The sequence below is a fragment of the Gadus chalcogrammus genome, chromosome 20, assembly GCF_026213295.1.
Source record: "Gadus chalcogrammus isolate NIFS_2021 chromosome 20, NIFS_Gcha_1.0, whole genome shotgun sequence".
NCBI classification, from domain to species: Eukaryota; Metazoa; Chordata; class Actinopteri; order Gadiformes; family Gadidae; genus Gadus; species Gadus chalcogrammus.
This window is the reverse complement of record NC_079431.1, coordinates 4,136,934-4,260,445: the sequence shown is the minus strand read 5'-3', so window position 1 is coordinate 4,260,445 and position 123,512 is coordinate 4,136,934. Positions and strand designations below refer to the sequence as shown.

The window sequence follows — 123,512 nt, the reverse complement described above, 5'->3', positions numbered from 1 at the left end:
AATTAATTTACCAGCTCCCCCAAAAATGCTGACGAGTAGCGGTTCAATAAAATGCAATCTGGACCGAGTGGAGAAGAGGCCTGTTTGGCTTTAGAGACACAGAGCATAGCTCACGCACAAGTGACCACGCCGCTGCCGCACATGGCCCCCAATTATACTAATGTCCCCCCCGACCCCGTCCTTTCCTTCTCTTCGCTGCGACGATTGCCAACAATCCTCCCCCCCCCCCCCCAACATGCAAAAAGGCCTGTGTTGCTTTCCAAAACCCCGCGTTCGTGATGATAAATAGTCGTGGGGGTGTCTGTGAGTTTGATGCAAAAAAAATACTCTGTTTTACATTCCCCGCGCCGTGGCTTTTCAGGAGGGCGTAAACAGACGTGACAGTTGACGCTGTGAACAAACAGCAGGCTAATGCTGCATTAGGGCGCTAAACGCCGGCCCAAAGCATGACGGACGACGTGTCAGCCGACATTAGACGGAGGACGGCTCCCGGAAGCTGCAGATCTTTAGCCGGACGCGCGCCGGGGGGAGACGGGGAGACTTCACAGACGGGAACGCAGAATGGCCCCGTCGCCGTTTGGCGCCTCCCCCGTCAAAGATTTGTTCCCAGCAGCAGGGCGCCGCACACAGACCCCCCCCCCCCCCCCCCCCCCCCCCCCCCCCCCCTCCTCCCTATACGCACACGCACACGCACAACATACACAGACACCCCGGCATACACGCATACAAACACACAGACACCCCCCCGTACACACACACACACACATACACACGCACAAACACACACAGACAGCCCCCGTACACACGCATACACACGCACACAAGCACACGGACACCCCAACGTGCACAAACGCACACAGACACCCCCCTACTATAAACACACGCACAAGCACACACAAACCCCCCCCCCCCCCCCTCCTATACACACACATGAACAGAACCCCCCCCATCCCGTTACACACACATACACACGCACACAAACGCACTAAACCGCCACCCCCCGAGAGAGAGACACATCTGGCTCTGGATAATCTCTCCTTAGTCTTCCTCTGTGTAACACACGCAAACGCTCAGCATCGTGTAATTCTCTGACTGGTCTTTCTCCCCCCTCTCCCTCTCCCTTTCTCTCGCTCTCCCTCCTCTCCCCTGCATCCTCTGACATGGATAACTCCGTAATGGGAATAATGTCTTGCTCCCCCCCCCCCACCCCCCGATGTAGACCCCACTGTGGTCAGACTATTGGTTCGTACCGGGGAGAGAATCAAAGCGCTGAGATGGAGCAGTGTGGATAACAATTGCAGTGCGTATAACTGTAATTAAAGTAGTGGGGGGGGTCCGAACATGACCTTGTTGAAAGCCTTGAGTCAAACTAAACGCTGATGGTGTTCATCTTTAGTTGAGTCTTTATGGGCTCTCTGAATACACAGTCTTTGGATCATTTCTTTCCCTACCAAGCCAAGAAAATTGAAAATACCCTAACAAGTAAAGAAAAAGAAAAAATAAGCAATAAATTTAATAAAATTATGAAACGAGTAGACAGTTACAATTAAGTCATACATTGACAAACAATGAAACCACAAATGAAAAGAAGCGGTTTAACACTTTACCCGTTCGAAAAGGGTAAGGCATATCTGAATGGATTATTTAAAAATAGCCTATAGATATAGATCGATATATCTAGATCTATAGAAATTGATCTATTGATATGGATCTATGTAATCTGTCATGTGTGCGTTGAGAAGGGGGTGAAATGGTGCTAAAGCGTGTAGCGCCGCGGAGGACGCCCCCCCCCCCGGAGTAGGGGCTCCGGCGGCGTGCAGCGCTTGCTATGCTTCCCGAGCCGCTATTTATTAACACGGGGATTGTCCGCCTCACTTGCTATCACTGAAGCCTGACAGCTGCAGCGCCCAGGTGATGCATGAGCCAATATGTGGGCCGACGTATCACATCAATATGAAAATCAGCTCGTGGCAGAAATAGCTGGCGGCCGTACATCCAGGGCTCCTAAAAGTGACTAATCTCAGGGTCATAGCCCCGCACGCTCACGACGCCGAGGGCTCCACAGCCAAGAGAGACTATTCAGAAATACTATCATGTTCAATTCCCAAAGCGAATGAATATGTTTCCTGTATCAGCAGGTGTGTATTCGTCAGGAGGGTGTGTGTGTGTGTGTGTGTGTGTGTGTGTGTGTGTGTGTGTGTGTGTGGTGTGTGTGTGTGTGTGTGTGGTGTGTGTGTGTGGTGTGGTGTGTGTGTGTGGGTGTGTGTGTGTGGTGTGTGTGTGTGTGGCGGATGACGATGTTGCCCAGAACCAAGCCAAGACCAAATAGGATGGAGCGAGAATGAATCAGGGGAGAGAGAGAGAGAGAGATAGAGGGAGAGGGAGTGAAAGTGAGAGAGAGGATGTGATAGACAAAGAAAGCGACAAAGAGAGTGTAAGGTGACCTCAGTCTCAAAAGAGGCAGATTAAAAACCAACAAATGCAACGCTAGCGGCTCATATCGGAACTACAGAAACAAAAGAGCATTGGACACAAAGTTGCATCACTTGAAGGTGGCGAAGGAAGGCGATTATGCGTTGAAGAAAGCAACAATAGTCCCATGGGACAACACGGCCCCTCACTCATTTGAATGACTTATTGAGTCAGAATGCTGTGTTTCTCTCTTGGCATGCAGCATACCGATTGTTGTTGAGCACATGACATGCGTCAGAGAAACATAATTGCCTCCGCGGTTTTGTCCCAGGGGAATTCATGGCTTAATTATGTATTATGTTATGTATTCATGTTAAGCCATGACCTAAGTGACACACCAAAGCAAGGCTCCAAGACTCAACCTATCCATTAATTTAAAATGTAATGTCATATTTCATAGCACAATGACAATTTTATAGCACAATGACAATTGTTATCATGTTCATTTTTATATTCTGCTTTTTTTGCTCATTTCTTTCAAATATGATTGCGTAATGCCCGGATTTTAACATAAATCTTTTCCAGACAGAATGACTTCAGTTATTCAAACTTGTCTTTCTGACTCCTACAGCCCTAATTGTTTTCTTGATCATGCAGCACTTTGTATAAAAAATAAAAGGAACATAAAACCTTTTATTGTTATGTAATTATGAAGGACTCTGCAAATGCATACTTCCCAGTGGCTGCTATAATGGCCTCTTCATTCAGCTGCTGTCGTTGGTTCAAATTAGTTGACAATTTACACTGTGTAATAGGTGAACTGGCAGCTCCTCCCTGCTCCCTCAAGTGGCTTGATAATAACCAGGCTGCCTTAATTACAGACTTGGCTTCCAATTGCTGAAAAAGAAAAAAAGGAATGGCAGGAAAATGATTTTACTCATGAGGAAAGAGAAACAATGGGCTCTCCAAATCCTGAAACGGATTTATATCTCAAGGCTTGTGTGGTGAAGCTGCGGCCGTCTGAAACCAAGCATCGCTGAGTACTTTAATTAGCGCTCAATGACTTTACCGGAGTCCTTGACCTAGTTACCGCTCCTTATCAAAAACATGCCATGCTCCCAGTTAAAGATTACTTTTAAACTTTGGCAAAAGGGAGGGGCGTTTTCGAAGTGTGGGGGGTTGGGAGCGGGGGGAAAAAACAAGCTAATGCTATTGCAGAAATACATGGAGGGACGCTCAGCCTAGGGCCATTTGGAAAGCAATAGCCCATTCCAAGATGTGGCATTGGGGCCGGCTTCCATGCCACGCTCACAACCCCATCTCTAGCCAGATGGCTCTGGAAGCACACATTTTTAATCTAAAAGCATGAACCTCTCTAGGCTGGAGGAAATCTTCTGCTTGGGATAGCCATTTTGGATTTATTTGCAGGGGAGTAGAGTCTGTTGCCCAGGGGCCCACATTTGTTGGTAAATATGAAGGTTGACACTGAATGTCCACCAGGTAGTATCCCACCATCGTCCTGTGCTGCAATGTCTCCTGTTGTTGCCACCCCTTGTTTCAGCCGCGCTCGTAAAAATGAAATGAATCTAAAATGAAATTGAACATGGCAACATGAGATTTTTTTAATGGCTTTGTAATTAGGAAGGAAAAATCTGATTTCTCTTTTTTTGCTCAAAACAAAAAAGCTTTCTGCTATTTGCCAGCTCGGCATGATCTCTGTCATGCCCCTGGAAATGTCCCACCATTATCGTTGTATAGAAGACGGTTGCCATAGCAACACTGCACTCCAGACAGGCCCGCCGAACAAATGTTCTCGTAGATGTAGCGATATGACCTACAGCTTCTAATGCGAGTGAGACCCATAACCTACGAGGAGCAGTCGTGAACCTGTTTTGGTTCTGCGTCGGGTTTTAGTGAGCGGACCAATCACAGCCCTTGCTGCTGCTGCGTCGCCTCGACGCAAGGTTAAGGGCTGTTTATGGTTCCATGTTCAAGCAACGCAATGACCACGCAGACGCTTCAACGCAGTCGTGAACTTTTATGGTTCTGCATCGGGTTTTAGTAAGTGGACCAATCACAGCCCTTGCGGCTGCGTCACCTCGACGTTTAAAAAGTTTTAAAAAAAAAGGCGCACATCAGGCCCTTGTGGAGGGTAGGAGGGTCCGCAAGGACGTAAGGGGTCCATAACCCCCTTGCGTTGCGTCGAGGTAGAACCATAATCAGATCAGATCAGATCATCAGACCATAATCAACCATAATCAGATGATGTGACGCCGAGCGGGGGAACAAACGCCGGCGCTGCGTCCCCCTGCAGGCCGACATGTTAATGATCTGTGGCAGGTCTCCCCGCCTGCTCCACCTGCACGGGTCCGTCTGCGGCGCTCTCTGGTGACGGTCCCCGCGGGGGCCCCGGGCCCGGTTCCGGTCCGCGGAGCCGCTGTGACTGGGTTACTAATGAATACAAAGGAGCGCAGGAAGTCTGACGCTCCGACGGAACGGGCGGAGGAGAAGGAGGAGGCTCCCGCTCGCCATCCGCCTCTCCCGCTGGTCGTGGCGTCAAATGAAGCGTGAACGTGGCGGCGACCCCTCATGGCTAGGGGATGAGCGCGGGGATGGAACGCCAGTCGGGCCAGACGGACAATGATTGCTGTGATGTTTGAGAGTCATTCAGTGGAGCTCGTAAAGCCCACGGCTAGAGATTAGGTGAGGTCGGGGATCCTACCGTTTATGACGGACTCGGTGCGAACCGCTTATTTGTGCGTAGGTGTTTGTGTGTGTGTGGAGAACCTCAAAGAATGCAAAGATTCGAGAAAAAAACAGTCAGGTTACTGGGAGAAATAATACCGTCATGGTGATGTTATCTTCTTCCAAAGAGTAACAATCTCCTCCCTACGATAACTAATTTTTCACCATGGGCCTCCTCATAATGACCACATCATGTTTGAGGGCTTTGGCACCAATGTAAAGAAGATATTAACCAATATTTGGTCAACAGCCGGTCTGCATATCAGTTTATTTAAAAGGCGTGCCTGTCTAAGGCGGATGTTTGGTCATGAACCTAATGTGTTGAACCCAATCACATCAGGATAGGACCAATGATAGCGGCCTTGGAAGATTGCCTGCGCTGCTCCTTCGGTTAGCGCTAATAACGCCCTTAGTAACGCTTGTTTTGGTTGTGATTTAAAGGGAAGGCAACTGAAACGCTGGGTCACCCTCGCTACTGATATTATTGTCCAATAGCTTGATGTTTTCCACTCTAATGCGCCCTATGTATCTGGGCAGCTAGCTCTCATCATATCCTCATGCTACGGCTTATCGACAGCAAACTGAGCTAAACCTATCCATGTTGACTGACCTTTATACAAAACCTTTAACATGCTTACACAAATTCAATGGTCATGATGGAACCTTGCAGACCAAAGCAAGAGGAGGGTGCGACGATGTAAGAAGTTATTGCTTTTGGTTGTTTCACTGAGGGGCTGTCGACATGGAGAAAACCGCAACACAAGCTAGCTCTTTGACCCATAACATATGATATAGCTCTATTCAAGTGTATTAAATTACGAAACTTTCCACTTCTCCAACTCTTTGTTTAAATTGGGAAATTCAAAAACGCTGCACCACGCAAGTGCATATTTTTTTTCCTTTTTTATTTATAGCCGGACGGCGCCATCCTGCGCAGCCAACGGCGCTGGCTCTGAGCGCGGCCCCACGTTAGCCTCCTCTCCCTTTTACTCGTTCCACATTATCCCCGCATGGCATCACTTTACGAAGGAAACACCGGGCCAGGACTCCCAGTTTGGACAAGGGAATATGGATTGAAAATAACGGTCCTGTCATATCGCCCCGCCGCTGCATCATGAACGACGGAGCCCAGAGAGTTACGGATCAGTCAAGTCCGCGGGCTCGTAATTAAATGCGAGCTTTGCACTTTTATCGCATTACCGTACCTCAAAACACTGTGACCTCATCATTAATATGGAGGACGGATGATAGATCAGGGCACGGTTCTTCTAGAGCATCCCGGGGCTAAAGCTGGCCTTGAACGTTTATCAGCCGTCCATGCGCGCTTTATGGGGGGTCCGGATGGGGGAAAGAGGACACTGCTGGGCTGTCGCATGTGTTGTTTAGAGCGTGAGAATAACCCCACAGCCCACCACGTTTCACTGCTCTGGGGATGTTACATAGGGGGGTATCTGGCTGTTAACACGCCGCCTGGCGGCGTTGTGCAGGAAGCGGTGAGGACAACTCTCCGTGTCTTTAAGCGGTCAAGCTGATCAGAAGCTTTACAGACTGGCTTTGTAATAAGGGTCAAGCTAAGTCTGTGCTTTTCTCTCCTTATACTATTGGGACTATATAACATTAGGTTGTGTGCCCCTCAATATTGTAAGATACTCTTTTTCGTTGTATACCTTTTTGGACGCATTCCACTAATGCAGACCAAACACAGCCATACCCGTTTCCGCTTCAAAGAGTGCATCCTGCAAAAAAACTGAATGTAAAGAAATACAAAGAAAGTGTTGTCCAAGTAAGCCTCATCTCTCAGAGTTTGTTTCCACTTCTTCTTTCAGCCGGGGTGAGTCCTCTCTCGCTCTCCGCCCCGCCTCTCTCTCTCTCTCGCGCCCTATCTCTCGCTCTCTAGCTCTCTCGCTCGCGCGCACACGGACAGACATAGCTCAACTCCTACAGGTAGCAGCTGACATGACTATTAGTCTTTCTTTTGGTACTTGCAGGTGTCAGGCCTGCCGCTGCTCAGTTGTCAGGGCTGCTCGGCACGCTGTCTGAGGTGATTCATCTTGTTGCCAGGATCATTAACTTCTTTGTGAAAAGGACTGGCAGGAAGGAGAGTCAAAGCAGGTATCCGAGGGGTTTTATGTGCCCTGTCAGTAGCTATATACCTCCAGCTCTCTTCCTCCTCTTCATATCTGATTGAACTTCTCCCGTTTTGCTTTTTATTTTCCTTTAATTGTTGTGTTGCGTCTTGTCTTCTCACACCGGATGGAATTCAGCTATCAGATTATTAGTTTTTTAAGTTTAATTTGCGTCCTCTTTGAAAAGCGCGTCAATGGAAGACTTTGTTATCGGCAATGTTTTTAAACGGCTCTGTGAGTGAATGGGAGTGGCACACTATTCATGGCCGTCTAACTGTTGTTATTGTGATTATAGAAGGGGCTTTGTGTGGCCCTTATCAGTGATGCATCTACAGTTTCAAAAAACACTAAGTCAGGGAAATAATTGCTTCTGTTGAGAAGGATTTAGCAAGTGGGAGGGGGGGGGGGGTTTGTTCGTTGAACAAAAAATTCACCTAAAGCACAATTCTATTTAGTAATTTCCCATTAAACTAATGACTTTCACCATTCATTGCTTCATTTCCGTTATGATAGCAGTGTTATGTTCTGCAGTGGCGTGTGTGATGATGTCTTTCTTTATTTAGCCTCAGCGAGGAACACAATCAATTTGCGGTGCAGCCCGCTAAATGAACCCTTTTCCGGTGCATTAGCATGATCAGCAAGCTGTTTGTTATAGGTAATGCTTGTGAAATCCTCGAAGGCACTGCCCAGCATTATGTTGGATGTATCGTGACACCATGCACATCGGTATCTATTGATATCTCTGGTGTGCCGTAGCACCGCCCGTGTTCCCTAGCACGGATCATCCCAGAAATACGTTTATCCACGTGTTCCAGCCGTAAAGCCCTATTTTAACGCTGTCTTTAAAGGTAGGCCTACTGCTTCATGCTGAGAAAAAACAACAAACTCCATCACACTTTTCCGTAATAGCCAGTGAGTTGTGTTAGATTTTTTTTTCTTCTGGGAGAAAATGAAAGGCAGCTTACCTCGTGACCTTTTCTCCAAAATCTACCTCCATGTGGTTGCCAGGTAACAACTTATTATCCAATATGGCACCCTTTTTTAGATACAGAGAAGGAGAATGCATCTTAATTGCAGCATTATTAAGTCACAGCAGGGATGTTGAGAAACACTTGTCTGTGCTTTGGCCGTCAAGTCAAACAATCTTGGCACTCTTTGAGACCACTCTTGCAACAATAATGTCCCTGAAGCATGAGTCATTTCAATATATATTGTGAGTAACGAACTTGATCCAACTAAAATCTAAGGTAAATAGGCAGAGACTGCATCTAATTTGAGCCTCACCTCTTCAAAGATTCTTAAAAAAAAGATATTGTTGTTAATCTTAATGGTTAGCTGCTCTTGGAAGCATGCAATGAAGAAACTGCTTCCATTTATTTCTTCATTGCCTTTGCCGGAAATAATGCCCGTTGTCCCTGGCGGTAAACCGTCGTCAATCAAGGCGATTGCTTCAGAAATTGCTTGAGATAGGACTTGGTGATGTGCATAGAATATGTGCATAGTACAGGATGTTAGCAATAGGTCAACCCTAACATGTCGTAATATCGAAATATATTACCTGAAAATGGAAATGAGATCTGCATATTATCAATATTTCCAGAACATTTATTGTTAAATTATATAATTTATAAGTGCATAGTTAAATTTAACATAGACTCTTTTACTTCCTTCAATATCAAACTACATCTTCTTTAGGGGAACGCTTTCAGGTCGGAGTCTTTTACAAAGGGAACTTCTCAGAGCGTCTTGTTGAATAACTCGGCTCATAAACGGTACACGCCCATTTGTTTAGGATCATTGTTTACTCCGGTAGACGTCGCAGGCGATTGAGCGCGCTGCCAACCACTTCCCTGGAATGTACAGCTTTCACTAATGGGGAGGAGGGAGGAGAGAGAGAGAGAGAGAGAGAGAGAGGAGAGAGAGAGAGAGCGGGAGTGAGGTTGTGGAGGGCAGGGCGAGAGAAGGAACGAGGAAAAAGGGAAAAATCCGCTAATAGGAAAAGCGCTGAATACACAGGGAGTTTCATCTCCTTTGTCTCCACTTGATTAGTTTAACAGCTCCTTTGATCTTTTGCCGTGATTGAAGTGTTTTAGTGGAACACGGGAGAAGAGGGGGAGGAGGGGGGAGGAGGCAGAGCTGCACGGAGCCTCCGTCGTACAATGTGCCACCGAATGCCTAAGAGGCACAACGTCTTAATGTCAGGGCGAAATTAAACACTTTTCCATTACTGGGCCCCTTGAATCTTAATTCATTCAGTCCATAGACTTTACAAGTAGGTGACAAGGTCAGTAAATACTTATTGAATAAAGGGTATGTGTTGACCTTTTGAGAGCAGGTTAGATATTAATATCATTCCAGAAGATGTGTTTCTGGAGCGGGCGCCGGGCGGGGATCGCGTTATTTCAGTACGTCGGAATGGAGTGAGGCGCTTTGCACAGTGGGGGTGCCAGACAGTGATTATCAATATTTCCTGGTAAGAACGATTTTATACTGGAAAATGGAAAGAAAGAACTACTGCACACTGCGCTTCGGACTACGGAAAACAAAAACATCCAAACATGAACGAAGGCATAGACACACATGATTTGCAAACATACATACAAACACATTATATTTTTTCTACCAGCGACCAAAGTGAAGATACTTAGAATTAAGGGAACCACACACACTCTCGGACTTGCTCACTCACTCTCACACAACAACATACACAACTTTGCACCCACGCATGAACATGCACACAAAGGAACACTAATGACATGAATGCATGTCCAGACCGACACATCCACCAAACAAACAAAAGGTCCACAGTGACATATCTTCTACTTCTCATAACCCACAACAGAAGACGTCATTCCCAGGATGAACCTCTAGCCCGACAAGCCATCATTCATTCGTCTCGGCGTTGACCGTCAACTTCAATCAGTTGAACCTTCTCTTGGATCTTCAACACCGTTGTGAGGTCAAGGAACCCTTGAGGACAATCACACACTCTCACACACACAAGGAGCGCACCACAGAAACAATTTGCTACCTGTAATGTTGTGTCAATACGTCCAGACACAAGACAGATGCTGTTGTTATTCGGGTCATTTCAACGTTCTCGCAGACTCTCACACTAGTTGGGCAACCTCACAGATCCCTTTGCCCCCCTCGCCAGACTGGCGACTAATGGCCGCTGGAGCGTTCAGAGAAGACCAGCAGCAGATTTGTTACCGCCGCTGACATGTGGCCATGATGGATTCCCAGCAAACGGCAGATAGACCGTCTTAGAGGCTACCGATGTAGCTTACAGTTGTAAACACCTTGTGGTGCCTTTGTCTGTGAGTCAGTGGCTTTGTTGTGGTAGCATTAAAGTAATGAGAGAACACCAATGAAAGACACCATCTAATTTGTTTACGAAACCAATTGATAATCAGGAAGCCAAAAGCAAATTATCTAAGGGTATTAATTGATATATGTATATACACATGCATTCCTACGCATTATCTTTGTGATCCATATTTGACCACATATACTGTGTGTATGTGTCCCTATTTCACAAGTTATTTGTGTTTTTTGAAGGTGTGTGTGCCCTTGAAACAGCATGTACACCGTGGAGGCAATGACATTACTGCCACCTTTGGACTATTTATCCTGTGCCCTGGGAGACAGGAAAGCCACTGTGTACCACCTTGACACAGACCAGACCGCTGGTTTAATAGGGGGTTGTCATCACAACCTCGCTGTGTATATATATATTTTTTTTTCAATATCGATATCAGCATTATCTCGGTCTCCTGTGGTTTACTGCAAATCCTCTGTGTTGCAGCCCTAGTCAAGACCCCTCTTCAAAGGTGTTGGTGGAGGTGGTGGTGGTGGAGGTGGTGGTGGAGGTGGTGGTGATAGTGGTGGTGGTGGTGGTGGTGGTGGTAGGAGAGATGGACGAGTTTAGCATCAGGAGACTTTATCCTCTGATTCTCCTTAGACCCCCGTTCACTCCAATTACATGCGCTCCAAAGTGACTTTTCCCCGTCATCCGTCTGGGGATTTCCTTAGCCGTCAATTAACAGACGTCGCTTCCAATCTGCGCCGGCGTCCCAGACACTGGTCATTTCCCATTAGAGTCATTTCCCCAGGATGCTCTGGAGCGATAGACATCTCCACGGCTCAATAGGGGAGACGTGCGGGAGAGGAGACCCTGTAATTAAATAGGTGGCATTTACTCCCAGTCGGACCCCCCTCTCACCAGATCTGAATCTGCAATTACTTTTCAGAGAGCAGCGGTGTCAGTGCAGTCTCTCCGGTCAGAATGACCAATCCCGGCTCCCCTTCCCTTCCTGCCGTCCCGCTGGCAGCTCGGACAAAGAATGCAATCGTTTTATCGTCCTTTTTTTTTTCCCACTGAAGCAACACTTTGTTTGTTTAATCGCCTTATCCGGGATCTGGGCCCCGCCCCGAGTGGCTCCTACTGTAGGGGACGTAGGGGAACAGCGTGGATGGGGGTCAGGTCCACTTTGACCTCATTGTGGTGTTTCCACTGCGTAGGGGCTGTTGCTCGCTGTATCGAGGGGACACCGGGTGGCGATGGCCACCCTCGCTGGGGCTGTTCACCAACCACCTGCATGCTGCGCACTCCACTGCGTGCGGCATTTGCTGTGATGCACTCGCACACGCATGCGAGCCAAATGGACATGCCCTGCAAGCGCTCGCGCACACACGCACACATTGCATACACGCGTATTAACGCATACACAAATACACACACATATAGTAAACACAAACACACACACGCAGACATAAACACACACACACACACACAGACACACACTTACACACACATACACACTCACACACACATTGACACACTTACACACACATATACAAATACATACACACATACACACACACACACACACACACACACACACACACACACACACACACACACACACACACACACACACACACACACACACACACACACACACACACACACACACACACATACACAGGAAAGCACACACACACCACTGACAAACACACAGACTCGCCCCTGAGCCTGGACCAGCCCATGCCTGACTTTGGAGATACTTCATCAAGTGCGTGAGGACCATTTGCACAGACGGCAATTAAAAGCTTTAGTGGTTCCTGCAGGCTGAGGGGTAGTTTGGGGGCCCCCAGTCGACCCAGGAGCCAGCACCTTATTGGACAGGGCTGGCTTTGTGCTGCAAAATGGCCTCGGTAATTTATACCAAATAGACTCTAGGTAGGGCTGGAGAGCCAAGAGGAACGCATCTGCATTAATCAATATGAAATTATCCTGGATGTAATTTGTGGAGGGTAGCCATGCACCTGCTTTAGGGCTGCGATGGGGGCTGGCTCGTGGGGGAGGTGGGGCGGGGAGGTGGGGCTGCGGGTGGGAGACAGTGGATAAATAAGTGACTGACTATTCCTGAAAATCGCACCGCCGGAACGAGACGCGATCGGCAATCAGATCTGATTGTCTGTCAGACCACGAGAAGAAGTGGGATGACGAAGGCTCGCAAACGCTAAGAGTAATGAACGATGAGACGCCTTTCTGAAAATAATACACCGTGGAGGATGTGGTGGTGGTGGTGGTGGTGGTGGAGGTGGTGGAGGTGTCTGTGTTTCAGCGGTGGCTGATCCCGTCTTACAAATGGTCTTGTTTGGAGTGTTGTTGTTGGATTTAAATGGGCTCATCAAACAACCTTGAATCCACATTGATGGGGAAATCACAATGTATTCATTACACTCGTGGGTTTCAGAAGAGCATTGCTCAGAAGAATGCACATGTTTTACAGCGGGTTTGAGGGGGAGAATAAATCTATACGGATGGCGGTACGCGAGATAAGCTTGTCCTTTAAATGACCATATGCAAAGTTGCGAGATAGTGAAGATGTCCACGGGATTATCATGTTTGCATATCTGAAAATCAATCAAATCTTGTTCATTCACATGCACGGGCGAACAACGGTTATCCTTCCTAATCGGTTTTGCAATGCATGTATGTACACGTGTCCAATGCGCGCGTGTGTGTGTGTGTGTGTGTGTGTGTGTGTGTGTGTGTGTGTGTGTGTGTGTGTGTGTGTGTGTGTGTGTGTGTGTGTGTGTGTGTGTGTGTGTGTGTGTGTGTGTGTGTGTGTATACGTGTTTGCTTGTGAGACATAAAATGTATATACATTATGAGAGAGAGAGAAAAAGAAAAGAAGGTAAGGCACTTTGCAACTCTTCATGTGCAAAACAGTCTGGTTTTCTCTGTTCCTTTCCCCACCTCATCCTTCTTCCTGAACTCCTCAATCCCTCCCTCCCCCCCCCCCCCCCCCCCCCCCCCCAAACCCCACCATATCCCCCCACACCACCCTATCTCCCACCCCCTAAACCCCCCTCCCAGTGTCCTTAGTGTCAGGTAAATAAAGAGCAAGGAGAGAAGAGGACATTCTCCAGTATGTGTCTGCCGCTGCTTTGGCAGCCGATGACCTTGCTGGTGCTCTATGGGCTGCTTTGCTCTCCATAGACCCCCCCCCCCCCCCAGGCCCCCCAACTCCCCAACCCCCTTCTCTCTCTCCACATTTCAGACAGCCGCACACTCTCTTTATCACTTCCCAGGATCAGCAATTGCTCACTGACCAGTCTGTTCAGTAATGCATCCACACCGGGCGCCTCTCCAGCGCGCCGGCTCTCCAGATACAATGGACACGGGCTGAATACGCGATGCAGGGGGCTGCGATGTGTGCAGAGATTGGGCTTCGGAGTACGTTTGTTTGGGCCGCTATTCAACAAAGATAGTTGTGTGGTTTTTTTTTCGTGGTGTTATTATTTTTTTTTTTTCCAGATTTCTCCAAACCTGCAACTCCGGCATTTCCATTCATTACACAAATAGGTTATGTTCAAGATTAAAGATTCAAGATTCAAAAAGCTTTATTGTCTAGTATGTTGCCATACTAGAAAATTGTCTTTTGACTGAAGGCTTGGAGGTGTGTGTGTGTGTGTGTGTGTGTGTGTGTGTGTGTGTGTGTGTGTGTGTGTGTGTGTGTGTGTGTGTGTGTGTGTGTGTGTGTGTGTGTGTGTGTGTGTGTGTGTGTGTGTGTGTGTGTGTGTTATTTTGTGTGAGTTCTTTGAGGAATGAGTGTTCCTCAAATGTATGTTTGAGTTTTATCTTTTTTTTCTTTTTTCGTGTGTGTGTGTGTGTGTGTTTCAGGCGACTCATACAGCGGTGTTGCCAATTATGACAGTTGAGTTCACTTTAGGATCAGCACTGGCGCGGTGGTGCGGGAATCGTGCTACACTCAAAGCACTGTCTTGAAGTGCCACTGTGTGGCTTAATTGGAATCCCCCCTCTTCTCTGGTAGTGAAGGGGAAAGAAAGTGTGCCCCGAGGCTCCGATGAAAAGACTTCCAAAAATCCCCTTTTTGTCGTGCCTGGAAAGGAAAGGGCTGGGGGGAGGGAGAGACACTGTCAGGGAGAGAGAGGGAGAGAGAGGGAGAGAGAGTGAGAGAGTGAGTGCGGTTGTTCTGGTAGTCTGTGTGCAGCGGGTGGGAGCGTTCAAAAGTCCCTCGAAGACAGACGGGTTATCTCCATCCTCCCACTCGTGTGAGGGTTTAGGATGCACACCTGCACGTCTCCCCCCCCTTATTCCTTCCCACTGTAGCTAATCATTCCCCGTTCTGACATGACAGAGGGAATATTCACTGCTTACTTTTGACTGGGTAGTCGTATGCCTATATAAGGGGGGGGGGGGACTGTTATTGTAATTGGTTGGAATATGGCTTTCTGGCGGCAGCGTTCCTTTGTTGTTGTGACTAAACAGACAATAGCGACAGGCACGTGTGACGCACTATTGAAGTGTTGAAAGAGATTATATGATGTGATTTTATGATATGATCATTCCTCAGTCTATCATCATGATCAAATGGATATAGAGTGATCAAGTGCCTCTTTACTCAATCAATGCAATATCTAAGTGACTGATGGGGCATAATCTGGTGGAAATCTACCAGTCTCCTTGTGAACTGAAAAGCAATCTGTCAAGAAAGCCAGAGTTCATTTGACAGTTGTGTCATGAAACGTTTTTTTTCTTCTCTGTATTTCCAGAGAATGTGGCTCAATTAAAAACAATGACTGTTCGAATTCTCTCTTTACTCTATTGGAAATGAGCTTCGGAGAATTGTTGGAATAGTCTACTGAACACTTAGCTAATGGAGCATCTGCTCAGATTCTCCATGCTAAGTAATCAGTCTTGTCATTCTCCTGAAAGGGCTCTGAGATTGTTGGGATGGTGAGAATGGAAGCACTTCATTAGAATGATATAAACAAAGGGTGATTCGCTCTTGTTTGCATATAAATTCCACAGGCTTCCCTGCTGTCTCGTCAATAGCTGTTATGTATTTTAGTGTGATGAGAAAAGGTGCCATGCTGAAGCAGGAAAAAGGTGCAGCAGTATATTCATCACATGCAGAAATATGTATGAAAACAATACACTTGTTTATCTGAATGATGAAGTGTTTTAAAATGAATTTGGTACTGCAACTCAAGTTGTCAATAATTAAGATAGTAATATGACCGTAGTGCAGCACAGTATTTATTTTTTTATTTTTTTATTTGTCATCTATGAGTACTTTTGCACCTTTTCAGGTTTTTTGCAATTTTTTTGGGGGATTCCAGGACTGGATGGCTGGGCAAAGATTTGGCTGAAGACCCTGTGAAAAGAAACATTCTTGGCCATCTTAGCTCATTTCCACAGCCATATAACTCACCTATTCAACAGAGTGTGCCAGAATGATTTTACATCCAAATCGAATCAATGTAACTTCCTCCACAGCTGATGTATTTGCTACGTGTTTTATGGCAACTTTTCCAGCATAGCAGACTCATCTCAACATTCTGTAATATGAATATGTTTCCACTACCACCTGTTTTTCTATTACTGAAACTAGATTTTATTATTAATAACTTGGCACTCTGGTATCCAAATGATACTCTGGGACTTAATTCAAATAACAAGATGATGCTTTGACAACTAAACGCCCATTTCAATAACACATGAATTTTAATAATAGTCATAATAATAAATGTAACCATTTGGTTATCATGGCACGCAAATGGAAAAGCTACTCTACCACATGATTCAACAATGGGTTGTCGGATGACATTTCTACCATACAGTCAACATAAAGGTTGAAACGATTCAAAGGATGGTTGGCATGGTTGATGGGAAATAATGGGTTCAGTTGGATGGCGCTCATTATACATGCAGCGCCGCATCAAAACCCTGTCAGTGGATTACGTGCATGTCGCCTCAAGTCTGGCAGCTCCTGTGTGCAACGTTCTGTCGAGGTTGGTGTACCCCTACTGATACACAGCCCTATCTTCCCGGTACAGAACCTACTGCCTCATTGCCGTACTGCTAGTTGACTCGAGGTAGTCTGTCCTGAGGCCACTGACGTTTGAGCTAGTATGTATGAGTTATTTGAAGAAAATTGTTTTTGAGAAAGACTCATACCTAACGATAAAGTGGGTCAGAAATACACATTGGGTTGGTTGGAAAGCGTTGGAATTGTTAGAAACCACTGCTGTCTGGGGGAGCTCTGAGGCAGATTGAATCGAGGTAGGGGACACACATGGGATTGCACACAGATTGAAACCCTGTTCTCAGAGAGAAGAGAAACAAACTTTCAATTTTGCATTTTAATTCATGACTCCGTGATTTAATACGTCCCCTCGTCTGCTTATTTGTCTCCTCCTACGACGTCCGTCCTTTAAGAATGATGATGGAGGACGCAGAGCAGTGATTTGGAGGGCTCTGGTCTACCACGAGGAATACGTTGATAGGAAGACTCAAGGATACATACAGAGTTAATGGAAGGGACTGTTTAACATGGAACCTTAAAGAGATGTTCAGGAACCTTAGGTTTGCCTCATTGGATTCCTGCTGGCAATATATGGGGTGGAATAATCCTGAATGCACAATAGGCCCTGTTATGAGATTTGCAGACTACTTATCTTTTATTGAAGTGAGGCTTTGACAGGGTATTCACCAGAAGTATTGATTATTCAACTAACAAATGGGTCTCTTACTTCGTGCGAAGAGTCGCTCTATTACCATATATTTCATTAGTTCTAATCAAATTAGATACAATTGGAATTGGAGCCACTTTAAAGACATCCTTTGTTACATTTTATGAATTCTTACCCAACCAAGACAGTGAGCGGAGCGGTTGAGCACATGGGGAAGAAAAAAAGTAAATATAGTGTGTGACAGCGGTTTTTGCAGAGTTTCCCCATTGACATCTGTATGATTACAGTCTGATAAGGTCACTGGGGGATCAGCCAGCAACAGCAGCCTTATTCCCTCCAGTCATGGCGTATGTCTCCATCGTTCTTCATCACTCTTCATTATGCTTCGTGTTGGATAAAAGTCTGGCATCATACCCCACTCTGTCACTTCTGTCTTCTGAGAACTTCTATACCAGTATAAAGCAGCAGCAGACGAAGAAAGGCTGTCACAGCCATTGTTTTTACTTGATATTCATGCAGATAGACAATGGTATGCCATAAATTATAAAGAAGCTGGTATTAAGCATAAAAGCATCTATTCTCATTAGGGTACGTACGGTGCCACTCTTGGTGAAACTGAACAAGGGGGCTCCAAATTAATAGCAGTGATTATAATCATGTGAAATTGAACTGTGAGCGCTGTGCGTCTCGGCGCTGATTGGTGCAGTGAGGATGTCATTGTACATGCGCTACTGCGTCAACGAGTTTTAGACCGCTGAGAAGAATAGCAGATAAATGCAATTAATTGACTATTCTTGGGTGATGTTTTTTTTTTTGTTGGTATGATTGACCATGGTTTGAGCTTTTTAATTTTGTGTCTTTTGTAGCCTACCTGTTAATGTGGCAGACCAAGATAAAAACTGTTATCAAAAGAGCTAAAAAATACAACAAAAAAACACAGGCCGTTAAGTGAATGTAGACTGATTGCTGCATGTATTGCTCAAACTGCGGACAAGTGACCATCCATCTTCGACAGTAATTATATGTTATCAAAGATCTAGAGTTTCATTATAGAGTATTGTTTTTAAGCCTGCTGTTATGTTGCTGGTCAAATTGCGCAATTTAAAGTTTGAAAATCTAGGAAAAATATTTAAAATATCTTCTACAGAATAAAAAACTGATGGCCATAATTAGTGTAAGGCCAGCGATTAGTGTATACAGGCCAGTGATCGGAACATGCCTATGCATGTTCCGATCACAGAGATAGTGCAAACGAAAGCAAAAGAAGGGTTAAGAGAATGGTTTACAAAAATAGTTCTCGGAGATTCCACATAGGAAACATCAGAGGTATCTGGCGTAGATTTATATGTGGAGTTATATAGGCTATATATTTAGTTGCTCAGATGTTCATGAATTGTAACTGGACATATTAAGATCGCAGTAGACACCTGTAAACGTAGAATACATTGAGGCTAAAAATAACTCAGAGACAGATATACAACTTCCAATACATGCAAGGTGTGAACCATCGGAATATTTCGTTGATCACGTTGTGGTTCCGTTATTTATTTATTTTTATTGCGAACTGGTCTAAACTGACTGAAGAATCAACATCGGTTAAAATAATAATTTAAAAAAATATATTCGCGGTAAAAAAAAAGTAGCGACATATTATTATGTTTGGCAGAATCAGCTGGTCGGTTGATAACAAAGCAGGAAGTTTATGTTAGCGCGCATGCGCTGAGTGTAAGGGCATTTTTTTTTGTGTGTGAGATCTCCAGCAGCCAGCTAGCTAGACTTAGCCCCTTTACTAAGACAAAGAAGGCTTGTGGCGAGACTGAGTGGAAACAGTTCAAAACAACGGACGATGACACAAGCCGCTGTGATGTGAAGCCACACGCTTTAGCTCACACATAAGGATGCATGATAATAAAAGGTGTGTTGTTAAAACGTCTTTTTTAAACTTTTCGCAATTGCTTTGGATACATTAGCTCCAGCTAGCCGCTAGTTAGCCGCCGCTAGCCTTGTTTTTCCACCTGTAAGCGGTGGCGTTTCGCTCCTCTCTGAGTGCTAATGTAAGCTAGCTGCCCATACCAGCTCGGGATGGAGAGCCCCCCATTTCTTCTCGATCGTGGTGTTCGCCTACATTCTCGTTTCGTCGTGAACACCAGGATCCATTAAGGTGTATTTGTGTATTTGTATTTGAGGGCTGTGATTTCCCACGGAGCTGAAGGCTTTAACGTTCAGATGATCTGCGTTGATGGGGCTAGCATCTAGCTAGTACAAACGTTAGCTGCTTACCAGCTGGCAACGTTTTTTTCATTTAATAGAGTTGTTGTATGTAGACGTTTGACGTCTGCACTTGTCTTTGAAATGGCATACTTTTCGATAAAACGATATAAAGCTAAACTTGTCCGCACCTGGCTACTAGCGCTAGCATGCTAGCTAACGTCAGCTAGTCAACTTTGACTTTTCATTACATGTTTTCGTCCAGGCCTGTCAGGGTGTCACTACATGGAGCAAACATGAGCCTATGAAGCCAATTACAAACCTAGGCTGTAATGATCATTTGTTTTTTTTCTTTATTCGGTCGTTCACCAGTCATCATAGCTGTCTTATATCATACCCACGACTGCATCTCCCAAGACATATCTAAAGCTAATGTCGCTATTAACATGCATACTAGCATAATAACGTGGGATTAGGATGGCCATATGTTTGACATGGGACTCAACCTGCAATCGGATTTGTTTTGTAATGTTTTGGAAGTGTCTGCTATGGTGATGATAGTATCACTTGCTTGTGAACGTGGCAGGGAGAGATGCTAACCCAAATGGACATTTTGTAAGCGTTCATTAAGATTGCATTCTGGTCATCTGAGGTAACATCATTGTAAACCACAATTTACGAATGTCACAGCCTTATGGTAGTTGCTACGTTTAAAAGTATACTACTGTAAACAAGTAGGCCATACACAACATGGTATTTCCATAAGATGTTGACACTACTTATGAAGGACATCATCACATGTGTGGTTTGGAACTATGTTAAAATGTTTATGTAACGTTAAAGGTTTATTAAATATGTATTTTTTATTATAGAGTGGGATCTGGAGACAAGACCATGAAGCATCCAGCGATACCTTAGTTAAATCCAATCTTTGTACATTTCAAACACTCAGAGGTATGTTTCCAAATGTATTTGAATATACCAAAAGTAAATGGAAGTTTTCATAAAAGCCAAATATTTTTCTTGTAGAAACTAGAATCCACCATTAACACGACTCTGACTACACACTGCAAATGTTAAATGCCTTGGGATCTGTTTACTTTTTGCCAATTGTTCTTCTCTACTTTTGGACGATGCTGCTTTTGAAATTACTTGGCGGGCACTGGCCGTTGATTCCATCAACAGTGCTCATTTCCTTTCCCCATGACAGTGTCGATTTGGAAGTCTTGTATAGTGAACACAAGGCCCGGTTATGCACTTCCTCTCTTTTGTAAAAGGCCAAACTATACTCGTTTGGTTCATCTCCGTTTCACACATTTTCTGGGTCAACACATTCAAACGTGTCCCCAATAGTTTGTCACGTTTGCTAATTTTACGGTTTCAAACAGGGAAAGACACAATTTTACTTTACTCTGCTCTAGTGAGTGAAGAAAGGATGGGTTGGTGTCTTTTGGTGAGTTTATAGGCAATTCATGTTTATAACTAGATGAGCCTTTTGGTCATTGCTCCTAGCTTATGATATTACCTTGAACATGTACAATAGGTTAATATTGTCCTGATAAAAACGGTGTACTACTGATTTTGTTCTGTAATCTGTAGACTGCAGTGCATGTCACTGCAGTACATGTCACATTTCAGTATCTGACAATACAGTTATACAGAAGTTATGTAGGCATTGCTTGTGAATCAGTTTAGCTCTGTGGGCATAGCTCATTGTGATAATCCCATTAACTCAAGAACAGTGTCATATTTAGAAGAGTTACCATGTAGAGCGCATCGTGACTCGTTTGAAACCATTCAAAGATCAATGGTGTGGGTGACTCCATTCTGCTGATAACAGATGCATCTCTTTAGTGTTTGACTAGCTGTCAGGGACTGTTCACTGATTGTCAAAGGACCTCTTAAACAGTTAACAATCTGCAAAGTGTGATCATGTGGACAGCATGAAAATACTTTTCATTCAAATGAATCACATCCTGTTGCCGTAATGTACTTCTGGGAGCAAAGTGTGCCTTTGGAGCTCTGGTTTTGCTTTGAGAGTAAACCACTGTTGTTGAGACGGCCCTGTGCGTGTTAATTTACTTTGTTTGTGTGCGTTTGTTTGTGTAAATCAATAATGTCCGGGGTGTCTCTCCTTGCCAGGTAACGTGGCACAGGTCTTAAGGACGTCAGCAGCCTCCTCTAAGCTGGTGATGTCACGGGTTCCCACCCCCCCTCCGCCCGGGGAGATGTCCAGTGGCCCAGTGGCGGAGAGCTGGTGCTACACCCAGGTAAGCAACACTCCTCCACCGGGCTCACAAAACCTCATCACACGCCCCCGACGCCAGGCCCGCGCCTGGTCCTTGAACTCTCTTCAAGCCTTTGAAACGAGATTGCGATACTAGAGAAGCTAAAGACTATAAAGGGCTGAGGGAGAATGGGTGACGGTGTTTAGTTGGCCGAGTAAATGTTTCCTGTCATTGTTAGGCAGCTGTCCTGATTCTTCTTCATGGGGATCAATGTCTGTATGGGCTTGGCTTTGTTTTGTTTTTAAACAAATTGAATTTGATGATGGTTCTATTTTTATTCTTGTTTCTTATACAATTTTTCAGGGAACATTTGTTGTAATATACATACACATTACTTTACTTTCACTCTTACTTGCGATGGTGCTTCTGGTGTAGGCGTTTGCACAGGAAGCATCAAGTTTTCAACTGTTGTGAAGATTGTTGATGCTGATGCTAAGGGCTTATACACAAGTGTATTTGAAGCCTTTTTTTTGTAATTATATACAAACAGGAAGTGGGATTCAAAGTTACGGTTTGAATCAGGGAGTAGTTATTTAAAGCGGTAGGTATTATCTATAAAGTGATGGTATTTTAAGATTTCTCTCAATTTTTTTTTCAATTGTTTCCAGCACAGTGAGTGGACTGTCGCAAGAGAATTCAAAATACAAGACTCGATCAAACCAACCCTGGGTACTGAGTAAACAGAAGTTTACTACTCAGAATTCACAGCTTATCTCATCTCTGTGAAACTACATATTTACTTTAGGCTTTAACCGGGACAATACATGAGGAATCTTATTTGGTGCTGCAGGATTCAATTTGATCATGCAAAAGTTACTAAACCTGATGTCAAGCTGTGTGTTGTAGCTTTAAATGTTAGGTTGCATTGATTTGGAAGAATCACGTTTGGTTAAAACTTATTTTTGCGGTTAGGCTAGTCTTCAATTCATGGTCTCCTAGCGTGACACACAGAAGACTTGGCGTGGTTCAGACTGAATCCTCTGGAGACCTATCAAAGACTGGTTGAGTGATCACTCTGTTTACGTGTTACCATATGGGACCACGGTGTAAACATCTGTTGGGCCAGAGCGTTTCCTCCCACAGAGCTCGCCAAGTGCACAAACCCACAGTAGTAGTCGTTCTCAGCCCCAGTCACGCCCCGCTCACCCTAAACAAAAATATTTGTTCCTCAACACAACATTCACCACTTTTCCGTGACCACGCCTTAGTTGTCTGAGCATCTCCCCAAAGTCACAAGTATCAATAATATTACATCTGGCAGAGCAGGTTAGCATCGCAGGTTGTAACAGTAGAGCCTGAGGTTCGTCTGAATGAAGAATGCAGGGTTACTGGATCATCAGCACAAACGTAGTCTAGACTTGTGTTTTATCACTTTTTAAAGTCGGTGGCCTGGCCAAACCTGCATATTTCTTCCATTAAACGCACCCCAGTTAGGTCTCTGCTGTACAAAAGACAAACAGATGTGGACAAAGCTTGTACTGTGTTTACATTTTAGTGCCTAGCTTGTTGATTGCTTTTCTCAAAACGGTTTATCACAATGTGATGAGGACTTCATTTGGCCCTGTTCAGCTGCCTGCTCAGTTAGCGCTCTTGTTTTAGCTCTCTGCTCGGTTTGGTCTTATAGCCCTCTGTTTAGTTAGCTCTTAAGTTAAGCCCCTGGCTCAGTTAGCTCCATTATTTAGCCCCCTCCTCAGTTAGCTCTAATGTTTCGCCTTCTGCTCAGTTAGCTGTCATGGTTAGCCCTTTGCGGCATGATACTTTATGTGTTGGCTCTGCTCGGTAAGCTCAGGTTTAGCCTTCTGCTCTGTTTGCTATCATGTGTAGCCCTCTTCTCAGTTAGCGCGCATGGTTAGCCCTCTGCTCAGCTAGCTCTCATATTTAGCCCTCTGTTCAGCTAACCTGGCTCTCAGTGATTCCCCTTCTTTCCTCCCCAGGTAAAAGTAGTGAAGTTTTCCTACATGTGGACCATCAACAACTTCAGCTTTTGCCGAGAAGAGATGGGCGAAGTGTTGAAGAGCTCAACGTTCTCCTCCGGCCCTAACGACAAGATGAAATGGTTGGTATCCCGGCTAAAGCAGCTCTCTGGAATCCATGCGGTTATCAGCCTCAATAATGATTCAGACTTAAGTCCCTCAAGGCTCCGCCGCAGCACTGGCTCTCACCCCATGCGGGCTTATCGTACCTGTGATTTGAAGCATTTATTCCTTTTTGTTGTTTGTTTTGGTCCGTAACCCTAACAAATACTTTTATCTCTTCTCTTTCGACAGGTGTTTGCGAGTCAACCCCAAGGGACTGGACGACGAAAGCAAGGATTACCTGTCGTTGTATTTACTACTCGTGAGCTGTCCGAAAAGCGAAGTCAGGGCCAAGTTCAAGTTCTCCCTGCTCAACGCCAAGCGGGAGGAGACAAAGGCGATGGGTGAGCAGCGCCGCACGGTTCCATTGTTGCCCCCCCCCCCCCCGTTTTGGGTTTTTGTTTTTCTGCGTTTGACTCGCGGGGGGAAATGCGCCTGCCCTCGGCGTGTGTGTGTGATTGGTGTTTTTTTCCTTTGTCGCCGCCGCAGAAAGCCAAAGAGCGTACCGCTTTGTCCAGGGCAAGGACTGGGGCTTCAAGAAGTTCATTAGGAGGGACTTCCTGCTAGACGAGGCCAACGGACTCCTGCCGGATGACAAGCTCACATTGTTCTGCGAGGTAATTGTCGGGTTTCTACGTAGGATTTCCTTTATTCGGCCCGAGCTGAATGAGAATAATGGAGCCCATCTCCGCTTGATAATTGTTGCAGCCTTTTCTTGTTGCGAAGCACAAAACAAAAGTACTCATTTTAAAAAATTTGATTTTCCTCCACCTCCTGAACAAAATGTTCTGCTTTCTCCCCCCCTCCGCCAAATTGATGACTGTGAGGTAGAACATGGCTGTTAAGGCTTTGGTCGCGTTTCATGTGTAATTTGTCATACACTACTAATGCTGCTTGGCTGTGTGATGTTTGTCTGTTTTGGTCTAGTGCATTTTTATTAGCACTGAAATCGTGCGAATACTCCTGCCACAACCTTTTTGGTTGGAAAGGCAAACTCATCTTATTCATTTTCAAATGAAGTGTCAATGTTATGGCCACATTCAATCATAGACACAGACAGACAGCTGTTGCTGTTTTTTTTTTAAGTCATCAAAAAAGAATCCACTAAGAAACGCTGCGGTCGTTCGCTTCAGGGCAGAGAACCAATATGCTGAGGATATCTTAAATTCTTTCTTTTACTCTGAAGTTGCACAAACGAAGGAAGGTCAGTGTTCTTGCCGTGCCGACCTTCCCCGCCGTGTCGGCTCCGAGGCGTCCGCAGCACTGCGCTCTCCCTGGGAGGGCAGAACCTCGCTCTCCCTGGGAGGGCAGAACCTCCACGCGTCTTGGCAGCGCCGGTCCACATTCGTAGCTCGTTGATCAGAGCTCATAACAAGAAAGGGAAAGCTACGAATTCCTCGGCTGCGCGGGTGACATACATGTGACTGCGGTTAGCTTCCAGACGTTAATTGTCTGTTTTGTTAAAAGGAAGCGCATCAGTCTGAAACGTGGCTGGCTTTATATGAATAGATGATCTATCCTAGTCTTTTTTTGATTTTGTTTCAAGTTTTACATTTGTCCAACGGTTGTCAGAACTTTCCCTGTGAGACGTTGCCACATGCAAAGCACTCCGAGCGATTTTTGTTATTCAAACTCCTCCGACGTGGCTCCACTTGCCAACTCTTCTCTATTATGACAAAACATTTCCACAGACTTCCCCGCGTCTGACCCACGCCGCGGTGTGTCGGATGGTACGTTGACCTTACCACTTTGCAAAGGACTGTGCAAAGGACTGTAATAAGCAGAGGAAAAATATGCTCAGCATTATTAGGAGCCTGACATTTCTATGAGTGGTGAAGGCTCTGCTTGAGACGGCAGTCGAATAGATTCTGTGTCTTTTGTGTTGTTAGTCTAGACACCAGCCTTGTTTGTTCTGTCTCTTAAGCAGACTACGGTTTAGAGGACCATTTGATCTGGGTTTAGTTGCGTTGGATATATATATACTTGTTTAACATCAGCAATGTGACACCATTTACTGAATCTTTCTTCTGTTTTAATTGGCAAGTGCTCCAGGCATAACATGTTTCTGTTCAGATAGAGGTTACATTCTGTTATTTAGCCCGACTTGTTGTCTGAAAACACATTGGCATTACATTTCCAGTGTCGGCAGGATCCGATGTTGAGACGGAAGGCCTTTTAAATATCATTGTGTTGTAGCTGTTTGCTTCAGTGGAAATCTTTTGCTGAGCAAAGTTCACGCCCCCCCCCCCCCCCCCCCCGACATAATTTACCTTGTCACTAATAGCACTTATAACAAATAATTGGATTCAATGTGTCAAGAAGAATAACTGTTTGCTGAAATGTATCTTTTCAAGGGGCAGGATAAACGAGGTGCCCCCCTCATTAAGATTGAAATGACATTAATGCCAGGACTTACTGACAGCCAACCTGAGCACGGCTGCTGTTGTAGGTTCCACATTTCCGGAGAAATAGGCAATTTCATAAACCAATTAGGTTGAAATTGGAGATCGATTGTCTCCTCAATGTTAATTGGGTATTTCAGCTAAAATGAATTAATCTGGGTTACAATTGGTTTTCACAATTAAGATCTGTTACATCCTGGTGTTCCCACCTAACCGATTGCCGTTTCGAAAATTGAAAATTAGTAGTACTCGACGCTCCCAGCGGGATAAAAACCGGCTGTTTAGAATGACCTTTCTAACGCCTCGTGCCCACTGCACCGTCAATCAAAGGACGTCAGAAGGCGTGGCTAATGGATGGGGGAGCTTTCCAGGGTCGTCAGAGCCCGAGTAGCGTCACAGTGCTTAAATGTGCATACGCGATCTGATTGGATGACGGATCCGTCACTGCCGAAAAAGTTGGAACATTTTTCAACTTTATGACGGAGCCGAAGCCTCCAACGGAGCGCACGGATCCACAATGCATTGCGCGTCCGTCCCCATTCAAAGTCAACGGGGATCAGTCAACGGATGGAGGCAGTGGGCGCGAGGCGTAACACAATTTCCTCACCTTATCTTGATTCTTTAGACAATAGTTTGACGTGTGCGTGTTGCCCTCCCTCCCCCCCCCCCACAGGTGAGCGTGGTTCAGGACTCGGTCAACATCTCGGGCCAGTCCAACATGAACATGCTGAAGGTACCCGAGTGCCAGCTGTCTGACGACCTGGGCAACCTGTGGGAGTGCTCGCGCTTCACCGACTGCAGCCTCTACGTGGGGGGGCAGGAGTTCAAGGCCCACAAATCCATCCTGGCAGGCAAGACCCTCATCGATTCTCCACCTCCTCCTCCACCTCCGTCTCATACTCCTCCTCCTCGTCATACCCCATATCCACCTCCGCCTCCATCTCACACTCCTCCTCCTGCTCACACCCCACCTCCATCTCCTCCTCCGCCTCCTCCTCCACCTCCGTCTCACACTCCTCCTCCTCCTCACACCCCACCTCCCTCACCAGCCCTCACGGCGAGCAGGGAAGGCGCAGGTGTTCCACGGACACCTGATGTCAGATCTGCTGACACCAGTTTATGTATATCTCTTTTTTTCCACACATGCTGTTGGTTTTGTGTTTGCAGACAGACAGATTAGTAATCAAGACGGCTTCCTTAGTATGGTGTTGAAGTTTAAATATGTGGTGCAGCGAATTACTGAAGTGCCATGCTGGTTGAGTTGAAGAGCCATTGAGCCCAAAACGCCACGGGTCTGTTTCGGTTTGATCGGACGCAGATCGGACACCAAGCTTCCTGAAGTATACCCTTCGTCACGACGAAGGAGCGAGGTGTTTGTGCGAGGTTGGAGAGGACTAAGCCTCTCCGATAATTGTAGTATAAGGCTACGGAATGGTTTTGGAGGTGCGTTTTATTTTGATGTCTGCGCCGGAGTGGGGGTTAAGCTTCTCAGCATAACGCCTATAGCGCATTCCATATACAACTTCGCTAATTTTACAAAAATTCAAATTCCAGCCGAAACGGTGAGTTCTCCGGCTCTTTGAGAAAACTTGCTATTCCTAAGGTCTTAAATAAAAGATGAAATCAATATCCGGCAAAAAAACAACAACATCTCCTTCATGGGATTGTATGATTTAAAGTCTAGGCAGACACTTCAAACCCAGACCCCTGGTGTTGGTGACGTAGAGAGGGAGATAAAGGGGAGACAAACGGTTGCATGACTCTGCGTAACGCGCGTCGTCCCAGCGGGGCCCCGTGCTGTCCTCCTGTGGCAGCGTCCCGCCTCTCTGTCGGAGCGTGTTCGGCCCCTGATAAGCCCCCCCCGCGGGGAGCCTCCCTGTCCCTGGGCGGGGGGGCAGCAGCAGAGGCCTCTGCCGCAGGCTTTAATCCCAGCTCCCGGGCCCTCTTCAGGGGCCCGAGCCCGGCTAGAGACCCCTCCATCAGGGGCCCTCCGTGTTAGACACGGTGGCAGCTGTTCGGGCCAGCAGGGCCCCAGGCGGATGGCAGATTAAGAGACAAATCAGGGACAGATTTGGAGGATTTAAGGAGCGTTTAATTAGAATTTGTCCTATTTCTCGGTGTTTGACATGAGGACATTTGATGTCACGAACGTGGGTTGTCGTTGGCGATGCCCCGATTGGTCTTTGCAGAGTACACGCTGTTTCAGGCATGGTCAACTCCTCATTCATTCATTTTCGGTATTGATCGATTGATTAATGTCCTAATTCCCTTTTTGATTGTTAATGGAAATGTACTTACTGTCGTTCATGTTTTCCTTACAGCGCGATCCCCGGTTTTCAATGCAATGTTTGAACATGAAATGGAAGAGAGTAAAAAGGTGAGGTGACATTAACTATTTTATATTTCTCTCGTGTTACTCTCCTCGATTTATTGCAATTCACTATAACCGCTCGGCTGAGGCTGAATTTATTGTGCCGAAATCATATCGATTAGTACACTCTGAGCTTGTGCCTTTCCCCCCCCCCCCCCCTCCTACCTTCTTTTGGATTGGAACATTTCTTTGAGGTTTTTTTTTCTAATCTAGTATCGACTGCTTCTCCCCAGAACCGTGTTGACATCAGCGACGTGGACCCTGACGTCTTCAAAGAGATGATGGGCTTCATCTACACCGGCAAAGCGCCCAACCTCGAGAAAATGGCCGATAACCTGCTCGCGGCGGCCGATAAAGTAAGCATGGCTCCCAGGCGCGATGCGGACCAGACCTTGATCGAGCACGTAGCTTATCGGACGTAGATGCTGCTTGTTTTATTCATTAAATCCCGTGCCGATTTCTTTGTTTTATATTCAGCAGGTGGCTTCTCTTGGTACCTCGTCATCCGGGCTAATGTTTTGCCGTCAAATAGCGCTTGATTTTGCGTGCGCATGACTCGGACTCGACACACTTCTGTTCACAGACGCTTAGCCGAAGGTGTTGCTTCTCAGGCCTTTGTTTTCCATACATTACAGCACCACCACCACCCAAATAAACACTGCCTGATACGAAACAGAACAGCAGACTTCAAACACTGCGGCACCCGCTGCATAGTTTTCCCCCAAGTGGAGTTGTTTGCCTTGACTTTGTTCTTTTTTTTTGCTTCTTTAAAAGGAAACTCTGTCGCTGCTGTGTGGGTTTAAAATGTCAAACTGTACGGCACTCCGGTTCCTTGGCCCAGCCCTGACCTCAGAAATGTCCCCCTCTCCCCCCCACTCCTCTTCCCAGTACGCTCTGGAGCGTTTAAAGGTCATGTGCGAGGAGGCCCTGTGCAACAGCCTCTCGGTGGAGAACGTGGCGGACACCCTCATCCTGGCAGACCTGCACAGCGCTGAGCAGCTCAAAGCACAAGCCATAGATTTTATCAACAGGCAAGTGTCTCCTCCTCCTCTCCCCTTCCCCCTCCTCCCAACCCCCCCCCCGCCCGCCCCCCCCCTCCCCCCAAAAGGGGGCCAAAAAAAACTCCCTGTGATAAATTTCTGCTGCCATTTCTGTTTACCAGTCTTGAATGCTTACCTTTTTATCTCGCCGCCATAGGTGCAGTGTCCTGAGACAGCTGGGCTGTAAAGATGGGAAGAACTGGAATAGCAAGTATGTAATTAGCTGATAGAAGTGACACAAGATTAATAACGGGTCTCTTATCTCGGTTCCCCCGACCCGAATGCATTAGAATCCTCTCCCCTTTTCTCCCTGCGAGCTCCGGCACACTCTAGCGCGCCGCGCGCCTCGGCTCGTTCCGCGAGTCGTCCACCCTATCTCCTGGATCGTCGCTTTATTAATAGACTCATACCTGGGGGAGGGGGGGGGGCGGAGGGAGGGGGTAAGCGGGGAATAATTTGAGAGCTATTCTGCCAGGAACGCGCTGTTTTAAATGAAAGTTTGATCTAGCATGTTGTGGCGGTAGGACACCTTGAGGTGGGCCCTCTCAGTGGGAGCTTAGCGGACGTGGTTCCTCATGCGACACACCAGTGAGCTGTTAATTTCATCTGATTTTGACGTCTGTGGTCATTGAGTGTCGGGGGGCCCGGTTCCTCGCCAGGGGGCCCGGTTCCTCGTCGGTGGGGCTACAGGTTCCTCGTCGGTGGGGGCCCGGGTTCCTCGTCGGTGGGGCCCCGGGTTCCTCGTCGGTGGGGCCCCGGGTTCCTCGTCGGTGGGACTCGGGTTCCTCGTCTGTGGGGCCCCGGGTTCCTCGTCGGGGGGGCTGCCCAGTCCCTCTTCGGGGGGGCCCGGTTCCTCGTCGGTGGGGCCCCGGGTTCCTCGTCGGTGGGCCCGGTTCCTCGTCGGGGGGGCTGCCCAGTCCCTCGTCGGGGACCCAGTGTTCCTCGCCGGGGGCCCCGCGACGAGAACCGGGCCTCAGCCTAGCCCCCCAGCCCTGTTCTCCTCGCTGACGTCCTGCCGTCTGTCCCCTGCAGCCACGCCACGGACATCATGGAGACGGCGGGCTGGAAGTCCATGATCCAGTCCCACCCGCACCTCGTGGCAGAGGCCTTCCGCGCCCTGGCGTCCGCACAATGCCCCCCCTTCGGTCTGCCCCGGAAGCGCCTAAAACAGTCGTGACCGACCCCGGCTCCCCCGGCAGCACCACCACCACCACCACCCCCCACCACCACACCCAGCCCCAGCCTGTGGCCCTGTAGGACTTTTTTTACTGGAGGAGTGACGCGCGGAGGACGTGGCCGGGGACGGACTTGAGGTCAGAGCTCTGTTCCACCACACAACACCACAGTGGGGGGGGGGGGGGGGGGGGGGAGGCGGGGGGCCACCCCCCCCACCCCGGCAACAAGAGTACAGTACGAGTGAAGTATCGGTTCGGACGGACGGACGGACGGACGGACGGACGGACGGACGGACGCGCACGTGACACGGAAGGTGAGGGCGAGAGAGGGATGGGATTCGTTCCGCAGCGGCGTTCCGTTGTCTCGTTCCGGCCGTTCCCGGCGGGAACCTCTCCGGTCCGGGAAAGAGAGGCGTGTTCTTCTGCTGTTTTTTTTTTTGTTTTTTTCTTCCTTTGTTTTTTTTTTTGATTTCCACTTACTTTCAAAATGGCCTTAATATATATCTGCCATTGCTCTGGAGCGCGTCTAGAGACCCTTTGTCTATTTTTCTCTGTGCCTGCCTTGTCCCCGTGACCAGGCCTCCTCCAGATTGCACTAGTTCCCATGGATAGTCTTTTTTTCATATGAAGTTCTATACGCATCAAAGGGTTTGATGAAAATGGGAAGATATTATATATTTCTAATGTTTAGCCCGTTTTGAGACTAGACATTATCCACAAACAAAAGAAAACAACAACAAATGAAACGTCGTGAGCGAACGCTTTTCAGTGCAAGGTCAACTCTTTACACTTTTTAAAAAGATGAGTATGCCCCATATTGATGGCACCATTTCTATGTAAATGACAATTTGAACCATCTTCAGAAGACCAGTGTAAAAGACAGTATGTTCAGATGTGTATTTTTTGGGGTGGGGGGGGGGGGGGGAGGGAGACCACAATAACAACCCAGTGTCCTAAAGACCCTGTGTTGACGATTAATTTCTACGTATGGCAGTGATGTCAATACTCGGGGCCCCTGGTCTAATTTTTGTTTTTTCATTTTATTTAAAGAGTCAACACTCAAATCAAACCCCAGGACTCGCAACGAAGCTAGTGCGACGGTGGATTCTGATTGGCTCAAAGTGGTGCCGTGTGGTGTCACTTAACTTAAGGGACATCCCCCCCCCCCCGGCAGCAGCTTCAGCCAATCAGAGCAATGCTTTTGCTTGCAGTGAGCAGCAGGAGCAAGCTGGTTTTCACCTGTAGGTCTGAGGTTTGGTTTCCGGTGTTCTCTTTAAAACCATTGGACGAATATGGGGACTATTTACCCGTTCTATTTGACATATAATCCAGAAACATAGGTCTGTGAACTGCTATAGATAAAATTTTCCAGAGAATTTAGCTTTCCATAGTATTACCAACTTGCGAATATTATATACTCGATATATTGTGGTTAACAAAAAAAAATGGAGAGTCTAATGCATGGTCATGTGCTGTTGAAAAAAAAAAGGTGTTCTCGTACCGATTTATGGTTTTTGTTCCGTTTTTCTTAAAGCCAACATTTCTCTGCAACGATCGGAATAACTTGTGCAGAACGAAGAGGAGAATGGATAATGTGTGGGGGGGGGGGGGGGCCGGGTTGGGGGGGGGAACCGTTGACTCCAACCTGCTTGGGTTTGTATAGGATGCTGAGCATCACTACTCTTGGAGCCTTGTACTTATGTGTGTGGACGGGCGGTGGGAGGGGGGGGGGGTGTTTATCTGGTTACCTGTTAATCCACCTTGTTTCCTTACAAAGTATGGTATGAACGGCGCTTTGGAAGATGTTGTAAATTAACAGAGTAGCATCCGTTTATGAATGGCGTTACTCACGGTCCAGTGTCACGATGTTGTTGGAACTTTTTTTTTTTTTTTTGGAAGAGGAAAAAAAACGTGAAGTTGTCTGCAAGAATGCCTGCATTAACCCATTAAAACTTTTTTTCCAGCAGTATGGATTGGCCCGTTTTCTTTTTAAATGTATATCCGGAACAACGGTTTTCAAATCCGGTTGCGTCATGTTCAGAGATGATGGCGTCAGGCTTCATTTAGCCTTTCGGAGACCGCCGTGTCTTCACTGCAGTCGTTCACAAATGTCACAATGAGGATTAAATCATGACCCCCTTTTAATTTTTTGCGCTGTAGGTTCCGGTAAGAAAGCCAGAAAACGCCCTTTTCTAACCAAACTAGGTTAAGTTTCATGACATTTCATTCACATTGCATAATAAAGGACATTTACGCATGTGTTTTTTATTACAAGCGCATGATTAACTGCGATTGTTTTTTAAATGTAGCTGAACATACCAACCTTTCAAAAAAGGCATGAAAAATGAAATCTACTTTAGTAAAATGTGATAGTGTTGACTCGCGCCTCTAAACAGACAGAGGTTTTAAACGGCATTACCGCTAATTGGGGCATTAGCAGAACTATTAAAAAACGCACACAGTGAGGTTTGTATTATTTCATGAATAGACTAATCAGAGAACGACCATGGCACTCTCCTCGGAACAGAGACGTCTTCTGAAGGAGCTGCTTGGAGACGCCCATCTCGCACTCTCGCTCCACAGACCCACGGAATAACGCCCAGATATCATCTGCACTAAAGCACACCCCCTCCCTGACTGCGCCATTTATCTCTGCCTCCCCCACCCCCCCCCCCCCCGCTCCCTCTCCATGCTACCTACACACGAGCCCCCCGGTATCCAGCTATTTAGAGGCTCTACCGGTCAGAGCTCCACAGACGCACTCCTATCAGCCTCACTCTGGTCTCCATAGCCCAGAGTTGGGAGGTGGGTCTACCGCTCAGAGCTCCAAAGACGCACTCATATCAGCCTCACTCTGGTCTCCATAGCTGGAGACCAGAGTAAGGCTGATATGGGTGCGTCTGTGGCTCTCCCCGACTGGTAGACCCACCTCCATCCCGCAAAGGCCATCCACGGTAGGAGGCTGGTTAACAAGGAATCGCAAACCGATTAAACCCTAGCTTCTTCTTTCTGCAGTACACGTTTAAACCATTGGAGGGAATTGTTTGTTTTGAGTTGGTCTTTCATTGGTGCTTGTTTGAAGAGATCCAACAAGACTATTCATTTCGTTTTTTTTCCTCCGCCAGAGCATCAGAATCCAAAATCTTTTCTGCTAGGTTTTGATCTACAAATTACAATAAGCATAGACCCTTTTAAAAGGGCCTATGCTTAATTACCATACACCATATTTTCATAATTCTTTCATTTAAAACAATGAAAAATATTTTATCTCAATCCACTAAAAAAAACGGACAAATTGACCATGCACATTAGAGCTTGTCCACCTATACCTGTAACCATATGTCCCCACTTCCCCTGTGTGTGTGTCCGTGTGTGTCTCTGAGGCGACCTGCCTCTTCAGAGTGGATGCTTCACCCCTGATCAGATAAGAGTAATGGAAGGGACTGAAAGACCCCTGTCCCTGATGGTCACGGGGAAATTGATGTGTTCCCCGAGGTGCAGCTCCCGCATCATGCTTGTCTGAAGACACAGATTTATAGCCCATTAAAAAGCTCCACTGATATGTGGCTCCAGCGGCGTGCTTATCCTGTGGTGTGGAGACGGTGTGTACCAGATATATGACATGGTGCCGTTGAAAGTTTAAATAAGGTTTTTAATGCCTTTTAAAAACCTAAACTGATCTTTTACAAATAACTTCGATTTTTTACCAAAAGAAATGCCCTATTAAATATTCCAAAGTGACCATTTTTACTTACACTATACACACAGCAGTGGGTTACGCGTATTTTACAGAAGGAAAATAACTTCAACAAATCACAAGTGGATAAATCCGCAAAGAAACTGTGTAGTCCCAAGGTTTACATAAAAACTCAATAAAGCACTCACTAATAATATCAATGGACGACTTAAACTATCGCTTAACAAACACCAGAATTAAAGTAAACAGTTTTACAGATCGATATTATTTTCTCTGGGACAAATATAACATATAAATATAACATCTTTTAACTCTAATGCCATTTTTCAACACGCTTAGGATTTAGAGGGATCAAGATTGCATACGTCAAGGTAACATACGGCATTTTCACAAAAAGGGGGGGATGGAATTAAAACACCAACATAGATAAACAGAGATTCAGGTATTTCATCATACAGCTTTATGTGTATAATCTGACGGTAGCATTTACAGATGTAAGAACATACAACTTATAGGGCAAAAAGGTACATTTCTTTACATCAATTATTGACGTGATTGATTGCAACCCATGGATACGCAAGGAAAAATTCGAAACCCAATATAATCAGTTCACATATTTTACGTTTCGTTCACAAGTATTGGCTGGTGCTGACGCGATACCTGTCCTATTTATGCAAGGTCCATAAATCATTCTGATTCTACTTTCTGAATGCATTATTTTTTTTCCTGCTTTCGCCTTTGCTCGCTTTTGGCATTGAGTAAATGAGAATGTGCGCTCTAATTAAAACCTATTAAAGACAAGGGATGTCAGGGCTGGTAGAAGGACCATGACAAAGTGCTGTTAATTATCTGCCAGTCTCACTAAATCCACCTGTCCTGCAATTATCGCTTTCATACACCTCTCCCGACACATTAATCCGCTGTTGGCTTTCCAAAAGGAGACGCACGTGCCTCAACACTGCATCCCTCAAATGCCAACGCTGCAATGTACGATTAGTTTTAGGGTACGCGTAATCTTTGGACGACTTTAGTAGCAAGCCAATCCAATTAGTCAAAAAAACAATGCAGTGTTCGATGATGTATTCTAATAGGCAATAATGTGTCTTATGTAGTTTTTAATTACCCAGTTCTCGGAATACTTTTGGTTTTATTTTATTTTTTTATTAGCACTGGAACCCAGTGAGAAATAGAAATTTGAAGTTAAACTGTACAAGGGAGAAAATGTGCTCTGATGAGTTAAAGACAATCAGATGCATTTGTTTATTTTTTTACTCCTCCAAAGTAAAAGCGGCGCTAATGTCCGGGAGTCGGGCTCTGTTCTCTGAATCGGGGCCGTGCTTGCCTACGGCCTTCCCCAGTCGTAAACATCTGGACGGTATACTCATTACCAGTAGCCTTTTTTTAATATACAGAAAACGCATACGTGTGCTAGTGATGAAAAGCGGTTTCAGAATAAGTGGGTCATAGCGTGGTTGAGTGGCTCACACAGAATCCCAGATCAACCACAGGGAGGAGGGGAGGATGAACAGCTATTCGAATTCGACATTTAAATCTTCTCTTTTTAGGGCGGGTCACCCGGTGGAGGAGTAGGGCATGTCACTGTGGTAGTTGTAGTCGGGGCACACCTTCTGCACCAGTTTGTAGTCGACGCTGTAGAAGGCGATGTAGATGCAGATGACCTTGAAGGGCTTGGAGCAGAGCCAGGACACGTGGCTCTGCGTGTGCTCCTGGTAGCACACCTTGGACGAGTCGAAAGCGCACAGCGCCGTCTTCTTGTTTCGGTCCGTCTTCTCGTACTCGATGCGGCAGTTGAAGGACTTGGCGTCTTTGCCCTCGGTGGTGGACTGCCGGGCCACCTCGAACTCCACCACCTTGGAGGGCGGCACCAGGCTGACGGAGACGTTGCCCAGGCCCGTGGAGTTGTGGCGGAAGTACACGCTGAAGGTGCCGTTGCCGTGGTCCACGATCTTGCCGGTGATGAGCAGGTTGAGCTGCACCGTCTTGATGTTGGAGTGGAAGTCGCCCCAGCCAAACATCTTCTTGAACTTGCCCGTTTTCACCATGGGTCTGCGCTTAGTTCTGGCCTGTGCCCCTGCCCCATCTGTCTGGTTAGATAACCAGTCCCAGAAGTCCTCCACGTTTTCCAGGTACGTCACCTCCCGGGTGTTGCTGCGGAGCCCCGGGAGCCCCTTGGCGAAGAGCCGCAGGGGGTTCAGGACCCGGGGGCTGGCCCCGCTGGGAGAGAACTTCTGTCCGTGGTCGCTCTCGTCCCATTCGATGAGCTCGGTCGCCGCCCCGCTCGCTTTCTCGCACGCAGCCTTTGCACAACAAACACAAACATAAAGTCAAGTTAGGACACGGGACATGTTCTGAGGTGAACATTTGTTGTTTAACCATATCCCTAATATCATTGCAGTAATGTTACACATACTACAACCATCATGAGCAAAATTTATGCAAATCCATATCATTATTTGGAATGTCCTGATGGATTCAGCGTACATCCTCTAACGCTTTATGATTATAATTATTACACGCATTTGCCGCGACTTGTCGGGTCAAACGGGTGGTTATAAATCCTCGTGATTCCCCGGCCCCAACCGGTCTCCGAAGGGAAGGCCTATTCTTCACACTACTGTACTCCTCTGAACTCTGGCTTCCGAGGGGACGGCGACAAAAAGACCATGGCTCCCAAAGTGGTTGAGTTGTGCACCAGTGCCAGGGCTAATCCAGACATGCCAATGAACCGCCATCCCTCCATGCACCTCAAAGCTCGTTTTAGCTTAAGGAGTAATTCCTGGTCCACTTCAGATAAAGCTTCAATAATTCATGGCAATGGGCTTAGCGAGTTTCATTAGTAATTAGTTGTGCTGGCTTTCCCCCGGGCCTAGTTTTAGGGATCACTGCAAGAAGCAGATGTGAGTGCGCTGAGCTGCGGCTGTTGGAAATCTCGCAGAGCTGCTGCACACTTCTTCCACACTAATTAGAATTTCGCTGTGAGCTTCACTCGGTGCAGCCCATATGCGCAGAGCTAACAAACAAGGTCTGTCGAGCACCATTTTCTCGGCGGCCCCCGTTGCATCACCTCCTGTGTTTTGTAAACTCTGCTTTTATTCTTGGGCCGAGCGAGAGCAATACCCTCCCCTGTTTGAGAACGGGACGATTCATGCAGCACATGAGTCTGTGCTTGATCCGTCGGAACGGATGGAGTTTTGCTGCAGTCGACGCGCTGCTACGCACTAACGGCCCAGACGCTAGCAGCAACATCTTGGTAAACTCTATCTAACGGCGGTGGCTCCCTGAGGGCCCCGGACATGTAATGTAAATATCGATGCTTCTTTCCCCACGGGCCGCGATCCGAGTCCATCTATCAGCGTCTGACGACTCGTAATTAAGACGAGGTCTCGCCGCTGAGCGAGGGAGCGCGCTAACAAGGCGCCGCTCCTTAAGCTCGTCAAATCGTCGGCCGTTTACTCCACCAGCTCCAGCGCTGCCCTTTTCCCCCTCGGACCCGACGCCGCTTGAGGCCGCCGTGTCCCGCCTGAGCCCGGACGCTAATTCGACGGGATGCTCTCGCCGTTTCAAATAACGGGGCACTGGGAATGGAGACAGTTTAGATGGACACGCTCACTCGCTCCCTCTCTCACTCACTCACTCACTCCCTCCCACTGATTCATGCCACAATGCGGCATGAATTCAGAGAGGGGTGGCATGTTTGTATCTGCATGTAAACGATGTGTGGTTTGAGTCATGTAATGAGTGTTGGGGAGAAGGGGTGCATATGATGTGAAACTTAGGAGATTGCTGTGACAACAGCAGAGGATTCCCAGTGGTAATGCTACGTCCATAAATAATAGAGAGTGATGACACCGGGAACTTAAATGCTTTTACACAGACACAGACACAGAGACACAGTCACAGTCTTCTAAGTCTAAACCAGTAGTTTACTTTCTCTCTCCACATACACATCACAACATTGTGTCAATTGGTTTCCGCTTGTGTCTGTGCGTTTGTGCTTGTGTGTGTGCGTGTCTGTCTGCATGCAAGTGTGTGCGGGTGTGTGTCAGTGAACGCAGGCAAGGTCTGCTGAAGGAGACGACACAGAAGCTTCATTAAGATTTCCTAATCAGCTTCCAGGCTAGAGGCGTTCCAGGGAAACTTGAAACGAGGCATTAGGAGAATAATAACCTGCGTCTTATGGAACTCAATGTTTTTCTCTGCGGTAGCAACCAACGCCGGCAAAACTCAGCCAACACAACAAGGGAACTTCACGCTATAGGATGCGCTCAGTGGCGGACATTTTTGCAAGTTCTGAACGCTCCTTACGGCTGCATGAGGGCAACGCCCTGACGAGGCAGCCTTGAAACTGTATTTGGCAAAGCTACAGGAGGGAACAATCCCAACCTACTTAGATGGGGATCGAGATGGAGCAGGTCATGGAGGGACATCTCCTTTCCATAGGATGTGTTCTCCGTTTGTCTGCAGCACTAGAAACGGGCGTGGTGGATCTGTGGTCGAGGGAACACGATAACCTCTCATCTACATGCGATGGCGTTTCAGGCCCCGCCACGGTGACCGTACCACAGCGCTGCACAGCGTCTCAGCAGCAGGGCGGCGGCCGCGTGACACCGTCTTGATCTCCCAAGTTCATTCTGTTTATTTTTAAAAAACGGTTGGTCCAATCAGAGATCATGGGCGTGGGTTTCAGTAAAGCAGGCACCAGGAGCACTACAGTCTGAACCAAAACATTCGCGGCACCCAGGCAAAGTGCAGCAATCTACTTCAAAATCTATTTTCTTCAAAATGGACTGAATAAGTATGTCGAGCGATGAACATTAAGGGCAAAAAGCACTTCACCGAGAAGAATGTTTTGGCTTTACCTCGATGCACGCCGAAGAGATATAAAGAGTCACTTGAAAGTTACTTAATCTTATTGGCTTGGATTCTTCCAGCGTCGTTAGGCCGGTTTCATATTTGGAAATCAATTGCTGCCAAGCCAAGGCCAGACGGATATTAATCGCCAAGCAACAAACTCTGAAATCTCTGGCTCGTGGCGTGAGGCTAGCACGTCGGTGCTATGGTTTGTAGACCAGGTGCCTCTTCCAAAAGGCAGATCCAATAGCCCGTCCATCAGTTAGCGGTTGATAGCGGCACGCTCTCTCGCTCTCTCTCGCTCTCTCTCGCTCTCTCTCTCTCCTGACAGTTGATCTGATTGGGCACAGACCGGCCCGGCCCGTTATCGGTAATGAGCATTATAGAGCTGACTGCCTGCTCGCCCCGTGGGTAGACATATCTTATAGAGGTCTGACGTAAAAGGTAATTGCCACAGTTGACCAGGACTAGCCTCTAGAAAGTTATTAAGCAGCCTCTGTGACATCTGGCGGCTGGATCATCTTGCAGAGATGCAGCCGATGAAGGAGGCAAACACATGCACACCCAAAACGAATGAGAGAACCACCATTTGCGATGACCGCCCGGGCGACACCGAGCCCGTCTGTGATGCGTTCCGGCCCCGCGGGCAGAACCGCCAAACCCGGGATTAAATGGACTGTCTCCCTGCTTCTCTAAACTTGCAGCCGTCTCCGGCACCAAACCTCCGCCCTCCACAGCTTTATTTGGGTTTCTTCGCCCCCTGGCCTTTATCTTTTCTACATTAAAGGCAAGGCTTTCGTTGAGGTCGACATCAAAGCTGCACTATTAGTATGTATATTTGTTTTGTTTGTGTGCATGTTTGTACGCTGTCCGGCACTTAAGGTGGGGCTTTGGAGCGTTTAGAAGACCGGTTTGAGACATCTTCCTCTCAATACACAACACGGACAATTAAGTGGCTCAGCAGTGCATGCGGAGGTGCTCCCGGCACCCGGCCCCTCCCTGTAGATGTCTCTGTGGGAATGGACCTCACTGTGGGACCACCATTTATTTCTCCCCTAATTTTCTGCGTCCAAAGCCTCATTAACTTGATGCTTAAATCTGTAGTAAAAGATCTTGATGACCTGGTGTGTGTGTGTGTGTGTGTGTGTGTGTGTGTGTGTGTGTGTGTGTGTGTGTGTGTGTGTGTGTGTGTGTGTGTGTGTGTGTGTGTGTGTGTGTGTGTGTGTGTGTGTGTGTGTACACACACAGAATGCATGACCACTGACTGATTTAATCATTGACCATTAACAAATTCTCGGTCGTAACATTGCTATAATTGGATTGTGTACTTTTTTGGTTATTTAATAGCACACAATAGTCCAGTCTGTGGCTCAGTCTTGTTTTAGAAGCATCAAAACACACGCATACACTGTAGCGCGCGCGCGCGCACACATACACTATAGCGCGCGCGCGCACACACACACGCGCACACTAACACACACACACACACTACACACACACACACTCTTACACACTAACACACACTCTCTCACGCACACATTCTTACACACTCTTAATAACACACACACTCTAACACACACGCACATTATTTCACACTCCTACACACACACACACACACACACACACACACACATTCTTACACACTCTAACACACACTCTCTCACACGCACACGCACACAAACACACTCATTGGACCAGTATAATTTGTAATGATTGACAGAGGCGTGGTGTCTGGAGTGAGAGTGTGGGTCCCAGCCCCGTCCGTTCTCGTGGAAACAGATTGCTACTCTGATCGCCGTAGCAACCGCCCGCGCTCCGAGGCCATCACTCCTAATAAGAGGCCATAAGTGGCCTAGGGACAGTTGTTTGCAGCACGCTGGATGAGCATGGGGGGGTTTAAGTGATGATGGCAACTATGCGGTAGTCTACCACTCTGGGTGGGGGCAATATATATTTTTCAAAGAACACATGTGTTCTACGACATAAGGCCGTCCTTATAACATGTATTGTAGACACTAATGCCCGTCCCTGGTGCTAATGGATGAGCACCAAAACCCCTTTTTATATATTTATTTGAAACTTTATATCGAAGCCTACGTGTAAAAATTGACAACAGCAGCGGGGTCCCTACAAAACAAGCAGCTCAACGTAATCGCAACTTAGCACCGCCCTCCACCCCCCCCCCCCCCCCACACCACCACCACCAACACACCTCAGCCCCCCCAGGGGAAGGGGAGGGGGGCCTGGGAGCTGTGGCGGTGAGTCTTCAGGTAATCTGGGATACTTGTGTTATCTCAGCACCTGTCACGTTTGACAGCAGCAAAGCCCCCTCGAACACTTCACTTTTTTTGGGGGGGCAGGTGTGGGCTTTCAACACATCATCACTTTCATAATCCCCTTACGATCCCGCCCCCATCGACACACACACACACACACACACACACACACACACACACACACACACACACACACACACACCGGATTGAAAATCGATGAGAAGCTTTGGACTTTGTGTAAATCGGGTTTCTACTGGACCAGAGTCAGACATAAGACAAGTCTCCCGCGCAGTCACATCTCTATGCTTGGAATGGAATGGAAGTAAGCCGTTTTAATCCCAAGATGAACTTGATGATAATACAGTATCAAAATTAGGTTAAGACTTCTGTAATGTGTCACTGAAATTCTGATAGTGAACTTGAACTTTTGGATAATCACCCAAATCATAAAATTAGAGCATTCTTAATGCACAATGCACGTGCACATGCAATTGATGGTGCATGCCATGTCTGCTGCCTACTACATAATGCCATACTATACTAAGTGTGTGTACACACGTAGCAGGATTCGGGCTTCAGGGATACTCTATGTCTTGGACTCATCCACAAGTTGTTTCCGTGGCTGCAGTTAACACTTGGTTCCCATGGGCCACCAGCTTTTAACGTCGCTTTCAAACTAACATGAGTCATCCTAACACGGGGCATTAAATAAAAATGAAAGCCTTCATCGCCAAGCACCTGTCGCTTGTTTGACAAAAACCCCGCGTCTCTCGGCTAAATAGTTCCGCTGAATGAGCCGCCGCAAGCGTTGCCTCTTTGCAGATTTGAACCTGCAATGATTTCAGAGAAAGGGCTGTCTTTGAAAAAGTAACAAGTCAAAGGACAATTCATTGTGGACTTTTTTTCCTTTATATTCTTTCTCTTTCGCCCCCGTTCTATGGCGTCTGAAGGCTGGTACTTCAGAGGAACTATGCGGGGACAGAGGGGAGCTGAACGCATGGCGTTCAGGCTGCAAATGACAGGCTTAGAGAGAGCAGGGCTTCAAAGGCCAGGCTTGAGAAACAAAAAGACCGCAACACCAGGAAGCGTCATAAAGGTGATTGCCATGTGCATTCTTCAGCTGTCCCATCTCGCTGTATATATGAAAGCTATGCTGGTTCATTAAAAAAAAAAAAAAGGTCAGTCCTATGAAGCCCTACACCGCCTGCGCAATGATGGACTTTTTATGTCTGTTTTCTAGAACACGCCGTGGTAATTATTTCACGGTGTGCAGGAGAATATGAACTTGTTCAACGCGCCATTAAGTACCTTGATTATGTGCAATGGCTTCAGACGCAGTACTATCAATAATTTTGCATGTGTGTTCGTACGTGCGCACGCACACACGCGCAAACCATTGAGTTTTACGGCGGAGGGCTATCATAATGGATGGCTCAGAAACGAACAGACGAATGAAACGATGTTAACACAGCAGCAGTGAGGTGCCACTGGCTGTTAGGGATTCTCCTATCAGATGACACAGGGAGAAGCTGCGATATCAAAGAAACTCTCTAAAGAGGGTGTTACTCGGCCGTTACGATTCTTCCGGAGAAAACAAAAAAAACAGAACAAAGGTTCTCCTTTTGCTCTTTTCTGCAGACCGGTGGGTGAGGTTGATGCCGGGGCCACAGAAAGCAGAAAGCAGGCTATACAAGAGCTGCTACAAACGGCCCATGCAGCTCGGAGGCAGCGCACGCAGAGCGTATCCGATCCTGCTTTACCCCGTAATGACAAGGCTATAAGGTATAGCCCCCCACCACCACCACAACCGCCGCGGATCCGACGAGCCTGCCTCAGGCTCTGTGTAGTCCATAAAAATTCATAGCTGTGGATGTCGGGCGGGTGGATTTAAAACCCTATTGAACCGACCTAATGTTACCCGCAGCCGGCGTGGCGGACACGGTCGGCGATTGCAAGGTTGTACTCTCCCAGGGCTCCTCGGCACCGACCGTAAGTTACCCCGACGCCGGAGGAACAACGGCGCCCTGAACGGGGTATCGACAGACCGTCCGTCGTACAGACGACCGGGGTTACTGTCATTGCTGCCCGTAGCTAAATACCCATTCATCCATCGGAGGCCTCTTTTCTCTTCATTTCTACCACTGGGGAGCATCGATGGATTTAATGCCAACGCGCAACACACACACACACACACACACACACACACACACACACACACTCCCCAACCACATTATGATTGATGATTGACACTGTGATTGGCTGGCAGCGATTAACCCCTCAATAATGAGGAGTGGGGCGCACGCGTCCCCTCAAAGCCGCGTTCAAGGGGGCTTCTCCCGGGGACACGGCGACCTTCGGTTGGGGGAGGCAGGTGTTCCAGCGGAGGACTGCAAATGTCACAGACGGTATTGTTTGTGAGGGATTACCCCCAGTCAAGCCTCGGGTGCCGGGGGGGACTGTGACCCTAATATGAAGCATGTATGTAAGCGCCGACCAAGTCATTCCCGAGCGCTGCTCCTCCACTCACAGGTCCGTAGACCTGTTCGCTCCAGCAAGTCACTTCTCATTGGTCGGCTGGGACTGGTATTCAAGGCATTTTCTTCTTACAATTTCTGCTCTCCACTTAAACTCTCGAGTGAACCCCCTCCCTTTTGAATGTATTTTTTTGTGGGGGTGTTTTGTACCCGTTTCTTTACAAGGCAAATCCGAGGGGAGGTTAATTTGAAGAGCAGGCTACGGCGTGTAGCCTGAATATAAACAGTTTGTGTATTTTTGTCACTCGTTTTGGTCTGGAGTCGAGAAGAAGAAAAAGGGGGGGTGAAGAGGGGGAGGGGGAGCGGGGGGGGCGACTGAGTGCATGGGGACAGGCAGTGTGTGTGTGTGTGTGTGTCCACTTTGTGTGTTTGTGTGTGTGTGTCTCCGTACTGTGTGTGTGTGTGTGTCTGTGTCTCCCTGTCCTGTGTGTGTGTGTGTGTGTGTCCCCGTACTTTGTGTGTGTGTCTGTCTCCCTGTCCTGTGTGTGTGTGTGTGTGTGTGTGTGTGTGTGCGGAGAGAGGGTGAGGGCTCTGTAAGAGACCAGGTTCTTATCACAGCCCAGCAGCTCCATAATTCGCCGCCGTGATAAAGTGGCGGAGCAGAAAACCTTACAAGGCTGGCACAATCCCAAGACGGATTAGGTTTTTCAGACATAAGCTTCCTGAAAAACTAATCAATCAGCCCGTGCGGTATTATCAGGAGTGTGAGATTAAAGAGCAGGGCCTAATCCGCCACTGTACATTTTATTACATTCTCCGCCGGTATAGTTTGCTTTCTTAAAACACATACACTAAATACGTAAATAAATAATGAAATCCAAACTAATTGAGCATGGGGGTGAGGGGGGGGGGGGGGGGGGGGGGGGGGGAGAAGGTTAACAGGCCCTTAGAGAAGGATTTCATGCAGAATTGATGTTTCGCTGTGGGGGGAGTGTAGGGAGGAAGCTGTTGTCTTTGCCCAAGCTGTTCTTCTACACGCCGAAACCAAACAGGGCGGAAAATCCTGATTTCGACGTACATTTGATATATAATATTGCATATATACCAAATAACTTTAAACCCTCATTTAAATATATAGATTAAGACATTTCCCCCTCTCAAACTTTGAATATGCTGATTCCCCCATGGACCACCTCGATAAATAAATAAATAAATATGCAGGCGGTTTGATTAACGTAGAAATGAACGGCTAAATCCTTTCTCGAGCAATGACTTGTAATCCCCTAAATCAGTGCTCGCGTCTGCGTTGCGGGGATGAACTTCAGCGGGCGCAGTGTGCCACGGGAGACGCTCGCAGACAGGAAGAGTTAGGCTTAGCCGGGGCCGCTACGTTGTCACTTCGATGCATCACGCCTAGCATAACGGCTACGGCGCAAAGGCTTTGAACTCTGCCGCCCGAACCCCCCCCGCCCTTACCCACGTTCCCCCTGTCCTGGTTGGATGCTAACCATGACTCAGAGGTAGGAGGTAGGTACTAGGTAGAGGCGCATCACGTGCTGAATCCCGTTCTCTGAGATAACCCCAGGCCACGTGAGGGGTTGTGTGTTGTTGTGTGTTGTGAGGTAGTGTGTTGTACGGCAGTCAGCACAGAGGACCCCGGGCCGAAAAGAGTAGGAACACGAAAGGGATGAACCACAACAAGGGGAAGAAAGTTACGTGGAGATTTTGTACGAAGGAAATTTCGTCGAAGCGACACCGAATTTGACAAAGCAAAGCGACATCCGAAACGGGTCACGGAAACGGATACCACCCCCCCCCCCCCTCCCGGAAGTCTCTCTCCCTCTCACCATCCAAACCCAGGTAACGGAAACTTCTGAAGCGTGCTCGGAAGTCCCGCCTCTCGCTCCTGTCAATAACGTTCATTAGAAGCCCCCCCCCCCCATGTTCCAGGCGTCCCGCTGAGCGATAAGAACGCCCAGAGAGAGAGAGAGAGAGAGAGAGAGAGAGAGAGAGAGAGAGAGAGAGAGAGAGAGAGAGAGAGAGAGAGAGAGAGAGAGAGAGAGAGAGAGAGAGAGAGAGAGAGAGAGAGAGAGAGAGAGAGAGAGAGAGAGAGAGAGAGAGAGAGAGAGAGAGAGAGAGAGAGAGAGAGAGAGAGAGAGAGAGACTGAGACTCAAGTGGGTCTAAGTCCCCCCCCCGCCCATCCAAATTGTCCCGCTGTCACTCCGCACACGATGTCTGCGGCAGATGTGATGGGGGGGAGAGTGGATCCTCTGCGGGCCTCCCCTGACCCTCTTAGCGGTCCCATGGGTGCACTGTAGCTCGTTTGATTCACGCGTGGCGCGAGCATGCAGGCACGCGGGCCGGGGGCGAGGGCCTCCCGTCTGCCCCAACGCCGCCGCGCGCTAATGTGTGTTTTATGTGTGAGCGCGCCTGCCGGGGCTTTGGGGGGGGGGGCGGCGGCGGCCATTTGTGTCTGGCTCCCGAATCAATCAGAGTGGCTCGACGACGCCGGCTTCAAACGAGTCCCCGCTCAAACGGTCGGGACCACGCACGACCTCAGAGCTCAGGCGGTGAACAATAGTTGACCCAAGGAAGGTTCGCTCAAAAGTCAGGAAAAATGTAAGTATTTTCATAAACTATAGTTGATGAAAACAATGTTTTCAGGCATTGGAGTCTACCACGGTGTGTAAGAGATAGGCAGATTAATGACAAGGGTCCCAATGTGTCCCCCAGTCAGACATCACTGAGCCCTGCTGGGAGGGGGACTACTGGGGCGAGAGGGTGCCAGGAGAGAGAGGCCCAATCCCATTTCTACCCCTTACCCCTTCCCCTTACCCCTCCCTTGTTTTGAAGGGGAAAGGGGAAGGGGGAAGGGGAAGGGTAAGGGGTAAGGGGTAGAAATGGGATTGGGCCCAAGTCTCTCTCTCCCCTCCCTCTCTCTCCCCTCTCTCCCTCTCCCACGTGCTGCCTCTCCCTCTGGTCTAGCTCCCCCGGGCAGAGGGCCCGTTACGGTAGCTTCCGGAGGCCCCGGACGGCATTCCACCACATCTGTTCAGTTCGAGATGCAACTTTTGAAATGAGGGGGAACCTTTGGAAAAAACCGCTACAGATGTGACTCAGCTTCCTCAATCGCGGGCCGGTGGAAGAACACCTCTTGGAGGCTAGACCGCCTCTGATCAAGGAAGAGTACGATAATGTGACATGCAGAACCATTCGGTCCGTTTCCCCCAAACCCTCAATACCGTGATCTTTGGAGCCATATTTATGCGATCAAAACAGCATTAGGACAGGGGAGGGCTTATGTCTTATGAGGTTGTGGAGGAGATTGTTGAGGAATAACAATCCCCTGTAAATACAGAATGATTTTCCAAGGATTAACGCAGACTAATCATTCAGCCGCAACGGGCCGTGGAGAAAGGTGTCCCAGCAAGCTGTGGCAACAAGTTCTGCAGATTCAAGCTCCAATTCTTTATTTACAGTTGACTTTAGAGAACTAAAATATTATAATGAAGACAGCAATGACAGCAGAAAACGTTGTATGGGTTTAGAATCAAGGGGATGATAGAGTGCAATTTGTCCTAGGAACCGATTTCTTAAATGGGAAGGGTGCACAGTCCATAAGGACTGAAAATATAAATGCTGTTCTTACGCATTATTCTGTCTGCATCGATATCCGTTATTAAAAATCACTTGAGAGGACGCAGGGAGCTTGACTAGAAATATTGCAAATATCAAAATTATGTATGGGATGAAATTTAATGTAATTTAACACATTTAGAGATTACAAGGCATAAAATAACATCACAATAAAGAATTGTATCCAAAGTGGGTAATAATAAATGTATTTACTGTGATATAAATGTAATTAACTAGAACTAGAGTGATATAATGCACCTCCCACTAAGATGCTCCGGTGGAAAACCCTTTAAAAATAACGAAGTCAACTAGATTTAGTAGATTACAATATAATGTCGGATGCCAAAATTAACAAAATATTTTTCAAATCGTTCAATCATAAATTATTAAAGTTCATAACAATTTCTACATTTGATCACATCTTTAGTAACACTATTGGTCGTTACGTAGACGGCAAAAAATTAAACCATGGTATTTTGTTACCCTGCCCATCCAATTGATTCTTGTTCTTTCATTTATTTCTCCTTTTTTTTCTCCTGACATTTGGACTACCTGCCTGACACATGCCAGAGCAAAATGTAATGCTGACCGTTTTGCAGGACAAATAGTGGTATTAAGAGTTCCCAGGGGCAAAAGAATGTCATTGATAAACCCTCTGCTGTTGTTGTTATTGCATTGTTTTGCCCTTAGCCATTTAAACATTTGTTACAAATGACGCGACGCCTCACCTGGTGCAGGAGACAAAGAAAGAAGATGGTTTGCAGCACTCTCATCCTCGATAACTTCTCGACCGGTTCAAGATGAGCGGCGCTTAAATCCACTGCAAGCTTTTGGGGAAACCAGACCCACGTGCTGAAGCATCGCTGGGATAATCACGGGAAAGGTAAAATCAATTCATGTACACAGTAATCCCAAACTGAAACTTTACTTAAGGAGGAGCACAGAAAAAGGTGATGTTATTTTAAAAGGGGAAGCAGGCATTTCTTGCCAATAACTTTATCTTACCCTCTCATGTGGTAGAGCTCACTCAAGTCCAGGCGTTGATCTCGTCCCTTTCCATTCACTTTCGCGGAAGGATCCGTTTTTCAATCCTTAATTTTAGATAGTTTCCCCTGAGGAAGAAAAATCGACTTCTCTACGCAAATTGCCCCTTGCTCAATGTCTCTAATCGTTGTCTTGCAAGGGCTCCTTAGTTACGCGCAAGAACCAATCCGAAGTGGATTAAAATGATATCTGCCGTGTTCTTTCTTTTTATTCAATCCGGAGGAATGCCACACAACAAAGATGACTTTGCACTGATTTTCATAGTAGGCTGCTCGATGCTGCTCACAAATACCTCGAAATCCCAGCGACGAGGCTAAAGCGCTGCTCCCTGGCGTTCCGGTTCGACACTGGGATTGTCTTGAATGCGCATTTATCTGCCTCTGCGCCTTTGGACACGCCAACGTCTGCGCGCCAAAACTTCTCCCTTTCAGAATCAACTTCCCCCAGACCCCCCTCAGCGTCATGGTGTCGGAGCTTTGAAGTTTGTTTAAGAAGGGCGTCAACATACTTTAACCCTTCAAATGTTTTTATTATGATAATGTGTCATAATTCTTGACACATTTAATTGACTTCACTTGTACTGTGTCTGTATGTAAGTCGAGGATAATGCACAATTTGCACCACATGGAACATTAAGCTGTTTTATTTAAACCATATCACTTAATTTCAATCACAGAAAGCCAATAATTCATGTTCTATATTAGAATAGTTTTAACTGTATTGTCATTGCACAAGTAGGTCTACCAAAAAAGGCAGTTTAGCATCCAACCAGAAGTGCCATGGTGCATTAATGAAATTAGGTAGTCAGTATAATATTAATATTCCATAACTTCAATAAGACTACAACACAGTAGTGATACAAAGCAGAGTCAATATGCTGTTTTATTATTGTGGCCATAACTTCTAATGTTAGGGCTGGGTTATGTTAACTTTTTAACATTCTAAAAGTAAAACTAATACGACGTTTTAAAATTATGACAAATTCAATGCAGAATCCAAATCCAAAGAAATTCTTGGTTGTCCACATTATTATCATCATTTACCCTTAATTCCACAGTTGACAATGGATATTAATTATGATCAACCAGACTAATTAAATATTGTAAAGTATACGTATTTCATGCAATCTATCGTACAGCACAGACCCAATTTAGTTTTCAACTATGGGCTGCTTCGAAGGTCAAGCATTGTTCTGCACTACAGTTTTAATATCTATTGTGGACGATGCCGTGGCGGAAAACATATTACTTAAGCGATGGCGTCATCGTGTGTTCAACGATATGAACTGCAGTTGTAGAAATGCGACATTAGTTTACATAGCACATTTCTTAAGCGTGTAAAGTGCTTCAAACGTGTTGACATTATATTATTTCAAAATGAAAAACCCTACAGGATCTTGTGGCGATTGAAAGACCTCTTTGGAAAACAAACTACATTTAAATCAAGTCCCCTGCGATCTCAATGCTACCTGTTTGTGTTTATTATTTTTCACGTTAATTGTTAGCTTCCGTATTGGCCAGCAAGGAGCCAATCAGCTTGCCCGTACTCAGCGGAAGGGTTTCAGTGGAAGCCTCGTTAAAGCGACAATACTCTCCTTTACAGGTATTGGGCATTATTTTATTGTGTGCGTTAGTGATATAAACCTAAGTAATCCACCACTTAACCCTGAATATTGCTATTGATTCAGGGGCTGGTTTGGTAGTTTAAGCCTTGTTTGTTTTTCCGTGGGCTATTTTGTCTGTGGGCTATGTAACTGCCATTGGCCAATTCTTGCCTAATGTAATTAACTGCTTATTACTAATTAACTAATTAGTAATGACTGCAATTAGTTCCAGTTCCAGTTTTTGAGGGTATTGTTCAAATGTATCAACCTGCTCAGAATTAACTGTCTAGTTTCTAGATCCTCCTACTTGAATTTCCTATCAGCAGTTATGATCATTAGCGAGTTGAAGCGACAATACTCGCTTATGCTCGAATACTCATTTAAAATCCAGTAATCCAGTAACATCACTAAATAATTTTTACCAACTGATTGACGTAGCGCTACTCCTGATTCAAGGGATTTATCTGTCTTGAAGTTCATCCTGCTGCCCGGAAGGATAACATTTTGGAACTAGAAAATGCATTTCCTGCAGAAAATGCGGTGAGTGCTGTAGTACAAAGTGAGGTTGAAAATATTTTTTTATAAAGCCACATAGGTTAAGACATGAAGAACCGTTAAATGGCTTAAATCAAGTGAAGGGATTTGAACAAAAGTTGAAAAGTCTAAATGGAGTAAACAATGGAAACATGTACACCATTTAAGAAAAAGTCAATAGTTGTAAACAAATAAAGTGACGGCTGAATTGAAAGCGCAAAGCATTGCTAAAAATGCAGAAATTTAAAATGAATTGAACTGAAGAATCAGAAACGCCAAATGTATTGCCCTGCAGTGTGTGTGGTGTGTGTGTGGTGTGTGTGTGTGGTGTGTGTGTTGTGTGTGTGTTTGTGTGTGTGGTGTGTGTGTGTGTGTGTGTGTGTGTGTGTGTGTGTGTGTGTGTGTGTCTTTAAGGCCACTAGGTCCTGTACCACTTGTAATATCCATCTGTAAATCAGGGGTGGGGGGCCCCCAATACAAATTCTGCTTAGGGGCCCATAAAGTCTTGTGCCGGCACTGCTTGAAGGAAGTTGCAAGTGAAGGGGTTATATCCGTTCCAGTGAAAGTCTCCAAACGAACAGGCTGTAGCTTAGGTGTGACGTGTGATATTCGTCAACATGAAACAATCCGCCCTCAAATGTTTCCAGAGTGATATGCATGTCATGTTGTGGTTTTATTTTGAGGCGGCGCTTTGGTTGGCGGAGTCAAAGAATAGAAGAACAAGAAGTGTTATACTACATCACTGCCATGCTGTTTAAAATTCTGCTACTACTTTGCCTGGGCTGCTTCTCAGGTAGGATTTCAGCTTTTTGTTACCTTTCCTATTTTGTGTATAATTCTTTTTGTATATATTTACCGAGGTATATATTTACCGAGCTTCTCCATATCAAGGCACCCAACCGTTCTCTCAGATCGTCTTCCTCCATCCAGCTCACCCTCCCTCCAGCTCGCCTGGTTACCATGGGGTCAAGAGTAAAAAACATTCAGTCGCTCTGCCCCCCACCTCTGAACTCTCTGCTATGACATCCAACACTCAAGTTCCATTATCACCTTCAAATCTCACCTTACGAACGTATCTATTCACCCAAGCCTACTCCCTTTATTGATGCGTTTCCACTGCAGGGTGTGGTACGGTTCCGTTCGCAAAGGTGCGGTACGGATTGCGTTTCCGCCGCCAAAAGTGGGCGTGAGCCGTACTCGTTTTGCCCTCGTCTTCAGTACTCCTCCGTTGGGGTACTGAGACACCTGAAAGGGTGTTGTACACTGTTTTATTATGTTGTTGTTGTTTGCTACTACGGATGTTTGATTTTGTAAGATGACCTTGAGTGTCAAGAAAGGCGCCCATAAATAAAATGCATTATTATTATTATTATTATTATAATCGAATATAGTTTATACATTATAATGAAAAAATTATCTATATTAATTAAATAATATTCATCTGTAAATCAGCGGTCGGGGGGCCCCCAATACAAATTCTGCTTAGGGCCCCATAAAGTCTTGTAACGGCAGATAATATAACCAAATAATTTCTTCCATTCAGCCTCCATTTGTCGCACTTGAAACACATTTCAAGGAAAAAGGCAGGATATTGAAACAAGATTATCTCTTTCTTGTACAGCCAATCTCTTTTACTAATTCTGGCCGCTCCCTTAGGGTCATTGATGCTATCTGATGCAACCAGCACTCTCCTAATAACCTTAATGTCTTTGTTGTAAAAGGTGCTTCTGACAGTGGCATAGTGGAAGGTACTGAGTCCAAGCCGCACTCCAGGCCATACATGGTATCGTTGCAGCAGCAGAAAGGACTACATCACTGTGGGGGAGCACTTGTCCGGAAGGACTTTGTGCTCACCTCAGCACATTGCAAGTGAGCATAATATATTAAGTCAATATATTATAAAACATACTAAATGTTGTGAATGTTTTCCTGAAATAAGTAAGCTCTAACTACGTTTCCTATGAAGCGACAGCAAATTTGGTCTGACTGCTGTGCTCGGAGCCCACAACATTACAAAGGAGGAGAAAAGTCAACAAAGGATCCAAGTGGCTAGGTACCACGTGCATCCAAATTACAAGGATGGACTCTATGGCTTCGACGTCATGCTTCTCAAGGTAATCTTGTGTCATATTGAACAGGGTTTTTAAACTTTTAGGCCTGATATGCATGTGGGGTTGGAGGTCACTTCTGAGATGGCCTATGTGCCATGATGGATACTTGATCATGCATTTTTTATATATATTTACCCACATCCTGTACATACATGCATGCAGACTAAGTTGTTTACAGTGAATATTTCAGACCTGAATTGGCCATTCAAGTTTGACTTTTTCATTTCCCATTCAAAACATTGTTATTTTACCGAGAATAATTGTTGTTTTCCCTCATAAACCATGACATGCAGCTATATTAAGCACATATTTTCAACCAAAAAGTAAAACTTTCTGTCGCATTATTCTGCAGTATTCAGTAGAGATACCGATGACAGCAAGCATGAAATGGTAGTGACAGTGTGCACCAGGTTAGGGGCCCCCGAATAATCCACCCATGATCATAACCACATACAATTAATAAGAAATCGTATTTAATTGCCTCTGATGAATAAGACAAGAATGAATGTCAACAATGTCCGAAAATGTAATACCTTTTGGCCTAAAGATCTATGACTTTGCACTATGGACCAAAGTGCTTATGCAGCCTCTCTATTTCTACAGTTAAAGACGAACAGCATACTGAATAAGTATGTTAAGCCCATTGGACTACCCAAAAAAGATAAAAGAATCGTTGCCAACATCAAGTGCTCTGTAGCTGGCTGGGGCATAAGTCCCCCCAGTATAGCAGCCTCGGATGTCCTGAGGGAGTCCGCAGTGAAGACGCGATCCGTCAATGAATGCAAGAATATTTGGCGTGATTACTTCAACATCAGCCAAATGATATGCACCCATTCTTCAGGCAAGAAGGGGGGAATCTGTAAGGTAATATCGACCACAATAATCCTCTATGTTAAACTGTATTTGGATAGAAAATGTAATATACTTTTTATTTAGTTCCAGAAACACTTATTGGGAAGGAGGACCAGCAGGTTGTAATTTCTGTGATTATGTGATGTGAAGATATTGACATGGACATTTCCACCCAGGGTGATTCCGGTGGCCCATTGATATGCCGTAGAGATGCTCTGGGCATAGCTGCTTACTATGGGACGGATAAATGTGACAACCCCACGTATCCAAATGTCTTCATGAAGATCCCATCCTTTGTGCAGTGGATTAAGGAGGTGATGAAAAAGAGGGACTAGGTCACCCACCTTAACCTTTTGAGAAATATTCCAGCATTTATTTTTGTTTCTGTAATTATTATAGTGTGTAAATTCAATTGTTCATTGACTTTCTTTTAATTTGACCACTTTTACTGAATTGTGTGGATTTGACGACCCCAAGTATCCACGTTTGTATGAGTAACAGCTACTTTATACCCTGTAATAAGGATTTGAACACGCATAAAAGGCACTAGGTTACCCATAGAAAGAGCAGTACAGTTTAACTGGACAGCCTAAAATGGCCACTAGGCTACTGATTGGTCTACATTGACAACAAGCTACTGTGACTAGGAAGGACCTCACCTGGCTACTTCATGGTCTCTGAGGCCTTTGTGATCTCTGTGTGGGAACTCTTTCAGAAGGTGCATATTTGGTCGATTATATATGAGGCCAAATAAAAACTTCTACAATTGTAATAAAAACACAATCAAATAAGACAATCTTTTTTTGTCACTCATTGACTTGCTTTTCATTTAACCCGATGCAACAACAGGAAATAATGAGTGCCTCTCTACACCATTGTGATAGTTGCAGTTTCATATTTACAAGCAATGGAGTTTGGAAACCAGTGTTGTGGTGGACCACAACCTAAACTGTTCAACTTTCGCTGCTAGACGAAAACCACCTGTACAGGAGGCTGTAGATGCACCGTATCAGTCATAGTTCAAGCTTTTATGGTTAGAACGTTTCCGCTAAGTAAAACCCGTCATCTGCCAAAAAAAAAAAGAGAGAATTTTATCACCTTAATATAAAGAAAATAAGTCCATAATGTATCATTTGATGTAATATGATGTGGAGAAGGATGCCAAGAGGAAATCAACTTCTGTACACAAATTTCTACACAAATAGTCATAAGTCTTCACACATTTAATTGACCTAACTTTACTGTATACAAATTGAGTGCACAATTTACACCACATTGAACATTAAGCTGTTTTACGTAACCGTAACACTTAATTTCAAACACAGCATATAATTCATGTTCTATATTAGAATAGATTAAACTGTATCGTCATGGCACAAGCAGTAGACTATATAATGCAGTTTAGCATCCAACCAGAAGTGCAACAGTTCATGATTAAAATTAGGTAGGTAGGCACTTATTATGGAATATTAATATTCCATAATAAGTGCAAAACACAGCATTGGTACAAAACAGAGTCAGGATATGCCGTATATTTGTGTGGGCATGACTTTTGATGTTGGGGTTATGGTGACTTTATAACATGCACTAAGTTGCTAGAAGTAAAACAAAGACAACGATTGTAAAATAATTACCAATTCAATGCAGAATCCAAATCCAATTGAATTGTAGGTTGCCCACATTATTATCACAGTTGCAGTTCAAGCATTATGCTGCACCACAGTAGTATTATATATTGTGGACGAAGCTGTGGTGGGAAACATATTACCTCAACTAGGGCGTCATCGTGTGTTCAATGAAATGAACTGCAGTTGTAGAAATGCCTTTTATTTAATATTTTTACGTTAATCATTTTCCTTTCCTTATTGGCAAGCAACGAGCCAATTAACTGGCACGTAATCAGCGGAGAGTCTCAGTGGAAGCCGAGTTCAAGCGAGAATACTCACTTGTACAAGTATGGGACATCTTAAATTGCGCGTTCATGAAAAACGTAAGTAATCTATCACTTAAATCCATAATCTGTGTGTGTGTGTGTGTGTGTGTCTGTGTGTGGAAAAGCAGGACCTAGCAAGTTGTCAGAAGAATGAGTACACCCTCACATGAACCCACGCAAAACCTCTTTGAAAATGGTCAAAGATTTTGTGTCATAGTTAAATTTTTTAAAGCACAAAAAAAGATAAACCAGCAAGAATAGGATGTGAATTGAGTTTTGGGGGAAACATTCAGACCCTACAGAGACTTTTGTGTTCTGTACTTCCTCACGAAAGTGATGGATGATGCCTATGTGTAGTTAGCAACCGTCCTAGTTAGGAACATACATTACCGTCCTAGTTGGGAACATACATTATTGTAATCGAATCCAGCTTTTTCTGTTTATTTCAGAATGAAAAACCCTACAGGATCCAAGACCTTTTTGGAAAACAAACTAAACTTAAATTAAGTCCCCTGCGATCTCAATCCTATCTGTTGGTGTTTATTATTTTCACGTTAATTGTTAGTTTCCGTATTGGCCAGCAAGGAGCCAATCAGCGAGTTCAGGCGAGAATACTCGCTTATGTTCGAATACTCTCTTATAATCCAGTAATCCAACACGCAATATACTCACAATATCTTCTCCAAAAGGAGAAGATAAATTGCTATACCAACTGATTGACGTATAACGCTACTCCTGATTCAAGGGATTCATCTGCATATTTAGTCTTGAAGTTCGTCCTGCCGCCCGGAAGGATAACATATTGGAATGATTCAATAAACGTGAAACATAACCCTTTGGTATTGTCATTGGTTTTGTGTCTCACAAATTGTTAACTTATTAACATTTAATGCATCATCTGCTGGTTTGTTTTTGGATTACTCTTCAGTACACCACATTCACTAGGCCACTAGGTACTGTACCACTTGTGATATTCATCTGTAAATCAGCGGTGGGGAGCCCCCAATACAAATTCTGCTTAGGGCCCCATTAAGTCTTGTGCCGGCACTGCTTGAAAGAAGTTGCAAGTTAAGGTGTGATATCCTTTCTCGTATGAGTCTCAAAACGAACATGCTGCAGCTTAGGTGTGAGGTGTGATATTCGTCAACATGAAACAATGCGCCCTCAAAAGTTTTCAGAGTGATATGCATTGCATGGTGTGTTTCCATCATGAGGAGGAGCGTTGGTCGGCAGACTCAAAGAGTAGAAGAACACAAACGCACACACACACACAAATTAAGTGTTATACTACATCACTGCCATGGTGTTCAGAATTCTGCTAATACTTTGCCTGGGCTGCCTCTCAGGTATGATTTCAGCTTTTTGTTAACTTTCCTATTTTGTGTTTAATCGATTATAGGCAAGGCAACTTTATTTACATAGCACTTTTCATACACAAGGCGGACTCAAAGTGCTTCACATATAAACATTGTCATACAATAAAATAAAATAATAGAAAATAAAACATATACAAGAAATGAGTAAATTAGAAAATAAAGGCAAAGTTAAAAAAGCATTTTAGAAAGAAAAATAGAAAATGAAGGCAAAGTTAAAAAGGCATTTTAAAGCATTTTTTTGAAAGTGCAATGTATTTAAGATTTAGCAGAAAGCTAAAGCAAACATAAAAAGTCTTCAGTCTTGTTTTAAAAGTCGTCAGTTGGGGCAAGTCTTAAATCCGCAGGGAGTTTATTCCAGCTATTTGTTGCATAGTAACTAAATCCTGCTTTCCAATGTTTCGTGTTTACTCTGGGGATAATTAACAGATTGGTCTCAGAAGATCTTAGTGGTCTAGAAGGCATATGTAGTTGAATCATATCAGTTAAATATGTTGGCCCTATATCATGTAGGGATTTATAGGTTAGCAACATGATTTTAAAAACAATTCTCTGACTTACAGGAAGCCAATGTAGCGATTTAAGAATTGGTGTAATATGTTCAAATTTGTTGGTGTTTGTTAGAACTCTAGCAGCAGCATTCTGAACAAGCGGAAGTTTTCTTAGAGTTTTTTTTGGGAGACCTGTAAGGAGACCATTGCAGTAATCAAGCTTACTGGTGACTGAGCTGCGCCGAACCGCACCTTCACTACTCCACCAAGCCGCACCGAACCGACCCACACCCTCTGGTGGAAATATGCAACTTTGCACATCCATAAATATGACGTGCTGCATTTTCAGTTTTATAACTGATTGTCTTAATTTGTTTACAAGTTACGGATGGAGTCTGGAGATGATATGGGGTACTTATTGTTTACTGTTTACGTCTTAGATTACACAGTTCAGGCTGTTGCAGCTAGCTCAGGGGAGAGACTGTATGACACTCGTGGTTCAACCTGAGACATGCTCAATCAAAAAGAATTGCCTTCTGCATTTTTGTTTTTTCTTTTCCCTTCTTTGTACCGAACTCGTACTGAACCGTGATGTCTGAACCGAGGCATGAACCGAACCGTGACTTCAGTGTACCGCTACACCCCTAATGTATATAGGACAATAGGTACTGTAAAACTTGGAACATTCATCTGTAAATCAGCGGACGGTGGCCCTGAATAAAAATTCTGCTTAGGGCCCCATAAAGTCTTTTGCGGCATATAATATAACCAAATATTTTCTTCTATGTGCTTCAGCCTCCATTTGTCGCACTTCAAACACATTTCAAGGACAAAGGCAGGGTATTGAAACAAGATTATCTCTTTCTTGTACAGCCAATCTCTTTTACTAATTCTGGCCGCTCCCTTAGGGTCATTGATGTTATCTGATGCTACCAGCACTCTCCTAATAACCTTAATGTCTTTGTTGTAAAAGGTGCTTCTGACAGTGGCATAGTGGAAGGTACTGAGTCCAAGCCGCACTCCAGACCGTACATGGTATCGTTGCAGCAGCAGAAAGGACAACATCACTGTGGGGGAGCACTTGTCCGGAAGGACTTTGTGCTCACCTCAGCACATTGCAAGTGAGCATAATATATTGAGTCAATATATTATAAAACATACTTAATGTTGTGAATGTTTTCCTGAAATAAGTAAGCTCTAACTACGTTCCCTATGAAGCGACAGCAAATTGGGTCTGACTGCTGTGCTCGGAGCCCACAACATTAAAAAGGAGGAGGAAAGTCAACAAAGGATCCAAGTGGCTAGGTACCACGTGCATCCAAATTACAAGGATGGACTCAGGGGCTTCGACGTCATGCTTCTCAAGGTAATCTTGTGTCATATTGAACAGGGTTTTTAAACTTTTAGGCCGGTTATGCATGTGGGGTTGGAGGTCACTTCTGAGGTGGCCTATGTGCCATGATGGATACTTGATCATGCATTTTTTATCTATATTTACCCACATCCTGTACATACATGCATGCAGACTAAGTTGTTTACACAGTGAATATTTCAGACCTGAATTGGCCATTCAAGTTTGACCTTTTCATTTCCCATTCAAAACATTGTTTTTTTACCGAGAATAATTGTTGTTTTCCCTCATAAATCATGACATGCAGCTATATTAAGCACATATCTTCAACCAAAAAGTAAAACTTTCTGTCGCATTATTCTGCAGTATTCAGTAGAGATACCGATGACAGCAAGCAAACCATTTCAGTTAGATAAATTAGGAGGAGTTAACACATGAAATGGTAGTGACAGTGTGCACCAGGTTAGGGGGCCCCGAATAATCCACCCATGATCATCATAACCACATACAATTAATAAGAAATCGTATTTAATTGCCTCTGATAAATAAGACTGAATGAATGAATGTCAACAATGGCCGAAAATGTAATACCTTTAGGCCTAAAGATCTATGACTTCGCACTATGGACCAAAGTGCTTATGCAGCCTCTCTATTTCTACAGTTAAAGACGAACAGCATACTGAATAAGTATGTTAAGCCCATTGGACTACCCAAAAAAGATAAAAGAATCCTTGCCAACATCAAGTGCTCTGTAGCTGGCTGGGGCATGCGTTTCCCCAGTACAGCAGCCTCGGATGTCCTGAGGGAGTCCGCAGTGAAGACGCGATTCGTCCATGAATGCAAGAATATTTGGCATGATTCCTTCAACTCCAGCCAAATGATATGCACCCATTCTTCAGGCAAGAAGGGGGGAATCTGTCAGGTAATATCGTCCACAATAATCCTCTATGTAACACTGTATTTGGATTAAAAAAATGTAATATACTTTTTATTTAGTTCCAGAAACACTTATTGGGAAGGAGGACCAGCAGGTTGTAATTTCTGTGATTATGTGATGTGAAGATATTGACATGGACATTTCCACCCAGGGTGATTCCGGTGGCCCATTGATATGCGGCAGAGATGCTCAGGGCATAGCTGCTTACACTTTGCGGGATAAATGTGACAACCCCAAGTATCCACATGTCTTCATGAAGATCCCATCCTTTGTGCAGTGGATTAAGGAGGTGATGAAAAAGAGGGACTAGGTCACCCACCTTAACCTTTTGTGAAATATCCCAGCATTTCTTTTTGTTTCTGTAATTATTATAGTGGGAAAATTCAATTGTTCATTGACTTTCTTTTAGTTTTACCACTTTTACTGAATTGTGTGGATTTGATGACCCCAAGTATCCACGTTTGTATGAGTAACAGCTACTTTATACCCTGTATTAAGGATTTGAACATGCATAAAAGGCACTAGGTTACCCATAGAAAGAGCAGTACAGTTTAACTGGACAGCCTAAAATGGCCACTAGGCTACTGATTGGTCTACATTGATAACAAGCTACTGTGACTAGGAAGGACCTCACCTGGCTACTTCATGGGGTCTCTGAGGCCTTTGTGATCTCTGTCTGGAAACTCTTTCAGACGGTGCATATTAGGTTGATTGTATATGAGGCCACATAAAAACAATACAAATTGAGTCATTCTACAATTGTCATAAAAACACAATCAAATAAGACAATCTTTTTTTGTCACTCATTGACTTGCTTTTCATTGAACCCGATGCAACAATGGGAAATAATGATTGCCTCTGCACACTATGGTGATAGTTGCAGTTTCATATTTACAAGCAATGGAGTTTGGAAACCAGTGTTGTGGTGGACCACAACGTAAACCGTTCACCTTTCACTGCTAGACGAAAACCACCTGTACAGGAGGCTGTAGATGCACCGTATCAGTCATAGGGCAACATTTTTAGGTTGGAACGTTTCCGCTAAGTAAAACCCGTCATCTGCCAAAAAAACAAAGAGAGAGTTTAATCATCTTAATATAAAGAAGATAAGTCCATAATGTTTAATTTGATGTAATATGATGTGTAGAAGGATGTCAAGAGGAAGTCAACTTCTGTACACAAATTTCTACCCAAACAGTCATAAGTCTTGACACATTTAATTGACCTCACTTGCACTGTATGCAAATTGAGGGGAGTGCACAATTAACACCACATAGAACAGTAGGCTGTTTTACGTAACCGTAACACTTAATTTAAAACAAAGCCTATAATTCATGTTCTGTATTAGAATAGATTAAACTGTATTGTCATAGCACAAGCAGTAGAATACTAGATTATGCAGTTTAGCATCCAACCAGAAGTGCCACAGTGCATGTTTAAAATTAGGTAGGTAGGCACTTATTATGGGATATTAATGTTCCATAATCAGTGCAATAATTGGCTTGAGTACACAGCATTGGTACAAAACAGAGTCTAAGCCGTATATTTGTTTGGCCATAACTTTTAATGTTGGGGGTTGTGGTTGGGTGGTGACTTTATAACATTTACTATAAACTTTATAATCTTTCCAAAACCCAACATTTTCTAAAAGTAAAACAAAGGCAACGATTGTAAAATAATTACCAATTCCATGCAGAATCCAAATCCAATCGAATTGTAGGTTGCCCACATTATTATCACAGTCGCAGGTCAAGCATTATGCTGCACCACAGTAGTATTATATATTGTGGACGAAGCTGTGTTGGGAAACATATATCCTGAACGAGGGCGCCATCGTGTGTTCAATAATATGAACTGCAGTTGTAGAAATGCCTTTTATTTTATTTATTTGACGTTAATTATTTTCCTTTCCTTATTGGCCCGCCTCGAGCCAATTAACTGGCACGTAATCAGTGGAGGGTTTCAGTGGAAGCCGAGTTCAAGCGAGAATACTCACTAATACATATTATCTTATATTGCGCGTTCATGAAAAACGTAAATAGGCCTAATCCATCACTTATATCCATAATCTGTGTGTGTGTGTGTGTGTGTGTGTGTGTGTGTGTGTGTGTGTGTGTGTGTGTGTGTGTGTGTGTGTGTGTGTGTGTGTGTGTGTGTGTGTGTGTGTGTGTGTGTGTGTGTCTTTGTGCTAAAGCAGGACCTGGCAAGTTGTCAGAAGAAAGAGTACACCCCCACATGAATCCACACAAAACCCCTTTTAAAATTGTCAACGACTTTGTGTCAATTTTTTTAAAGCACAAAAAAAGATACACCAGCAAGTGTTTGATGTGAATTGAGTTTTCGGGGAAACAGTCAGAGACTTCTGTGTTGTGTATATCCTCACAAAAGTGATGGATGATGCAGTTAGCAACCGTCCTAGTGCATACATTAAAGGGACACTGTGTAATATTTTAAGTCATTTATTGCCTCAAATCAACGTATTCATTCATAAATAAGTCCTCATTGGTGTAAAATTATCTCTGCCAAAAATCGCACTTATCCTCCTGAGCTAAGAATAATTAATATGTGGTTACATAGGAGGGGTAAGCTTCATGGAGGCTTCCATGTTCCTCCGGTCTATGAACTGCCGAGAGGGAGAGGGACAAAAAGCACTACGTGGTACAGGAAATGCAAACGCGTTTTAACTCTGAGCCAGCGTGAATGATGACTGAAATAATTCACTATCTTGCTCGAAGAGTAATTACTCATACATCATTATCTTACACTAATGATTCAATGCAGTTTGAAATTTGTTTGAAATAACGAACCTCCTCACTCGAATGACTTGATGAGGTAGTATTGGATGTCATGACACAGCTTCTTGGCACATACTGCCCACCGTAGTTTTTGAACAAGCGGGCACTATTAGTTTGAATGCAATATACAATTGTACCACTAGATGGGAGTATTTTTTACACAGTGTCCCTTTAATGTAATTGAATACAGCTTTTTCTGTTTACTCCTGAAAAACCTCTTATAATGTTCATGTAATGAGAGTAGATGATGACTCGTTTCCCTTTCCAACTTCCTTCTCTGTTTTCCCCTCTGTCACCCCACACCCCATACCCAAACACATTGATGGAAGGAGAGTATAGAAAACATTTTTGTTAGTCCGCTGTGACCTCGACACCTTTCTTTCACATTCGGCTTTTGAAAGTCACTCCAAAAGCACAATCGGCTTTTGAAAGCCACTCTACACTTGGAGGGCAGATCAACGGGGTTGTTGGGGGCCTGGTTCTTCTTTTATTCTTCTAAATTATTCCAGAGTCGCAACTCATTTGTAGAGAAATCTCGAAGTGTGGAAATATAGGACTGAATTAAGCATCATATTTCCGTGATCAATTCTATTCCATTTCTATTGGTAGAAATGTAAGTAAAATTCGATATTTACTGAGGGCAATTTGGAGGATCACAAAAATACTGCTGAGAATTTTTATGAATAAAGTGAATGATGGTTTGGAAACTATGGTATGGGACATACAAACTATAGTACGGTATATGGGATGGAAAGTAATTACAACTAAATCTATTCATTTGTAGCATGACTTGATAACTCAAAATGGCTTCTCTATGGATTTCAAAAGAATCATTAATAATCAGCCGATGGTTAAGCACTCACCATTGAGGAAGGACTCTCTCATATCTTTTGATTTACAAGTTTGACCGTACCTCAAAGATCCCCATCGTCAGTGGGGGGTGGCAAAACATGCATACGCGGTATGTTATTGAGTTGATGGACTGCTGAAGACACTGACCATTGGATAATGACATCCATAGCAGGTCTTGGAGAGACTTGGAGAAGTAGGCCTACGGCATAACGTACCCCACGGTTCAGTGTTTTTTGTTCAGTTAGGAGTTTTAGGTGATAAACCACCAAGGGTTGGATGTGAAGTGAGTTTTGGGGGAAGTCATTCAGACCCTACAGAGACTTTTGTGTTATGTAGGTCCATCTCCACAAGTCAGAGCATGTTTTAGGTGAATTCTTTCTAGCTATTTCGAAGGGAATTTCCGACACCTCTCAGGATAGGGTTATCCCTTTAAGATCTACCTTTGAGTAAATCAGAGAGAACGCCTCCTGTGTTATAGTGCATGTTCACCTATAATCTCTCCCTCACGATCATCGGTCTCTTAACTGTGTGTTCACACCAAAAGATGTACCCCCTAGTGAACCTGAGGTGTTGATCAAACAAACTCATCCTGTTCCCATCTGCCAGACCTCTGTCTCATTGTTATTGAGGTATTTATCAGGAAGCATTTTGGGGGGGTTGGGATTAGCATTAAATGGCTTTCTTTGATACAGTCCAACACCTTTTTTTTTTATTGTTTTAATTTGAACACCAAAGACATTGTTTTGACAGAGGTCAGAGTTTAAGAAAAGTATATATTAATCTTGCGTGAAATTGTTGATCATTAAGGCAGAAGGCTAATGCTAACACTGTATGTTTGTCTTCTCTTTTTCTTTTCATGTTCTGTATTGGAAGGTTATCAACTTGCCAAACTTCTGAAAACTCCAGCTGAATGAACTATCCTTGTACGAAAAAACAGCTGTGAACTTTGATTTTTTTTTAAAAAGAACTCGACAGGCGTAAGGCAGAATTACTTCCCTCCAAAATGCAATGCCATTTTTACGTCACTTTCTCACATGCTATCATATAAGAATTATATTTTAAATCTTAAATCTCAATCGGCCCCTCAATCTAAATTGTTTATCTAAATTGAAATCTTAGGCTAAAGAAATCAAAATCTTAAATCGAAATGCCAAATCGTATAAAAATCGAAATCATTATAAATAAATCGAAAAACCTAAATCTAAATGCTTAATCGAACTGCTAAATCCAAATCCTGAAACAAAGCTCGAGCTTAACATGGAACAAGTGACGTTTTTGAGCAGCAAAAGTTTACAAACGGCACCCGATATAATAATGATAAAAAATGTATATAAATAAATCATCTATCAATTATTGTATAGATATACGCCTACTCTTCGAATGAAGGAAATACTTAACTTTAATTATTAATATAGCTTTTCAATACAGAGATAATAGCCTACAGTATGCAGTTGCCATTTTCATCACAATATCAAAAAACGAATCTTATATATATTATATATGTATATATATATATATATATATTCTGATTTCAAAATATAATTTCCTAATAGTGATTATTTATTTTTTTCCACAGGGTAGAGCCATGAGGTTTGAAGGTACGAGGATACTCAAATACGATTACATAATTCTTTGTCCCTCTAAATGACACTGCGAGCAACTTTTATTTGTTGATGAGCCTCCAGATTTGGCCAAACAAGTAGAAACACGGTCAAAACCTTCAACAACCTGGTCGCTTCCTTTCTGGCTCCTCCCAATTTTCCTCTACATTCTTTTTTATTGTATATAAACAACACCCACCAGCAGATGTTGGAAGCAGTTAGAGTGTCCCCTTACAGAGAGGAGGCATGGCCGGCGGGGTAAGGAGTGCAAAGCTGGGGTTTCTAGCATGGCTGTGTTTCTCTACACTGGGAGCAACCCTTGGGGCGAAAGTACTGGTGGTGCCCGTGGCTGGGAGCCACTGGCTCAGCATGAAACTCCTGGTGAAGGAGCTTATCGTCCGGGGCCACGACGTGGTTGTCCTGGAGCCCGAGACCACCGCGATGGGCAAGGGATTGGTCGGCTGCAGGAATGAGATCTACCCGGTTTCCTACATGAAGGAGGAATTGGGAAATGTTTTAAAACAACTCCAAGAGAACGTCTTCATCAAGCTGCCCAAGATCACCGAAGCGTTTGTCAATGCGCAGAGATTGATCGACTACACCTCCATCCACGTGAAGGGGTGCGAGAATCTGCTGTACAACCAGGTGGTGATGGGCCGTCTGCGCCTGGAGGGATTCGACGTCGTGCTCACGGACCCGTTCCTGCCTTGCGGCTCTATCCTAGCCGAGACACTTTCCGTCCCAGTCGTGTATTTTCTGCGTGGACTCCCGTGTGGTTTGGACGAGATTGGCACGCAGTGTCCCTCGCCTCCTTCCTACGTCCCGCGCTTCTACTCCGGTCACTCGGACACCATGACCTTTCCTCAGAGGGTTAAAAACATGGTCATGTATGGGATTGAGTCTGTGAGCTGCCGCATCATGTATGCCAGCTTTGATGAGCTGGCCAGCAGGTATTTGGAAAAGGACATCAGCTATAAGGACCTCGTCCGCCACGGTGCCATCTGGCTGCTCCGATATGACTTTGCTTTCCTCTTTCCAAAACCCATGATGCCCAACATGGTTCTTATTGGAGGCATCAACTGCGCGAAGCCATCTCCTCTGTCAGCGGTGAGTGAAATATATTAAGCAATAAATATAAGTATATTTGGTTTATTTCTACTATAAATGAATAGGCTACTTTATTAAATCACCACTTAACTGAAGAATACACGGTTGCGGTGTTTCTATATAGGCCTAGATATATATGGAATATGCATGGACACAGTGTAAAACTACACGCTTTGCTCCAGTTTGCACACGCATGCGGATTTAAACATAGGTCTACATATTATCATTGAGTTCCACTTTGTGTAGCGTTATGCAATGCAGCACGTAGGCCTACTTTTCACCATGGGTATTTATATTGGACTTTGACCAATTAGGCCTCTATGTACTCAACCGTTCGGAGGTTGAGTTAACGGTACCTAATATCCTAAACTGAAAATCCATACAGTAGCCTAGTTTAAAGTTTAACTTTCATCAACCTTTTTCTTAGAACAGGCTGTGCTATTAAGCCTATGGTTGCATAATAACCTACTACACAACATGTACAAGTATTTAGTGTGGAGCAGGAAAAAAACACGAGAGCTTTTATTTGCTGATGGAGTTTGCGCGATAACACTGACTAACTGGACATCATCATGGCGGAACGTTCCAGAGTGAAATCTGAGGCAAGGAGGCCCACCCCTCTAGCTGGGGACTTTGGACATTGTTTGTTTGGATAAGCATTCTTCCTGCACTGAAAACAATGGTTGTAGGCCTTAACCTCTGCACTTTGGGTATAATAGCTGATGTGTCCTAATATAACAATTAATGTTTACTAGTCCCTTGTTATTTCCATCTTTGTACTATAACTGCTTGAAGATAAGCCTTGTGAAGAGACAAATTTGATAACGCTTTTGTTAACAAGACATGAATGTTGTAACTAAAACTTGTAGAAACCTTCAATTATTTATCAAAGTATAAGTCTTTGATTGTATGGGTGTATGTGTGTAATGTATAGGGGAACACATTTGACCATTAGAAAGTAAATCTATTTCTATTCCTAAAAGTGAATTATTTTTATAGCTTACATCTGTTTTGCGTTGGACAAGAGAGCACCTGAGTTGTTTTCTGGTCTTTTCCCCAGGTCGCAAAGTTATTACATCACAATAACATAATTGGTCAGTTAGTTGGAATGATGGTTCTGGAACAACATTAGTTACGATGTTAGAGGAACAACCCCAACATGGCAACATCATATCGCGCGACTAAAAGTATGTTTATTAATTGAGAATATGCGTGTCCTTCCTTAACCATACTCTTATTTTTTTCTCACAGCACTTGGAGGAGTTTGTAGATGGATCCGGTGATGACGGTTTCATTGTTTTCACGCTAGGCTCCATGGTGGACAAAATGCCTGCAGATATGACAATAGCATTCTTAGATGCCTTCAAGAAAATTCCTCAACGGGTAAGATAAGGAGCTGAGAACAGCTGTGCTATGAACTCCCCCCCTTGGTTTTCTGTTAAAGTGAAGGCCCACAGATTACCTCAGAGATCCTTTTTCCTAAAAAAAAAACTAACCATGATACTAAAATGTACACTCCCAAATTAAAGCACTTTGTTTGTATCTGCACCAGCTTTTTGTTTTTGTATGTTTGATAGTGTGGGGTCAACAAATCTACCTTTGTTTTTCTCAATCAACATGTGTTGCATCTGAGAATCGGTGAGGGATTGGTGGGTTTAATGATGAACTGGTGTTGCTTTATGTTTTAGGTGGTTTGGAGGCATACTGGTATTTTACCAGAAGACGTGCCAGAGAATGTAAAAATAATGAAGTGGCTACCTCAAAATGATCTCCTAGGTACATACATATTTCATTTGAATATTTAGAAATCGTATTATTATTATTATATTTGCAATACTTACTGATATAGGTGTATAGATTTGCTTTAAAGTGCAGGATAGTAGGTGAAATAGATAAGTCTGAGCTGTTATAAATGTCGGTATGTTGACATTAGCAGTAAGTAAAAAAAGAAAGAAAAAAAAGATATACCCAAAATACGTCCATAAGCACAATAGCCTTGGCTCTTTTCAGGGAGACAACATATTTTTAAATACAGGTATTTTATAATCTTGCAACTACGGTTTTGTTTAAATAAACCAATTGAAGCTGCCCCTCTTTGGTCTTTGAAGTGGGCTTCATAGCGTTGTTACCTGACTGCCCTCTTCCCCCTCTCCTGTTCCACGCAGCTCATCCCAAGGCTAAACTCTTCCTCACTCATGGAGGCTCACATGGCATCTATGAGGGCATCTGCCACGGCGTTCCCATGGTGATGATGCCATTGTTTGGGGACCAGCCGGACAACGTTGATTACATGGTGGCCCGTGGAGTGGCAGTCGTGATCGACGTGTTTGACGTTACCACAGAAAAAGTGCTGGAGGCCATTAACAAAGTCGTCAATGATACAAGGTACGGGAGACTATTAAATCCTTCCTGTTTTCTGATAGTAAGAGGTAAGAAACATAGAAAAGATAAGGGGGGGGGGGTATCATAAATAGATGAACTCCAAAAAAAGAGTTTATAAGGAAAGGATGGGTCAAACCTTTCCTCCAAATCAGATTGTAGTGCAACGGTATTTTGTATTAGTATTTTACATTTGAAAATATAAGAAACTAAAACAGAACAAACATAATCCTGCTGCCCAACTCAGCCCATTTCCTTGCTTGCAATCATAAATAGTTAACATCAATTTTCTTGATACATTTCTACAAATATGTATCATAATATGTATTATAAAACAAAAAATGAATGAATGAATAAGCTGAACATGGCACGCAATCTATGAAGTGCATAGAAGGGATAGAGTCTGTGAATCAAAAATTACAATATGTAGTTAGTTCAAAAAGGCTTCCCAAACCTTGCAAAAGAAAAGGGTGCTAGTCCTTCAAAAAAACGTAGACGGAATATGCCGTTCCAGAACGGCATATTCCGTTCCACCTGAACGGCAGTTACTGTTTCAGAACGTCAGTTACCGTTTCAGAACGGCATATGCCATGGTATGTCAGTGGTCGCGGTGGCACATGCCACAGGCCAATAAACGATCTCGGCCCTACTGAAAAAAAGGTCTTCACAAGTAATACGGGGACAACCTTTCCCTAAACTCTGTTCCAGCAGACGTAGAATAAAGAAAAGTACAATTTATAGTATTTAGTCTCATCTGTCATCAGGGAGATAATATATACAAAAATATATTTTATAGAGGCACCTTCCTTCTTGACTGTATAGATTTGTTTAATTAGAAGCGAATTGAAAGGGGACCGAAGTAGATGTACCATCACTGACGCACTCAGATAAAGGGTCCGTAAAGCCCACAGTAGAAATACCCTTCGGAAAGCTTCATGCCCTCCGTTACGAATATCTCCGTAACGAAACAAGAACAAGACGTGACTCAGCCCCTTTTAGTTTTGGAACTATTTCCCTTTTAGCAAAACAAGTTTTATTTTGGTTTCACTATTTGAAGGATTCAACTGCCTTTCAACCGTCCCCTCTCCCCCAACCCCCCTCCTCTAGCTACAAAGAGAAGATGGTGAATCTCATGTCAGTGCATCAGGACCATGCTGTAAAGCCCCTGGACCTGGCCGTGTTCTGGACCGAGTTCGTCGTAAGACACCAGGGCGCCGATCACCTTCGGCCCGCAGCCCACAACCTCAACTGGATTCAGTATCATAGCCTGGACACTCTCTGCTTACTGGCTGCTATTGTCTTGACTATCGCCTTCCTCGGGCTCAAATGTTGCTGTTTCTGCGGCCGCAAGTGTTGCGTGCGAGTGGCAAAGAAGAAGAAGGTGTTGTAGATCTCTAATAATAATAATAATACATTTAATTCAGAGGCGCCTTTCAAGACACCCAAGGTCACCTTACAGAGCATATAGTCATCATAAATCGTTTAAAAAAAACAAGATATATATATCTTGTTTTATATATATATATATATATATATATATATATATATATATATATATATATATATATATATATATATTGTCTCCTTTGTGAGAGACAGTATTAGATAAACAAGATGTACTTTTAAAGGACAATACAGATCTGGGTGATCAAACCATCATAACCGTCTACCTGAGTGTATAAAGAATGTTTGTAACAACTTTTTCCCTACTTTAATATTTACATATCATTGTAAGTATAATTCCCATATGGCCTGGAGTGAACTGAACAAAGGGGTTAGACTTAGTAAGTTCTGGTCACAGCTGCCGATCAAACTGTATTGTAATATGTCATATTTAATAATTAATTACATCAGTAAATGCAGTTATAAGCATTAACTAAAAATGTACTGAAAAATTATTTACAGTTAACTAATCGATTACTAATTTACACATAATTTAATAAGGTTAGGGTTAGCCCCCTAATTGGTAAATTAATGGTAAATTATTGTATCCTTATTGTAAATTACTTTTTTACAGTATGTACAGATTCTGCTGAACATTTTTGTGGGAAAGCGCCTGCTAGAAATGCAAAACTAGTTCTTGGCAGGCACATTCCGGCGAATTTGGCAGAATAAAGTGACAGAGAAATTATTTTGGTAACGGATGTAAGCGTTATACTCACATTTTATGTGAGTACCTATAAATATTCTCGATTTTATAATAACATTTTTATAAAATCGACTTCCAAAATGTTACGTGTTGGTCTGAAGTTATTAAATTATCACAGGACACATGCTTTGCAGCAATTTTGTCAATGTTTTTGAATAATTAGATTTGTTATTTGCGCTTTCGGAAGCGAGTAACTGTTCCACAACACGTCCATTGTACCGACAATACCTCAACCGCATCATATGGCTATGGTATATTAAGATTACTCAAGAACAAATCGTTTTTGATATGGAAATGAACTACATGGCGGGAAAAATAATTGAAAAGTTGACTAATCACAGTCTTCTTTTTGTCTGGAATCAATTGCTGGTCTGAATTGTATTCCTACTAAGGGATGGGCAAACATTCCTTTCCCTAACACATATGACCTGGCTACTTCGTGGGCTCTGTGAGACCTTGTTTATGAAGGGCATCATAGGACTTTAATAACCCTACAAATGTGTCAAGAGTGATAATTCTCTTGACACATTTGATTGACTTAACTTGTACTGTACAAGTCGAGGGCAGTGCAGTGCCACAGTGCATGAATGTAATCAGATAGTTAGCATAATGTTAATATTACATAATAAGTGTGATAAGTGTTTGCGACGTGTGCTCCAACCGACATCCAACCTGTCTGCATGAGGAGCGATCTAAAGAGCAACAAACACAACCACGCACTGAAAGAAATACAAGTAAAGAAAAGCCCTGAAAGAAATACAAGTAAAGAAAAGCCCAGACCAAGTCAAGAGAGGAACAATGAATTTACTCAATCAACACAACACCAAGGGGTATTCACAGCTGCTACTGCCAACAGAGTGCTATTAGAGGGAGTTACAATAAGGGACTGGATTGCAACACAGCAGTATTACAAAGCTGAGTCAATGTGGGCCGTTGTATTGTTGTGGCCATTACTTCTAATGTAAGGATTCGGTTATGGTGACTTTATAATCTAATAATAAAAATAATAATTGATCAGTTTTTTATAGCGCTTTTCTAAGTAGCCTACTCAAAGACGCTTTACAAATAAGAAAGGAATACATACAGACAGTACAGACAATCAAACAAAAGAAAAAAAAATATGAAGACATATGTCCTATGTTTTGTTAAAACTAAAACGACGATTGTAATATAGTTACCAATTAAATGCAGAATCCAAATCCATATGAATTGTAGGTTGCTCACATTATTATCACAATCCCTTCATTCCACAGTTGAAACTGGCATATCGAATTGAAAAAAATATTTGTATTTTATACAATGTATAGTACAGCACAGACCCTATTTGCACCCATGGGCTGCATCAAAGGTCAAGCATTGTGGTGCACCAAAGTTGCAATAACTATTGTGGACGAAGCCAGGGCGGGAAAATAAAAACATTTGTCTTCAGCGAGGACGCCATCGTGTGTTCAACGATGCAGTTAAAACGCGACATTATTTCGCCAAGCTCAGTTCTGGAGCGCGTTAAGTGTTTCAAACGTGTTGACATTATAATATTTCAAAATGAGTAACCGTACAGTATCTCACAGTATCACGTTAATTGTTATCGTTTCCGTATTGGCCAGCAAGGAGTCAATCAGCTGACCCTAATCAGCGGAGAGTTTCAGTGGAAGCCGGGTTCAAGCGAGAATACTCGGGTACAGGTATGGTGCATTATCATATTGTGTGCGTTCATGATATTAACTCAGACATACAATTATTATTTGCTTGAATATCGCTATTGATCAAAGGCCGGTTTGGTCGTTTCAGCCTTGTTTGTTTATCCGTGGGCGACTGCTATGTCAAGCTGCCGTTGGCCAACTGTTGCTTTAAGTAAATAACTGTAACTTTCGGTCTTTCAGCACCATGGAGCTCAGCACTGGTTCGACACTGTAATTGTCTTGAATGCGCGTTTATCTGCTTCTGCACCTTTTGACGCGCCAACGTCTGCGCGCCAAAATATCCACCATTCAGAATAAACTTCTCACAGACCCCACTCAGCGTCATGGTGTCGGGGCTTTGAAGTTTAATTAGTGCGTGAACAGACCTTCAGATGTGTCATTATGATAGTCATAAGTTTATTTGACACATTTGACCTCACATCATCACATGGACTGTATAGTCGAGGATAATGCACAATTTACGCCACATGAGAAACATTCATCTTTAATGCAAAAAGTATCAATTCATTTCGAGGTTAAATGTGACACAGCCCATGTGTATCTACAAGTCTTCATGAAGATCCCATCCTTTATGCAGTGGATTAAGAGGGTGATGAAAAAAGGGTCTAGGTCATCCACCTTAACCTTTTGAACAGTATCCCTGCATTTTTTTTTTCTGTAATTATTGCTAGTGTGTAAATTCAATTGTTCATTGACTTGCTTTTCATTTTACCACTTTTACTGTCGATTTGACGACCCCAAGTGTCCACGTTTTCATGAGTAACTGCTCCTTTACACTAGGTACCCTAGGTTAGAAATAGCAGTACAGTATAACTGGACAGCCTCAAACGACCACTGCTGATTGGTCTACATTGGTAACAATATACTGTGACTACTATGACCTGGCTACCTCATGGGGTCTCTGAGGCCTTGTGTTGGTGACCTCTGTGTGGAAACACCTTTGAGTCATCATACATTGGTGATATAAACACAATCAAATTAGACAATCTTTATTGAAAACATCAGTCATTAACTTGCTATTCATTTTACCAACTATGAACCACTGGAAATAATGATTGCCTCTATACACCATTGTGATAGTTTCAGTTATATATTTACAAGCAATGGAGTTTGGACACCAGTTTGTGGTTGCACATTCATGTGTTCTGGTGGACCAAGCTAAACCTTTCAACTTTCACCGCTAGACGAAAACCCCCTGAACAGTCTGCCGGGAGGCTGTAGAAGTGCCACGTCAGTCATAGTGCAGGCTTTTAAAGTTAAAACGTTTCCGGTCTGTAAAACCTGCCATCTGCCAAAAAAAACAAAGAGATCATAAAAAGATTAGTCCATAATGCATGATTTTATTGGATATGTTGTGCAGAAGGAAGTTGAGGGCATTAACCAAACGTACCTGACTCGGGTCTCTTGTAAAGTATCTCTTCTCAACCACCTGGTAAAGAGTAAGTTAATAGTCATTAACTTAGTGTTGAGCCACAGTCTACAACATTTGACACAATGTAGAATGAATGTGAAAGTAAAGTAAACAGTATTGGTCCATCTTATGAAAGCCATAGAGCTGGTCACAGTAGTGTACAAACGTAATGATAAAAATATGGGTTTGATCAAAGATTTAGCATTTATTAACAATTACCTGATTTTAATGCGACAACCTTAATTTTTCAGTAGCAGGATGAATAAGGGAGGAACTCTCACCTTGTCGAAGAACCGGCTTAGCTTGACAGCGTTGGACGTGCCAGCAGCAAGGTACCGCGGGTTGGTGCAGTCCTGAGAGAGGAGAAGATCTCACTTTAGGGTGAACTACAAACTACAATGGAACTAGTAAGTCACAATCCCCCAGAAAATTGTATTTCTATGCATGTTATAAACCTTAACCCTAAATGTAATTACTTACTTTTCCATTTGTACTTTATGTTCCAATCCAAGTGACCTTTTGGAGCTGAGTCAATGTGTCAATGTTCCCTTTCTACCCAACAATCATTGCTGTAAAATCCAGAAAAACCTCTGTTCCAGTCCCACTTTAGGACTCTCATCTACCCATTATCAAGTTGTAAGTTAAAAACATGACTCAAAACTCAAAGCAATGACGTATGGGTGTACTCACACTCGGAATCACCAAAAAGTGATGAACAGAAGACAATGAAGTGAACAAACAGCTGTAGCACCCCTCTTGTTTCAGGTCATGAGCGGGGACCTACCAGGTTGATCTCTTCTGCGTTGAAGTCCTCAGACAAGAAGGCGGTCCGGTTCAAGACGTCGCTGCGCTTGTTCTCCGGGATCTGGTCAAACTTGGTGCCGATCAGCAGCAGAGGCACTGGGTTCTCAGCAAACTGCTCGCGGTCATAATCACTGCTGATGTTGGTGGGAGTGCACAGGAATCAAAGACAAGTATCTGCTGTTTTAACTACTGTACTGTTGCCCTGAACCTAAGCCCAGCTATGCACTGGTACTTTATCTTCGGTTTAATTTGTGTTACCCGTTAGAGACGATGACCCCTGTGGGTGAGGAGTCCTTGTTAAGGGCCTCCAGTGACCATCGGTAGAGGTTCTGGGAGGATTTCTTGTTGGTCAAGTCGTGTACTAAAATAATACCTGAGGGAAAACATACTAAAGCCTTTATATAGTGCTAGGAAGAAATCATGAAATTGGATATTATACCGATTTTTATTATCATTCTCCTTAGTAGGACGAATGTCACTAGCATGAATTATATTTTGATCAGTGATATATATTTTTAATAACACATTAATAACGGACATTTCCTTTACCATTAACTGAATTGTAGAAGACTGCTCGGGTGCTCTTGATACTGCTAACACAGCCCACCGAGCCTCCCACATCCCAAAGCTCAATGTAGTAGGTTTTCTCTTCTGGGGTCCCCTCTTTGTAGTCATGAATCTGGAAACGAATAGAAAAGGTCTCCACTACGTATGCATAACTGTTTGTACTCAGTGAGAAGGCAATTGTAAGGCATATAGATGTATTATACATTTTCATCAACAACCGAGACAGCTGTGTCACACAGTTCGTGGATCTGTTAGGTTACGTTGATAACGCCATTCGGAAATCGACAATTAACTGAGTTTCCGGGCAATACGCGTTTGCAAACTCGTCTTGGGATGTCAGGCTTGTAATCTACAGTATTTTGGTATCACTGACATTAGCCAAGTCTTACCCGAACGTCCAGGGAGCAGCCTACAGTCCAGGACGGGTTTCCTAAAACCTGGTTCTGACATAGGAGATGAACCAGTGAAGATTTCCCACAACCTGCAACAGACATACGTTTGTTAACTGCCGAACAACGAGATAGAAGGCAATTACAAATTGCACGAACGAGAATGACATGTTGTCAACATGGTATTGATGTTAATGCTTGCTAGAAACTGGACATTGCACCCATCAACTATCCCGACATCTCAAACACATAGTCAAACTAAGGCGTATTTGCCATCGCAATCATCGCCAAAACCTTAAAAGAGCTTAAAAATATTAAACGCAGTATTCTACTAACCCGAGTCACCCAACACTAATACTTTGACTCGATCAAGAGATGCCATGTTTGACAATCATGGATGTATAAAGTGAAACACCAGCTCCCGGAAGAGCCCCCGATAATCCCGCCTTCCAAATATAAGCCTTAGATTCCATTGGTTCTAAACAACTACTTCCGTAGAGGCGGGTCCAGTACACTCTTCTCCGGTTGGTCGTTGAAGCTCAGAGTGACACGGTACCCAATCGCAAACGAGAACCTCTTTTGTTTACGCCGGTTATTTCCTGGTTTACTTCCAGCCGCACCAGCCAGTAGCATCACGTTGTTAGCCACATGAGTCCCCATGTCCACGGTATGTGCGGTCCTCTACTCATTTATCAACATAACGGAACATGTTCCGCTTTTATAAACTTACCAGATTTACTCCCTGATCATCTGAGCTACTCGGTGGGTCTACCACATCACTTTGATGGCTCATTGACGTCATTTAGCAAGTTAGCACGATGCATTTCTTGAGGTAACGTTTTAGCATCGTTATTGTTATGTTCCAATCGTCCCAGTGACTAAATAACGTTTGTTACTTGTTTAATGCTTGTGACAATATCGTGGTCCCTGTTTTGTGTTTCAGAGGTGTGATCTACATGATGCATGATCAGGATTTCTGCTCACTATTGAATCTCTAAAGAGTTCTCCCACATGGATTCCTCGTGCAGATAAACATCATTCCAATCCTTGTCAGATCTTACTTAATCCTTTCTAACTATCGGTAGGTCACAGTTTGATCCCATATATACTGACCTGGAAAGGTCCACACAGCCACAGTACCATCTATCAACAGCAGATAGTCGGGCCGCCACAGAGTAGAAGATGACTGAACCAGAGTTATTGACCGAAGTCCCCGCGGCTCTGAAGCGCCTGGCCAAGCAGGTGGTGCGGGGTTTCTACGGGATGGATCATGCACTCGCCTTGGACGTCCTGATCCGCAACCCCTGTGTGCGGGAGGAGGACATGCTGGAGCTGCTCAAGTTCGACCGCAAGCAGCTGCGCTCGGTGCTCAACACGTTGAAGGGCGACAAGTTTGTCAAGTGCAGAATGAGGGTGGAGACGGCCCCGGACGGCAAGACAACGCGCCACAACTACTATTTCATCAACTACAGGTTTTATTTTTTGTACCCTGAAAGAGGCATGCATTCTCATAACTAAACTGTTGTTGTGATGTCCCTGCTTTTAATATCGTTATCCATACGATACTATCTCCTTCCATCTACTATCTCCACAATTGGTTCCCAACCCTTGGCTTTAGGTGTACCATTAAATTGACATCAAGACCTTTTGCCAGACCACCTCCTAGGCAAACGATTATAAATGGTTAATAATACATGCAATAGCTGAATAAATGGTGTCTGTCTCTCTGTCTGTCTGTCTGTATAAGCCATCATACTTTATTTATGGAACAATATTATAATGTATCATATATATTTTTTCTATTATGCGTGTCTTTTTCAAGAATAAAATCCCACGCACCCCATGAAAAACACTGATCTAGAGTTTCTACATTTATCACGCCTCAGAGGATGTCAGTGCATCCCTCAGGTTAACCATCCTCAAACACTTTCGGCTGTAGTTCCCCATTCGGGGCTGACTATAATCAGAATAGCATCAACCGTTCTACTGCTCATCTATCTCCTTCCAGACTGCTGGTCAACGTGGTCAAGTACAAGTTGGACCACATCCGGCGCCGCATCGAGACGGACGAACGGGACTCCACCAACCGCGCCTCCTTCCGCTGCCCCTGCTGCTTCTCCGTCTTTACGGACCTGGAGGCCAACCAGCTGTTTGACCCCATGACAGGTAAACAAGGGCCGTGTGGCGGCGGCTAGCGTGGGGCTTAGGGCCGCGAATAGCTGGGTTTGATCCCTGTGTCCACAGTGGTTCCTGGAGACATCCTGGAGGAACCTGCAGCCTTTTTTCTGAATTCATTGTGAGAATGATGAAAGCATCTGGTCAACTACTCTATAGTAACAACGGGGTTGGAAGAGGCGCAGGGAATGGCATGCTGCAATTCTCTTAACTGATTGATAGTCGCTTGGTTCACGCCATATCCTTTGCACAAAATGTATCTTTCCCATTACTTGTGCTCACTTCAAAACATCATGAATGACTTCACTGACTTAATTTAAGTCCCATCTATTTTATGATGCCTGCATCATTAAATTTTGAATGTTATATTTAGAATGTGCGGAATATGTATTGAAATTCCTTTAATTTCAAACGTCAAATGCATACAGTAACCACTTGCACTGTAATTTATGTATACACATATATTATGCAACTTACGAAAAAAAAAAGCCCTTGCTGTGATTATTGAGCAGTCATGAAGGAAATCAAAACTGCCCACTGGCCTGCTATCCTCCTTCCTTCCCATAATTTGGGTCACATCAGGCTTCTTACCACTAGATGGCAGTCAGTGCTCAAGATTAATGTCAGCAAGTACACAGACTTAACCCTGGCAGCTAAAACACGCATGACTGGCACAAACATCTGTGCTAGGTGCAGGTCATGTTTATGGGAATAGCTTTCGCTACAATCACAGTTGTCTCTTGTCCACTCACCTCCATGTCATGTCGAGACCCTTTTAAATGATTAATGGCAAGAATAGTTCATAAAAAGTTAAAAGCTGCTCCAAGATTTGAGAGTAGTAAAGAGAGAGCAGAGAAGAGGAAGATTCTGAAAAACACACCCCCCCCCCCCCCCTCTCCTCTGTGTCTCCACCACGGAAAAGTGTTGCATGCACTCAACTATAATGGAACTATGATTGATTTCCTGACCCAATCAGGAAACCGATGCACTGATTGATCGAAAATTAGCTGGGAGTAGTGACAGAGGCAGGACAGATATTAAAACGAGCATTTCACTCGTTTATCGCTGAATAATGGCTGTGGCGTTACTTAATTTACACATAATTGCTTATAGCATACTTAAAAAGCTGCAATCACTACTTTTTCATAAGGTGCATGAAGAAATTAAGTTGAGCCACTGTGTGGTTCTCTGTGGGGGTCTTGGCAATTCAGCACAGTTAGAAGTTTGCCCTGGGCTATTCATTTCTATATTTTGCTGCCAGTGAAACCTGTTCATAACCCGACCCACCCCGCATCCACACTGATAACATTTCAAAAGGATACAACGGGCTAGCCGTATGAGCACAGAGAGGTGGGCTCCCCTCTATGCCTGAGTCATTCCCTGCCATGTATAATTCATTCTGCCTGAGGTTCACTCCTCTTTCGCCTCCTCTCCTTCTGCCCCGGACTTCGTCTGTCCTCCCACATCAACAACAACCGAGGCCAGCTGTAACAGGCAGAGGTTCTGCCTGGGCTGCCCAGGTGCTGTTGCAAACGTGATGATGGGATATGGGAATGTACCGTGAAGAACTGCAAATAACATAAAGCTCTGAGGTATAGTGCAATGGTGGAGCAGGCACGACAAAACACCTTCATGCATCTATGTATGCGGCGCCGATGGACCGTGTCTGTTTGAGCTTGCGCTGCGGTCGACGCTGCTGCTTGGCAGTGGGCTGATTTAGACATGGGATAGATGAGTAGAATTCTAAACGCAGCAATTTTCACAATTAATTTCTACACTTGTACGCTAATTGTAGGATGACTCAATCTGACCATTAATTGTGGGTTACGTCAGTGAAGATCAATGCAGTCAAAACGGTCTACGTCATCATATATTTATTTTGGTGTTGTATCCATTCGCGTGACGGTGATTGATATATTTAGCCGCCACTTGCCTGCGCGCGAAACCAATGGTGCCTAAGCGCGTTCGGCGTGACTCACTCTCTTGACAGAAGATCTTTTTGCGAGACAGACCTGGGCAGTTCATCCCCACAGGGCTCAAGGTTTGCGTCTGTCTGTTTGCGGAGGGCTTAGCCACGTCACCACGGCCTGCTGGCTCCGAGCGGCTGTATCCAGGGCATGATGTGACGCACGACCGTCCCGGAAGCTGGGGGCGTCCAGCGAGGCTGCACTTGATCCGGCGATCACCTCCTTGCTTCTAAACACTTTCTTCTTATGGTCCGTTTGAACTAACGTTCGAAGGTCCTGCACCGACAAACGCCACCACCCAACTATAGCATTTCGGCTGAAGTTGGCCGACACTGATTCGACATGTACACCCACAACATAAGCATTCATACGCAACGCCACTAACGAGTACGGAACCATGGCCCCGATGGCCTAGTTTTGGCCTTTCGGGCAGTGTTTGAAGCCCCTTAACATATGCTCTCTTTTCTCCACGCTTTGTGAAAGGCGATTACCAAAGGTTTGTTTGATTGTTTACCTGCATTGCGACCGGGGGGTAATATTCCAAATCGCAAAATATGTGTGGGCCAACAAAGTGCACCTGGTCTGTTGATCACCCCCCCCCCCCCCCCCTCCTGCATACGCTTGGCAGGAAACTAAATATTAACGGCGAGGGCGGCTGGCGTTGATATCCACAGTAACGGAGTAATGAGCCGCGCGATGAGTCATTCTGAAGCTGCATGCAGACTGGGGGGGGGGGGGGCCCGTTGTCCAGCTCAATTACGCCGGCAACTGGGAGACCCGAGTCAACACGGGTCAAAGCTGTGCCCTACCTTCGTTTTGCCGCGTTCGGCGTCTCTCTTTGTCCCTCCTGTTGGTTTTAAAGGTGACATATTATACCACCAGGTGTGAGTGTGATTAGCCGTTACACGCCGTTTTGAAGATCTGCCTCTTCTGACATCACAAGTCCACCTAGATGTGTGACGGATAGACGAGCAACGTTTGCTCCAGTCCACTGGGTAGGCTGGTAGACTGATCTATCCGTCACACATCTAGGTGGACACGGCCCACTTGTGATGTCAGAAGAGGCCGATTTCAAGTCGGTCGGATGTAACGGCTAATCACACTCACACCTGGGGGTAATTGGGATCCCTAATATCCTCGCCTTGCCCTTCAACTCGCTATCTGCTGTAATCCCCAGATTAATTGTTTGATCTCGATCGTTATAGGGATGAACCGAAACGAAAATTCTTGGCCGAAACCGAAACCGAATATACTGAAATCATCCCTACTCGGTTAGGTGCATTTCTCTCCACCTCGTTCCTTGGTCTCCCTCTCTTGTTTACCGCTCACATTCTTGCCCTGTCTTCAGAGGTGTTGGCACCTGTCCAGCCTGCACTGCTGCAAAGTAGACTTCACACAACAAGCTGCCAGCGGCTATCTGTTACAGATTCAGGGCACATAGCACACAGACATAAACCAACTCCAACTCTTGGGTGTTGAACCTGTGCTTTACCTTTTTCATTGGTTTATTTATTTTTTCCATCCCCGAAACAAAAGTCAGGTGTTCGTTTTGTCGCGGTAAAGCCATAGAACTATTTGTTGCTTTTGCAGGAGGTGGTCTTGTCTGGGATCAGACATGGTTTTCTGAGCAACACTGGGAAGAATAGCCTTCCTGTAGCCTTTTGGTGTCCCTAGTGCCTCATTTAAATTTGCATTTCTTTACTGGGATTCTGAACCTGAATAAACTTACAATAAATCTTTACTAAATATAATAATTGTTTATCCCTGTTCCAGCAGAGAAGCATCATTAAATAAAGAAATGGCCTTCATACAATCAAGGTACTTTGATTGTATTTTTTAGAGGCTGTTCAAATTCAATTCAATTATTTTTGTTCATCCCTTAATAACCATTACAGTCTCAAAGGGCTCAATAGGCCAAATATTTATGACACCCCTCTGACCCAAGCCTTCAAATCCGAGGATTCCACCCTGTTTTAGTAGTAAAAATCACAGTGCCTCTGTGTATGTTATCGCTGCTAATAATTAAAATCAGCAAAAGAGGAAGCCACGTTTTTAAACAGACTATGAGGCATCGGACGAAGTAGTATCATTATTGCTTCATGTTTTATTGGGATTGCCTTTTGCCATCCCTCTGATGCTTATCTTGCCTCCTCATAGCTTTAGACCGGGTGCTCTGGATTTCTTCTGTCAAGGTGCGCCATGTTTGTCCTCGTCCACAAACTCGTGCCGGCTTCAGCTGTTGCTAGGATACCAAGTGTCAGGAATCAGTACTAGTAGAGACATGGGGGTGGGTGGGGGGTGGTATGCAAATCTCATTGATAACATTAACAAAAGGTAAAGGTAAAGCCTTTCAAAGTGCTCACCGAACGGACGCCCAACTACACACCACTTTACCGTGATTTCTCTCGGGCACCTTATGTGGTCCACATGGTTTCTGCTCCTTCAATGGATTTATTAGGTATATCATTTTTGTTTTCATTTAATCATTATTCATTTCTTGATTATCCATGCAATTTTGGATATTACACGTCTCAAAAAGTGTGTTTCACTTCACCCGTCTCATCCGTCTGTTTTCATCTGTATCAGTGGCGGTAATGATGTTGCATGCATTCCTAATCATCCAAGCTAGTGAAGTTTACTTTAGAGAAAGAAGATTGTAATGTAAAACCAGCTGGAGATTTGCATGAATGAATAATAATGCATTGGTTTCCAATTGTGGCGTTTCTGTTTAGTTCCTAGATTTAACAAGACAACCCGATGCTGTCAGAAAATCACAAGGTTGCAACACTGGGTGAATTCTCCTCATCTTCCCAGTGCTTCCACAGTCTCAGTACTGGGGTTTGGGGCTGTAACTTGCCTTAGACTGGCTCAAATGCTTCCGCTCCTCCAGCCTTCAAACTCTCTTCAGATTTAGGTGAACAAATCCGGTATGTACCGCAACACCTCCTCCATCAAAGGTTTACCTTCTCAAGGTTGTGTTGGGAGGGGGATGGAGCTAGGGTTTCCTAGCTAGTCATATACTTAAAGATATTCATCGTTACAAGTAGGTGAGAAGTATCTTCAAATTGTGAAAACAGTAGTTCTAGCAGGTGTCGATAATGGGTAGGCAGGTTCAGCCTGCAGAAGAAAGATTGAACAAATAGAACAGTATATCTCTGGTCATTGTAGCTTTCTGTTGGCCTGTACTCAACTGTAATGACCAAGGCTTCTTAATGCAAGCCTTGGCAGCGCCACAGTGGTGAAGGTATCGATGCTGCCAAAACAAATGACTTCACGCAGTTCCGTTGCGCATGCGCATGCACGCACTCCACACTATTGAGTGAGCACTATTGATTGTTTTTTTGTTTCTGTTTTACGTAAATTAGGTTAGTGTCTTGTGTAATTTGGAAGAGTGTAGCTCACCAAGGCTAAGCTTTGGGGAGATTTCCAGGCCTTCTGTGATGTTGTTTTCCAGTACATACCAGTCTTTGATTTGTGCTTGTTTTCAAAGCATCAAAGCCTTGGAGATCCTTTTATTAGGTTGTTTGCTGCAAACTTCAGATGGAGGGCAAGAATTGAAATGGAGAACGTCAAGCAGCACAACATTTTAGTAAATTTTCCTTTTTTTAATAAACGGATTGATTCCACTACACAAACTACTTTCTCACACACACACACACACACACAGTACACACACACACACACACACACCACACACACACACACACACAACACACACACACACACACACAAACACACACACACACACACACACACACACACACACACATTTGGCCCACCATATTTGGTAACCTTGCACCAGGTCATGTGAATTAGTAGGCATAAATCCATCACTTCGGGACAGACATTGCTAACCGATGTAGCTGTATAAGAGAACAGCAACTCCCCTAGTAAGGACAATGGAAGAAAAGCTTAATAATTTTGTGACTGTATAAAAAACACAGGGCACAGTGCAGCACAAAGTGACGCTATCAATAAGAGCCCAAAGAAATGTGTAAAATCGAATTGCAGGTGGCCCACAATTACAAATGCGGAGACACCTTACGTTCAGCACAATGGGCAAACGAGGAAGGTGTTTTCCCGCTGTGCAATTCATATCCATCACTCAGTGTAGCCCTAGTCATGACCGGGGATCCAATGGACAATCGAGTAGCGGTAGACTATAGCGAAAGAGCTTCACTGATTCACAGGGCTGCCCAGCCTCTCTAATGAGAGCTGAGCACTAATTGCAATGTGCTGTGTTGTGTCATCTCCTCTCCACGACAAAAGCCAGTAGCAAAAGGTAACAACACTGGATGCCTCTGTCCGTCTGCCCTCTTTCATTTTGTGGTCGCCCATGAGTGGTGGTCTGGGCTTGTTAAAGGCAGAGGAAATACAAGTGATGCGCCAGCTCTGTTATCTTTCATCCCTCCCTGTCGCTCTTCCACCTCCCTTGCACACAAACAGTGCCTTAACTTCCCCCAGCAAGTATAGACAGTCACCGCAGTGTCTTTAACCGGACACCCCCTCCGGAAGCAGGGATGGGCTTTTGCTTTGCATTCATTGTCTTCTTTAGTTTTCTTTCTTCTTTTCCAGCCTTTTCTTTTCCTTCTTTCCCACGGGGCTGCAGCCCACCACAGCCCCGTGGTGGGCTGCCGTTGGGCCCCAGGTAGAGCGCCTTCAACGCGGACGCTGAAGGAGCTCTACCTGGGGCCCAACGGCTCCCTCACTGCTCAGCAACACCTCCCTGGATGAGCTCGCTCGTACCTCTTCCACGCCGCAGGGCTTGAGAGGCGGGCAAGCCGATTGGCCGTTCATCGTCTTTAGCGTAAGACCCGGTTTCAGGCGCTGTCCCTTGTTTTTATAGTCGGAAGACGGCGGGCGGACATTTTGAGGGCCGTAAGCGGCGCCGTGTGTGTTCGGATGAGACGTAATGAACAAAGCGTCAGGTGGCTGTGTGTGTGTGCTGGCACGCCGTACGGTTCTTGTTATGCAACCCCCTCTTTTTTTGCAATGTTCAAAGGTTTTGGGATTAAAATAAAGATGACCCGGAGCAACATATTCCTATTTGACGTGCAATTGTTTTGGGTTATTTTGTAAGAGGAGCGTGTATCTGTGTGTTGCCTCACCCATGCTTGGTTGTGTGGGTCTTGGAGCTTGGGAAAGTAAAGTCCCAACTTAAGTAAAGTTTTTTACTGGCTTCTACTGTCATGAATATTTGGCCTGCTAAGCCCTTTGAGACTGTAATGGTGATTAAGGGGGCTATACAAATACAATTGACTTGAATTCAGTGTCATGTTTGTCCTGGATTTGGGGATTTTCCAAGTCCTAGTTTTTCAATCCGACTAGTTTGATCTTGCATTCTTTATGCTGCAGTCAGATTTGTTTGATAATTTCATAAATGTATCTAGATATGATGAATCCTTTGAACAAAGGCTTGTCGATTCCCCGCGTTGCCACAAAGGCCTTTGTTTGATGGGTAACAAGACACTCTGAACCGCATGATTAAACTCGCAGCAATGAAAACAAATTGCCGTCAAAATGCTTTGGCTTTTAAACTGGAAGCCACTCTAGAACGTTTTGCTCAATTGCCTGTTTTTGGGCGGCAGTCTATTTTCTCGGCAGGATGAGTGTTCGCAGATCCTCGATCCATTTCGCAAAGTGAATTCAGTGGCTCAGGGTGCTATAATGTGTGTTCTGATAATGTGTGTTTGCTTGTGTGTGGTGTGTGTGTGTGTGTGTTTGCTTGTATGTGTGCACGTGTGCGAAATTGCAGCCTTCATACCCAGAGACGTCCTCATTGACAGGCAAAATAACCGCATTTATCTCGCTTTTTCTCTGTTGCTCTCTCTCTCTCACGCTGTCAGATCCCCTCTTAGTCCCAGCCGCCTGTCACAAAGACAACAGCACCAGACAGCCCGGCCACCTGACTCGACTGATGTGTTAATTGTTGCTCACAGGCTGCCTTGGCGCTGACCGCCTGCCAGTGCAGCCTTTGCATTCCACTGCATTTCAAGAACCTTAGGAAACAAAGACCAGTCGGTTTGTCTCTGCTGCTGCAAGCATAGCAGTGGTGGATCTTTTCTGGGCAGAGTGCCGACTGCAGGGCTGCTGTTTGTTGAAGGATACAGACGCACGCGTTGTGATAAACTACTGTAATACGTTGTATCTTCACATCATGTTATGGCAGGTGTCCCAGCTCAGGTAGTATTTGTCTCCCGAGGAGCATATGGTTCTTCATCCGGGAGAGGTTTCTAGAAGGATTCTATACGTCACCAGACTTTATGACCATAATTCATTGAGATTTGTGACTGTTTTTGCAGCAAATAATCGTTTATTATGTGCGCCTATCCCTGCAGTTTTTTTTTCCTCCTTCTCTCACTCTCCAAACTTGCGTGCACACACTATGACGCGCCGCGCAGACACAAACCCAAACCCGTGCGCACACACAAACCCACACACACCCACTGATTGCACCCACACACTGACTGCACACATCCTATGGCCCTGCTTGTAGGAGTCCAGGTAGGTGTGTGGTTGTGGGCAAGGTGTAGAGATGGAATGAAACCCATACATGATGGCCATCTTGTGCTGATTGGGAATCAGCACTCTGTAATCATACATTTCTTTCTACAAAGAAAATGATTTCTGCCGTTTTTCAATAATAATCTACATCTATCAGTTGATGGATGTAGTTCATGCCTAGAATACAAGATGAAGATGTGAGTAATTAATTTCCTGTTACTAATTGGATTATACTTTGTAAATAAGAAGTTGATAGATGTAGGCAGATTTGTTGATAGTTATGGTTGATGGATGTGGTTGATTTGGATGCAATTCCATTCAAAAACCTTTATGGCACGACCATTGTTGTGAACAGTATTACTGATGCATTATTGATCTTTATTTTTATACTGATGGAGTATCTTTTCTTTCCCTACGAGAGTTTTCTACTTTGTTAATGCATAATAATTAAAAAAAAATATGTATATATATATTTTTTTAATATACATTGAGTCAAGGCGGAGTCCTATTGTTGTTAAGGCGGCCGCCTTAACCATACCGTGCTGAGGGAAACACTGGTTATGTTGATACTAATTGCTAATAGCTCAGGGTTATCCAACCCCTCTTTATGCACACTGTTTTGGTCCGTACATGTTGGCTGCCCCTCGTAAGCAGATGGTTTCAGTCCAAACTGACCAGAATGGTTTTCTCTGTGAATAGTGCCACCCTGCATAATTTACGAGTGATGTCCATGCAATCCCCAGTTGCTCTCGCTCTCTCGTTCTCTCTCGCTCTCCCCCTCGCTCTCTCGTTCTCTCTCCCCCTCGCTCTCTCGTTCTCTCTCCCCCTCGCTCTCTCGTTCTCTCTCCCTCTCTCATTCTCTCTCTTCCTCTCTAATTCTCTCGTTCTCTCTTGCTCTCTCTTATGCTCTCTCTCTCTGGTTCCCACGTCTTTGTCTCTTGCTCTTCCCTCTCTTTCTGTCCTCCATCGTTTCTTTCTTCTTTTATCACCTCCGTGAACTCCTACCTGGGTGTATCCAGATGTATTGGCCCACTCCTGTCCTTTTCCCTTCAGATCTGGTTGTGCTACTGCATGCCCAACAGCATGTCTTGTCTTCCCCTCCATTTCCTCCCCCTCCCTGAGTCAACCTGCACTAGCACTTGATGTCATGCCTTTCTGTGTGACCGTTTTGGACAGTTCCTTCCTCTTCCACTAATACGCACCAGCTGCAAAACCACTGAATTGGCCGCTTTACTTACTTGTCATTAGTATTATGGGATATCAAAGAAACCTCCTATCTTCTTTCAGGTGCAAAAGATTGAATCGATAGTCTTGAGTTTTTATTCTTTTTTTATAAATCGTATCGAAATGTAAAACCCAAAAATGGGATTCCATAGTTGCATGTCTGCATTGATCTCTTCTTTAAAAAAGCTGTTTATAGTCCATCATGTCACCGGCGTCTATTCAAAGCAGGAGTGCCCATTCTGCTCTTTCATCTTTGCAGTTTTGCAGTGAGGTTTGGTCAGATGAATATAATGACATCCATGAATAGGGTGGAATGCAAAACCGTACGATTTCCTCTCAGCCCAGTGAATGCTGGATCTATTTTGTATTTTTTGGGCCAATTGAAACAGTTTCTGAATGTAAACCTCTCTCTGTCCCTCTCTCTCTGACCATGTTTCTCTCTGTCTGAGCCTGTGTGTTTTTGTCTCTGTCTCTTTCTCTGTCTCTCTCACTGTCTGACTAACTCCTTCTGTGTCCCTCTCTGTCTCTTTTGGTCTCTCTCTGACTCTCTCTCTTTGTCTGTTTCTCTCTCTCGGTTTCTCTCCCTCTCTGTTGCTCTCTCTCTTTTGGTGTCTGTCTGTCTGTCTCTTTTGGTCTCTCTCTCTGACTCTCTCTCTCTGTTTCTCTCTCTCTCGGTTTCTCTCTCTTTCTCTCTCTCGGTTTCTCTCTCTCACTGTCTCTTTTGTTCTCTCTCTCTGACTCTTGACTCTCCCTCTCTCTCTGTTTCTCTCTCTCTCGGTTTCTCTCTCTCTGACTCTTGACTCTCGCCCTCTCCCTGTCTCGTTTTGTCTCTGTCTCTGTCTGACTCTCTCTCTGTCTGTGTCTCCCTTCTCGGCTCCTTCAGGGACCTTCCACTGCACCTTCTGCCAGACGGAGGTGGAGGAGGACGAGTCGGCGGTGCCCAAGAAGGACGCCCGGACCCAGGTGGCCCGCTTCAACGAGCAGATCGAGCCCATCTACGTGCTGTTGCGCGAGACGGAGAACGTCAACCTGTCCCAAGACCTGCTGGAGCCCGAGCCCTCGGAGATCCCCGCCCTCAAGCAGAGGTGGGAGAGGGAGGGAGGGAGAGGGAGGAAGAGAGAGGGAGATGTGATCAATTATTTGTGTGTGTGTGTGTGTGTGGTGAAGGACTTCCTGTATTGTGCAATCATCCAATCAAAGTGGAAAGGGTCCACTTGCAGCTAATGGGAGATCCACTTGAAGGAACAGCGGTTCACCCTGGAAAGTCAATCCACACCTAGTTTTATCTTCTTTAATTGCATTGCAGGGCTGAGATTGTGTTCGTGCCAAGCAGTTAATTACACAACTGTCTGTGTTCACGCAGGCCGTGTACAGGGAATGGATATCGGGGTCTTGCAAACCATTCTATTTTTAGAGTAGCTTAACATCGACTTCATCCATCGATCCCCTTTCTACGAATAACTTTCTCTGAATTGCTTGCGAGAAAACTAAAGGGATTTCTTTGTAGCAAAGTCTAAAACAGCAGTTGTCCTCACCGCTTTGCAATGTACAGATTTAATTCCTGGTGGTTCGATGCAGGATCCTTCATGAGAATATCTATCTAGCCCTTAATATATTTGCATACGTTTGACATGAGCTCTGAGGTAGAAGCCCTGCACTTAATTCTCGGTCCTCCATGTTTAACCATGATTTAATAACGGATCACAGTTAAACATGAGCCGTTCCCTTTTGGAATCGGCTCCGTTCTCTCAGAGCCTTAATCCCTCTCCTCGCATTAATCTTGAGCTCAGGAGGTGGAGTTGGGTTGGCTGGTGACCGCAAGGTTGCTAGTTCGATCCCCGGCTCCTCTTAGCTCCTAGAGTGTCGAGGTGTCCCTGAGCAAGGCACCTAACCCTAACTGTTCCCGACGATTTGTGTGAATGTGTGCATGAATGGGTGAATGTCAGGCAATGTAAAGCGCTTTGTATAAATGGGCTATATAAATGCACTCCATTTACTCTATATTTGTCTCCCAGCCCTCCTGTTTCTTCCCACTGGCCCGACCAGTGACAACCGACCTATCTACTCCGACCTTAACCCCTTTTGACCCTCTCTCTCCCCCCCCCCCCGTCCCCCCCCCCCCCTCCAGTCGTGACCGCGCCGCTGCGCTCCTGGGCGCCTCGGGGCCCCAGCGCGAGGCCTGGACCAGCAAGGGCCCGTCGTACGGCGACATGTACACCCAGAACGTGGTCATCAGCATGGAGGAGCAGGAGGACCAGCGCCGGCAGGCCAACGAGGGCAAGCCCGTCAAGGAGAAGATCGTGTGGCTGACCCAGAGCACTGTGCAGGGAGCCTACAGCGAGCCGGACGCCGCCAAGAACCGTGAGCCCCACCTCCTGTCTTTTTGTTGGTCTTTGGTTCGTTTCTTAAAGTGCAGAGTCAAAGTCAGCTTTATCGTCAATTCTAAAATACGCGCGAGACAAGAAATTGCGTTTGTCTCTGACACACGGTGCAATACATAGAAAAAGATCAAATTCGGTCAAATTAAATAAGTAATATTTACAATCAATTAATTTTAAATAGTGCAAACTAATTCTGAATTGTGCAAAGGTAGGCAAAAACAAAACGGGACAATAAATTCAGGGGCAAAGGGGAGGGGGTTTGGAGTTCAATTTCAGGCTGGAGTGGTGGCAGGAGTGACCTCATGGAAATGTCCCAGTGATGCATCAGGGCATTTCCAGCGTTGTATTATGAACTCCAAAGGAGATTGACTTGATTTGGATATTGAGACAAAGTGGTTATGTGTTGCACAGGGAAACAGGATGAAAGATTTCTGGGTAATTAATAACTTGATTACTTACTTTTCGCAAAGCCTAACAAGGACTCACATGCAAGCTTATCCCAGAACCCCCCATACCTTTTTTTATAAACGCAATATACCAATATTGGGCCAATATCCCAGCTAATGCTCGATATCGCAACTAGATATCCCTCTCAGTGCGATTACTGGATTCCTTCTTTATATGTACTTCACATAATTCGAAAAGGAAAGATATGTGTTGGGTTTCTCATCAAAATGATAATTTTGTTATGGTTAGCCGCCCCTTTGGGATGCGTTGTGCCACCGGTTGCCAAACAGTGCGTTGGGGTCAGGGGTCAGCCGGGTTTATCATCCACCCCCTCTAGAGCCTACAGCTACGCATCGTGTTCCTCCACCTAAGGGCAGGCCCGCATCGGGCCAGGCCAGACTCCCCACGAGTCGTAATTGTCAAATTGAAGCAATCAGAGACTTGATTAGTCCTTGGCTCGGCAAGGATTTTTGCTCATTAATAAAACCCTGCCTTGGGAAATGGCTTTGAATTATGCCCTTCCGAGAGGCCTGCGTCTGTTTTCGTAACGACCTGGGAGACCTTTCAGAATCCGGAAATGGAGATGTTATCGGAGGGAGGCCTGCTTTTAAATGAGGTTTTAACAGTCTGTCACACACGGAGGTTCTGCTCTGCGAGCACCACATTTGGCAGAGTTTGGGGGTTTGTGAAGCGGAAGGCCTATGATTGTTTATTTTTGCACGACATGCTAGAAAGAGATTCTCTAAGAAACAGTCGCTGGGATAATATGCATCGAAAAATATTTCAGCCCAACATGTCTACATTTGAAGGTATTTGGGTTTTATATTTCTAGCCCAATATGGTTATTATAGAAACTATTCTTTTTTATTTTTCTAACCCAGTATGTCAATATAACAGACCATAAGCTTTCTATAATTCTAGCCCAATATGTCTATATTATAGAACATTAATGTTTTTTATGTATTGAGATTGAACCCGCGGATGTATCAAAAATATTAAGCCATGAATTTCATTAGAAGGCATTAGAAAGACCTAAATATAATTTCATAGGTCTAAATTATTTTCTTTTTGAAAGTCCTGAGAGGAAACTAATGAACCTCAAATATGTATATATATTTGAGGTGAAATAGATATTAATTTCCCTCCAGCAGCATGCCCCAGCTGTGTTGACCACTGCCCTGGCGTGATACTAACGCGGGCAGGATACTTCAATAGTGAGAGAGGCTGCACCCCTGAGATAAAGTGACAGAACTAGAACAAACAAACGCACCATTCAAATAAATGTGTGCACTTATTTAACATCCAGGTCGAGGACTGTCATATGCTTATAAGCCGTTGTGCCGTGAAATCTGTATTAAACAGTTTTCTACGTGTTACCCAGATGGCATTAAGAAGTCTTAAATTAACTTGGAAAACTGCACACACACACTAATTAAAAAGTTTCAGGAAACTTGTATTGCCCCCACCAACACAAAGTCACATTGAAACAGGCGTGCGTGTGTGTGTGTGTGTGTGTGTTATTGGCCATTATATCAACAATGTAGTCTAAATGTTAATGTTGAGCTCTTATCAGTTCAACAGTAGTTAGAAGCTACCAAAGGTGCAGGTTGATGGTGCCCAGGTGCATTGTGGTCCCACGCTAAGTGAAACCATTATGCTCGCCATGCATTTCTACATAACCGATAAACCTCTCCTCCTACAGCCGGAGAAATCGCCGGCAGCCAGGACGGCGCCGGGGCCCACGGATTGGACCAATCGGACGAGAACGAGGAAGTGATGCGCGCCCTCCTCATCCACGAGAAGCGGGGCGCGGCCGGCGCCGGCGGAGGCGGAGCGACCAGCGGGGCGAGCGCCGCGGCCGCCGCCCGCACCCTGGCCACCGCCGGCGGCAGCGACTCGGACAGCGACACCAGCGAGTCGGACGACGACAAGCCCGCGGCCCCTCCCCTCGTGGCGGCGGCGGCGGCGGCGGCTCGACGTGCCGGCGGCGGCGGCGGCGGCGGGGGGGCGTCCAAGCGGCAGCACCAGGAGATGGACGACGACGACGACGACGAGTTCGAGGAGGTGGGCGACGAGCCCACGGTGATGGTGGGCGGGAAGTCGTTCTCCTACCGGGAGGTCAGCCAGCGGCCCCAGCTGGTGGAGCAGATGAGCGCGCAGGAGAAGGAGGCCTACATCGAGATGGGGCAGAACCTCTTCCAGGACATGTACTTCTGAGGAAGACGCACAAACGCTCGCGCACGCGCACACACGGCTGCGTAAGAGGATGGGCTTGAGGCGGGACGGGAGAGGCGTAGCGATCGGGTTTCGTCGCCTGCCTTCCGCTAGGTCGTCCATGCTTTAAGTATTGTGTCCCCGGAGTATTCCCTCAAGTCGACGCTCTCGACTTGGAGGACTTGACTTGGGAATCGGCAGGCTGCCTTTTTTTTTTTTTACTGAGTGCCAATTTATACTTTTGGTTTGTTTTCGTGGGGCTTCTGGTATTTGTACATGCTTCGGTCTGAGTACCACAATATGGTCCCGACGTTTTTTTAGAAGCCTTCCAAAATCTGAAGTGTAATTGCTGAAGATATGCAGAATCATGATGGTTATGTTTGACTTGAGCAGATGAATAAACAAGATGGGGAACAGATGTTTGTGTGTGTGTTCCTATGTGTGCATTTTATGAGAACTCAAATTACATTCTACCGGATAAATCGGCATTGCTTTCTAAATAAATATATAAGAACGCCGTACGGAATACATTCTTACAATGTGATTTACATCTACTTATGAACCACAGGTAGGATTTCAAGGTTCAGCCAAAGTTCTTCCCTGTATTTGCAGTAAACTATTCCTAACAAAAAAAAATGATCTTGTAACTGCTGAAGTCCTCTGGCCTGTGGGGGAACTACATCTGTACTTGAAGTTTCCCCATCTGATACAAACTTGCCTCTCAAGGGGGGAAAGTAAGGGGGGAATGATTAAAGGTGCAGCATTTGGAAGAGATCCAATCTTGCCCTGATCCATTCTAATCTCTTCCACTTATATAAACCTGTTCCCTCACTGCCTGTCAACCACATCAAGCCATGCATCCAGTGAGGCATATGAACCACCTTATCCAGCGGGGGGCGCATTCTTTTTGTATACGGCTTACCCACCGGCGTTGCGCGGCCCCGCGGGTCGACTCACCACATGGCGTTGGCTTTGATGTTACCACAGAAACCCGCGGCACAGGGTCACCTGTCGCTATGGTTAGTGACCTCCTCCTCAAAGCCAGGCCTTTAGCGCTCCGCGGCAGCTGACATTTACGGAGAATGGCTCCCCCACCACCGCCCTCCCGCATTTTCTCTCTTTGCATGTAAGTAATATAACAGCAAATGGCTGTCAGTGCGGGGTTTCATACTCGAGCCCAGGCATGTTCTTACCGGTTTACCATTTCTAGGAATTCACTTTTAGTGGAACAACTAGGCTACAACAGGATACCGGTGTAAAATCCACTCGCTTAAGTGCGTCGATAACGAGTGAAACCAGATCCATCATGAGCCACGTTGTATTAGGCTTACGGCCCTAATACTCAGATGATGCCCTTCACATATCGAGGTCGATTAACCAAACGCTCTATTTCTTCCCACCACAGGGCATAACAAACACCATTCACTAATTGAAGCCAAAGGGAAACATCAGTCACAACATGTGTTGCGAGAGGTTGTGAGTGTTTAGGATTAGTAACAAGAAATCAAGAACAAAACACAGCAGACGCACATGATGAACCTCTGCTCTAACACTAATCTCGTTAGGTGATGATGAAATATCTTAATCGGCCATGTCGTGAGCTATCTCTTATGTGTGGAAGTGTTCTGTGTATTTAATAATCCCATGACCCTTCTTCTAATAAAATCTGACAGTTAATATGAGGCCATTCTTAGGCTTGTATACAGATTTGTTTATTGGCGTTTTTTTTCATATTTAATCCAAAGATAATTGCGTACATAACTCAATTTCACCAACCAAAGGAGATACGGTGAGATTCTGCTGCCACAGACTGCTGTCATATTTCATTATTGAGATGCAGCCATTTGTAACTTGATTTCTTCTAATGCAATCTATGTTTGGGCCTAATGAGTAAAACCGGGCTGTCACTTCATATTATTAGAGATGTCTAAAGTGTAGTTTGGATAAAATAATGTTCGATCGTTTGGCCAAAGTCATCCATCGTTTAGTCCCGGATGAGGCCTTGGATGGACACAGCAAACCACATGGGGTCATTTTCCCGAAGTCGTGGATTCATCAACTGGCACTGTTGCTAAATGTAATGCCATATTATACTGTCCAAAGCTAATATACGTGAAAAACAAATACCGAAGGCAGCCATTTACAAAAAAACGCAGCTGAGTAGCCTACCTTTTCAGATACCTTGATCCAGTTTTGAAGTCAGTATTTTGGTACTTAAGCAACCAAAAGCAAAAGCTACAAGTCAAACCGAAGGCCAACATTTGAAGGAAACAAATGGTGGTTTAGTGGGATCTGTCCTGGCCTTATTGAACATGTACGACGAGCAGATTCATTTCATGGGCTCAGACACCTGTGCGTGCGTGCGTGCGTGTGTGTGTGCGTGTGTTGGGGGGGGGGGTGCTCCCTGGCTCCCCACCTGCCTACAAAGGCAGAGGATGGCCCCCCGTGAGGCCAAACCAGCTAAAGGTCACCGTGGTAACAGGTCCAGAGCTCATTACAACCCCCATCGGCCCCACCTCTGCGCTATTGATCCCAGAAGAGTAGGCCCGAATTTGTTGAGTGGGGGGCGCATCGGCTGTGGACTGGGGGGTGGCTGGTGGCTGTGGTGGTGGTGGGGCAGGGAGGAAGGCTGCTGTGACAGAGTTGCACCAGAATCTGTAGGGGGCCCCCTCAGATGTGGCTCACTGCAATGCATTATGGGAGATCAAGGCTGGTTAGGTGGTGTTAATTGTGTATGGGCTAGTGGTGATGGTTGAGTGAGCGTACTGCAGTTAATGATCAGTTTGTGATCCCTTTTCTAATGGATATTGTTTATTGATTGAGACCTTTCGTAGTCTGGGAACCAGACTAATCTGAGAGCTCAGATTGTATATTCTCTAGCTGATGGTCCGGCCCACTTTGGCTCAGGCCACCCTAACCCTGGTCGGGCCAATCACAACCGTTGATCTACTTTTTGGCGGGTTTGATACGACCATGAGCAGAACGCTGCAGTCAACAACCAAGATGGCTGCTAATGATGTTGAATTATTTGTTGACTCTGCTATCGCAAAAATATTAAACTAAACAGAGGGTACATTGTGCAAACCAACAACTGTGCTTTAGGGTTTTGTCGATAAGTTTCCCGTACTTCCAACAAGATTTGGTAAAAGTTGAGTTTAAACTCTGAACGCGCAATGTAACATGTTTCATTGCTCTGATTGGTTGAAGGCCTCTTGATAACGCCGTTTGGAACTCGAAAAATGGTGGTCATGCTAGGATTTTTTTGCTTCTTTGCTAAAACACACGCGAGTATAACGTAATACAATGGTACAGAAACCCATCAGATAGGTGTAGTGTAGTAACATGGGTTAAAAGCCTACGCATAACATTGAATTGTGTGTGTGTGTGTGTGTTTACGAGCGCGGGCACAGAGAGATTACACCCGAGATTGATTGATTGGCGGGTGCTTCATCACACGTTATCCGCAGACAGCTGGAAGATTAACGATCCACCCCGCCGCTTGCTGCTGTCACCCTCTTGACACTCTCTTCCCATTGGCTGAAAAACCCCTTAAAAAAAAAAAGAAAGGAACCACTTCATAAAGGTATGAGCAGCTGCTAGCCAAGCCCCAAGCAGAGAAGAGCAGGGCATGGTCTGAAACCTTTTTGTTGCTTTGTTTCACCATTATATATATTTGTTTTCACATGAATGTCACGCACGTGCGCTGTAGCAGAGGATGGTGTCTCTAGGCGGAGTGTTGGACGTTCTCAGACTGAATCAGCGTAGCGTAGCGGGCTGATGATGGCATCTGACATGCAGTCAGAGTGACCGGTTTTCATACCCCAGTAGCTAAACACAAAGACGCCCGCTTTGAGGTGGAACACGGTGACATTTGGAGTGAATGATTGGGAGCCCGGTACCGATACAATTAATTTACATCGGATCACTTATTTTTTTGTGTTCATCTTGGCTTGGGATTTCTGCTGCTTGTTTTGCATCCCTCTGAGTGGGGCCTCCGATACGCTCACCCGTCCTGTCAATCAAAACCACAAAGGGTTTGAAAAAGAGAAAAATTGCCCGGAGAAGCAGAACGCAAAAGCACCCGGCCACCATTCCGACTCCCTCTCTCCCTACTCTCCTCTCTACCCCTGTCCAGAGAGCCTCTACCTCTTTGTTCAGATGTTAAGGAGGCACCCGCATGAGGTACAAGCTCTGTGAATCCAACCTATCTATTTCAATTAATTTCTTTACTCTCTGGCTGCCTTCGTCCCCGAGTTTCCCCGTCTTCAAAAGAAGCGTTTTATTTTTGCCCTTACATTATGTAAGATTTAAACAGGGTTGCGCACCTCTCACGATACTCTCACGTTACCTGGGGTATGATGTTTGACTGCCAATCACGTGTCAGGTGGTTTCAAAGGCTGACCTTCAGCAGAATCCCAGCCTCTTCCCCACGCAAAGCAGTGATTGATTTATTTCATCAGAGAGATAAACGGAGAGAGAGAGAGGGAGAGCGTCGCAGGGAACAGAGAAGCTGCGGTTTAGAGAGGAGACTTGCTATTTAAGAACAAACATGGACGTTGAAGAAATAACTAGAGCTATATCCCGACCCCTTCCCCCTCCAAAGGAAGGAACATGAAAAACCACGACAAACATCCATCCTTATTTAGAAGCTATTAACCTTATTCGAGGGAGCAGACTCACATCCACTCTAAACAGAAAAGCCATTTATTCAACTTTATTTATTCATAGGGGTCTTGAAGGAATGACGCTTCTGCTTGGTTGAGTCGACGGGTTTGTTGACACACTTTGACCAAAAGAAGATGCAGAGAATAGAATAAATCTCTTTGTGTTCACCAAACCACCGTACCCTTCGGGGTACGTCAGGATCTTCCTCGTGTCGATAACGTAGGTCATGATCATTCAATCAACGGATACACTCCTTCAAATTGTGTTTCTCGCATGAGCGGTTGAACGTAAAGCTCAGGGCTTGTGAGTGTTCATGTGTTGCGTTATAGCCTCACGTGTGTCATCGTGTCCTTGTACGTCTAGTCTCATCACATGTTTGCATGTCTAGATTTCTCTAGAGTTTCGCTGGTGTAACAAACCCCATCCTTCTGTGTGCGTGCGTGGATCTACGTGCAGGATTCATTCAATAACCACACATTTTACCGGACTGAAATAGTACCCGGCCGATGCTGGATTCTACGGGCCGATACTGGTATTAGGGAGCGAAAGATAACCGATATCGATATATCGGCCGATAATTAAACTATAGACATATCAGGGTTTATTCTATATGTCATGTCGTATTCTGGTGGTGGAGTAGCTCCTTGGGATTGGCTGCCTGCACACCCTCCAGCAATGCTTCGGGTCACATCATACAACATCATATTGAAACCAAGAGCTAAAGGACCTACTTACCTGTAGAATGGGGAGGAGCTACTAACCCTCACACAGAACATGATGTAAAGCTGTAAGTGTCGGGAGCGCTAACGTAGATGTCCTCTGTTTTAGAGGGTATTACGTGAATAAATCGACACCATTTCTAAAATGTAATATCGGCGCATATCGGCAAAGATATACGCTGATTTCAATTTATGTAGGTCCGATAAAATCGGCCAATCAATCTATCGGTCTAGGCTGAATCTGGTTCTATTAAACTGGTTAATGTTTGGGTGAAACTGAAGCCATTCCTATAGAGTTGAGCGTTGAAGCTCAACCTAGTGTTGACACTGAGCTCAACTTTCAGACGCTTGTCGCTGACCTCCTTGAAGCACAGCCATCCGATTCAAACCAACCGTTTTTCATCATTTTCTAAAAATAAATACATGAATCCATTGTTTCATGAGTTAAAAACGCTGAACTCCCATCTGTTAGCATGGCTATGTTCCTACGTCAAACCTAGCGCCCAAAGCTAGGTGTTTCCCGCTATCGTGTGTTGCCTGCTTTAGGCCCAAAAAATGTAATAATTTTTTTGGGTCAAATTAATTACTGCCAGCCTTATCGACTTTCCAACCAATTCTAGGACTTGCACTATCGTGTCCATCATAATGTCTTTAGTAAAGCCACAACGTGTGGTACGTTAAAGTCCGGCTCCGTAGGGCTTTCCTCTTGTAATGGCCTATGTGCAGCGAGGGCACTCCATACCATGACCCTGTCAGCCCCTGACAGCATCACAGCAACGAAGATGGCTCTGGCCAGCTTAGCTGTAGTATTCCTTTCATGAAACAACGCAATTGGCCTCATTGAGCTCAAACGCTCGTCTTCATGTTAGCTCCGTTCTCCACGGAGGTATGTGAGGCTCCAGCAAGGCGGACGGACGATCAGTCCAGCCCTGGGCGGTGTCCTTCTTAGACGGGCCTGGAGGCGCTGTCCATGGTGCTGAACTGCGATGCAAACGCTCACAATATCCTAACCACAGGAGGTGTGTGTGTGTGTGTGTGTGTGTGTGTGTGTGTGTGTGTGTGTGTGTGTGTGTGTGTGTGTGTGTGTGTGTGTGTGTGTGTGTGTGTGTGTGTGTGTGTGTGTGTGTGTGTGTGTGTGTGTGTGTGTGTGTGTGTGTGTGTCAGCCAAATTGCCAGTAGTTCTACGATTTTCATATTTTTTTCTGTGGATTCATTTTCAGCAGTTGCAAAAATGTACAACAACACGTGGCCCTCCAGTGTGTGAGGAGTCCTCGGTATAGAGACTCAGTTTGGCCCCCCACCAATGGATAACAGATGCTGCTGCCTGATGCCTTTATTGCCTTTCAATTGATTTCCTGTGCCTCTACATTATTTGATTTATTTTTATTATCTATTTTTCCAAAAAGTAAAACAATAAAAGTTGACCATGTAATTACTACCGAGGAGACAGGAAGTTATTATTTTTAATTATGTTTCTCTCCTTGCTATTAGCTTGGCAACACTGTATTTTATTATGGCTAATGAAGGTAGACTGTTTAATCGATGCGGAAATGACGGTGAGTCATGCGTGTTCAGACACATGACTGATTAAGACTCTGATGCGCTTCGAGAATTTGTTACATGGGCTATTGTGAAAAAGAGTTTCCTCGACGCACAATGTTGTTGGTAAAAAAAATATTTTTACTTAAAAACGATACCACAACAGTCGAGTCACTTGCACAACTCAAGCCTCCCCCCGGTCTAGAACTCTGGCCCTCTTAAGGAGTACCAGAATGGGTGTGGCTCAATTAACCTATGAGCCACAGCTGCAGACTATTACAGGGCTAACAGCCGGACAGGAACATGTGAATCTCTTAAAACATGTTAACACAGTGAAGATGCCGTTCACAGCTATACAAAAACAATTGAGTTTAGGTTCTTTGTATCAATTTCGAGAGAGAGAGAGAGAGAGAGAGAGAGAGAGAGAGAGAGAGAGAGAGAGAGAGAGAGAGAGAGAGAGAGAGAGAGAGAGAGAGAGAGAGAGAGAGAGAGAGAGAGAGAGAGAGAGAGAGAGAGAGAGAGAGAGAGAGAGAGAGAGAGAGAGAGAGAGAGAGAGAGAGAGAGAGAGAGAGAGAGAGAGAGACTCTCTTAGGTGGCAGGGTCAACATTCACAATGAAACTTTAAACACAAACCTTCATGTTTAAGAAATTCATCTTGTCATCTGGAGGAAACAACCTGTCATTCTCTGATGTTGAGAAATGTGTTTACGCATGCTTTTCATGGACTTTGCATCCGTAAGTGCTCGTGTTAACTGCCGTGAATAACTAGAGCGAGGACCTTTTGCTGCCTCAGATCTTTTTTCGCTCTCCATTAGTTTATAGCCCGAGCTTAAAAGAATAGTCTGCGTTGTGTATGCAGAACCTTGGTGTCATGTGACTGCCAGGAGCGACCTTTGTGATGTTTTCCTTGCTGTGACAGCTGCAAGGCCCCTCAAGAGGGAAAAATTGAAGGGTTGGCCCCTGGAGTGATGACCTGTTCCTTTTTAGGTCGATTTGATCTCCCCTTCAGAGGAACTTTAGGGCTTTCGCCTGATTGGCTGACACACTGCTTGTTGTCCCCCCCTTGCTTTCGTACTTTATACCAACCGAAGAACATCCCTCCTCCAATCTCCTGGTGTTATGGGGAGCAATCATCACCCGACAACACAAAACCTGATAACCTTTCGGACATCAAGAGGAATGCATAACAAACAGCTACAAGAAGACTCGAAGTGAAACCGTTGACCTTCTGAACAACGAATCAGGAAGAACATCAGACGCAACATTCAACCAAACAACCCTTTTATTCTCTCGGATTCCATCGTTGGCGGAAGAACCACTTTTAAAATTAGAAGGAAATGACAGGGCAATGACCACGCAGTGACTATTTCAACATCTCTCGGATAATAAGCTAGATGTGTGTGTGTGTGTGTGTGTGTGTGTGTGTGAGAGAGTGTGTGTGCCTTGTTTCCCCCTGTGGGAGCTGGTCCGTGCCAGCAGAGCGTGGTGACGGTCGCCGATAGGTCTGTGACATTTGGCTCATATCGGGCGCCCTGACCTGTAAAGCATCAGGCGGTTTCTGCTTTAACTCAAGCACTGGACCCAACTTGGAAAACAGAGCTGGTGGTCAGACTGCCCCCCCCCCCCCCCCACCCCTGTTGCATTCAAGCCACTTGGTCCTCTCCTCTTAGAAGGGCATGATGTCACACGGCTGAGTGGCCCCTATTGTTTAAAGTGCACCTCGCTCCAACAGTGGTACAAAGATAAAAGACAGACGGATTAGGATAGCCATCTCCTACCAGACACCCGCGTTTGGAATGAAAGGAATAATAAGAGGCTTAAGATGCTGCAGCACAATATTCCTGTTTTCGAGAAAGGTGTGTGTGTGTGTGTGTGTGTGTGTGTGTGTGTGTGTGTGTGTGTGTGTGTGTGTGTGTGTGTGTGTGTGTGTGTGTGTGTGTGTGTGTGTGTGTGTGTGTGTGTGTGTGTGTGTGTGTGTGTGTGTGTGTGTGTGTGTTCACCAGCCAACCTCAACTCCTCCTCTACCCTGGTCTTTCTCTTCTTCTCCTGGATTAATTGTTTTCCATAGTTTCTCCGTCTCCATCTTACCGGGCCCTCCCCTCTGGGCCTACAGAGAGGTTTGCCTCTTCACCCCCCCCCCCCCCCCCCCCCCCCCCCCCCCCCCGCCCTCCTGCCCTCCCCAGCTCCAGGCCCCAGTGAACACAGGAGGCCATGGCGATCCCACGAGAGGGCGGGCTGATTGACGTCAGCCCGGCGCTAACTGGAGCGTCTAACCCAGGGACTATGTTGTCCGGTCACGTGAAACACACACTTATCACTCTGTTCACACCAACTCCCTCGCAGGGCTTAAAGCTTCATAGCCAATGCTTGACACGTGCGTGAGGGCCTTGATCGGAGGGTGTACACAACGAACACGTACTAGCACACACCGGCGCCGGCTAGACGCGCAGCGCGGCCCAACTAGGCCTCACACCACTGTTCTATTCCCTAGCGTCGCCGCCCCTGAAAAAGCACTTTTTTAAAGCTGTTTGGTACAGCCCGGCTTGATGCAAGGTGCTGTACATATGGAGATTGTTGATGCACTGGATGAATAATTCCACGATGCAAAAAAGAACGAGCAATGAAAGTAGATAAAGTGTGTAAAGTGACTTAACCGTAAACAAAGTGCCCGACATTACATAAAGTAACTGAATTAATGTGACTATCATTGTATGCACAAACAGAGGATCATGGGCATCAGGGCTATATATGTAGTCATAAAACAACTGGTATAACGTTAAGGTAGCCTATACCGACTGAGTTTGTTGAGCTGCTTCTTTCAAAACGTATCACGATGGTGCTGCAGCGCGCCACTTCCTATTGGTGGTAGGGGCGGCTTTTGACGTGCGTGAAATGCACACTGCTGCGTTGCCGGTGTGTGGCCGGCTTCACGGTTCCCTCATTGGACTCCCATTCCTTACAATGTGAGTTTTTTTGTGGTTGTATGTGTAAGTTTGTTGTGTGTGTGTTGTAGTCATCTTTGCAGGGTTTTATGACATGAGAAGTGGTATAAATACTTGTATGAAACAATATTATATAATGTAATGTAGAAAGAATCGATATTCCTTGCCAAAACATTAATTTATTACTAAATAAAAAAAATGGTTCCCTGCATTACTATTATGTGTTGCTTTTCCGCTGAAAAGGAAAGTAAATTATTCCGGTGTCGTTAAGGGCAAATGGTTGACTCATTCAATATTAAATGTTAAGGCCAGTGAAGTTTTATGAAGTTTATGAAGCTTAATTGTGCGCTGTCAGCAATGATGTCCTCATGTGACTATATATCTAACATTTATAGATGCATCTCAAAGGACAAAAAAAGGAAAGGCCAAATTAAAAACAGAATGAAAAAGGGTTCTTAAGAAGCCTGGGTTTTATATGTTTCACATCAAACTGCATTCCAATCAAGAGAATCCTGCAGATGATTGCTGCAGGCAAAGGGAAATCCAGTTGAATCCAAATCAGGCGTGTGGTCGACAGTGTGAGTTACTGCAGGGTTGGTTATGGACTTAACATGGTTTACCTGTTTCTCTCGATATCTTTACAGAATAAATATTGTTCGTAATAGCCAACGTAGCAAATAAATAAAGGGTTGAACACCGTTAAAATCCTATGCCTTATGGATCTGTCTTTTAAAAGAATCAGCCTAGCTCTGCTCTACTTTCACTTTAATTTGCCTTTTTGGCTGTCAACCCTCCTAACCTTCAAAAATCTCTGCCATTAAAATGGTTTATCCAACACACAAATTTTCCAAAACAATCAGTACCCTGAGTGCATGTTATCATTAAGTGGTCAATTTGGGAATCAAATCCCTAACCATAGAAGTCTCAATACCGTGTTCTACCACATTGAACTTCAAAATACAAAATCTCTGTTTTAAGCTACAGAGTAGAGCTAGCTAGCCAGCTGGATAGTGAAACAGCTAGCCCGCTGACTAGCTAAATGGCTAGCCTGCTGGTTAGTTAAATGGCTAGCCCCCTGGCTAGTAAAAAAACGCACCCGATGGCTAGTTAAGTGGCTAGCACGCTGGCTATTTAAGCGGCAAGCTCTCTGGCTAATTAAACAGCTAGCCCGCTGGCTAGTTAGACGGCTAGCCCTCTGGCTAGTTAAACGGTTAGTCCGCTGGCTAGGTAAAAGACTATCCCGCTTGCTAGCAAAACGGCTAGCTCGCTGGCTAGTTAAACGGCTAGCTAGTTGTGCAGTCCAGTCGGGCTCCAGGCCGGGGAGGGAGGGAGGGAGGTGCTCGGGGTAATGGGGAGTTGATGGTGGTGACTGTGGACCGGCAGGAGACAGATTCCTTCCACCAGGTCCGCCATATGGCTCCTTCATGAGACCCCTGGGAGCCGCAGCTAGCTTGTCTCCTGCTAGTTTTAGTGCCGGCTGACAGGAGGACGGGAAGCCGCGGATCCTTCCACCGCCATTCCGAAGGCGTGCAACACACTCATATACACGCACGCACGCACGCGCGCGTGTGTGTGTGCATTGGTTGAATTTACATGACTTTTACGGTTGATGTTCTCCTGCCAGGTATATGAAATGAATGGTTGAATATGTAAATCCTTATTGTAATATGGAGCATAAGGCAAGGACATTATTGTCATATGACTCATATCACAAGTCTTTAATACCAAAGGCTTTCATTCCTTTTCTCCCTCTCTTTAGTGGAGGGCTGGCTTCCACTTCCATGTCCCGAGGATGATCCACTGGCATTTCAGGATGTGAGCAGAAGCGTTTGCACAAATCCTTAATGTAGAAGAACGTTGTCGTTGCTCATTCTCCGCAGCACCGTGCTGATTAAAATGGCTTTTACCCCGGCCCCGTGAGGATTGGAATGGAGTATATATTGGAATGGAGTGAATATTTGGTGCTGTCTACACCAATACCTAGCCAGGTGGATGCCTCCTCTACCTTTAAGTGTTCCGTGTAATGTTGACGTTGTGAAGGCCTTTCTGTTTCAGTGTAGTTTCTTGTTCCGTATGGATTCCATGCGTATCTTCACAGGCCGTGTGTGTGTGTGTGTGTGTGTGTGTGTGTGTGTGTGTGTGTGTGTGTGTGTGTGTGTGTGTGTGTGTGTGTGTGTGTGTGTGTGTGTGTGTGTGTGTGTGTGTGTGTGTGTGTGTGTGTGTGTGTGTGTGTGTGTGTGTGTGAGTGAAGGTCAGAGCTGATGAAGCTACACACTTAAAAGCCAGCAAATCACTCAGTGGTTGTGCTGTACGTTACTGATTAGGTCCGGATGATAAATAATCTGCTCCCAGCTGCATTTGTTTTTAATATATAGGCATTAGAAAGGCACCTTCCAGAAATGCCACCTGATTGTATCAGCAACAACACATGAAGCTCAAATCAAAGTCATGCATTGTTATGTAGTATTTACATGGATTGGGTACATAGCCTGTAAAATATTATATATTATATATGATATATTATAAAATATATGTATAGCTTCCATGACGTCCCTCATTGGTTTATCAGAGATTTCACGTTATGGGCACAACCATTTATTTTGTTGAACCGTTTTAACAAATTGTTCAATGAGTTGATATAAACATACATTAATTTGCAGATTGTGGTTGGCATGACATTGTAAAGAAAGTATGACATCATATCAAAGCCCAATGAAGCTGTGCCTGGCACAAAGGGAAGAGGTGTGCATTAAGTCAGGCGCTGCCCCCCATTGATCACCTGTCATAACCGTCTCCCAGGCTCCCCTGACATCCTGCTGTGATTGCGGGCGGTATCACATATATTGTTTTAGATAAATTAAATTAGACCTTTTAATATTTGGGGGTAGTGAGAGAATGTGATCTGCCGGGTTGCAAAGTGTCTGATTTGGAGGTATCTGAAAAAGTGAGACTTTGGTAAACCACAAAAGTAAGAGAGTTGTGCAGATAATCCAATCCAGCCATCAACATATAGATCAGAAATGGACTTATTTCCCTTTGAGGACCAAGCCCCGAAGGTAGTCGGAAAGAGACGGTGGGAAGTTCTGATCCTCTTGATAGGAGAGTGCGCTGATGCTGACTTCGAGTTGAAATCTACGGAACCCGCCTCTCCCGCAAAGCAGCCAGCGTTGTGGGTGACCCCAGCCCCCCCCTCACACAGCCTCCACAGCCTCCACAGCCTCCACAGCCTCCTGCCATCTGGCCGACAGTACCACAGCTCCGGGCCGGCTCCTCCAGACTCAACTCCCTCCCCTCCCTCCCCTCTGCCCCCCTCGAACTCTGCACTTAGAAAACCCTCTCCCATTTGCGCCCAATAACTCATATTGCACATTTCAGTCTATTTACTTTTTTTTTTTTTTTAAAGTTTACCGTTGTAGGCCTACTATTCGGAATTATTTTGCACTATTTCAAATGTATTTATTGTAAATATTACTTATTATTATTATTTCACCTAATTTTCTCCCTTTTCCCCTTATTGCAACGCGGGTCGGAGACGCACAGAATTTAAATTCCTCTGTTTGTGTGGCACGTATTTTGGGATTATCAATAGAGCTGACTTTGACTCTGACTTGGAAAAAACCTTTTGAAAAGAATTGCCTCCTAAACTGAGAACAGCTGGGCAGGCAGGTCTCCTCCAGACCAGTGCAACATTGCTTAATATCGCATGCCCAATAAGAATGGGTGCAGTTAGGTCATGCGGGCCATGCCAGCAAGTCTGTTGGGTCTTTTAAGGGCACTTCTTTTGAATCTATGTGATTTACAATTCTAGATGAATGATGATACACTCCTTTCTTATAAGTTAAAGAATGACTTTTTAATCAGTCAATCTTTTAATCAATAATCATGGGGATGTTTTGAAAAATAGAATTTTAATGAGATTAATTCAGCTGCCTAAGGACACAACCATTTCTTGAGATTTGTGCAACCAGCTGCAGAAACAATCCATGTTTGGAACATTGTGGGCGGTAATTGAATTTCTGCCTGGCACTATAGTCTACAGTCACCATTCATATTCAGTCCTTAATAACTTTTTAATTATAATAACACTCAAATGGGATATCCCAAAATAAACAAAATGGAGATGAGCTGAGCTCCTGAGCGCCCGAAGGAAATGGTTATTTGCTTTGGGCTGCTGTACAGCCGGCATGTAAACAGGCTGGCGAGGTCTGTCGGAGATGGGGTCATGTGACACCAGGTCAGGATCGTGCCATCCTTTTATGATCGCTAATATCCATGTTCCTGGAAAGCAATCAGGAAGTTTATTGGTACTGTGGTAAAATGCGGCCACGTGGAGCTCCGAACAGTTACTTCGCCCGACACACAAAAAAAAGATTCTGCGGATGGCCATATTACGTGGTGAATTACTGAACAAATCATTTTGGCACAAAATATAACGACCAAAAATTATTTTACTGATTTAAAAACGACTTTGTTGCTTCTGCAAAGAAATTGTCTGTTACATCCTACAGCTGGTTAACTGCGTCCATGGCAACAGTCTTTTATTCATAGAATCAATTCCACTATTCAGAAATAACAGACTGGAGAATGCTGTCGTCGACCAATCAGAATCAAGTATTCGACAAATTAATGTAATATACACATCTAATGAAAGGTGTGCATTCTACTCTACTCTACTCTGTTCAGGGTTCAATCACATGGGTGGCGAACAGGAGCCTTACAGGGTCCATCTCTCTGGGCTGTTGGCTTGTTGCTCAGCAACAAGAAGAGAAACACTCTTGAGTGCCTGTCCAAACATCTGGGTGTGTGTGTGTGTGTGTGTGTGTGTGTGTGTGTGTGTGTGTGTGTGTGTGTGTGTGTGTGTGCGCCCACGCATGAGTAAGTAAACACCTGTGTTAGGCATTTTTTACAAAAGGGCATTTTAAGGGAATAGTGATTTCCAGTCAGCAAAGTTTGTATATTTGTCCATGTGCTTTGGGGCGTATGTGTGCTTTGAGGCGTGTTTGTGTGTGTGTGTTTGTGATTGAGTGCATGCGTTTGTGGGTGTGCATGCAGGTTTTGGAAAGCATGGGCATTCTAAAAAATCAGTGTGTGTTTGGTTGTCCGTGTGAGTGCTTGAGTGCAGCCTGAAGAGCATCAGTCCTCGTCACCAATTGAGTTGTAAGCCTCCAGCTTCTGTCGATGGTCCGCCAAGACCGACCCCAACCAACAAGCCCCATTATCCAAGCTTTTAACCCTCATTGTCTTTTCCACAACGCAATGTGATACCGAGGTAATGACATAATGTTACCGCATGGCCGAACCAAAAATTCAGTTTTGGAACGCACACTATTTTCTGGGGTTTTAGCCCAATGGATATAGATGCTATCACACCTCCTTAACCAGGTTATGGGCAGAGATGGCCAGCTCCACCAGAGAACATGGAGAATAGTGCAGATGTTTGAAATAACCTCGGCAGCGGCATTCAGCAATGCTACGACTTTGACAAAATGAGAACGTTTAGCAATTTTTCTTACCCCAGTGTGAAATTGCTAAAATAAGAATATTTTGTCAATATTTAATGGGTATAATGATTTTTCTCTTCCAGGAAACAATTAGTTTTCGGGCCACATGATATTATCTCATGTAATGTTTAATCACCCAATCATTTGGCATAATGATACCACAATTGTTGCCGTGATCTCTGATCTGTGTGTGTGTGTGTGTGTGTGTGTGTGTGTGTGTGTGTGTGTGTGTGTGTGTGTGTGTGTGTTATTGACAACAACAACTGGCGTCACAGTTCTCCTCAAGTGATTTCCCAGTAGGTCTGCAAGGGATATCTTTAGAACAACAATCACAAAGATGTTCTACCACATTGTGCAAAGAGGGCAACACCCACATTGACCCGGTGAATAATGATGTCACTAAATAACTAATGCCCGCTAGTCCAACCGCCCCGCGGCCCGACAAATCGAAATCCCATCCCGCACCCTAACCACAGTACAACGCCTGCATGGCAGGTTTACCAGGACAAACAGTGGAGGATGTTCTGTTCCTCGAAAGGCAGGAACAAAATAAAGAGAACAAAGTTAAGAGAGAATCCCATTAGCTAAGGCTGCTGCATCCCCGCGATTCACTCCTTCACTATCGTGCTAGTGTCAGGTTGGCCTGTCCTTTGTTACCTGGACCCTGGACCCAATGTGAGACCGAGGCGAGAGAGAGAGCAAGAGGGAGAACGATGGAGAGCAAGAGGGACGAAGAGAGAGAGTGAGGGAGAGATGAGTTGATCTGATCTGCATGTATCTGCAGCCACCTGTTAAGACTGTGTAGTCCTACTCCAGTTTGATACGAGGATGTGTACAGCGGGTGTTTGTTAGATACAGAGCACAAACGTTCATGTGGCCAGTCTGCAGAGTGTAATTGAATGAAGGCTTAATTGCTGGCCCCTTTGGTCAAAGGAGCTAAATTAAGTTAATTCTTATTTTGTCTTCCACTGGTGAAAGAAGGTTTTCATTTGCTCTTTCTTTTGGCTCAGTCAATGGTCGGTGTGTACAACACAACCTACCTTCATCAATGCTTCAATAGGAAGTCCCGTAACATTATCATAGTAGGTTAATTTAATACGTGCCACTCCCCGTCGCAAAGGATAATGTCATCTGTGAATAAATCTGATTTCACATTTGACAAAATCATATTTTTTAATCTTTCATGCTGCCTCTCTGCCAAGGCCAAACATTTGATACAATCATTGTCAATGTCTTTTTTAACTGAGGTTAACTTATTTCTTCTCTCTTCACAAACTAAAGTTCCACAGAATTTATATAAAAAATTGTATGCAAATATCAAATAGACCGTACCATCCTTTGAGTCTCGAGTCTTTCAGCAGGCTAGCTACTGAGTCTTGCAGCAGGCTAGCTAGTGAGTCTTATAGCAGGCTAACTATTGAGTCTTATAGCAGGCTAGCTAGTGAGTCTTATAGCAGGCTATCTAGTGAGTATTATAGCAGGCTAGCTAGTGAGTCTTATAGCACTATATAGACTCGAAGGCCTCATTCACATCCAGGCCTAAGTAGCATTGATGATATTCTCCTGAGCTGCGTCAACCAGCAAACACATCACATGGACTCCAATAATTTTTAAATAAGATTGATTTCCAAAAATTGTTCACTTTATTCCTCCGGCAGTGGAGGAACAGCTGGTCACAGCAGGCCACTGGAGAAACGGGCCCTTGTGTTCCAATTCCACTCATTTCCGTGCAGTGCGATGTTGTTTTTTGTCCTGTTGGGCACAGTTCGAAATTCCACAAATAGCAAAATCCAATTGGCTAATGTACCCCACTTAGGCCTTTGTGACTCACCAATCATTTCCTATTGGAAGTGTGACATTTATCTTAACGGGTCACACACGACCACACTCCAACCAACCACGCTGCAAAGATACTTGTGTGTAGCCATCGTCGTGGAAACGGCCGACCCACTCCTGACATGCTTTTTTTCTTTTATCTGATGGCCCACTGGGCTGGAAAGGTCAGGAGCACACCTGTCCCTCTCTCCCTGAAGGAGAATTCCCATAATGACAACATGGCTCCGTAAGATAACAAACTACAATAGACTTTTAAATGGGCACAATTAAACCTTGATTAATTTGTCTTTTGTCAAAGTGCTACGTGGAGTGACAGTTGAGTAACTTAATGAATGCAAGGTTTGTAAATATTGAGGCAGTTTGGATTGAGGTGATCCTAAACACAATCGATCACATGCGTTGTTGTCGTTATGCTGTGATGTGAGTTCAATCACCCTGTCTTTATGAGACCGCGTTACACTGTCAGAGGCTGTGTTAAAGCAGCAGTATAGTGTCGAAGCTTTTAACAGTTGCACGCTTTGATGTAGTCTTCAGAAAAGTGTCCCAGCTGCCCAAGTGATTCTGGGCTATAAACTCAGTTGGATCGATGCGGCAGAGTAAATCCTGTGCTTTATTGGACAGTTGGTGGGATATGCAGTTTATTTTCCCAAGTCTTGGTGTTTATTGGTCGGATGTGTTGCGACCCGTCGAATAAGGAGTGACCCTTTGATGGTCCCAGCCAAACTCAAACTAATGACATCATATCCTGCCATCGACTGCTTCTACGACCCGCTCTGCACCATATGAGGGAGGAACCGGAATACTAATGAACTCACCATTTTCCTGGTGTGTTTGTGCGTGCGTGCGTGTGTGTGTGTGTGTGTGTGTGTGTGTGCGCCTGCCTGCCTGCCTGTCTGCCTGCCTGCCTGCCTGCCTGCCTGCCTAACTGCCTGCCTGTCTGCCTGCCTGCCTGCCTGCCTGCCTGCCTGCGTGTTATTGAAGACTTTTGTTTCATAGGTTTCTGAAATGATTTCCCAGTAGGTTAGAAGGTAGATTTCCAGTAAGTACAAAATCACAGAACTAAATTTTCTACCGCGTTGACACCATGGGGTCTGTGTCTGTCTGTCTGTCTGTCTGTCTGTCTGTCTGTCTGCCTGCCTGCCTGCCTGCCTGCCTGCCTGCCTGCCTGTCTGTCTGTCTGTCTGTCTGTCTGTCTGTCTGTCTGTCTGTCTGTCTGTCTGTCTGTCTGTCTGTCTGTCTGTCTCTCTGAGACAGCATCTTGGCTCAATATTTCGCAGATTGATCTTGAACAGGTTTAGTTTCTGTTAAGAAATAAGAAAACCGCACTCATTACCGGCGAGCCGATAAGACAAGAAAATGAATTACCTCCTCTCACCTTCCCAGCTATCAGGGCCGCCGCCGCACCGCCAGCCCATTCATAGGGAAGGGAATACTCCCCAAAGGATGCTTTCTGTTTCCCGTCCCCCACACTCCCACCCACACCAATACCCCCCCACCTCCCCCTGCTGTTACTTAATTATCCCAGATCTAACCCACCAAATTCTTAATTGGGAATTGATTAAAGGAAGTCAATTATTTTGTGGTGCTCACTTTCTGAATGGGGGGGAGGGGGGGGGTCAAGGGAAAAGGTGCCTTCGTCAAACACACAGCAGGGGCTAAGGAAGGGCGGAAGCAGAGCTGACGTCGTACGACGGGACGCTGTGCCGTCGCAGTCGGAGTCCATCGACGTGGTATAGAGGTGAGTGAGGAGGCCGGTGGGAGGAGAGGGAGATGTGTAGGAGACATTACTAATGCTGTACGGGAAAATAACAGCCCTGAGGGGAGCACGGCGCCTGGCGAAGACCAACGTGCCTATCTGTGTGAGAGGGGAGGAAGGAGAATGGTTAGTGAAAGGAGATGGTGGATGGTGTGAGACAGTGTGCCCATCTGGTTTGTTCTGAGAGAGGGAGAGGGGGAGGAAGAGGGAGAGGGTGAGAGGGGGAGGAAGAGGGAGAGGGAGAGAGAGAGGGAGAGGGGGAGGAAGAGGGAGAGGGAGAGGGTGAGAGAGGGGGAGGAAGAGGGAGAGGGGGAGGGAGAGGGTGAGAGAGAGATCTAGAGCGGAAATATTAGCCGTCTTCAATTAGCAATGGTGGCAGGATCCCTGCTCACCCACGGTGGCTGCCACCGTGTTGCTCCACATCCTGATTACATGTTTTCATATCATGTGTGAACTGTAGTCGCTCGTTTACACCACATAGGAGTGTACAGATTGAGAAGAAGCTGTGCGCGCCGGAGGTGAATTTACTTTTACATTGACGAAATGGGGGATGTATGGGGGCGAAATAACTTAAAACAGTACTGGAAATCAATGCGGAAAACATGCATCGATACGTGTGTGTGTGTGTGTGTGTGTGTGTGTGTGTGTGTGTGTGTGTGTGTGTGTGTGTGTGTGTGTGTGTGTGTGTGTGTGTGTGTGTGTGTGTGTGTGTGTGTGTGTGTGTGTGCAGACACACAAACTCTCTAACACACACACACACACACACACACACACACACACACACACACACACACACACACACACTTTAACCTAGCATGCAAATACCAGGCTCCAGGTGAAAGCTGCTGACGATCGGGTTTGAGCCGGGTAAACCCAGAACTTTGTGCTCAGGAAGGATAAGTAATTTCCAGTGACCGGGCCCTGAACTCACAAGTCCGAAATGCACACAAAGAAAAATTTGATCACGCACACAGAAACACACACGCTTTACACCACATCGGCCTGCATCTACTGCCTTGCATTGTTATTTTTTCTAGTATTTTTGTCGTTCTCTGGAACTGCTACTGTCAATGTGAATTACTCTGCCTCTCCATTTACTGTGTGTGTGTGTGTGTGTGTGTGTGTGTGTGTGTGTGTGTGTGTGTGTGTGTGTGTGTGTGTGTGTGTGTGTGTGTGTGTGTGTGTGTGTGTGTGTGTGTGTTTCTCTCTGTCCTTAAAGTACTGCATTCATCTGCAGCAGGCTCTACCTGTGCCAAAATAATTACATCTAGCCTTGCTTGCTCTGGGTCACCTTGGAATTTGGAAAGACTGGGCTGGTGGGCCATTGATGTTGACGCTTCAATTTCTTTCTTGTGTGCGTGCTTGAATGAGTGTGTGTGCTACAATGTGGGTGTGTACCCTTCTCTATTTTTGTGTGTCTGTGTCTATGAGTTTTAAACCAATGAATCAGCTTGCAGGCTAATGAGGCTGTGGGATACTGCAGGGAGGCCAAACCCTCTCTTGAACAGCTGCAGGGTTAGGAAATAAACTGTATGGAAATAATCTGTCAAAGATTTCCCTCCAAATCACAACTCATTGCTTGACTAAATATGAAAATATTACCGTGAAATATACTGAATCTATTCCCCCCCTTACATTATTGTTGAGGTGTCCTCAGAAGGTTCATCATTTATTTTCAAAGGCCCCACACATTCGTCCTTCACCTGTGGATGAGGCTGCTACAGCTTTTACGCAAGTCTGTAGGCCAGGTGAGCTGGAGGCGATAGAGGAAACACCTCCCTGCCACAGTCCTATAAAAGACATCGCCTCCTCCTCTACACCTATACCATTCAGGAGGCAAATAGGACTTCAGGACTATTTTCATTGAACGTTTTTTTTTTTATCTCCTCCATTACCATAAAAAAAACCAGAATCTCATTTCAGTTCACTATAATTCAATTGAGATTCTGGGTTATCCCGGATTTACCATGGAAAAAAAACAACCAAATCCCTCTTGAATGGAGGGAGGGCCCCCCAGGGCCCCTTACGCTGGGAGGCAGCGGTGCCAACACCTTGCCACAGTCTCGCTGCTTATTTATAGATTTTTAAAATGTGTTTGTTTATTGTCCCCTGTGCATCCGTGGACGCACAGGGGACAATAAACACGCACTGTGTGTGTGTGTGTGTGTGTGTGTGTGTGTGTGTGTGTGTGTGTGTGTGTGTGTGTGTGTGTGTGTGTGTGTGTGTGTGTGTGTGTGTGTGTGTGTGTGTGTGTGTGTGTGTGTGTGTGTGTGTGTGTGTGCGCGCGTCCCCTATGTCCCCCATGCAGGGGGGACACATGTGTTTCCCTCTGTGGTATTTTCTAATCACCACGCCGCCGTCATGCCTATCTCAGGCGGTTTCAAACAATAAGTCAGACATCCCTGTCGGCACGTCCGTCCTTCAGAGTGAATTAACCCCTTCGCACCCCCATCCTCCGAGATCAGGACGAGCGTCTGCTGCTCTCCAATCTGCTCCTCCCCCCCCTCCCCCCAACAGCCCACCCGGGTTCAAGCCTTCTGCCGGAGAATGTTCCGTATAACGCTGTCAACCGCTCATTACCATGTTGGTCTTCAGGGGAAGGGCTGATTGCAGGCGCTCAGCCACCAATTGTTGCCGGACTGCTGGAAAAGATAGGGCGTGCAGGCAGGCGGGCGGGCATGTACACATTTGCACACATACGCACACATATGCACGCACGCACGCACGCACGCACGCATGCTCACACGCAGGGAATATGGAGGCGCATTTCAAATGACCATTACATTCGAATAATTATATTCAGGATTTCAGCAGCGACCACTTCTGATGCACCGAACGGTAGCCTGCGTGTTCGTTAAACATGCTTAAAAAGAATAACCTTTGGCATTATTTCATTTTTTTATGAAGCCAGCTATTGTCTCTTCTACTCTGTAGCCTGGAGTATTCCGGTATTTAATATTCACTGCAGCATAATTATCATATCCTTTTAGAACACAGTGCAGGTTTCTTTAAATAACATATGAAATAGGATGCCTGACAGAACGCATGCACACACATGCACACGCAAACACACACACTCATGACACACACGCAGACACACACTAGCATACGGTCATGCACACCCAAACACACACAAGGCCATTCACGCGGTCATGCACACCCAAACACACACACACACACACAGTCAAACACACACACACACACACACACAGTCATGCACACCCAAAAACACACACATGGTCATGCACACCCAAACACACACACAGACGCTCGTACACACACACTCATGCACACCCAAACACACACACACACCAGTCATGCAATCTCCATCTCCTTGCATCAGCACTATACGACCGCTGGTGAAATAGGGACATCGTGGTGGTAAACCGCGGGACGGACAGGCCATAACGTCGGATGGAGGAAGACCCCCTGAGGAGGGGTCAGAGGGGGCCGTTGGAGTGACACGGCCTATGAGCCGCCAATCCCGCACTTTATATCTGGGTGGCTTCTCTCTGATTGGTTGGTCCCCAGTGCCTTTTAACTAGAGTGGGTTTGTTCCACCTTATACCCACTCCTGGAGAAATCCATCTCCACCCACGGAGGGGAGCCTCACGAAGGGAAATCAGGCACTCGTGCACAGCGCCGGTCACACAAGGGACCTGCGTGTGTGTGTAAACGTGGAGATTTGCAGGGTGGGTGGGATGAAAAAGCCAGACCACAGCGTCAAGTCAAAGCAGAGATATTGTAATCTTCTGGATTCACCTTTGTTGTTGCGGTGGGCAACCTTTCCAAAAGATGGAAGGGTAATTGCCGTGTAGAAGTTATAACGACCAATAACCTGCAGTATAAATTATTTCTACTGTCTAATTAGCAATGTGTTTCAAAGACTTTGTCTTTATGAATGGTTTGGTAAGAAGAGTGTTTGTGTCGAGAGAGGTACAGACGACTGATGTTGTGGAGTTGTGTTCTTGTCAGTGTGTCGAGGATTGACTTCAGCACCAACATCAGACCGTCCAAACACAAATATGTCAATACACGTGGGTGTATTTGTATGACATCACTTCCTGTATGTAACACACCCTTACACAACCAAAGCACTCGTAGGGCATACGGGCCGGCCCTCCTTCATTGATCCGTTTAAACGAAAGGCTTCTCACTGCAGCCTTGAGTATGAACAAAACAGCATAGAGTATTGAAATGGGATTTGAGAATCGAATCAAAGGCTCTCTCAGCAGGGAACTTAGATACGCGGAAAGATATGTTCAATTTAATACATTTTAGGCCAAACTGCCTCAACGGGCCTTTTCTTTTTCTATTTTTTTTATTAATTTCCAAGGGACTCCGCCCACTTTCACTTAAGAAGAATCGGGCCACAAAGAAAATGCAAGGGCCTTGAACGTCAATGGCCTGAGGAATGACTTCCATGCGTACACACGTCCAACAGGTTCACGTGGGAGCGGTAGCCTTGCAGAACTGAATGGATGTAAATATTGTCATTGTCATCCTTTTAAGAGCGGGAGTGAAAAAAACCATTCCCTGGTGGAGACCAGCCAGGCATGCACGCCGCCTCCTGACGGAGAGCCGCCCAGGGCCAGAGGAGCCGGTGATGTAAGCGCTTATGCAAGTCCGCTGCCTCGCTGTACAATAGGCGGGCTTCTTCGAAGCGCGCTATTTTTATTTGCGCGTGTGAATGTTCTGCATTCTATCCCGTCCATCGACACAAACAATGCTTATTATTAAAAGCGATGGACACGGTTCACATTTTAGTTTATATTAAGGCCACATAAAACTGAAAAGCATATTAGAGTGTCACTCTTCGTTTTGGCATTGAGTGATTCGTGATGTGGAAAGCCAGAAACCTCCAGCAGCAGAGCGGAGTCACTGTAGCCCTCACTGTTGTTGATGTTTTTTTTTGTTGGTTTAATTCATATGCTTCATTCAGTATTCTTTCATGTAGCCTATAGCCCTCAGCCAATCACCGCCGAGGAAGGGCGGGGGAGAGACGAGGCGGGAGCGTCTCAGCACCACGCGCCGCGCCAGTCGCTCTCCACTGCAGCGAAGCGGCACAGAGAGAGAAAGAGAGAGGGAGATAGAGAGAGGAGGACTTGCGCCTACTTTCAGATGCCACATCCCCTTTTACTAAGGACACCTTTTGGTTGAGTTCCAGTGCCAGTGGTGTCGCTGTGCGCATCGATGGGTGATCCCGACTCAGTGGAGTCACACCGCGTCCCCCTGCATCGTCTGGTCCGAGTCCTTCCCCGCCACCTCCTCGTCTCCTCCTCCGCGTCTCTGCCCGGCTGCGGCGGCTCATCACTTCATCGCTTCTCCGCTGCCTGTAGGATTTGTTCCAAGTTCCGGACGTAGGACGGGCTAACTCTACTGTTTGGTTTCGTTAAAAAACGACTCTTGGTGGGCTGTGAGTGTGGTGGACCCGCAGAGGTTTCCGGCGGGTGTGCGTGCGTGAGGTGGGGTGGATCCAGAGGCGCACCAGAGCAATGAAGTTGAGCGGTTCCACGGAGCAGCGGTGCATGTTGTGATCGGCTCGTTAATTCAGTGTAGCCTACTGCTTCAGTCTGCTGGTTGATAGTTCGAGGCTGGTCGTCCGAGTAGATCGCGATTCCTTTGCCTACTTTTTGTTTATTAACAACGAGCCCAAGAGAAAGATGAAGACCCTTTATGACTTTTCACATTTGACTTAAGCAAGCGACGGAGAGACTTCTCGAAGCTGCACTACAGGAACCCTTCGACCCCCGTGCAGCCCACCTTGCCGACAACGAGTTGGCTAGTCTTCGGTAATCGGCGTGTGAGTGTGGAGGGGGCGGGGATTACCGATCACAAACGGTAATCAAACGACCGCAGAACACACACCACACACATTTGAGGCTAGTGTTGGTCGTAACACGCGGAGACCATGAAGAAGTTCCGTAAGGTCCTAGACGGCCTGACCACGTCGTCCCCCGGAGGGACTCTGGGCTCCCCTTCCTACAGCAGTGCGGCTGGGACCCCCACCGCGTCTACTCCCAGGGAGATCGATGTCCAGGAGACGCTGGTCTCGGAAAACTTTCAGCTATGTAAGGTGAGTAACCAGTGTGATCTGTGATGGAGAGACGGGCCACGGTCTCTCTCAGTCCTCAGGAGCTGCAATGTGGACCAAGAGTCTGATCCTAGATCCGTCATATCTCCCTCCCGCTTCTTGCCCTGACATTAATATAATGTGTTAATGGTTGATCCAGATGTGAGCCTAAAGTAGGTGTTCCTAAATGCCAGGAGTTATCGGGTGAGTGAACTCTCCCTCTCCAAAACATCGGTAACTCATTCCCACGAACGACAAACTTGAAGCCAATAACCGAAAGGAGCCTGGACAGGCTTCAGTCGTAAAGCAACGGTCGTGATTATTATGTCCCGTTGTTTTCCCATTGTTGTCTATCCTCCATAAAGCTACGGCTCCACGGCCATGTGTGCACAGCTTCTTGTTCTCCTGTAACGTGACTGTTCTGCACACCCAGTCACCATGTAAGAACCAGCAAGCCAGTCCTTATGCCCCCCCCCCCCCCCCACATACACACACACACACACACACACACACACACACACACACACACACACACACACACACACACACACACACACACACACACACACACACACACACACACACACACACACACACACACACACATTCCCACTCCCAGCCGGTCTGTGCGTAGGATACGGGACGACTGGAAGTAATGGAAAGAGTTTTCCCGCGATTGTAAACGGGAGTTTCAAAGGAAGATAATGGAGGTGTCGATTGTAATAACCAGCGGTTCTTCCCAACCCAAGCTTCTTGAGACAGAAAGCCAGCAAGCCCCTCGGAGCGACCCTGCAGTGTTATCGGGCCGCTGATCATTTATCGTGGGGCTCTATTTATAGCCACCTCCGCGCCCATTGCAGCCCTGCTGGTGTATTTAGACCTGACTGCAGTGATAATTCTTCGCCTGGAAGAGAGTTGATTTTTTTCCCTCTGAATAATTGATTAAGAGGATGGATACAACGTTCTTTTGTGTGTGTGTGTGTGTGTATGGAGACACATTATTGAAGTGAGAAAGGCATGTTAGTTTTACATGAGCAGGAAATAATGGTGGGTGTGCGCGTATGTGTGTGTGTGTGTTCATTAGGGTGGGCGTGTGATTTTTGTGTTCATAATGTGTGTGTGTCTGTCTCTGTGTTCATTATGGTGGGCGTGTGTTCATAATGGTGTTGCTGTATTTGTGTCGTGTGTGTTCATAATGATGGGTGTTTGTGTCTGTGTGTTCATGATGGTGGGTGATTATTGTGTGTGTGTGTTCATAATGGGGTTTGTGTGTATGTGTGCACGTGTTCATAATGGTGTGTGTGTGTGTGCGTGTCTGTGTGTGTCTAGAATGGGAGGGGTGTGCGTCGATGTGCCTGTGTGTGTTCATAGTGGGGTTATGTTAAAGCTATGTACCGTTGTGTCCCGCTACATGGTAGATTAGCATCGGTTTCCATTGGTTTGCTGTCATAGCAATTGGTTCTCAGCAAGTAAACACATGGCACAACAAAAATAGCAACAACAATCAATGTAAATAAATCTGCATTTTTCTAACCAGGCCACATCGGGCCTCTGTCTCCTTTCCATATCCTTACCACTCTGATGGTGATGACAGCAAGCAGATAATTGAACAAGGTCAAGCTAAGAAGTACTGGCTATTCATTACAGCAACATCGATCGTGGACTCCTATAGATTGTCATAGACTTCACATCAGTGTTGCCTCACTCTCCATCTTCCGGACTAAAGACTTGCTTTCTGCATGTAAAAGTAACCCTTTCACTTCCACTCTCTTATAAAGCCACAAGGTATGTTGTTATTTTACACCGGCGATTTAGTTTTTAACGATAGATGGCATCATTAAAGCGCTGACTAACAGCTGTGGTAGTTTGTGAGTGTGTGGGAAGTGTCAGAATCCTGGCTGTCTCTCCTGTAGCGAGCACCGGCACATGACCCTTCCTCTGTCGAAGATGGAAAAGGGGATCGGATGAAGTATATCCAGGCATTCTTCTCCTCTCCCTAGGTGTTGCGGGAGATATAATAGGGGAAGCTTACAGGAGGATGAAACGGATTAGAGGGGAAGGCGTCTCTCCTCCTGAAGGATGGGAACTTTGTAGGGATGGCAGGGGGGGGAGGGAGGAGGGTAGATCTCAGAGGAAGTGAACAACGTGTACCATTCGTTCACCTGTTTGTTCATTCATTTATCCAACTCCATCCATCCCTTTTTATTTGAACTACTAATGAGGGCCAAGACATCTAGATTTGTGCCCAGACATTTTTCGGAGACAGCGGGAGGTTTACGCGAATGACATAGACCGTTCATTCACCAGTTCATTCATTCTTCCTTTCACCAGTGTAGCACATCCATCCAGCTCTCTTTTTCTTGGCACTACTAATGAGGGGGCCAAGACATCTAGATTTGCACCCAGAATATTGCCATCCATCCTTCCGGAGGGCATTATTTACAACCTGGAGGGATGCGTTTCATTACTGCAGGCATGAGTTCAAGGTCCCTCGCTCCTTTTTAAGGGGGTTGCGGAGGAAGGTAGCCGGAACCCAGCTGGCCCCCGGGAAAGAATGTGATTGTGTCTGATGGTCTCATTGTGTTTCACGGAGGGAAGAGATGACTAACGAAAAGCCTCTCTGTGGAAACCGGTGCGGCAGAGAACACATGCGCAAGGAAAGAGAGATGATTAAGTTACCGCCGCGTGGGCTATACAGGAAGATAAACGACCAAACGTCTCGTAGCGAAACGTGTGCATGATGAAATACAGACATTTCCAGACATGTATGTCCGAATACTTTACGAGGAACATGTCCTGATCATCTCCCTCACAGCGGCGCCACCTACGGGGTGAATGTAAGCAAGGCGGGCGGCCATTAGGATATTTAGAGCTAATTTGTAAGGTCATGCTGTGGTGCTCCCTGTGGCTGTACACGCTGGCCAGATGGTACGGCCTCCCGTTGGTTCAGGGTGTGAACTCCTCACCCCCTAACGCTCCCCCCACTCAAGTGCATGGCAGGGAAATCCACGTCCTGTAGTAACTCTGCTGCCCGGTCCCGGCCCCTCTGCCCCCCCCCCCCCCCCCCCCTACAGGTCCCACAGCTACTCAAGCTGAGTGCAGAGTCGTGTTTGCAGTATTACCGGATCCGTCTGCACATATACCGTGTGCTGGTATTTAAGGCATTCCTGTAGCAAAGAAGTGATTGGTGTACATGTAGCACATGGGGATATCTGTATTGCTCTCTCGTTTATTTTGGTTTGTGCATAGACTATAAATTGCTGAGTGTTTTGAGCCTGGTAATGAGTTTTAAAAGCCCTCCGTTGGTCAACTGAGTCCAAAAGGATCAGATCTAGCCTTAGTAGAACCAAATTGAATCTCGCTATCCTTTCAAGGACTCCTCCTGTGTGGCAAGTTTTTAATCTTTGGTAATCCTTTTGAGTTTCTTCATCTGAACTCCGACAGGCAATACCCTCTGCGGTGTCTTAGTGACTCACTCTCTTTCAATGAGACACTCTGAAGAGCTTTCCTTTTCCCCCCAAGTTTGAGAGCGCTTGAAGATCAAAGTTGGGGGACGATAAGAGTGCTTCATCCCTCCGCCTCGAGTCCGTGACTCTCCTTTCCTTTTATCTGCAGGCATCTCACGGTCGCCCCCGTGGGTAGCCGGTAATGGCTGGCCTCCTTGTAGAGATGATGACATTGCCGCTTATACCTTGATGTGGCTCGACACTCAAGGCGCAGAAGTTTGCCACTCTCTGCTCGCTCGCCACCTCGGAGCGGTGAAACGGTGACTCAATCGTCGGGGTCGTAGCTGTGCCGCCATTAGCCAGGGGATGATGGTCTATATACAGAGCTCAGGATCACTGAGAGAAGGGAGAAGGTGCTGTGAAATCAAGCAAAGGACGAGTGAATTATCTGCTCCGGCGTTAACCCCTTCAGAGAGCAGACACAAGTGTAGGACGGTAACACACACATTGGAGCAGCATGGCGCCAAGTGTGGGTCTGGCACTCGCCCACCGGCGAATCCATTCCAACATATGGCCCTGCTTCCGTCCTCGGTCTTTAAATACAGGCGGCCTGGTGGAAAACAGCTCCTGACATGCTGAAAGCAAATGAGCCTTAAGGTTTACTGTTTCGGTTTTGGTTTCGGTTAAGAGTCAACATTGCTTTGTTTTTGCGTTTCTTTGCGTTTCTTGTTTAAAATGACATTTTGCTGCAGGAATGAATGAGGCACTGGCTGTCATTACCAGGAAGTGATACAATGTACACATTCACAGTCTGCATGAGTTCTACCGCCACTGATCCCCGCGGAGAGCTCGTCCAGAAGCGATGACATCATGCCATGCGAGGTCCACTGACAACAACAACAACAACAACAACAATAAATAATCACGTGCGGGGAAACGCATGGAGAAACAAATCCCATCTTCTCTTCCATGTGAGGCGCCTAAGACTTCAGTGCTGCGGGTGCCTTGTTCCTCCCACCTCTAATGCTACTTCCTGTTGTCATGCCTCAGTTATGCCTAATGATGTTCCATTCCTGCCATTTCACCCACTCAGACGGAGATTATTGGGCGCTAACATAATCTGGTAACAAATGCTCTGAATTCACGCTCTTAACAATAGAGTTGCCTAGTTGTGCATTGTACATTACCATTGTGCATTACCTTCCTTGTTGAGGAGCATGTCTATATTGTCTGAGCTCAGAAGAAACATATTTTATGAAATACCGCATTATCGTATCACAATAACAATAACCTGCATATTTGGCACCCATAGAACACTAACCAGGATGATGGACCCCATGCTACAAACTTAACAAGCTTCACACACACACACACACACACACACACACACACACACACACACACACACACACACACACACACACACACACACTACTGTTGCATGCATATATGCATATTTATACCACGGTCTGCGGGAATACTCGATTCTGATTGGATGCAGGGTGTGCATTAACTCCTGATATACGGACACCTGGACAAGTAGTTCCGTCAAATTGTCTGTTTACCGTTCTCAATTAATGCGCTAGCTGGCGTATCCATAGATGTCTATGGGCGTATCGTCTCTAAAATAGTAGTAACCATAGCAACGGGAAACAAAACAAAGCTCAGCGGACTATAATACCTCCCGCTACCTCCCGTTCTAAAGTCGTAGCTATGGTCCGTCCTAATTACTGGAGGAGTGAACAACGTTTCCGTTGCATGAGAACCCAACGGGCGTGTAATGATGGTTCCGGGTATTAGTCGGACCCTCAGGCGTAACCAGGGAAACAAATGTATGTTTTGTGGAAAACTTTATATTCAGATTGTAAAACGCATGAAAATATAAATGAATGGTCTTAATTTGGTCACCGTTGGTAAGTGACCGTGGTATAAGCGGGATAATGCCCTTCGAGGTGTCCATTATCAGGAATTAATGGACTTCGCGGAGGCAACCGTCCTCCGCTTCGCGTCGGACGGTTCACGCCTCCACGTCGTCCATTAATTCCTGATAATGGACACCTCGTCGGGCATTATCCCTTACATAGACTCCAGCTGCTCTGTCAGACTTAACACCATGTTTGATTGTGTGAGGCCACTGCAAACAACCCCACAATAATAACGCCACACACAAGGTAATTCATATAGCAGTAAACAAGGTCGTATGTATATACAAACGTCTGATCCGAACAGACACACACACACATGCATTTGAATACAAACGCACATACATAACACATGCTAATCGTTTTCCTACTGCTTGTGTATTGGTGGATGCATAATGTGTGTGTA

General features: G+C 45.3%; 9 protein-coding genes across 23 annotated transcripts in view; 7 read left to right on the top strand and 2 right to left on the bottom strand.

Moving 5' to 3' along the window:
- The window catches only part of LOC130373718 (speckle-type POZ protein-like A), a 41,225-nt gene extending 36,242 nt beyond the window's left edge, over positions 1–4,983 (top strand). Inside the window, exon 8 of the mRNA XM_056580339.1 lies at positions 4,753–4,983. Within this exon, the coding sequence (XP_056436314.1) occupies positions 4,753–4,983 (231 nt within the window). The remainder of the gene's footprint in view (positions 1–4,752) is intronic.
- A 14,017-nt stretch (positions 4,984–19,000) lies between these two features.
- Positions 19,001–31,026, top strand: LOC130373445 (speckle-type POZ protein-like A). Of its 3 annotated transcripts, none has more exons than XM_056579947.1 (12): positions 19,002–19,212; positions 20,378–20,459; positions 21,648–21,775; positions 23,728–23,849; positions 24,061–24,212; positions 24,358–24,485; positions 26,944–27,121; positions 28,592–28,647; positions 28,875–28,997; positions 29,530–29,672; positions 29,839–29,892; positions 30,714–31,026. In XM_056579947.1, the coding sequence occupies exons 3-12, from the start codon at positions 21,698–21,700 to the stop codon at positions 30,856–30,858; spliced, it is 1,179 nt and encodes a 392-aa protein (XP_056435922.1). In that variant the 5' UTR covers positions 19,002–19,212; positions 20,378–20,459; positions 21,648–21,697; the 3' UTR covers positions 30,859–31,026. The 3 variants fall into 3 exon arrangements, with proteins under 3 accessions (XP_056435921.1, XP_056435922.1, XP_056435923.1); XM_056579948.1 differs by lacking the exon at positions 19,002–19,212 and adding an exon at positions 19,221–19,458; XM_056579946.1 differs by lacking the exon at positions 20,378–20,459 and having other exon boundaries at positions 19,001–19,212.
- A 3,434-nt stretch (positions 31,027–34,460) lies between these two features.
- Positions 34,461–51,142, bottom strand: nxph2a (neurexophilin 2a). Of its 2 annotated transcripts, XM_056580012.1 has the most exons (3): positions 48,818–51,142; positions 48,541–48,675; positions 34,461–36,871 (listed from the first exon to the last, which is right to left on the bottom strand). In XM_056580012.1, the coding sequence occupies exons 2-3, from the start codon at positions 48,583–48,585 to the stop codon at positions 36,125–36,127; spliced, it is 792 nt and encodes a 263-aa protein (XP_056435987.1). In that variant the 5' UTR covers positions 48,586–48,675; positions 48,818–51,142; the 3' UTR covers positions 34,461–36,124. The 2 variants fall into 2 exon arrangements, with proteins under 2 accessions (XP_056435987.1, XP_056435988.1); XM_056580013.1 differs by lacking the exon at positions 48,818–51,142 and having other exon boundaries at positions 48,541–48,782.
- Positions 51,143–51,637: 495 nt separating this feature from the next.
- Positions 51,638–55,922, top strand: LOC130373485 (granzyme B-like). 2 transcript variants are annotated; one of them, XM_056580010.1, is made up of 5 exons: positions 51,638–51,786; positions 52,715–52,862; positions 52,966–53,107; positions 53,708–53,968; positions 54,133–55,922. In XM_056580010.1, exons 1-5 carry the CDS (start codon positions 51,651–51,653, stop codon positions 54,289–54,291), a joined length of 846 nt encoding a protein of 281 aa, XP_056435985.1. In that variant the 5' UTR covers positions 51,638–51,650; the 3' UTR covers positions 54,292–55,922. The 2 variants fall into 2 exon arrangements, with proteins under 2 accessions (XP_056435985.1, XP_056435984.1); XM_056580009.1 differs by having other exon boundaries at positions 51,642–51,786; positions 52,960–53,107; positions 54,133–55,917.
- A 1,139-nt stretch (positions 55,923–57,061) lies between these two features.
- On the top strand, positions 57,062–62,074 carry LOC130373846 (granzyme B-like). Of its 2 annotated transcripts, none has more exons than XM_056580484.1 (5): positions 57,062–57,235; positions 58,727–58,874; positions 58,978–59,119; positions 59,766–60,026; positions 60,193–62,074. In XM_056580484.1, the coding sequence occupies exons 1-5, from the start codon at positions 57,190–57,192 to the stop codon at positions 60,349–60,351; spliced, it is 756 nt and encodes a 251-aa protein (XP_056436459.1). In that variant the 5' UTR covers positions 57,062–57,189; the 3' UTR covers positions 60,352–62,074. The 2 variants fall into 2 exon arrangements, with proteins under 2 accessions (XP_056436459.1, XP_056436458.1); XM_056580483.1 differs by having other exon boundaries at positions 57,066–57,235; positions 58,972–59,119; positions 60,193–62,072.
- Positions 62,075–65,461: 3,387 nt separating this feature from the next.
- LOC130373179 (UDP-glucuronosyltransferase-like) lies at positions 65,462–70,187 on the top strand. Its single transcript, XM_056579478.1, has 5 exons — positions 65,462–66,396; positions 67,648–67,779; positions 68,085–68,172; positions 68,562–68,781; positions 69,883–70,187. The coding sequence occupies exons 1-5, from the start codon at positions 65,536–65,538 to the stop codon at positions 70,163–70,165; spliced, it is 1,584 nt and encodes a 527-aa protein (XP_056435453.1). The 5' UTR covers positions 65,462–65,535; the 3' UTR covers positions 70,166–70,187.
- An 85-nt stretch (positions 70,188–70,272) lies between these two features.
- On the top strand, positions 70,273–93,147 carry gtf2e1 (general transcription factor IIE, polypeptide 1, alpha). 3 transcript variants are annotated; one of them, XM_056579479.1, is made up of 8 exons: positions 70,273–74,442; positions 74,548–74,671; positions 74,801–76,462; positions 76,739–77,267; positions 77,804–77,961; positions 88,549–88,750; positions 89,794–90,026; positions 92,196–93,147. In XM_056579479.1, the coding sequence occupies exons 4-8, from the start codon at positions 76,978–76,980 to the stop codon at positions 92,708–92,710; spliced, it is 1,398 nt and encodes a 465-aa protein (XP_056435454.1). In that variant the 5' UTR covers positions 70,273–74,442; positions 74,548–74,671; positions 74,801–76,462; positions 76,739–76,977; the 3' UTR covers positions 92,711–93,147. The 3 variants fall into 3 exon arrangements, with proteins under 3 accessions (XP_056435454.1, XP_056435456.1, XP_056435455.1); XM_056579481.1 differs by lacking the exons at positions 70,273–74,442; positions 74,548–74,671; positions 74,801–76,462 and adding an exon at positions 76,469–76,557; XM_056579480.1 differs by lacking the exons at positions 70,273–74,442; positions 74,548–74,671; positions 74,801–76,462 and adding an exon at positions 76,469–76,627.
- rabl3 (RAB, member of RAS oncogene family-like 3) lies at positions 72,649–76,239 on the bottom strand. 4 transcript variants are annotated; one of them, XM_056579483.1, is made up of 8 exons: positions 76,132–76,239; positions 75,796–75,887; positions 75,389–75,518; positions 75,098–75,227; positions 74,820–74,970; positions 74,317–74,388; positions 74,015–74,053; positions 72,649–73,912 (listed from the first exon to the last, which is right to left on the bottom strand). In XM_056579483.1, the coding sequence occupies exons 1-8, from the start codon at positions 76,175–76,177 to the stop codon at positions 73,856–73,858; spliced, it is 717 nt and encodes a 238-aa protein (XP_056435458.1). In that variant the 5' UTR covers positions 76,178–76,239; the 3' UTR covers positions 72,649–73,855. The 4 variants fall into 4 exon arrangements, with proteins under 4 accessions (XP_056435458.1, XP_056435457.1, XP_056435460.1 ...); XM_056579482.1 differs by having other exon boundaries at positions 72,655–73,912; positions 74,820–74,973; XM_056579485.1 differs by having other exon boundaries at positions 72,657–73,912; positions 75,098–75,212.
- A 24,396-nt stretch (positions 93,148–117,543) lies between the features above and the next one.
- stxbp5l (syntaxin binding protein 5L) overlaps positions 117,544–123,512 on the top strand; it is a 124,529-nt gene continuing 118,560 nt past the window's right edge. For all 5 annotated transcript variants that reach the window (XM_056579798.1, XM_056579796.1, XM_056579797.1 and 2 more), the window contains exon 1: positions 117,544–117,741. In XM_056579798.1, the coding sequence (XP_056435773.1) occupies positions 117,577–117,741 (165 nt within the window). In that variant the 5' untranslated portion in view covers positions 117,544–117,576. The remainder of the gene's footprint in view (positions 117,742–123,512) is intronic.

Excerpts from the sequence above, each read along its gene's own strand:
- LOC130373445 (XM_056579946.1), top strand. Across the intron at positions 24,213-24,357 it reads GGAGGAGACAAAGGCGATGG|AAAGCCAAAGAGCGTACCGC; the intron begins GTGAGCAGCGCC and ends TCGCCGCCGCAG. Across the intron at positions 24,486-26,943 it reads AGCTCACATTGTTCTGCGAG|GTGAGCGTGGTTCAGGACTC; the intron begins GTAATTGTCGGG and ends CCCCCCCCACAG.
- nxph2a (XM_056580012.1), bottom strand. The coding sequence starts at position 48,585 with ATGAGAGTGCTGCAAACCATCTTCTTTCTTTGTCTCCTGCACCAG. Across the intron at positions 36,872-48,540 it reads TTCTTTGTCTCCTGCACCAG|GCTGCGTGCGAGAAAGCGAG; the intron begins GTGAGGCGTCGC and ends TGTTGTGCAAAG.
- LOC130373485 (XM_056580009.1), top strand. The coding sequence starts at position 51,651 with ATGTCATGTTGTGGTTTTATTTTGAGGCGGCGCTTTGGTTGGCGGAGT. Across the intron at positions 51,787-52,714 it reads TTGCCTGGGCTGCTTCTCAG|GTGCTTCTGACAGTGGCATA; the intron begins GTAGGATTTCAG and ends TTGTTGTAAAAG. Across the intron at positions 53,969-54,132 it reads AGAAGGGGGGAATCTGTAAG|GGTGATTCCGGTGGCCCATT; the intron begins GTAATATCGACC and ends ATTTCCACCCAG.
- LOC130373846 (XM_056580483.1), top strand. The coding sequence starts at position 57,190 with ATGGTGTTCAGAATTCTGCTAATACTTTGCCTGGGCTGCCTCTCAG. Across the intron at positions 58,875-58,971 it reads CTCACCTCAGCACATTGCAA|CGACAGCAAATTGGGTCTGA; the intron begins GTGAGCATAATA and ends TTCCCTATGAAG. Across the intron at positions 59,120-59,765 it reads TCGACGTCATGCTTCTCAAG|TTAAAGACGAACAGCATACT; the intron begins GTAATCTTGTGT and ends CTATTTCTACAG.
- LOC130373179 (XM_056579478.1), top strand. The coding sequence starts at position 65,536 with ATGGCCGGCGGGGTAAGGAGTGCAAAGCTGGGGTTTCTAGCATGGCTG. Across the intron at positions 68,173-68,561 it reads ACCTCAAAATGATCTCCTAG|CTCATCCCAAGGCTAAACTC; the intron begins GTACATACATAT and ends TGTTCCACGCAG. Across the intron at positions 68,782-69,882 it reads AAAGTCGTCAATGATACAAG|CTACAAAGAGAAGATGGTGA; the intron begins GTACGGGAGACT and ends CCCCTCCTCTAG.
- rabl3 (XM_056579482.1), bottom strand. The coding sequence starts at position 76,177 with ATGGCATCTCTTGATCGAGTCAAAGTATTAGTGTTGGGTGACTCGG. Across the intron at positions 74,974-75,097 it reads GGGGTCATCGTCTCTAACGG|CAGTGATTATGACCGCGAGC; the intron begins GTAACACAAATT and ends CACCAACATCAG. Across the intron at positions 74,389-74,819 it reads ACGCAGAAGAGATCAACCTG|GACTGCACCAACCCGCGGTA; the intron begins GTAGGTCCCCGC and ends CTCCTCTCTCAG.
- gtf2e1 (XM_056579479.1), top strand. The coding sequence starts at position 76,978 with ATGACTGAACCAGAGTTATTGACCGAAGTCCCCGCGGCTCTGAAGCGC. Across the intron at positions 88,751-89,793 it reads ATCCCCGCCCTCAAGCAGAG|TCGTGACCGCGCCGCTGCGC; the intron begins GTGGGAGAGGGA and ends CCCCCCCTCCAG. Across the intron at positions 90,027-92,195 it reads GCCGGACGCCGCCAAGAACC|CCGGAGAAATCGCCGGCAGC; the intron begins GTGAGCCCCACC and ends CTCCTCCTACAG.